General features: G+C 44.2%; 7 protein-coding genes and 2 pseudogenes across 7 annotated transcripts; 5 read left to right on the forward strand and 4 right to left on the reverse strand.

The window, feature by feature from the left end:
• Positions 1-20,938: 20,938 nt before the first annotated feature.
• LOC124708417 (PHD finger protein ALFIN-LIKE 1-like) lies at positions 20,939-25,340 on the forward strand. The gene is made up of 5 exons (XM_047240094.1): positions 20,939-21,080; positions 21,162-21,194; positions 21,289-21,511; positions 24,519-24,648; positions 24,724-25,340. The coding sequence occupies exons 1-5, from the start codon at positions 20,954-20,956 to the stop codon at positions 24,988-24,990; spliced, it is 780 nt and encodes a 259-aa protein (XP_047096050.1). The 5' UTR covers positions 20,939-20,953; the 3' UTR covers positions 24,991-25,340.
• Positions 25,341-43,788: 18,448 nt separating this feature from the next.
• On the forward strand, positions 43,789-47,231 carry LOC124708244 (ER lumen protein-retaining receptor-like). Its single transcript, XM_047239931.1, has 6 exons — positions 43,789-44,009; positions 45,618-45,883; positions 46,094-46,209; positions 46,510-46,583; positions 46,672-46,735; positions 46,986-47,231. Exons 1-6 carry the CDS (start codon positions 43,919-43,921, stop codon positions 47,020-47,022), a joined length of 648 nt encoding a protein of 215 aa, XP_047095887.1. The 5' UTR covers positions 43,789-43,918; the 3' UTR covers positions 47,023-47,231.
• A 5,060-nt stretch (positions 47,232-52,291) lies between these two features.
• On the reverse strand, positions 52,292-60,133 carry LOC124646866 (annotated as a pseudogene).
• Positions 60,134-63,462: 3,329 nt separating this feature from the next.
• LOC124646867 lies at positions 63,463-75,095 on the reverse strand (annotated as a pseudogene).
• Positions 75,096-82,725: 7,630 nt separating this feature from the next.
• On the forward strand, positions 82,726-88,260 carry LOC124707254 (phosphatidylinositol 4-phosphate 5-kinase 9-like). Its single transcript, XM_047238922.1, has 8 exons — positions 82,726-83,937; positions 84,456-84,623; positions 84,976-85,141; positions 86,499-86,609; positions 87,009-87,196; positions 87,288-87,445; positions 87,540-87,711; positions 87,803-88,260. The coding sequence occupies exons 1-8, from the start codon at positions 82,757-82,759 to the stop codon at positions 88,077-88,079; spliced, it is 2,421 nt and encodes an 806-aa protein (XP_047094878.1). The 5' UTR covers positions 82,726-82,756; the 3' UTR covers positions 88,080-88,260.
• A 561-nt stretch (positions 88,261-88,821) lies between these two features.
• LOC124707255 (acyl-coenzyme A oxidase 4, peroxisomal-like) lies at positions 88,822-92,630 on the reverse strand. Its single transcript, XM_047238923.1, has 13 exons — positions 92,615-92,630; positions 92,413-92,529; positions 91,450-91,556; positions 91,196-91,273; positions 90,964-91,087; positions 90,775-90,848; positions 90,623-90,682; positions 90,365-90,474; positions 90,077-90,236; positions 89,905-89,981; positions 89,646-89,817; positions 89,458-89,550; positions 88,822-89,281 (listed from the first exon to the last, which is right to left on the reverse strand). Exons 1-13 carry the CDS (start codon positions 92,628-92,630, stop codon positions 89,153-89,155), a joined length of 1,317 nt encoding a protein of 438 aa, XP_047094879.1. The 3' UTR covers positions 88,822-89,152.
• Positions 92,631-111,422: 18,792 nt separating this feature from the next.
• On the forward strand, positions 111,423-112,278 carry LOC124646868 (transcription factor bHLH51-like). Its single transcript, XM_047186911.1, has 2 exons — positions 111,423-111,605; positions 111,814-112,278. Exons 1-2 carry the CDS (start codon positions 111,423-111,425, stop codon positions 112,276-112,278), a joined length of 648 nt encoding a protein of 215 aa, XP_047042867.1.
• Positions 112,279-114,264: 1,986 nt separating this feature from the next.
• On the forward strand, positions 114,265-120,612 carry LOC124646869 (ABC transporter G family member 1-like). Its single transcript, XM_047186912.1, has 8 exons — positions 114,265-114,565; positions 114,773-114,852; positions 115,102-115,566; positions 117,915-118,001; positions 118,078-118,209; positions 118,982-119,173; positions 119,250-119,336; positions 119,983-120,612. The coding sequence occupies exons 1-8, from the start codon at positions 114,265-114,267 to the stop codon at positions 120,610-120,612; spliced, it is 1,974 nt and encodes a 657-aa protein (XP_047042868.1).
• A 316-nt stretch (positions 120,613-120,928) lies between these two features.
• LOC124706176 lies at positions 120,929-122,912 on the reverse strand. Its single transcript, XM_047237829.1, has 3 exons — positions 122,782-122,912; positions 122,155-122,328; positions 120,929-121,491 (listed from the first exon to the last, which is right to left on the reverse strand). The coding sequence occupies exons 1-3, from the start codon at positions 122,899-122,901 to the stop codon at positions 121,177-121,179; spliced, it is 609 nt and encodes a 202-aa protein (XP_047093785.1). The 5' UTR covers positions 122,902-122,912; the 3' UTR covers positions 120,929-121,176.
• Positions 122,913-144,179: the final 21,267 nt, after the last annotated feature.

Genomic DNA, 144,179 nt, shown 5'->3' on the forward strand with positions numbered 1-144,179 from the left:
CAGAAGTGTTAAGAATGATTATGTCACCTCTGAATATGTGAACTTTCGATTATGCACTAACCCTCTAATGAGTTTGTTTTGAGTTTGGTGTGGAGGAAGTTTTCAAGGATCAAGAGAGGAGGATGATACAATATGATCAAGAAGAGTGAAAAGTCTAAGCTTGGGGATGCCCCGTGGTTCATCCCTGCATATTTCAAGAAGACTCAAGCATCTAAGCTTGGGGATGCCCAAGGCACCCCCTTCTTCATCGACAACTTATCAGGTCACCTCTAGTGAAACTATATTTTTATTCCGTCACATCTTATGTGCTTTACTTGGAGCGTCCGTATGTTTTTGTTTTTGTTTTTTTTTGAATAAAATCGGATCCTAGCATTCTTTGTGTGGGAGAGAGACACGCTCCGCTCGTTCATATGAACACCGGTGTTCTTAGCTTTACTTTTAATGTTCATGGCGAAGGTTGAAACTGCTTCGTTCATTGTTATATGGTTGGAAACAGAAAATGCTTCATGTGGTAATTGGTATATTGTCTTGAATAATTTGATACTTGGCAATTGTTGTGCTCAAATAGATCATGTTTAAGCTCTTGCATCATGTACTTTGTACCCATTAATGAAGAACTACCATAGAGCTTGTTGAAATTTGGTTTGCATGATTGGTCTCTTTAAAGTCTAGATATTTTCTGGTGAGGTGTTTGAACAACAAGGAAGCCAGTGTAGAGTCTTATAATGCTTGCAATATGTTCTTATGTAAGCTTTGCTGTACCGGTTCATACTTGTGTTTGCTTCAAACAACCTTGCTAGCCAAAGCCTTGTATTGAGAGGGAATACTTCTCGTGCATCCAAATCCTTGAGCCAAAAACTATGCCATTTGTGTCCACCATACCTACCTACTACATGGTATTTCTCTGTCATTCCAAAGTACTTTTAAAATTCCATTCTTTGTCTTTGCAATACATAGCTCATGGGAAAATAGCCTTAAAAACTATTGTGGTTTTGAATATGTTACTTATGTATCTTATTTCTTATAAGTTGCTTGTTGAGCGGTAACCATGTTTCTGGGGACGCCATCAACTATTACACCTTTGTTGAATATCATGTGAGTTGCTATGCATGTTCGTCTTGTCTGAAGTAAGGGTGATTTATCATGATTAAATGGTTTGAGTATGCATATTGTTAGAGAAGAACATTGGGCCGCTAACTAAAGCCATGAATCATGGTGGAAGTTTTAGTTTGGACATTAATCCTCAATCTCTTATGAGATCATTATCTGTTGTTGAATGCTTATGCATTAAAGAGGAGTCTATTATCTGTTGTCTATGTTGTCCCGGTATGGATGTCCTAAGTTGAGATCTATCAAAAACGAGAAATCAAATGCGATCTATCTCCTTGGACCTTTGTACAGGCGACATAGAGGTACCCCTTTGTGACACTTGGTTGAAACATATGTTATGCAATGATAATCCATGTAAATCCAAGCTAATTAGGACAAGGTGCGAGCACTATTGGTATTCTATGCATGAGGCTTGCAACTTCTAGGATGTCTTATGCATAACACATGAATTATTACTACCGTTGACAAAATTGTTTCTATGTTTTCAAAATGAAAAGCTCTAGCACAAAAACAGTAATCCATGCTTCCCTCTGCGAAGGGCCCTTTCTTCTACTTTATGTTGAGTCAGTTTACCTACTTCTTTCTATCTTAGAAGCAAACACTTGTGTCAACTGTGTGCATTGATTCCTGCATATTTGCTTATTTGCATTCATCATATTACTTTGTGTTGACAATTATCCATGAGATATATCCATGAGATATACATGTTGAAGTTGAAAGCACCGCTGAAACTTATATCTTCCTTTGTGTTGCTTCAAAACTTTCTACTAAGAATTTATTGCTTTATGAGTTAACTCCTGTGCAAGTCTTACTGATGCTTGTCTTGAAAGTACTATTCATGAAAAGTCTTTGTTATATGATTCGAGTTGTTTAATCATTGTCTTTACCATTGCTTCGAATCACTTCATTCATCTCATATGCTTTACAATAGTATTGATCAAGATTATGATAGCATGTCACTTCTGAATTATCATTGTTATCGTTTACCTACTCGAGGGCGAGTAGGAACTAAGCTTGGGGATGCTTGATACGTCTCAAACGTATCTATAATTTCTTATGTTCCATGCTACTTTTATGACAATACTCACATGTTTTATACACATTTTACATCATTTATATGCATTTTCCGGCACTAACCTATTAACGAGATGCCGAAGCGCCAGTTCCTGTTTTGTGTTGTTTTTGGTTTCAGAAATCCTACAAAGGAAATATTCTCGGAATTGGACAAAATCAACGCCCAGGGTCTTATTTTTCCACGGAACTTTCAGAAGACCGAAGAGCATACGAAGTGGGGCCACGAGGTGGCCAGACCACAAGGCGGCACGGCCAAGGAGGGGCACGCGCCGCCCTATGGTGTGGGCCCCTCGTCAGTCCTCCGACTCTGCCCTTCCGCCTACTTAAACTCTCCGTCGCGAGAACCCTATTACCGAGAGCCACGATACGGAAAAAGTTCCAGAGACGCCGCCGCCGCCAATCCCATCTCGGGGGATTTAGGAGATCGCCTACGGCACCCTGCCGGAGAGGGGAATCATCTCCCGGAGGACACTACATCACCATGATCGCCTCCGGACTGATGTGTGAGTAGTTCATCCTTGGACTATGGGTCCATAGCAGTAGCTAGATGGTTGTCTTCTCCTCTTGTGCCATCATGTTAGATCTTGTGAGCTGCCTATCATGATCAAGATCATCTATTTGTAATGCTACATGTTGTGTTTGTTGGGATCCGATGAATATGGAATACTATGTCAAGTTGATTATCAATCTATCATATATGTGTTGTTTATGTTCTTGCATGCTCTAGTAGAGGCTCTGGCCAAGTTGATACTTGTGACTCCAAGAGGGAGTATTTATGCTCGTTAGTGGGTTCATGCCTCCATTGAATCTGGGTTAGTGACAGAAAGTTCTAAGGTTGTGGATGTGTTGTTGCCACTAGGGATACAACATCAATGCTTTGTCTAAAGATATTTGTGTTGATTACATTACGCACCATACTTAATGCAATTGTCTGTTGTTTGCAACTTAATACTGGAAGGGGTGCTCGATGCTAACCTGAAGGTGGACTTTTTAGGCATAGATGCATGCTTGGATAGCGGTCTATGTACTTTGTCGTAATGCCCTGATTAAATCTCATAGTAGTCATCGTGATATGTATGTGCATTGTTATGCCCTCTCTATTTGTCAATTGCCCAACTGTAATTTGTTCACCCAACATGCTATTTCTTATTGGAGAGACACCACTAGTGAATTCTGGACCCCGGTCCATTCTTTTACATCTGAAATACAATCTACTGCAAACTCTGTTCTCTACTGTTCTTCGCAAACAAACATCATTTTCCACACCATACGTTTAATCCTTTGTTTATAGCAAGCCGGTGAGATTGACAACCTCACTGTTAAGTTGGGGCAAAGTATTTTGATTGTGTTGTGCAGGTTCCACGTTGGCGCCGGAATCCCTGGTGTTGCGACGCACTACACTCCGTCACCAACAACCTTCACGTGGCCCTTGACTCCTACTGGTTCGATAACCTTGGTTTCTTACTGAGGGAAAACTTACTGCTGTGCGCATCACACCTTCCTCTTGGGGTTCCCAACGGACGTGTGTTTCACACGCCATCAAGCACGCCCTTAATGTTGACCCCAAAGCCAAACCGGTGCAGCAAACATTGCGTCGTTTTTCAGAACCAAAAAGAAAAGCCATCGGCGAAGAAGTCAATCGGCTCTTAAAAGCTGGTTTTATTCGAGAGCTCAAGGAAGCTGAGTGGGTAGCCAATCCAGTCATGGTGCCAAAAAAGGATACAACGGCTCTTAGCATGTGTATCGATTACACAAGTCTCAACAAACATTGCCCAAAGGACCACTTCCCGTTGCCTCACATTGATCAAATAGTCGACTCTACGGCAGGTTGCGATCGCCTCTCTTTCCTCGATGCATATTCAGGGTACAATCAGATCAAGCTCAAGAAGGAGGATCAGGAATTAACCGTGTTCATAACTCCACACGGTGTTTACTACTACAATGTAATTACCTTTGGATTAAAAAACACAGGCGCAACCTATCAGCGGTGCATGCAAGCTTGCCTCAGAGAGCAGATTGGTCGTAATATTGAGGTTTACATCGATGACATCATCGTCAATACCAGAAACGCAACCACGCTCATTGATGATTTAAGGGAAACCTTCAACAATCTCGATAGATACAAAATCAAGCTGAATCCGAAGAAGTGTTTCTTCGGGGTGCCAGGAGGTCAAGTACTCGGGTACTTTATTTCAGCACGAGGAATAGAAGAAAATCCCTTGAAGATTAAAGTTGTTCTTGATATGTAGCCACCCAGAAGTCTGCAGCAAGTACAACAGCTGGTAGGATGATTGGCAGCTCTTAGTAGGTTCATCGCAAAACTAGGAGAAAAAGCATTACCATTCTACCAACTGATGAAAAAATCTGAAAAATTCGAGTGGACGGCAGAAGCGCAAGATGCCTTCGACAAACTGAAAAAGTTCCTGTCAACCTCCCCAGTTCTTGTAACACCAAGGGATAAGGAGCCAATGCTACTTCACATAGCTGCAATTGTTCAAGTCGTCAGCTCCGTCCTCGTTGTTGAACGAGAAGAAGAAGGAAGAGTACATGGCGTGCAACACCCCGTTTATTACATTAGTGAGGCGCTCACACCCGCGAAGCAGCGGTATCATCACCATCAGAAGCTAGCGTACGCAGTATGGAGGGCAACACGGAAATTACGACATTACTTTGCAGAACATCCAATTGTTGTCATCTCCGAAGCCCCATTGAAAAACATACTCACCAATCCAGAAGCGACGGGCAGGATATCTCAATGGGCCATCGAGCTAGCACTGCACGATATTAACTACGTCAATCGAACAGCAATCAAATCCCAAGTCCTTCCTGACTTCTTGGTTGATTGGATTCAGTCGCAAATCCCAGCAGCACCCGATATGTCGGGCTCCTGGACAATGTACTTTGACGGGTCTAAGCGTAGTTCAGAGGTAGGAGCAGGAGTAGTGCTGAGACAAAATGAGATATGTTCTAAGGATGAACTTTTCGTTACCAACAAATAATGAAGCAGAGTATGAAGCATTACTACACGGTATGCGTATGGCCAAGGCATGCAGAGCTAGTCGCTTAGATATTTATGGAGACTCGAACCTTGTAGTACAGCAGTCGATGAATCTATGTGATGCTATTAGCGACAACATGATAGCCTATCGCCAGATGTACCAATCAATGGAAGCTAAATTCGAAGGGTGCGAGTTAAAACATATCGGCAGGGCCAGTAACGAGGAAGTCGATGCTCTGGCTAATATCGGTTCCACATGCTCTCCTATATCGGATGGAGTCTTTTATGAAGTCATCACTCAAAGGTCTATCAAAGTAAAAAACTTCGGCAGCTCCAGACATATCGACTACTGACACGGGGGGCGGCGCCCCTAGAAGCTGCCGAAGATAACATTACTGGAACTAATCAGCAAGTCCTTCTCCTCGAGCCTTTATGGACTGAACCTTTCTTGGCATACTTGATGGAGCAAAGGTTACCAGATGATCCAGTAGAAGCAAAACGCATCATACGACGATCTAAAGCATACACTATGGTCGATGGTGACCTCTACAACCGAAGTATCTCTGGCATCTTTCAGCGGTGCATTGCCATCGATGATGGAAAGGCTCTATTGCGCGAAATACACGAATGGACATGTGGCCATCAAGCCAGTAGCAGGGAACTTGTCGCCAAAGAAGTGAGCCTAGCTCATTCGGTTAGGGAAGTGGATGTACAACCCAGCCACCCAGGTTCAAGTCCCGAGAGACGTAGAATTGGATTCTTATTATTAAAAAAAAACCACTGTAGGGGCTTCCCCTACCGTATTCCTTTCAAAAAAAAAAGCTTTTAGAGCAGGATTTTATTGGCCAACAGCGGCAGCCGATGCGAGGGACTTAGTTAAGAAGTGCGACCCTTGTCAACATTTTGTGCCAAAACCTCATGCACCCGCCACGGATTTGATGAAAATAGCTTTGGCCTGGCCTTTTGCACAATGGGGCCTTGACCAAGTTGGTCCGTTGCCAAGATCAACACCTGGTGGTCATACTTATCTACTAGTGGCAGTCGAAAAATTCACCAAATGGATTGAGGCTATACCAGTAACTAATCAGACAGCCAAAACCACTGTCAAATTCTTCAAAGGAATAACTTGTCGCTTTGGTGTGCCCCATAGCATCATTACAGACAATGTAACTAATTTTGATTCTAAGGAATTCCACCAATTCTGCGACAGCAATGGTATCAAGCTCAAATTTGCTTTGGTTGCTCATCGTCAGACCAACGGACAAGTGGAAAGGATCAATGGCCTAATATGCGACGGTATAAAAAAGCGCCTCACGGATGCAGCTGGAGCCTGGGTCGAAGAACTATCGTCAGTACTCTGGAGTTTGCAGACTACGCCAAACAGGTCTACGCAAAAAACACCGTTCTTCCTTGTTTACATAGCCGAAGCAGTTTTGCCAGCCGATGTTCGCTTTGAAGCACCTCGGGTGGCTGCATATACAGAGACAGCTTCTGTTCACGCATTACAGGATGTTGTAGATCTTCTTGATGAGGCTCGAGACACTGCCTTGGCCAGAACAGCAGCGTATCCGCAAGCAATACGATATTATCATAGTCGAAGAGTCCACACTCGAGGATTTATCATTGGTGATCTAGTACTACGGCTGAAACAAGAAAGATCTTTGAAACTTGAATCCCCGTTGGAAGGGCCGTTCATCATCACCGAAGTAATACCAGGTGGAGCTTATCGCCTTAAGAACCATGCTTCGGGAAAATATCTTGAGAATCCTTGGAACGTTGCACACTTGCGACGATTTTATGCATAAAATTCGACCATTGTCTTCACTACATGGTGGCTTATTAGCCTGATATATATTATGAATAAAACTTATGGTTCATTTTACATTATCCTTCATTTGAACAAATTCTTGGATCTCTTATTGATTACTAATCCCTTCGGGAACTTTGGCAAAACTACGCGTCGAAAGCCTATCCGACAATACTCGGGGGCTGCAAGGAATGATTATAATATCGATAATTAATTAATACTCCTATCAGGAGATCTCGTTATCGATATAAACCATTGATAACTAATTAATACTCCCTTCGAGAGCTATGGTTATCAATATACTAAAAATCCATCCAAGCCTCAGATAAACTATCGAGTGCTGCAGTCGATGGAAATAATACAACTTACAAAAAGGCTCATATCGGTGCACCGTGTTACGAAGCCAAACAAAAAGCGCATGAATCCGTCGTGTACTCGAAGGGTGTCGCTCTTACAAAACTTACAAAACGACTCTGCGCAAAGTTGCAATTACGACAGGGTCGTCGGGTGAGCGAACTGACTTGATCACTCAGTTGTCCCTGACAGAACATTTCAGCCGGATTCACAAATCCAAAAATTTATCAATGCATATTACTACTTGCAACGCAAGGTTACTACAAAGAAAAAGTTTTTTGCAAAACTTCATTATTACAGCAAGGACCTTTGATCTTCTTGATTCTTCAAATCCCCGTCAGAACTTGCTTCCATCCTAGAGACAATAATATAAGCAGGATGCCTAGCTATGGGAGAATATTGGTCTAATCTGGCATTAGTATTCGCTATAGATTCTAAATCTATGGCTTCATGACATGGTAAATATGAAGAAAGTGCAAGCTCGGATCCAGCAAGAAATTCTTTACGCACCAAAGATCGAAATCTGGTTGGAGTTTTGAATCGATTAAAATGAGCAGACAAAGTTTCAGGTGGTGGATCTAACGGAAACATGGTATTCCATACCATGGAGAGATGAGCATGATATTTATCAAAATAATAATGGACCTTCTTAGCTCGGTACTCAAATTTTTCCACCATTGCAACCTTTGATTGATTAGACCATAGCTCACACTTTGGGTGAGTAACATCGGTCATCACTGCAATCTTTTCATGGACTCGCTTATTTTCTTCTGATTCATCCGAAGCAACAACTATTGAAGGCGACAAAACAAGTCATTAAAAGGTTATCCAACAAAAGTATCAGGTGGAGATGAAGGGAAGGCGATTGACTGCTTACAACTCAAGCTTTCAGTAGCCACTCGAAGGCGATCCACAGCGTGTTGTTCGACCGCAGCAGCGATTTCGCTCTTTTTCTTCACCAAAGCTGCTGGCACGAAGACCAACACAACAACAACAATAACAATAATAACGACAACAACAACAACCAAGCATTTCAGTCCCAAACAAGTTGGGGTAGGCTAGAGTTGAAACCCATAAGATCTCGAAGCCAAGTCATGGTTCCGGAACGTGGATAGCTAACTTCCACGCACCCCTGTCCATGGCTAAATCTTTGTCGATAGTCCAAACCTTCAGGTCTCTCTTAATGGACTCCTCTCATGTCAAGTTTGGTCTACCACGACCTCTCTTAACATTCTCAGCACGCTTTATCCATCCGCTATGCACTGACGCTTCCGGAGGCCTCCGTTGGATATGTCCAAACCATCTGAGACGATGTTGGACCAGCTTCTCTTCAATCGGTGCTACCCCAACTCTCTCCTGTATATCGTCATTCCGTACCCGATCCTTTCTTGTGTGGCCACATATCCATCTCAACATGCGCATCTCTGCTACACTTAATTGTTGGATATGTCGTATCTTCGTTGGCCAACACTCCGCGCCATACAACATGCATGAAGACCAGCTATATCTTTTTTCAGCCGAGAGATTTAATCACGCAAGCGACGTACAAGCTCCGATTCATCAACAGCAGAAGAATTCAGAGAACTTTCAACACGAGAGGAAGCTGAGGAAATATGCATCAAGATAATTAATTTATCCTCTCAAAGCGGCAAAAGGTGGAAAACTCCCATCGGGAGTGTACACAAAAGACGTGATGACATTCAAAAGAAAGCTAAACACTGGCAACAGAGCTAGATTAATTCTGTACAAGTTACATTACGACAAAGTACATAGACCGCCATCCAGCTGCATCTATGCCTAAAAAGTCCACCTTCGGAGTTATCATCCGAACCCCTTCCGGTATTAAGTTGCAAAGCAACGAGACAATTGCATTAAGTATGGTGCGTAATGTAATCAACAACTACATCCTCGGACATAGCATCAATGTTTTATCCCTAGTGGCAACGGCACAACACAACCTTAGAACTTTTACATCCTTGTCCCAGTGTCAATGCGGGCATGAACCCACTATCGAGCATAAATACTCCCTCTTGGAGTTAAGAGCAAAAACTTGGCGAGCCTCTACTAATAACGGAGAGCATGCAAGATCATAAACAACACATATGTAATAACTTGATAATTAACATAACATGGTATTCTCTATCCATCGGATCCCGACAAACACAACATAGAGTATTACGGATAGATGATCTTGATCATGTTAGGCAGCTCACAAGATCCAACAATGAAGCACAATGAGGAGAAGACAACCATCTAGCTACTTGCTATGGACCCATAGTCCGGGGGTGAACTACTCACTCATCACTCCGGAGGCGACCATGGCGGTGTAGAGTCCTCACGGGAGATGAATCCCCTCTCCGGCGGGGTGCGGAGGAGATCTCCGAGAATCCCCGAGATGGGATTGGCGGCGGCGGCGTCTACGGAAGGTTTTCCGTATCGTGGTTTTTCGCGTCGGGGGTTTCGCGACGGAGGCTTTAAGTAGGCGGAAGGGCGAGTCGGGGGGCCGGACGAGGGGCCCACACCATGGGGCGGCGCGGGCCCCGCCTGGCCGCGCCGCCTGTGGTGTCGGCCACCTCGTGGCCCCACTTCGTATGCTCTTCGGTCTTACGGAAGCTTCGGTGGCAAAATAGGACCACTGGGTCTTGATTTCGTCCAATTCAGAGAATATTTCGTTACTAGGATTTACGAAACCAAAAACGACGGAAAACGGCAAGCTGGCACTTCGGCATCTTGTTAATAGGTTAGTTCCGAGAAAATGCACGAATATGACATAAAGTGTGCATAAAACATGTAGGTATCATCAATAATATGGCATGGAACATAAGAAATTATCGATACGTCGGAGACGTATCAAGCATCCCCAAGCTTAGTTACGCTCGTCCCGAGCGAGGTAAAACGATAACAAAGATAATTTACGAAGTGACATGCCATCATAACCTTGATCATACTATTTGTAAACATATGTAGTGAATGCAGCGATCAAAACAATGGTAATGACATGAGTAAACAAGTGAATCATAAAGCAAAGACTTTTCATGAATAGTACTTCAAGACAAGCATCAATAAGTCTTGCATAAGAGTTAACTCATAAAGCAATAAATCAAAGTAAAGGTATTGAAGCAACACAAAGGAAGATTAAGTTTCAGCGGTTGCTTTCAACTTGTAACATGTATATCTCATGGATAATTGTCAACATAGAGTAATATAACAAGTGCAATATGCAAGTATGTAGGAATCAATGCACAGTTCACACAAGTGTTTGCTTCTTGAGGTGGAGAGAGATAGGTGAGCTGACTCAACATAAAAGTAAAAAGAATGGTCCTTCAAAGAGGAAAGCATCGATTGCTATATTTGTGCTAGAGCTTTTATTTTGAAAACATGAAACAATTTTGTCAACGGTAGTAATAAAGCATATGAGTTATGTAAATTATATCTTACAAGTTGCAAGTCTCATGCATAGTATACTAATAGTGCCGCACCTTGTCCTAATTAGCTTGGACTACCGGATCTTTGCAATGCACATGTTTTAACCAAGTGTCACAATGGGGTACCTCCATGCCGCTTGTACAAAGGTCTAAGGAGAAAGCTCGCATTTTGGATTTCTCGCTTTTGATTATTCTCAACTTAGACATCCATACGGGACAACATGGACAACGAGATAATGGACTCCTCTTTAATGCATAAGCATGTGGCAACAATTATTATTCTCATATGAGATTGAGGATATATGTCCAAAGCTGAAACTTCCACCATGAATCATGGCTTTAGTTAGCGGCCCAATGTTCTTCTCTAACAATATGCATGCTCCAACCATGAAGGTGGTAGATCTCTCTTACTTCGGACAAGACGGACATGCATAGCAACTCACATGATATTCAACAAAGAATAGTTGATGGCGTCCCCGAAACATGGTTATCGCACAACAAGCAACTTAATAAGAGATAAAGTGCATAAGTACATATTCAATACCACAATAGTTTTTAAGCTATTTGTCCCATGAGCTATATATTGCAAAGGTGAATGATGGAATTTTAAAGGTAGCACTCAAGCAATTTACTTTGGAATGGCGGATAAATACCATGTAGTAGGTAGGTATGGTGGACACAAATGGCATAGTGGTTGGCTCAAGGATTTTGGATGCATGAGAAGTATTCCCTCTCGATACAAGGTTTAGGCTAGCAAGGTTATTTGAAACAAACACAAGGATGAACGGTGCAGCAAAACTCACATAAAAGACATATTGTAAACATTATAAGACTCCACACCGTCTTCCTTGTTGTTCAAAACTCAATACTAGATGTTATCTAGACTCTAGAGAAACCAAATATGCAAACCAAATTAGCAAGCTCTAAGTATTTCTTCATTAATGGGTGCAAAGTATATGATGCAAGAGCTTAAACATGAGCACAACAATTGCCAAGTATCAAATTATCCAAGACATTTTAGAGTTACTACATGTAGCATTTTCCAATTCCAACCATATAACAATTTAACGAAGAAGAAACTTCGCCATGAATACTATGAGTAGAGCCTAAGGACATACTTGTCCATATGCTACAGCGGAGCGTGTCTCTCTCCCATAAAGTGAATGCTAGGATCCATTTTATTCAAACAAAACAAAAAACAAAAACAAGCCGAACGCTCCAAGCAAAGTACATAAGATGTGACGGAATAAAAATATAGTTTCGGGGGAGGAACCTGATAATGTTGTCGATGAAGAAGGGGATGCCTTGGGCATCCCCAAGCTTAAACAGCTTGAGTCTTCTTAGAATATGCGGGGGTGAACCACGGGGCATCCCCAAGCTTAGAGCTTTCACTCTCCTTGATCATATTGCATCATACTCCTCTCTTGATCCTTGAAAACTTCCTCCACACCAAACTCGAAACAACTCATTAGAGGGTTAGTGCACAATAAAAATTAACATGTTCAGAGGTGACACAATCATTCTTAACACTTCTGGACATTGCATAAAGCTACTTTGGACATTAATGGATCAAAGAAATTCATCCAACATAGCAAAAGAGGCAATGCGAAATAAAAGGCAGAATCTGTCAAAACAGAACAGTCCGTAAAGATGGATTTTATTAGGCCACCAGACTTGCTCAAATGAAAATGCCCAAATTGAATGAAAGTTGCGTACATATCTGAGGATCATGCACGTAAATTGGCTTAATTTTACTGAGCTACCTACGGGGAGGTAGACCCAGTTCGTGACGACAAAGAAATGCAGAGCTAGCGCGATAATCCAAATCTAGTACTTACTTTACTATCAAAGACTTTACTTGGCACAACAAAACATAAAACTAAGATAAGGAGAGGTTGCTACAGTAGTAAACAACTTCCAAGACTCAAATATAAAACAAAAATACTGTAGTAAAAACATGGGTTGTCTCCCATAAGCGCTTTTCTTTAACGCCTTTACGGCTAGGCGCGAAAGTGTATACTCAAGTGTTATCGAGATGGAGCATTGATATCATAAGCTCCCCCATTTGCGGTGGTACTAGGGGATTTGTCAATTTTAGGCCTATAATAATATTTCTTTGGTTTAGGCACTTTAGAGGCATACATAAACTTTGCTCCTTTCCCACATAAGCTTTCTCTCTAAGTTTGTAAAGATGAAAAGGTTGAACCCAAGGTTCCATAGCTTTTCAAGTTCACCAATCCTATTAATTTGATTATCATGGTCAACACAAGTTCCTAGGACACTAATTCTTTCATCAATTCCTCCTAAGGTTTATCGCGTACCACCGTCCCGTGTGCACTCCGCCCTATGGCCCCTACTTCTTCTCCCCCTCGTGAGGATCCCTCCTCCGGGGTACCGTCGATTAGGCAACGACAGTTTCAATTTTAATTTCATTAACAGGCGGTGTTCCAAATAAACTCTCAATAATGCAACTAGCTTCTAAAGCGGGAGCACCTAGGAAGTTACCTCCCGCGAGACAATCAAGAACATATCTATTCCAGCTAGAGATACCAACATAAAAATTCCTGAGTAGGATAGTGGTGGAGTGTTTCTTAGTGCACCTATTATGGGCATCACTAATTCTATACCAAGCATCTTTTAAACATTCTCCCCCTTGTTGTTTGAACGTACGAACTTCAACTTCAGGATTACTCATTTTAGCAGTAGTAAATAAAGCAAACTAGATAAAGTAAATGCAAGTAAACTAATTTTTTTGTGTTTTTGATATAGCAAACAAGATAGTAAATAAAGTAAAACTAGCAACTAATTTTTTTGTGTTTTGATATAATGCAGCAAACAAAGTAGTAAATAAAATAAAGCAAGACAAAAACAAAGTAAAGAGATTGAGAAGTGGAGACTCCCCTTGCGGCGTGTCTTGATCTCCCCGGCAACGGTGCCGAAAAAGAGCTTGATGGCGTGTATTTCACACGTTCGTTGGGGAACCCCAAGAGGAAGGTATGATGCGCACAGCAGCAAGTTTTCCCTCGTAAAGAAACCAAGGTTTATCGAACCAGGAGGAGCCAAGAAGCACGTTGAAGGTTGATGGCGGCGGGATGTAGTGCGGCGCAACACCGGAGATTCCGGCGCCAACGTGGAACCTGCACAACACAACCAAAGTACTTTGCCCCAACGAAACAGATGAGGTTGTCAATCTCACCGGCTTGCTGTAACAAAGGATTAACCGTATTGTGTGGAAGATGATTGTTTGCAGAGAAAACAATGAAACAAGTATTGCAAGCAGATTTGTATTTCAGTATTAAAGAATGGACCGGGGTCCACAGTTCACTAGAGGTGTCTCTCCCATAAGATAAAAGCATGTTGGGTGAACAAATTACAGTCGGGCAATTGACAAATAGAGAGGGCATAACAATGCACATACATGTCATGATAAGTATAGTGAGATTTAATTGGGCATTACGACAAAGTACATAGACCGCCATCCAACCGCATCTATGCCTAAAAAGTCCACCTTCAGGTTATCGTCCGAACCCCTTCCAGTATTAAGTTGCAAAGCAACAGACAATTGCATTAAGTATGGTGCGTAATGTAATCAATAACTACATCCTCGGACATAGCATCAATGTTTTATCCCTAGTGGCAACAACACAACACAACCTTATAACTTTCTGTCACTGTCCCAGGTGTCAATGCAGGCATGAACCCACTATCGAGCATAAATACTCCCTCTTGGAGTTAAGAGCAAAAACTTGGCCAAAGCCTCTACTAATAACGGAGAGCATGCAAGATCATAAACAACACATATGTAATAACTTGATAATTAAATAACATGGTATTCTCTATCCATCGGATCCCGACAAACACAACATAGAGTATTACAGATAGATGATCTTGATCATGTTAGGCAGCTCACAATATCCAACAATGAAGCACAATGAGGAGAAGACAACCATCTAGCTACTGCTATGGACCCATAGTCCAGGGGTGAACTACTCACTCATCACTCCGGAGGTGACCATGGCGGTGTAGAATCCTCCGGGAGATGAATCCCCTCTCCGGCAGGGTGCCGGAGGAGATCTCCAGAATCCCCCGAGATGGGATTGGCGGCAGCGGCGTCTCCGGGAAGGTTTTCCGTATCGTGGTTTTTCGCATCGGGGTTTCGCGACGGAGGCTTTAAGTAGGCGGAAGGGCGGAGTCGGAGGGTCGACGAGGGGCCCACACCATAGGGCGGCGCGGGCCCCTCCTTGGCCGCGCCGCCTTGTGGTCCGGCCACCTCGTGGCCCCACTTCGTATGCTCTTCGGTCTTCCGGAAGGTTCGTGGCAAAATAGGCCCTCGGGTCTTGATTTCGTCCAATTCCGAGAATATTTCGTTACTAGGATTTCCGAAACCAAAAACAGCGAGAAAACAAGCAACCGGCACTTCGGCATCTTGTTAATAGGTTAGTTCCAGAAAATGCACGAATATGACATAAAGTGTGCATAAAACATGTAGGTATCATCAATAATATGGCATAGAACATAAGAAATAATCGATACGTCGGAGACGTATCAGGTACCCATTGATGAAGCACACTGTCAAGAAGGCTTACAAGCTTAAGCCAGCCTCTTCTGCTGCACCTGCACCTGACTCCTTCATGGGTGATGCTCGTTCTAGTGGTTTTGCTCCTCGCCGCCATCCCGACCTCCCGGCTATGAAGAAACAAGTGAGTAGGCTTAGTTGGTTTCGCGTCACATCCTTTGCATGAACATTGAGATCCATAAGGAGAACTATGCGGCCAGCCGAGAGCGTTCGAGATTAAGCATACTCGAGCGGTTATTCCGCACAAGCTCGGTGGTGAGCAAGGACCCCGCCTCAGCCTCCGGCTCACCCGAGTTACGGTGGGTGGCATTCTGCACAGGTTCCGTGGAGTGATCTTGATGATTGCATTCAAAGGTCCAACCTCACTCGCCGCTCTCCGGATGCCCCTGACACTGAAGATGAAGATGAGGAAGCGGCGTTCCGGTCCGATGACGAAGATGCCTCCGAGTGATCCCCATGGGGCGAGTAGCATCGCGCTTGTCCCCTTTTTGGCGTCTCGATGCCAAAGGGGGAGAAGTGTTCTATTAGGACTCTCGGGGATTTGCATGGTTTGGGCACAAGCATATGCGTTTATCTTTCTTCTATTGCTTGTGTTCCTCTTATTTGAACTATTTGGTTTGCTTGTGTTCCGTTTAAAACTATGTGCTATGTGGTGTGAGACATTGTTATGGTTTTCGGATTTCTATATGTTGAGATCAAGGCTATTATATTATGTGTGATGCTATATCTCCGTATTATATATCTACACATGGGTATGATTTCTAGCATCCTATCTCAACTTCATATATGTCTATGTCTCTTGTTAGAGCTCATGTTGGATACCTCTTGTGTTGAGGCACCTCGCTCCTATGTGTTGTGTATTTGTATTCAAATGCAAATTACTTATATGCACACATGTAGGGGGAGTGCCTCTATGTTTTGCCATCATGCTTGTCTCTATAGTGATTCTCTTGCAAATCCGTATATTGTCATCAAACACCAAAAAGGGGAGACCGAAAGAACATCTCTCATATTATGTTTTGTGTGTTTGATGTCAATGTATGTGATACACTAATGTTTGTTTAAGTGGTACAGGGATTATATAGATACATTTTTATGTGTGTTGGATGTGGTCAGTTCTGTCAAAAGAAGCGAAAAAAGATCATCGGGCCGGATAATCCGGGCCGGATATTTCCAAAATATCCGGCCCCTGGTTTCGGCTAAGGTCTTGAGGATTTGTGGCTCAGTATGCTTCTGGATAGGGGCCGGACATTTGCCCGGATATTGTCCCGGTTTTGTCCCAAGGCCGGATTATCCGGGCCGGACATTTCCGAAATATCCGGCCCCCTCGAAAATGGCTAAGGACCTGAAGAAAAGCAAGTCTGGATAGAGGCCGGACATTTGGTCGGACATTCTCTCGGTTTTGTACCTGAGGCCGGATTATCCGGCCCTTACTTAGGCCGGAATATCCGGCCCCCCGGAAGCCCCAATGGCTGGATTTTGGGGAGGGGTATTTATACCCCTCTTCTTCTTCCTTCCTCCTTTGCTCAATCATTGCACAAGAAATCTGCCAAGCTTCACCTCCATTAGAGCAACCTCAAGAAACACAAGATTTGCAAGATCTCCTTCCTCCCCCAACCAAAGCTCTTGATCTTTGGAGATTCGAAGGAGAAGACACCGATCTACATCCTCACCGAAGCGATTTACATTTCCCCCTCATTTGTTTGAGGGCCCTCTTGCTAGTGTTCCTTTTGGTTCCCTAGTTGATTGTTGTTGATGTGTTTGTTGTTGTTGATTGTTGTATTGTTACAGATTTGGGAGCCTCCAATTCGGTTGTGGATGTGTGCCCCAAGAACCTTGTAAAGTCCCGGTTTCCGCCTCGAGGAAATCCCTTAGTGGAAGTGGGCTAGGCCTTCGTGGCGTTGCCCATAGGAGATCTGAGTGAAGCCTTCGTGGCTGTTGGTTTGGCTTTCGTAGCAACCACACTCCTCCAAACGTAGACGTACCTTCTTGCAAAGGAAGGGAACTACGGGAATCATCTCCGTGTCTCCGCGTGCTCCACTCTCGGTTACCTCTATCCTATTCTATCTCCTATATATTGCGTAGCTATATCTTGCTAGATTGGTTACCTTGTCATATAGGTAAATTCACTTAGTTGCATATCTAGAGAATTTACCTTTGTGTCAAGCCTAAATTGAAAAAGAACTAAAAATTGGTTAGCACCTATTCACCCCCCCTCTAGGTGCGGCATACGATCCTTTCAGCCTACCGCTCACAACAATCCCTCCCACCCAGTGCAACAACGCCGAATCTTGCTCGCTGCAAAGCCAACGACCACGATTCTAACTAGAATTAGTCGATTCCACTTTTACAGTGGCAAGCAACACATATCATTAGCAACAAAAAATACCACCACCGGTGGGAGAAGAGGGTAGGGCAATATAATGGCGATATGGAATGATTTGGGGTCATCACAAAGCTACAAAGGATTTGCTCGTTTGCAATGGGAGGGATGAGGATTGTGCGAGAGAAATGAAAGTGATAGGAGAAGAGATAAGATTTGGGGGTGGGCCCCATTCATGTTGCTCCACTTCTCATCGCCACAAGATCGACGGATGTCACGCGGGTGATCCCCCGCCTGAATACTAGAGTTTTCCATAAACCGGGCCAAAAATCAGAATTTTTCGACAGGTTAGCCCCAACTCTGTTGCGCATTATCCCCGCTTTCTGACGCTTTTGTGTGTGGACCCGACACTAGCGCGCCGCTATCTTCCGCAACAAAATGCTCTCCCGAGTAGCAAAAAAATACTATTGCAGCAAATCATCACAACATTCTTTCTAAAGAGATGTTACAACCATTAAAAAATCAAAATATTTAAAAAATGTAGGGCAAATATTTTTTGCAATGTTGTTTCTTAGACTATTAAGAAACAATCATAAAAATCCCAATATTTTGAAACTATGCCAAATAGTTTTGCATCATTTCAAAATCATAATGCAACAAAAAATGTGTAGCATTACACTAAAAGGTTAACAACAACCATGCAATAGAAGCAAATTTGGTGTATGTTCACTACATATTTTTTGTACTTTTACAACAACAAAGCACCTATGTAACATTGCAGCAAAATGCTCACAAAAATACCTAAGAACTATCAAGTCAAAGTTGTTGTATGATCACAACATAATTTCCGTGCTATTACATTAAAAAAAAACAAGCACATAGCATTACAACATAACTTAGTAAAAGATCCAATAGTCACCTAGTGTAAAAATTATTTTGAAGCATATTACATTTCCATTTACAACGATAAGCATCACCGTTTTCAGCAAAAAAAAAACTACAATGATTTCAACATTCGAAAAATCCCATAGGAAATTTTGTTGCAACTTACATCTCTCAACATAAGTACCGGATCATCACCGCGAGCCACAACTTGTAGTAGTGGTGGTGGGACTTGCAACATTGGAGAACATTGTTGGAGCATACTGACCACTAATTGTACTTACGAGGATCCACTTTTGGAGCAATTGGGTCTAACTTATGCCACAACAGTGCATGGCATGGTGTCGTACGAGAGAGAAATGGAGATACATGCTTTGCCATGAGTGGGTGCAAAAGGAGGGAGAGCATAGCCTAGTTAGATGAAATTTGAGGGTTGAGGCCGCTTCAAGGCAACAAGTTTGTGTTGTGGTTAAGTGGACAGACAACAAGACATCAGGTAATAAAATAACTACAACTCCCTGAGACCACAGAGACTTCTGTTTGATGACACATCAATGAGAAAGAGATCGGGAGGCCTGAGGCGCAAGAACGAGGGAACACGTCATGTGGGAAGGAAGTAGTTGATTTACGACACATGATTGTCACCCGCATCGCTACTTTTACGCCCCACAATTGAATTACATTTGCACAATTAAGAAGTGATGTTGCACCCCTAAAATTTGAAGTCTGCACAAAAAGTTCAATTGAAACAAATACTCTATCAATTCACTAATGTAAGAACTTTTACCTTCTTTGAAAATGCATGTATCTAGATGCGCTTCCGTGGGTAGGTTCACTCATTTTGATCCATATCTAGTCCACTTTAAAATATTTAAAGGGCCTTACATTAGTGAACATAGGGAGTGCAAAATAATAAGTAAAAAATTATAAATTGCAACTACAAAAAAATGAAAGTGTATTTTCCCACATGAAAATGAAGTGCGGTCTATCCATTATGTGCTAATATAATGCTGAAATATGGTCATGTGCTAGAAATTTCCACACAAAAAGAAATTATTTAGTCATTAGTTTGGGGATCATATGTTTATTATCCGCATAATCATACATAAACAGACAACGTCTATTATAATGTGTTCCTAGTATAAGCATAGAATGTTGTTTCAAGGTTGAAATATACATTGTCCAACTCCCAAGTGTGACACCCTTCACCGGACATGTGATGCCGCTTAGGAATATACTGGACTTAAAGCACAAATATCCAACTTCGGGCTCAATGGGTGTAATCTTTTGAGAACTTGGGCCCAAGTTTGGTTTTTCGATGTTCCTGTGACCTAACAAAACACAAACAAAGAGAAAAGTCCATTTGTTTACCCCTTTCATAGTCGTTGGAAGGAGTAGATGACCCAAACCCACACAGATCAGGGTTTCGCCCGAGGCGGCGCTTTGGAGCATTAGAAACACCCAAATCTGCACGTCTTCCTAGTATAATCATATAGCATATTGTTTCAGTGTTGAAATATACAACGTAAAACTCCCAAGTGTGACCCTCTTTATCAGACATGCGCTATCGCTTAGAAAGATACCGCCTTAAAGCACAAATTTCCCACTTTGGGCCCAACGAGCATAATCTTGTGAGAACTTGGGCCCAAGTTTGGTTTCCCGTGTTCCTGTGACCTAAGAAAACACAAACAAATAGAAAATTCCATTGGTATGCCCCTTTCAAATGACAACACGGGCCCACACGGGTTGAGACTTGAGACTGGTTGGAAAGCATTTGGTCATGTCATATTTACTCGTTCTATGTCGTTGTGTTATCACTATTATTTACTCTGTAAATATTTTTTCGGAAATATAATCCTCTTTGCATGTGTATTGTATGTATATATAAATTAATAACTATTAGAGTATGAATCCGCCTCCCTTACTAAGTTTTCATCCAACATAATTTGCATTCCAATCCGCATCCGTGATCCGTCTCCGAATCTGATAAATATTTATCTTTGTTCTCCCATTTCGAGGTTAATGCAACGACACGCGCAGATCTCAAATGGGTTCTAAGAAAGATATAAAATACAAATGGAAATAAACACGATAGAAGCAAAATTCAAGAAAAATAGAAATGGTAAGAAACACAATAAGATCAAAATCCATTCCGTTTACACCCATAGAGTCAACAATGGTTTCCAAAAGAAAACAGGGGATGGGGATCCGAGTATATTTACAGGGACCAAGACGCAAATAGAGCAAAATCTTCTTCTTACACATCTCTCCCCCTCTTTCCGCGTCACCGCCCGTGCGTGTACTCCTTCCTCACTCGTCCTCCTGCTTCTCGCCCGCATCGCGATCACCTCACCTCCATCTCGCCGGAGATCACGAGAGCCGCCGCCCGTCCCCCCCGCCCGCGATGGACGCCTCCTACCGCCGCTCCGGCGCCGGGGGAGGCGGCGGCGGCTCCGCCCCCCGCACCGTCGAGGACATCTACAAGGACTACCGCGGCCGCCGCTCCGCCATCCTCCGCGCCCTCACCAACGGTAAGCGCCGCCCCCTCCCTCCCCGCCGCCTAAACCCCAAACCCTAGCCCTAACCCTCCCTTCCCCCCCTGTGCTCCGCAGACGTCGAGGAGTTCTACGGGCAGTGCGATCCAGGTGAGTCCCCGTCGCGATCTCTCCCCCCAAGCACTACAGTTTCGTTTCGATTGGCCGCCTCAGACAGATCGCGATGTGGCTTTTGTCCCGGCAGATAAGGAGAACCTCTGCCTGTACGGCTACGCCAACGAGGCGTGGGAGGTGGCGCTGCCGGCGGAGGAGGTGCCCACCGAGCTGCCGGAGCCGGCCCTCGGGATCAACTTCGCCCGCGACGGGATGAAGCGCACCGACTGGCTCGCGCTCGTCGCCGTCCACTCCGACTCATGGCTCGTCTCCGTCGCCTTCTACTATGCCGCGCGCCTCACCCGCAGCGACAGGTATGCGGCGTTCCCCTCTGTTACTTTGAATTTCAGCGATGCTTTTACTGCAGTACCAGCGTAACGCATTCATGTTAAGCTTCTTAAATCCTTGCAGTTCAGAAAAAATATTATCATCTCATAGATGCAAGTTGTTTCCTTTTGGTGTCATGCATAGACAAGGGGATCTGTGGGCATTCATGTTAAGATTCTTAGTAAATCCAGGCCATATAGGATTCTATTATTAGCTCATAGAGGCAAGTTGTTACTTGTCGGTGTCTTGTATAGACAAGGGTATATATGGTTGATGTCGGAAGTTATGTGCTATTGACGTGCATCTGAAGGGTGATCTGCGGGCTTGTTTCGATTTATTACGTACAACTATGATACTAAATATTTCTCTAAATGGGGAACTTTCGGGTCTTTCTTAGTGGCTATTCTGTGATCTCATGGAGAAGGAGATCTAACCCAGTCTATCATGGTTGTCTCTTGTGTACATGCTCCATCAAGTAATGAAAATAAATAGCTAAGTGGAGAAAGATTAAGGTTATTAACTCATGAGTAGTAACTTCATTGAAATGAGGTGAATCTATTCGTTTTTCTATGTTTGTAGTTGCGATATGAAATTCCAACCATGCCTAATATCCTCATGGATTTCGGTCTTGTGCCTAAGGCTATCGCGTATAGTCTGTACTGTCCTAACTGGCCCTGGGCAGATGGAGGATGATGCGGTGTATGAGCTCAGAAAGTTATATTTTTTAGGAACACATCCATGTTTTTGGTCTGTCCCTTTATGTTTGGTCCTGTGTTAACTTTCAAAGATGTATGTAAAGAATAAACATTTCTTCTTAAGCCAATAATAATATTGACATCATATGTTCTTTCTTGTGTGAAGAAGGATAGTTCTGTTTCCTACTGTGGAAGAGGTGTCTCACCAAATGTCTCCATAAAATGTCAATGTTGATGTGATGCCCCACAGATGCCTCATTGTTCCTGGTTAAGCCAAGTTTTAGGTTCTACCTCGTGTTTCCCACAGAGATGTATTTTTCTCTTGTGTAAAATTTGCAGAACTTCCAAAAACACACCATCCTGAAAATCTTATTGAAACATATTCTTTACATAAGAAGATATCATGTGGGAAAGTTCTTAGATTTAAGGTTGGGCCATTATATGCAACAATATTACAGGTGTGCAAAAAAGGTTTGCACGGTTTAGGCTAGTTCAATTTTTGTACTAGTTTGAAAGTGAACTGAAACTCTGAAAGGAGTTGAACTAGGTTGCTACCGGCTAGTTTGCATGATCTGGTGTTTTGCACACCCTTAAACAAAATACTAACGCACCTGGTCAACTTGTTAGCCTCTTGGCCTTGCACCTTCCTATAAGAGAGGCTCGACCAAGGTTGCAACCGGCTGGAGTTGGATCTAGAGGATTACATGTGGGCTGGTTTTGTCATTATGGGTGCATGTAACGTTTAAGTCTTAAATCTGGAGAAATGTGGTATGGAAGCTTCTTGAATCTACAGCTATGTGAAAGAACTTAGATCTGAAGTTTTGTGGTAGTTTGTACAAAATACCCGTAGTTTTGCATAATAGTCTCGTCTTTTTGTTAGCCTGTTTCTTCTGTGAGAAACTTTTCCAAATTTATGATCCTTTAGATACACTGTACTAAAGTTTTCTTATCTATGCTCTTTTTTCCATTCTTCGTGTTCTTACCCTGATCGAAGAAAAGCTTGAACTGAAGGGACTAGCATTATGGGACTAACAATTGCAGTTGCTTTTGGTATCCCATAATTGCTCGTTATTTTAGCACCTTTTTTCATTAGGTCTTCCCAGTGTTAATTAAATCCCGTAGTGCTAGCCTTTTCCCTCGAAATTGTATTTCCCTTTCTTTTATGCTTTGTCAATTTTGGTTTAAATTATGTTCTGCAAACATTTATTGTTTCTGCAGTAGAGATATCTCTAAATTTATTGGGACCGATAGTTTACTGTGTTCTGTTGAGCTAACCAATTCTATTTGTGTCAACTGTCCTATTAATCTGTATGGCTTGTTATCATATTAAACCTTGACCAGCTTGTCAATTAGATATAGATGGTTTTTTTTTTTTAACTCAGTTATGGATTAAACACTAAATATTTCTTCATCCCTCCCTGATAAAAACATATTCGGCTGAACGTCATTGTACTTTTTTGCTACAGAAAAATATAGCGTGGCATGAGATCTCTACAGCAACTGCATTCATTTGTTTTGCATGATAAATGCCTCACGTGAATAAGCTGTATTAAACTGTGGAGACTATATTTTATAGATCGATCGGTGATGTACCATTAGTAGCTCAGCAACTAAAAACCTCTTGTATGCTAGTATATGATGACAAGTAAATCTGTATTTCTTCATGTGGCATCACCATACATAGTAGTACTGCCCTTTGTCAAAGGATGCCACAAAGGAATCTATACCGGATTTTCTGATAGAGTCTGAGATTTGCGAGAACTTGTTGAATATTTTGGTTTGGATTTGAAGAACAGAAGGACTAGCACACAAGCTAAGGAAAAACAGTTAGGGGTGGGAATCAGTTGGTCTAGGTTTGTTTCTTATGGGGAGTGAAACTTTGTTGTTTTTACCCATCTTTTTCACTTCGAAACTCAAAGTAATTGGCTGTTTTAAATGTTTCTTTAGAGCTTCTAGCTTGGAATTTCTTGGTGGGGATCTGAGTCTTTATTTAAGCAATAATTATTTTCCTGATCATATTGGTATCTAAGTAGCTACACAATTATAAGCAGCCTTGGCTTGATCCCTCCTTTGTGTTTTTTGTGGCATGTGCTTGCACAACTAGATCATGCGTTGGCCCAGTCCAACTATAGAGGTCATACAGTTTATCAGGATAATATATGTAGTCGTGAATCAGTTTGACAATGGTCTAATTACCACTGCGGATGCAAATACAAAAGAACCCTTTTATAGCATTTCCTATTGTTGCAAAGAGTAAGTTGTCATGATGTTATCTTACTTTCACTTGGCAATCCGACAGGAAGCGTTTATTTGGCATGATGAATGATTTGGCAACCGTTTATGAAGTCATCTCAGAGATGAGACAATCGAAGGAGAGGGATAGATCGGTTGGTATTGACAACAGCGGTAGACACAAGCTGCCAGCCAAGGTAAAATAAATTCTTTGCTGTTGACCTCCACGGCTCCTCCCTTCTCTTATGTGTGATTGCATTCTGTCTCCTCAGCATGCACGTGAGGCGCCGCCGCCACCACGTGTGGAAAATAACGCCAGGGAGGCTGATGAAGGCTACGATGAAGATGACGGCGACCACAGCGAGACTCTTTGCGGGACATGCGGTGGGATATACAGTGCGGAGGAATTCTGGATCGGGTGCGACGTTTGCGAGAGGTGGTACCATGGCAAGTGTGTGAAGATAACTCCTGCCAAGGCGGAGAGCATAAAGCAGTACAAATGCCCGAGCTGCAGCTCAAAGAGACCTAGGCAGCAGTAGCCCTCCACCGGGGAGGCTGGCCCCCATGGATGGGGGACCTTGAAGCAGCAGCGGTTGAGACTTAGACTCCTTGTGCAAGGCTAACTACTGCAGTCTTGCTATGTTTACTGTACTTTCGTTCAGGTTTACAAATGGTGATGATGCTAATGCATGTGAGGAAAGATCGCACACATTTTCATAGCCTTCTAACGTTGTCCTGAAGAGGAGTTAAAGGTGTATGTTGCTGGGAAAGGATAGTAGAATGACGAAAATATGTGTAACTTTTCGCGGAAAGTTCAGTCTTCCAATAATCGGAGAGGTTTATTTATGATATTCTATGTTAATATATGTATTGGTCCTTTCAGCTGTAATGTGGAATCTGTGGTGAAATAGCAAATTTGGTTAGCTTGAAAAAACTGCAATACTCACAATTAATCTTTAGATCTAGTCTGTAGAAGTATGAATCAACATCTACAATGCCAAATTAGTTCGGTTAGTTTCATCATAAAATGTACTTCTAAATTATATGCTATATTTGATGTTGTAGATATCTGTATTTTTTTATGTAGGCTTGGTAAAACTTAAAGTTTCGTTCAAGGCAAGCCTAGAACTTCAGTCATTTGCAACAGAGGGACTAGTTGGCTTACTGGCTTTAGGAGAGTCTGTTTAAAGTATAACTGTTAGCAAACTTCTAAAATTAACCGCATTTTGAATGAGTAGTTTCACTTTGCTTTTATTATGGTTTATATATAGAAAATATGTTTACACAGTTTGATGTTAGCTTCAGGGAGGACAAGTAAAACCTGGATTTTTAGAATATAAGGTTTTGTCAAACACATGAACTTATAAGTATCCAGCCAAAGAATAAACACCATTATGTAAAATGAAGGACTGTCTGTCGAAACTCAGCTGTCTGAAGGCCTTTGTCTCAGGGAATCAAGCTCCTGATATGCTTGTTCAGGTAGAGGAATTCCGAAGAGATGTGCCAGCTGATATAGCCCCGTGCAAGCAAGCATGGTGTGCAAAGAAACATCTGTGTCAAGGGCATACGAGTACAGTCTCGCAAAATCAGTTGCTAACCGAGACTCAATCCAGAAACCTATCCAAAAGAGAACTGCGGTTCCATTGCCTGGAGAACATTTCGATGCACCACAGAAAGAGGTAAGAAGAGAGCAAATATCTAGCCACCAGAAAATCATAATCTTGCAAGTTACTTGCGGAACTGAATTTCGATAGTAAGCCTGCCAAACCAATAAACCATACTAACCCAGGGGTATCAAAAATAAGGCATCATTCTGTAACTCCAAACTGATAACTCACAACCCCCCTCTAGCTTTTGGTCTGCAAACAAAATCTCATGACCCTAATCTTATTTTTTTGTCCAAGAGGCAGGGCCTCCTTACACGATCAACTTGTTTGATGATTGTTTTATATTAAGCTTCAGCAAGCACATAAAGAAAGTTGGAAGCGGATAAATTACTGAATTAACATATACTTTATAAGCTTTGCCTCCACAGGTACGGAAACAAGAGCAAGTGTTCACCCGTCCCTCCAAACTGCCAACCAAAGATACCAATTGGCAGCAAGCAAGATTTATGAAAATATGCCCGAAGCCCCGTGGCAGCTTGGAGCGACACTTATACCAGTTAAGAATGAATACCCACAAATACACCGGAAATCACAGTGATAGGCGAGGATGAAATCAAAGTACTGTAATTCATTGCCTCGAGATTGGTGTCCTATTCATAGCATACCACCGTAGGGTTTTTTATTCATATACATACGAGCATTCAAAGATGCATGCGTGAACCACTAAGCCTTGACTAATAGAACCATCCATTAAGAGTTAAAAGTAATCATACATGGAAAAAATTATACTCCTTTACAACGCGTTTTAAATGGTATATGAATCAATGATCTGCAATGCACAAGTTAGATACAATCATTTAAGACATGACACTTAGGTTTAACCTAGTCTCAAAGCACTAATTACCAAACAATTAGATTGCTTCGTAGAAAATAACTCACTAATGAGATGTTCAATATTCCCTCCATTCCAAATTAGTTGACCAATATATCTAGACACATTTCAGTAGGTAGGTTCGCTCATTTTGGAAAAAAAAAACGCTGCATCAACTAATTTTAGAGCGGAGGGAATACAAAGATGGAGCATTTTGTAATTATTTAGATAATGAATAATACTTACCTGATATATACAAATACATTGAGAAATTTCCTTCATCCTATCTTACTTTTAGTTCAAACCATGTTTTATTTTAGCATCTCACATCATTTGAAAAAATTCAAAATTTGGAGAACAAAGCATCCACCACTTTCATTATATATGAACCAATATCGATTAACTTTTTGCTTGAGTAATACCAATTTTACCACAAGTTAGATTTTATGACAAAATAACTAAAATTATCACATACAACTACCAATACTTACAAGTTCAAAGTTATCAGTTGTCCACAAATGCAAGTAAAGGAATTAAATTTACTAGAACTTACAAACTACTATGTCCAAGTACAAAATATGTCCTTTTGGGATTGGCAAGCTATAATACTTATTTCTCAATGCCAATATGTCTTTATAACAATTTGGCCTCATTTATTTCAACCGTGTATTCTAGATTCTAATAAAGTATGCATGCGCCCATCTACTACGGCATTAAAAGGCACCGGTCTTGCCTTCCACCTACCATGACACATTTTTGTGTCGGCATAGAATCTACCATGCATCGTTCTTCCCATGATGAATGATAAGTTCATGTGCCGCAAAAAAACTTTGGGAGGCACTTTCGTGATGTGAAAGTGTTGGAGCCCCATATGTGGTTTTGGTAATTAATGAACCCTATCATCTAATGTTTTCATTCAGTCATATTTGAAAAATCTTTTTCCATGGGAAATGCTTGAATATCATATGTTGGATTCAAGGTTGAAATAAGAAAGTAAAATAAGATGGATTTCTTGTGAGGGACTCAAAGGAAGCCATGCTCTAGCTTATGTTTTAAGTCATGCAGGTTCAAGATCTGTGAGTTTGATTACAAGAGAAGAATTAAAGACATGCCTCTAAGTTAAGGTCATGATGGACTCATGATTTGAGCTATGATTGAACAAGACTTAGAGCTTGCAATAAAGTGAAGATTTGTTTATATATCTCAAGTGATTTTGAGAGAGTATGAGAAGATACAAGGTTGAAAAAGACAAAGTGCAATGAGTGGAGTCAAGTTGGTCAACACACAAAGCATAACAAATGTACCACACGTGGGATCATGTGAATTATGGTATCTTTCCATGGGCTCCCATGAAACGGAAATTTCTGTAAATCCCATGAGAGGATTTCATCAAGTGCTGATGGTCATCAAAGTTGAGAAGTGCAAGTTCAAGATGAGAATATCAAATAGATCGTATGATTGAAGCTTGACTTCCATTTTATGGTAATGGACATGTGAAGATATTCCCAAGTGAGGTTTCCCATAGTGCTTATGGGGAGGAACTTGTGAGTCTTCACCAAGCAAGCACAGTCAAGAAAGGTGTTTTAATTTTAGGTAGACATGATTGCAATCTTCTAGTTACGTCCAAGTGGAATGCGCACGGTAAAGGGATGACCTTGAAAGGTTTTCCATTATACCTGTCTCAAGGTTGTTTTTGGAGACTGGAATATAGGTTCGATAACTGTACTATCAAGCGGGGCTCTCAAGTGAGTAGCTTGATCTCATCGTTTGTAGAGATGTCAAATTAAACTTTGCATTCTTGGCATTATCTTCTTGGTTGTTATTGTTCTTCTATCCATGTGAATATTTAGAGCTCAAAGCAAGCTCAAGTTCATGGAAAACATACTATGTATGAAAAAATTGGAGTCAATGGTTGACCTTCACCGTTGTTATTCCTCCTCAATATCTTCTTAATTTTTTTTGCTTTTATGGGATTTGTGGGAGAATGATTTGATAAAAAAATTCTTGGTATTTCTTGCTTTGCATTCATTGCATAGGTTTGAACTCTCTGGTTTGGTTCGTTTGAGCGAGCCTGCGATCTTGCTACTCCTGAAGGATGACCTCCTTGTCCTGGCGGGTGGTGCCGCAGTGACCTTTTCGTGGAAGATTGTGAAGATGCCCTAGCTTTCCCCTTCGTGGTATTTCTGAAGAGGTGGTTGAGCTCATCTACTTCGGGGTGGAAGAAAAGTTAACCATAAGAAGAGGTCGTAACTTCATAGAGGGTCTTTGAGAATAAGGTGAGCTTTTATAACATTCGGGGGTTCTTCATGATAACCCACACCTCTTCAACAATGATGTAGCTTTCTTTCGAGGGAGTGAACACGATGACAATAACTCACCTAGGACTATCTCTACTACCCAACAATTCTGTTTATCCACCTTAATCAATTAAAACTATCTAGTCATGCTAGCTACCTGTCGTACCTCCTGTCAACCTTAATTTTGTATCATATATATCTTCGAAGCCCAAATACATAGGCCCGTTTTGAGCGTTTCGCAGCCCAAGACATGTGGTGTGGCCTAAGTCCATGCAGGGAGTAACAACCCTTGTAACAAAAAAAAAAAGACCTTGTTAACGCGAAGGAAATTGAGAATGCTCAGGTAATGTAACCTCCGGAATGGTAAGAAGCTTTGGACGGTTAGATTGTTCGATCGGACGGCTAAGGACGCCAAATCTTTGTGGAATGGCCTTGGTGGTTCCATTTTATTGTTACTTCATATCAAATTTATAAAGTGTTAACTACTTTCTCCAATGTCTTAGGTTTTTCGCAAATACATATATATGTAGACGTGTTTTTGTGTGTAGGTTCACTTATTTTGGTATGTATCTATATATACTATTTAAAATACCCAAAACATATTATGTTAATGAACATAGAAAGTATGTAACATGTATAAACTTATATGTTACTATGGTGGAAACAAATAATAACTCAGTCTTGTAGAGAGTCGGGTACGCATAGAACACAACAACTAGGTACTCATTTTTGGAGTTTTAGTATTCATAATTATAGAGAATAAATCATATATTTTTGGTGCACTAGTCATGGCTCTTTGACGAAGGAATGGGATAAACCGATACATTTGCTAAAAAAGCCCCGATTCATACTCATAGAATGGTCAAAGTTACCAAGGGTGCGTTTGGTAGGTTGCAACCCCTCTAGGATATTAAGTCACGACCGGTACACGGGACTCAGAGGCGATCGAAGAGGAGGCGACACAGTAAAACCCATCTAGGGTTTCCTCTCGCCTGCAACGCGGCTGGTCCGCTTCGCCTCCCATGACCTTTGGCCTTGGAGGTGTGGTGGACCACGATCTCTCTCTCCTGCGGAAGGGTTCCGATACTTTGTTTAGACTTATTTTCAGTGTCTTCTTCGGGATGGTGAGGTGATGACTACATCCTGAATCAGCATAAGGTCCTCCCCACCCTATCCTCACTCCGGTGGGGAGTCTAGCACCGGCGTTTTCGCGTGGAATCCTCTGTCCGGAGGATCTTCTTGGTTCATGTTGGTTTTCGTGTTCATTGTTGTGATTTCAGGTTAGTATCTTCCGATCTACGGTTTTCATCATTGGCGCTGGTGAGCACAATGGTCCTTTGGGGGCTTAACACAACGACTTACCGTCTGTCTAGTATAACAAGCTCTACTATGACAAGCTTTGCCTAACTCCGATGATGGAGGGGCAAGGGACGGCGGTGCGCCTCCTGTTCGTGCTAGTTGTTGTAGTCGTCATTAGGTGGTCCAAATACCTACTTGTAATTTTTGTTACTTTTGGGGATGTTTGTAATGATGTTGATGATCATTAATGGATCGGTGGAATTTCGCAAAAAAAGTTACCAAGGGTGCGTTTGGTAGGTCTCGGCAACTCTAGCCTAGCCTTGGGGAAACACAAATGGGTGGATTGGTTGCATGGCCTCCCACAGTCTCATTGTAAGAACGAGTATTAAATCAGCGTTGGGCCTAGCCCGGGAGCTAGTGACGAATCAGCCGTTCCTCCAAAACCTGACCAGTTGTCGCGCCTCATTTACACACATGGGGAAAGAGAGGGTGACACCGCATCCCTTCAAGAACACATGCCATAAATCACCTCGCCACCCATTCTCTCTCCTCTCACTCTCCCCTTATGACTCTCATCGCCCTCCCGTCACATCACGCCTACGGTTGCACTATCGCCGACGAATCCTCTGCTTTGCCGCGACGACGATGAGTGGGATGAGACACCGAGAGGAAGGTGACATCCACCATGGCCGAGGAAGAGCGAGGGCATCATCGCCTGCACCGCGACCTAGTACTTGACCACGACCGACCGTCTCCAATGGCAGGAAGCACAACTACTATCTTCTCTGATGCTCCATTTTCGTGGATCTGAACAAACACACATAGTGCTAATGATTCTGATGACATGTAGAATATCCTTGTTAGGGTAACCGATAGGGTAGAGTTAGATTTGCAGATTTCTTGTGATGCATCAAGATTTTGGAGTAGTATGAGGTTATGGTTTTGGGGAATCCGGTAATGTGGTGCTTTGATCTAGTAGTTCTTGCTTGCATGCACTCCATATTCACTATAAATCGGTTGCAGATCGATGAACTAGGTTTACTGTTCATAGGAGGCAGGGTTTTCTGCATACCCATTTTTTCATGACTATTGCCCGCTTGTTCATCCATTGCTTGCTCAAATGCATGTTGTGTTTATTTGTAGGCTTATGATTATAGGATAGCGCTATGTTAGTACAACTGGGGTGATCAACATTTAGCAAATGTTGAGTACTACCATAGTGATAGTACTCTGTACCTGCTTAATGTTGGATTATCTCAGTGACTCTTATGCACTAAGTTTTTATGAGGCCTACATTGATTTACACATATGTGTTGTGTTTATAGACGATGACTTAAAGTTTCCACTATGTAAAAGTACTGGGATAATCCCCATTTAGCATGAATTGTGTACTACTAGAGTGGTTGTGCTTGATACTTGCTAAGTGGCATATTATCTAGGTGATTCATATGTGGTATGTTCCTATGACGCCCACTTTACTTATTCATATGTCTTGTTTTATTTGGCCGATGATTAAATTACGGACAACATGATCAAGGGATGGAGTCACCGTATCATGTGCATTATACAAACACAAATGTTGTGTAGTGTACTAGATTCGCTAACTCCATCTCTGAGATTTGCGTGTTCAGTGTAAGTAAAATATGTTCATTGCGTTTCGGCTTTCTTGCAATGGACAATGATTAAATTAAGTAGTACACACTGTGAGTTAAGGATGGTATTGCAATACCTAGAGCCGTGCAAAAAGACATTAGTATTGCATGTTCCTTGGTCTTGTAAGACATCTATTAGCTTGTGGATGCTAATTCATAGGATTCTCCCATTGTGACTTGTGTTGGAGATATGCCCAAGAGGCAATAATAAAAGTGGTTATTATATATCTTTATGTTTATGATAAATGTTTATATACCATGCTATAATTGTATTAACCGAAACATTGATATATGTGTGATATGTAAACAACAAAGAGTCCCTAGTATGCCTCTTAACTAGCTTGTTGATTAATGGATGATTAGTTTCATAATCATGAACATTGGATGTTATTAATAACAAGGTTATATCATTGTGTGAATGATGTAATGGATACACCCATATTAAGTGTAGCATAAGATCTCGTCATTAAGTTATTTGCTATAAGCTTTCGATACATAGTTACCTAGTCCTTATGACCATGAGATCATGTAAATCACTTATACCGGAAAGGTACTTTGATTACACCAAACGCCACTGCGTAAATGGGTGGTTATAAAGGTGGGATTAAGTATCCGGAAAGTATGAGTTGAGGCATATGGATCAACAGTGGGATTTGTCCACCCCGATGACGGATAGATATATTCTGGGCCCTCTCGGTGGAATGTCGTCTAATGTCTTGCAAGCATATGAATAAGTTCATAAGAGACCACATACCACGGTACGAGTAAAGAGTACTTGTCAGGAGACGAGGTTGAACAAGGTATAGAGTGATACCGAAGATCAAACCTCGGACAAGTAAAATATCGCGAGACAAAGGGAATTGGTATTGTATGTGAATGGTTCATTCGATCACTAAAGTCATCGTTGAATATGTGGGAGCCATTATGGATCTCCGGATCCCGCTATTGGTTATTGGTCGGAGTGAGTACTCAACCATGTCCGCATAGTTCACGAACCGTAGGGTGACACACTTAAAGTTGGATGTTGAAATGGTAGTATTTGAATATGGAATGGAGTTCGAATATTTGTTCGGAGTCCCGGATGAGATCCCGGACATCACGAGGAGTTCCGGAATGGTCCGGAGAATAAGATTCATATATAGGATGTCATTTTATGTGAATTAAAATGTCGCGGAAGGTTCTATGGAAGGTTCTAGAAGGTTCTAGAAAAGTCCGGAAGAAACCACCAAGGAAGGTGGAGTCCACATGGGACTCCACCTCCATGGCCGGCCAACCCTAGTGGGGGAGGAGTCCCAAGTGGACTCCCCCTTAGGGGGCCGGCCACCCCCATATGGGAGGTGGAACTCCCACCTTTGGTGGGAGTCCTAGCTTGGCTAGGTTTCCCCTCTTTTGGAAGGATTTGGTTCGGGTCTTATTCGGAGACTTGGAGACCAACTCTTGGGGATCCACCTATATAATGAGGGGCTAAGGGAGGGGGCCGGCCACCCCAAGACCACAACCTGGCCGCCCCCCTTGAGTGGCCGGCCACCCCCTCCCAAACCCTAGCCGCCCCCTCTCCTCCATAGCTCCCGCGTGCTTTAGCGAAGCTCCGCCGGAGTTCTCCACCGCCACCGACACCACGCCGTCGTGCTGTCGGATTCAAGAGGAGCTACTACTTCCGCTGCCCGCTGGAACGGGAGGTGGACGTCGTCTTCATCAACAACCGAACGTGTGACCGAGTACGGAGGTGCTGCCCGTTCGTGGCGCCGGAACCGATCGTGATCAAGATCTTCTACGCGCTTTTGCAAGCGGCAAGTGAACGTCTACCGCAGCAACAAGAGCCTCATCTTGTAGGCTTTGGAATCTCTTCAAGGGTGAGACTCGATACCCTCTCGTTGCTAAGTAAACAACAAAGAGTCCCTAGTATGCCTCTTAACTAGCTTGTTGATTAATGGATGATTAGTTTCATAATCATGAACATTGGATGTTATTAATAACAAGGTTATATCATTGTGTGAATGATGTAATGGATACACCCATATTAAGTGTAGCATAAGATCTCGTCATTAAGTTATTTGCTATAAGCTTTCGATACATAGTTACCTAGTCCTTATGACCATGAGATCATGTAAATCACTTATACCGGAAAGGTACTTTGATTACACCAAACGCCACTGCGTAAATGGGTGGTTATAAAGGTGGGATTAAGTATCCGGAAAGTATGAGTTGAGGCATATGGATCAACGAGTGGGATTTGTCCACCCCGATGACGGATAGATATATTCGGGCCCTCTCGGTGGAATGTCGTCTAATGTCTTGCAAGCATATGAATAAGTTCATAAGAGACCACATACCACGGTACGAGTAAAGAGTACTTGTCGGGAGACGAGGTTGAACAAGGTATAGAGTGATACCGAAGATCAAACCTCGGACAAGTAAAATATCGCGAGACAAAGGGAATTGGTATTGTATGTGAATGGTTCATTCGATCACTAAAGTCATCGTTGAATATGTGGGAGCCATTATGGATCTCCGGATCCCGCTATTGGTTATTGGTCGGAGTGAGTACTCAACCATGTCCGCATAGTTCACGAACCGTAGGGTGACACACTTAAAGTTGGATGTTGAAATGGTAGTATTTGAATATGGAATGGAGTTCGAATATTTGTTCGGAGTCCCGGATGAGATCCCGGACATCACGAGGAGTTCCGGAATGGTCCGGAGAATAAGATTCATATATAGGATGTCATTTTATGTGAATTAAAATGTCGCGGAAGGTTCTATGGAAGGTTCTAGAAGGTTCTAGAAAAGTCCGGAAGAAACCACCAAGGAAGGTGGAGTCCACATGGGACTCCACCTCCATGGCCGGCCAACCCTAGTGGGGAGGAGTCCCAAGTGGACTCCCCTTAGGGAGCCGGCCACCCCCATATGGGAGGTGGAACTCCCACCTTTGGTGGGAGTCCTAGCTTGGCTAGGTTTCCCCTCTTTTGGAAGGATTTGGTTCGGGTCTTATTCGGAGACTTGGAGACCAACTCTTGGGGATCCACCTATATAATGAGGGGCTAAGGGAGGGGCCGGCCACCCCAAGACCACAACCTGGCCGCCCCCTTGAGTGGCCGGCCACCCCCTCCCAAACCCTAGCCGCCCCCTCTCCTCCATAGCTCCCGCGTGCTTTAGCGAAGCTCCGCCGGAGTTCTCCACCGCCACCGACACCACGCCGTCGTGCTGTCGGATTCAAGAGGAGCTACTACTTCCGCTGCCCGCCTGGAACGGGAGGTGGACGTCGTCTTCATCAACAACCGAACGTGTGACCGAGTACGGAGGTGCTGCCCGTTCGTGGCGCCGGAACCGATCGTGATCAAGATCTTCTACGCGCTTTTGCAAGCGGCAAGTGAACGTCTACCGCAGCAACAAGAGCCTCATCTTGTAGGCTTTGGAATCTCTTCAAGGGTGAGACTCGATACCCTCTCGTTGCTACCGTCTTCTAGATTGCATCTTGGCTTGGATTGCGTGTTCGCGGTAGGAAATTTTTTGTTTTCTATGCAACGTTATCCTACAGTGGTATCAGAGCCGTGTCTATGCATAGATGGTTGCACGAGTAGAACACAATGGTTTTGTGGGCGTTGATGCTCTTGTTATCTTTAGTTGAGTACTTTGCATCTTTATGGCATAGTGGGATGAAGCGGCTCGGACTAACTTTACATGACCGCGTTCATGAGACTTGTTCCTCGTTCGACATGCAACTTGTATTGCATAAGAGGCTTTGCGGGTGTCTCGTCTCTCCTACTATAGTAAAGATTCAATTTACTCTTCTATTGACAACATTAGTATCAACGTTGTGGTTCATGTTCGTAGGTAGATTAGATCTATATCGAAAACCCTAAACCACGTAAAATATGCAAACCAAATTAGAGAGCGTCTAACTTGTTTTTGCAGGGTTTGGTGATGTGATATGGCCATAATATGATGATGAATATGTATGAGATGATCATTATTGTATTGTGGAAACCGGCAGGAGCCTTATGGTTGTCTTTAAATTTCATGTTGAGTAGTTTTTCAAAGTAGTTGTAATAGTTGCTACATGGAGGACAATCATGAAGACGGCGCCATTGACCTTGACGCTACGCCGACGATGATGGAGATCATGCCCGAAGATGATGGAGATCATGTCCGTGCTTTGAAGATGAAGATCAAAGGCGCAAAGACAAAAGGGCCATATCATATCACATATGAACTGCATGTGATGTTAATCCTTTTATGCATCTTATTTTGCTTAGATCGCGACGGTAGCATTATAAGATGATCCCTCACTAAAATCTCAAGATAATAAAGTGTTCATCCTTGGTAGCACCGTTATCAAGTCTTGTCGTTTCGAAGCATCTCGTGATGATCGGGTGTGATAGATTCAATAAGTACATACAACGGGTGCAAGACAGGTTTTGCACATGCGGATGCTAAGGTGGCCTTGACGAGCCTAGCATGTACGGACATGGTCTCGGAACACATGATACCGAAAGGTAGAGCATGAATCATATGATTGATATGATGAACACTTTGAGTGTTCGCCATTGAAATCACACCTTTTCTCGTGATGATCGGGTTTAGGTGCGGTAGATTTGGTTCGTGTGATCACTAAGACAATGCGAGGGATATTGTTTTGAGTGGGAGTTCATCTAGATTTTTAATTATGTTGAATTAAAATTTGAACTCAATTTGTCATAAACTTAGTCTAAACTATTGCAAATATATGTTGTAGAGATGGCGTCCCCAATCAATTTTAACCGAGTTCCTAGAGAAAGAAAAGCTTAAGAGCAACGGTAGCAATTTCACCGACTGGTTCCGTCATGTGAGGATCTTCCTCTCCGGCGGAAATCTGCAATATGTGCTTGATGCACCGCTAGGTGACCCTCCTGCGAAACTGAAATCGATGAAGTAAAAGCTGTTTACGAGACTCGGAAAACTCGGTACTCTCAAGTTCGGTGTGCCATCCTGTGCGATCCGGAATCCGATCTTCAAAAACGTTTTGAGCACCACGATCCTCATGAGTTGATGAATGAGCTGAAAGCTATTTTTGAGACTCATGCGGCCGTGGAATGCTATGAAGCATCGAAACATTTCTTCGAGCTGTATGATGGAAGAAGGCAGCTCCATTAGTGAGCACATGCTCGCCATGACCGGGCATGCGAAGAAACTCGGTGACTTGGGAATAGTGATTCCTAACGAGGCCGGGGATTAATCGTGTCCTTCAATCACTGCCACCAAGTTACAAGAACTTTGTGATGAACTACAATATGCAGAACATGAACAAGGAGTTACCCGAACTCTTTGGCATGCTAAAAGCTGCTTGAGATTGAGATCAAGAAAGAGCACCAAGTGTTGATGGTCAACAAGACCACCGGTTTCAAGAAACGAGGGCAAGTCTAAGGGAAAATTCAAGAAGGGTGGCAAGAAAGCTGCCACGCCTCCTATGAAACCTAAGAACGGCCCTAAGCACGATGCTTGAGTGCTATTATCGCAAGGAGAAGGGACACTTGGAAGCGTAATTGCTCCAAGTATCCGGCTGATACGAAGAGCGGCCTTGTCAAGAAGAAGAAAGAAGGTATATCCGAAATACATGTTATAGATGTTCATTTCTATGGTTCTCGTTCTAGTACACGGGTATTTGATACTGGTTCGGTTGCTCATATTTGTAACTCGAAACAGGAACTAAAGAATAAACGACAAGCTGCTGAAAGATGAAGTGACGATGCGCGTTGGAAACGGATCCAAGGTCAATGTGATCGCAGTCGGCACACTTCCTCTACATCTACCTTCGGGATTAGTTTTAAGCCTAAATAATTGTTATTATGTACCTGCATTGAGCATGAACATTATATCTGGATCTTGTTTAATGCAAGACGGTTATTCATTCAAGTCTGAGAATAATGGTTGTTCTATTTTTATGAATAATATCTTTTATGGTCGAGCACCTGAAAAGAATGGCTTATTTACGTTAGATCTCGATAGTAGTGATACGCATATACATAACATTGATGCTAAACGAATTAAATTGAATGATAATTCTACTTATATGTGGCACTTGTCGTCTTGGTCATATTGGAGTGAAACGCATGAAGAAACTCCATACTGATGGATTACTTGAATCACTTGACTTTGAGTCACTTGATAGATGCGAAGCATGTCTAATGGGAAAAATGACTAAGACTCCATTTTACGGTATGATGGAGCGAGCTACCGACTTATTGGAAATCATACATACCGATGTGTGCGGACCAATGAGCGTAGCATCGCGCGGTGGTTATCGTTATGTTCTAACCTTCACGGATGATCCGAGTAGATATGGGTATATCTATTTCATGAAACATAAATCCGAAACTTTTGAGAAGTTTAAGGAATTCCAAAGTGAAGTAGAAAATCAACGTAACAAGAAGATTAAATTTCTACGATCCGATCGCGGAGGTGAATATATGAGTTATGAGTTTGGCATGCATTTAAAGAAATGCGGAATACTTTCACAATTGACACCGCCGGGAACACCACAACGAAACGGTGTGTCCGAACGTCGTAATCGAACTCTCTTAGATATGGTTCGTTCTATGATGTCTCTTACTGATTTGCCATTATCATTTTGGAGTTATGCATTAGAGACAGCCGCATTCACTTTAAATAGAGCACCATCAAAATCCGTAGAAACGACACCGTATGAATTATGGTTTAATAAGAAACCTAAGTCAGTCGTTCCTTAAAGTTTGGGGTTGCGAAGCCTATGTAAAAAAGTTACAACCGGACAAGCTAGAACCCAAAGCGGAGAAATGCGTCTTCATAGGATACCCTAAGGAAACTATAGGGTACACTTTCTATCACGAGATCCGAAGGCAAAATCTTTGTTGCTAAGAACGGAACCTTTCTTGAGAAAGAATTTCTCACTAAAGAGGTGACTCGGAAGAAAAGTAGAACTCGATGAGATTAATGAATCTATACTCGTTGATCGGAGTAGCGCGATACCGGAAGTTGTACCTGTACCGCCTACACCGGCAACGGAGGAAGCTAATGATAATGATCATGAAACTTCGAACGAGGAAACTACCGAACCTCGCGGATCGACAAGGGAACGTGCCACTCCCGATTGGTATGATCCTTGTCTAAATGTCATGATTGTGGATAACAATGATGAGGACCCTGCGACGTATGAAGAAGCGATGATGAGCCCGGATTCCAACAAATGGCAAGAAGCCATGAAATCCGAAATGGGATCCATGTATGATAACAAAGTATGGACTTTGGTAGACTTACACGATAGCCGAAAGGCTGTCGAGAATAAATGGATCTTCAAGAGAAAAACAGATGCTTGATGGTAATATTACTGTCTATAAAGCTCGACTTGTCGCAAAGGGTTTCCGACAAATTCAAGGAGTTGACTACGATGAGACTTTCTCACCCGTAGCGAAGCTAAAATCCGTGAGGATTTTGTTAGCAATAGCTGCATTTTTCGATTATGAGATTTGGCAGATGGATGTCAAAACGGCATTCCTTAATGGAGACATTGAGGAAGAGTTGTATATGGTACAACCCAAAGGTTTTGTCGATCCTAAAAATGCTGACAAAGTATGCAAACTTCAGCGTTCAATCTATGGACTGAAGCAAGCATCAAGAAGTTGGAACCGACGCTTTGATAAGGTGATCAAAGACTTCGGGTTTATACAGTGTCATGGAGAGGCCTGTATTTACAAGAAAGTGAGTGGGAGCTCTGTAGCATTCATGATATTATATGTAGATGACTTATTATTGATTGGGAATGATATAGAATTATTAAGCGAGTGTAAAAGGTTATTTGAATAACGAGTTTTTCAATGAAAGACCTTGGTGAAGCATCGTATATATTAGGCATCAAGATTTATAGAGATAGATCAAGACGCCTAATAGGGCTATCACGAGTACATACCTGGACAAGATTCTAAAGAAGTTTAGAATGGACGAAAGTAAGAAAGGGTTTTTACCTATGTTACCAAGCAAGGTCTTGAGTAAGACTCAAGGACCGGCTACGGCGGAAAGAAAGAGAAAGGATGAATCAGATCCCCTATGCTTCGGCGAGTAGGCTCTATTATGTATGCCATGCTATGTACACGATCGGATATAGCGCATGCCGTTAGTTTGACTAGCGGATATCAAAGTGATCCGGGAATGGAGCACTCTGGACAGCGATCAAGAATATCCTGAAGTACTTGAAAAGAACTAAGGATATGTTTCTTTGTTATGGAGGTGACCAAGAGCTCGTTGTAACAAGTTACACCGATGCAAGTTGGAACAACGATCCCGATGACTCTAAGTCACGGTCCGGGTACGTGTTTATATTGAATGGTCGCTGCGATAGGTCGGGCAAGCTCGAAGCGGTGCACGGTGGCGAAGTCTTCAACGGAATCGGAGTACATAGCGGCTTCGGAGGCTTCATCGGAAGCGGTATGGATGAAGAGGTTCATTGTAGAGCTCGGTGTGGTTCCTAGTGCATTGGACCCACTAGTCATATACTTGTGACAACATGGGTGCCATCGCCAATGCACAAGAACCAAGGTCACACAAGAGGCTGAAGCATATCAAGACTGCGTTACCACTCGATTCGCGAGTACATCAAAGATGGAGAAGTAAAGATTTGCAAAGTACACACCGATCCGAATGTAGCGAGATCCGTTGACTAAAAGCTCTCCCTAGGGCAAAGCATGACCAACACCGGAATGCCATGGGTGTTAGGTTCCTTACAATGTAATCTAGATTATTGACTCTAGTGCAAGTGGGAGACTTGTTGGAGATATGCCCAAGAGGCAATAATAAAAGTGGTTATTATATATCTTTATGTTTATGATAAATGTTTATATACCATGCTATAATTGTATTAACCGAAACATTGATACATGTGTGATATGTAAACAACAAAGAGTCCCTAGTATGCCTCTTAACTAGCTTGTTGATTAATGGATGATTAGTTTCATAATCATGAACATTGGATGTTATTAATAACAAGGTTATATCATTGTGTGAATGATGTAATGGATACACCCATATTAAGCGTAGCATAAGATCTCGTCATTAAGTTATTTGCTATAAGCTTTCGATACATAGTTACCTAGTCCTTATGACCATGAGATCATGTAAATCACTTATACCGGAAAGGTACTTTGATTACACCAAACGCCACTTGCGTAAATGGGTGGTTATAAAGGTGGGATTAAGTATCCGGAAAGTATGAGTTGAGGCATATGGATCAACGGTGGGATTTGTCCATCCCGATGACGGATAGATATACTCTGGGCCCTCTCGGTGGAATGTCGTCTAATGTCTTGCAAGCATATGAATAAGTTCATAAGAGACCACATACCACGGTACGAGTAAAGAGTACTTGTCGGGAGACGAGGTTGAACAAGGTATAGAGTGATACCGAAGATCAAACCTCGGACAAGTAAAATATCGCGAGACAAAGGGAATTGGTATTGTATGTGAATGGTTCATTCGATCACTAAAGTCATCGTTGAATATGTGGGAGCCATTATGGATCTCCAGATCCCGCTATTGGTTATTGGTCGGAGTGAGTACTCAACCATGTCCGCATAGTTCACGAACCGTAGGGTGACACACTTAAAATTGGATGTTGAAATGGTAGTATTTGAATATGGAATGGAGTTCGAATATTTGTTCGGAGTCCGGATGAGATCCCGGACATCACGAGGAGTTCGGAATGGTCGGAGAATAAGATTCATATATAGGATGTCATTTTATGTGAATTAAAATGTCGCGGAAGGTTCTATGGAAGGTTCTAGAAGGTTCTAGAAAAGTCCGGAAGAAACCACCAAGGAAGGTGGAGTCCACATGGGACTCCACCTCCATGGCCGGCCAACCCTAGTGGGGGAGGAGTCCCAAGTGGACTCCCACTTAGGGAGCCGGCCACCCCCATATGGGAGGTGGAACTCCCACCTTTGGTGGGAGTCCTAGCTTGGCTAGGTTTCCCCTCTTTTGGAAGGATTTGGTTCGGGTCTTATTCGAAGACTTGGAGACCAACTCTTGGGGATCCACCTATATAATGAGGGGCCAAGGGAGGGGGCCGGCCACCCTAAGACCACAACCTGGCCGCCCCCATTGAGTGGCCGGCCACCCCCTCCCAAACCCTAGTCGCCCCTCTCTCCTCCATAGCTCCCGCGTGCTTTAGCGAAGCTCCGCCGGAGTTCTCCACCGCCACCGACACCACGCCGTCGTCGTTCGTCGGATTCAAGAGGAGCTACTACTTCCGCTGCCCGGCTGGAACGGGAGGAGGACGTCGTCTTCATCAACAACCGAACGTGTGACCGAGTACGGAGGTGCTGCCCGTTCGTGGCGCCGGAACCGATCGTGATCAAGATCTTCTACGCGCTTTTGCAAGCGGCAAGTGAACGTCTACCGCAGCAACAAGAGCCTCATCTTGTAGGCTTTGGAATCTCTTCAAGGGTGAGACTCGATACCCTCTCGTTGCTACCGTCTTCTAGATTGCATCTTGGCTTGGATTGCGTGTTCGCGGTAGGAATTTTTTTGTTTTCTATGCAACGTTATCCTACAACTTGTGTGAGATGCAATGGATGGATGATGATTGAAATGTGTCACATATATTGTTTCCACGATGATCCTATCAAACCCTGTACAGTGTACGAATAATCCTAATTGTGCACATTACTTGGTTTGATATAATCGTTTGTGGCATTGCATGTGATTGCTTACGTGAGACCTTTTCGATTGGCTATTTTTTCTAATTGGTTGTCGTATGAGGCCAATGGTTTAAATGTTGCACAATCCAAGGAAAAGAGTTCTACTTACAGCTTGTGCTATGTGCAAGCACATTGCTTGCACACTAGACTTGGTGTGGGGACAATCCCTTTATCTTGTACGGATACACCCTATATATGGAGGTACCAACTTAATAATGTTCTATATTAGACTAGTATTTCAAATTTGTCACCATATTATCAGCTTATTGCCATGATGATCTTATCCAACCTTGTGCTTTGCATCAACAGTCCTCAATGTGCATAGTGGTTGTTGGATAGAATCAATTGAGGCATTGCTTGTGGTTGGTTATATGTGGCCTTGTGATTGTGCAATACTTGGTTGGATAAAATCAATTTGATTGTATTTCAAGATAATGATTAAAATGTGTCACAAGTTTTGTGTAGGAATTATCCTATCCAATCTTGTGCATTTCATAAACGCTCATGATAGTGTATACTACTTGGTCGGATAGAATAATTCACTACAATTTGAGCGTGATTGCTCGTTGGCCACTACTATAACAAGGATGGTTCGGAGCACTTCATGGGGGTGGTCTTCCAGCCTACCATGGGCACATGCCAAATCGGCATTTGTGCTATGGTTTTGGAAGATTCCTTCCAGTATCACCGTGTTCACCAATACTAGATGTGAGTGAAAAATTGCACAACCAAATTTAGATGATCAACGCTAACTTTTTTTAAGAACACACGCTAACATTTTCTTCAAGAACACACGGTAACATAGTTTTTTTTTTTTTTTTTTTTTTTTTTTTTTTTTTGCGTAAACACGGTAACATAGTTTATACACGAGTATTGGACTCAAAACCGGCTTTCTGCACGGTATCAGTAAGCAACCCACCGGCCCATCCCCTTCTGCAGCAGACAACGCCGACGAAAGAGGCTGCCGCCGCCGACGAGATCTGAGACCCCAAGAGATCTGATCCCGACCATTCTGACTCCGCCCGAAGGGAAGCGGAGATGAATCTGTTCCGGCTTGCCGGGGACATGACCCACCTCGTCAGCGTGGTGGTGCTACTCCTCAAGATCCACACCATCAAGTCATGCGCAGGTAACTCGGTAGACACCCCCTGGAACCAGAAATATGAGTAGGATTAGGCCAGTGCGAAAAATTCAGTGCGTTTCTTCAGTTTTATCTGTTGGTTTTCCTCGTTTCCGTGCATCCAAACTTGGAGCGCTCGATACTGGGGATATGGTGGCGTGTGCAATGCACTTTCAGTTAGGTTGAGTCAGGAATTTGTTGATAGAAACGAGGGAAGGTCGATTTCACCAAAATAAATCAATTCACCAAAATAGGGTGTTTTCTTTCTTAATAAAACTATGGCAAAGAATCATAAGTTAAAGTACAGATGATACCATTGTCTGTCTTCCAACACAGAACCTCGACATCTACTTCCACCAATTAATTTCCCAGTTGATGATAATTAAGCATATCATGCAAGGAGCATAAGTTGTAATACTGCTGGATATGCCAAAGCAAGGTTTTTTTTGTAGATTTGTACATAAGAACACATTAGTTATTCAATACAATAAGAGTGGAACAGTAAGTTTCCCACTTATGAGTTAATATTTTTATCATCAGTTGTATATGCTTAAAAGTGAAAGTCAGAAAAGGATTTGAATGCATGAAGGGCGCATATTAGCTGCTCAAATATACTTATACGCTCCTGTTCACTGTGCCACTGGTGCTTCTTTGCTGAATCAAATTAAGTACTGAAGGCCACTAGTAAAGAGTTAAACAACAAACACAACCTAGCACCGATGTTTTGCCCTGACCATTGGAAGGCTCGGAGGCAAACCCATGAACACCCAAATTGGCGGAGAACGCGGTCCTTCAACTGGCCATTCAGGAGGTAGTATATACTGCATGACCCTGTTATAACGTATAGACCACTTAGAGGCTGATGCTCTGTCTCTGTCAGTCTGTCTCTGTCTGCTGAACATCAGATGTTTTATTTTGATCATATCACCATATAAATCGCCCCTCACTTAAAATATTTCGATAAAGGAGTCCTTATAATGGAGAGAAAGTAGATACATCCCTTTTACGATTGTATTGAACAAAACACCTTTAAATTTTAGAAGCTTAAAACTATTAGGTGCTTGATTCAGACACTTTTTAGTCTGCACCGAGAAGATTCGGTCTGTCCGAGGATTTGTTGACATGTTGGATAGAGTATATTGTGTGCAGCCAGAAGTTCACTCTATTTAACTATGTACCTATACTTAGGCCTTATTAGTTTCTTTCATGCCTTCGTGGGCCACAAGCGATCTAGCTAATCTTGAACGCTGAATATCAATCTGGAGGAGGAATTTTCCCTCGATTTTAAAAACTTAATATAATTATCAGCGTTAGACAGTTACCCGCAGTGTCCTCATGCTCAGAATGTTTATGGCTTGGGCAAGCTATGTCTTGAGGGAACTCTTAGGTAAGAATAAAGGGCAGGATGACACTGCTTCCAGACTTAGCTGTAGGTCTATATAACAGGCTAATAGCACAACCGCTGAAGAGCCAAATTCCGTATAAGCCACATTGCTCCGTAAAAACCTGAAGTTGGTTCTTTCCGTGCTTTCTATGTACACTCATACTACTGTCATAAGTCTATGTTAGCACTTAGTTTGATGGGCTTCTGTATTTATATTTGACAACTTATTGCAGGCGTATCTCTGAAGACGCAGGAGCTATATGCACTTGTGTTTGCAGCTCGTTACTTGGACTTGTTTGTTCATTTTGTATCTTTATATAACACTGTCATGAAGCTGGTCTTCCTGGCAAGCTCTTTCACAATAGTTTGGTACATGAGAAGGCACAAGATTGTGCGTAGAACTTATGACAAGGAGCATGACACCTTTCGTCATCATTTCATAGTGCTTCCATGTTTGGTTCTGGGTCTCCTCCTCAATGAAAAGTTTACTTTTAGAGAGGTCAGTTTTGTTGGTTCCTACATTCTCACTGATGCTGTTATGATGCCAAATCTAAAATCTTTACGCTTTTAGTTTGTAGTAGCACTTGAGTCTTAGTTGTTAAAGCCATTGTATGGTGGTGTGATGTGATGGGTGTTACCAGATACTATTGTTGAAATCTTATTGTCTGGACTGCAGTGTTGTGATCATTTGTGCCGTTAATCTGGACAGGTGATGTGGGCATTCTCCATTTATTTGGAAGCTGTAGCAATTCTGCCTCAACTTGTGCTGCTACAGCGCACGAGGAATATTGACAACTTGACTGCCCAATATGTCTTCTTTCTGGGGTAACATCTGCTCTAGTTTATTTGAAGACACAAACTTTTATTTTGCATTTGCATGGAAACAAATAAAGCTTAGGACTATACTTTATACGATAAAAGCTGCCTATATATAACATACCGGTGAATGTACCCTTTCTTTACAATTGTGTTCTAGTATAGATTCCTTGGTTAATTGTATCAATTTCCTAATGCCATGCTCTTGTATTGAATTATCATCTCGAGACCTCATTCTCCCTTTTAGAGCTCGAGGAATGATTCTACTACATAAATGTTTCGGACATATTTACCCTGATGTTGATGCAGTGCCTACCGCGTACTTTATATCTTTAACTGGATTTACCGATACTTCACTGAGCCCCATTTTGTTCACTGGATAAGTATGGACTCTATGCACCATACCTTCCCATTCCTATAGTGGGTGTGACCGACCATTACTCATTTTGTAACCGAGATCTTTCAATGCAGGCTGGATTGCAGGTATCGTTCAGACTCTGTTGTATGGTGATTTTTTCTACTATTACATACTAAGGTATTGTCTTCGCTTCACTGTATCATTTCTGTACTAATATGAAGCACAAGCTGGATTTTATCTAGTCAATCCATACAGTCCAGAAAGATTAATCCAATGGATAGCCTTGTGTCCTGTAATAACTCACTCACTAATTAGATAACATATTTTGTGTGATATGTACTATGTAGCACGATCATCGTACATACGTGGTTCCTAGTCACCACGAATGTTTGCTTTCCATTGACCGTACATTCTAAACAATTTGCAGCTGGAAGAACAATGTGAAGCTAGAGCTACCAGCCTAAGCTTGCTCCTCCCTTCCAAGATACACTAGGGTGTTAGCTTAACTTAATGGACAGACAGACATGAATCACACCATACAGATGGTTTCCTGGGTTTTCTTGTTTCCAGTATTTTCGGAGAGAAAGCTAAGTCGTCTTGTATCTTGTAAAACATAACTGAGTGTATGATCAGCACTGGGAGGTTCTGTACTCTGATATTTTCTGGAACTCAATGACAGTGTTGCTGTACTCCTTTGTTGAGTGAATCTGATATGGTTCAGTCGATGGATGCCGTGCTATGTCGTAATGTTCATGTATGTTCCTCATAAGAAACCGAACTCACGTTGTAGCCCCTACGTGGTGGGTGTCAGTGTGTCACTGGCATCCATAGATCTGCCCCTAGCTCCGGTTCTAGTCCTTGTGGAGCTTGTCGGAGAGTCGCTGCCGTCACATAAGGTGCTCGTTAGCCACGGATCTGGCGGCCAAGCATTTTTTTTAGGGAAATGGGTGTACTTTATTAATCAATCAAAAAAGGATCCGATACAAATAGTCTTCCGGTTACAATCGGAAGGCTAGGAACGTGCTAAACAATGTGCAGCAACATTCGGCATTTCGGCGCACGATTAGTGTGAATAACAGAGCACGAGCTGAAGGAGACCACAATCCTTTTGGTATCTTCAATCACCGGAGCACAGTGGACTGATCAGTCGAGGAAGAACGCGTCGGCTGCACCACAGATAGGCGATCAGTGGCAATGATAACGTCGTCCATACATTCTTCCTGGGCAAAGACCTGAGCACGCCAGACAGGAATGGGCTCAGCTAAGTTAGTGCCTTGAGGAGACATAGTATAGGAAACCCTCCCCCTCCCCCGAGGGAGGACGGGGCTTCCCCCATCCAGTCGGCCGCCGCCCCCTCCACCGAAGCCTCCCCTGTCGTCGCCGCTGGCAAGGTCGCCGGGTGAAGCATAGGTGATGCCGCTGGCGGCGGCTCATCTCTCCCAGCGTTGTGGAGGACATGTCAATCTGCGCCGCTGCATCGCGGAGTCCGCTGACTTCGTAGTCGTGGATCATGCATACGCGCATGTCCGAACACCGGGGAGGGAGCTTGGCTGCGGAAGCCTCCGATGGGCGGGGTGGAGGTGACGAGGAAGACATTGAGGCCACGGTGGATATGCGTGAGAGGATGTGTCATTGAGGGAAGATAGGGTGAGAGGGCAGTGACTGGAAGTGAAATGTGTACATGATGATGTGCAGTTTTCCACAACAATAGACGAGACTCCATAGGAACGATCAATTCTGTTTTAAAAACCGTGATAGCCACAACGCGGTCTGGGCTCAGGAATCTAAATAGACTAATTTTTTTCTCCCAAAGCTAGGTTAGAGTATCTGCAGGCTACCGTGGCTAACACTGTATATAGTCTCGAGCTTCTGTTAAAGGCACCGTGGCCGGACTATCTGCGCGTTTTTGGGCCTTCGAACGCTCGGCTCAGCCAGGCAGGAATCGCTACCGAGCAAATTCCGTGTCAGGGGCTCAGAGCATCTCCAGTCGCGTCCCCCAAAGGGATTTGAGGCGCGTCGGACAAAAAAAGCGTTCCAGCCGCGTCCCCCAAAGCCCTTTTTTGTCCGGCGCGGCCCGATACGGTGTCCGGCGCCCCGAGCCCGTCCCCGTCCCACAGGGGACGCTCCGGGGACGCCGGACACAACGAAGCGAGGCCAACCGACGCGGGGCCGACCCGTCGGCGGCACGGGGAAAATTCGTCTCACACTCCCGCCAAATCCCGCCGCTCCCGCCAAATCGCGCCTATACCGCCGCGCACGGGCCTCCCAAAACATATCCTGCCGCCGATTCATTTCTCCTATCCCGCCGATTTCTTTCTCCCTCCCGCCGTGCACCCGCCGCCGCTACCCTCTCCCCATTCCATGGCGCCGCCGACAGCCCCCAAAAAGATGGCGAAGAAAGCGGCCAAGAAGCGCGCGGGCAATGCGACGATAGGGGCGAAAGCGCCGTTCGCGAGCCGCGGAAGGCGCCGGCTGCGAAGAATAAGCCTGAAGGAATGACCGAAGATCAATGGCAGCAAGATTGCACTGCGCCGGAAGCTATCGACGGCGGAGCGGAAAGGACGGAGGGCGGCGGAGCTGGAGAAGAAGGCTGCGGCGCGCGCCAGCAGCGGCACATAATCGCCGGGTGTATCGCCGCCACCAACGCGAGCCCATATAGTACGAACGTGCCGGTGTGCACGTTCCGGGAGTCTTCTCTCCGTCGTCATCCGCCTTCTACAACGACGGCCCCTCCGGCACTCCGGGTGCGTGACGCCTAACTTGTCACCGCACTACCGGGATGCGCTGCCGCACGGCGGCTTCAACCCCAAAACCTCTACTCCCCGGCGTACGAGCAACGCGAGCCGGGACCCGGTCCGGACGGCGGCCCTTTCACCGGCCGCGAGGGTCCGCTCGAATACGACGGCGCCGGTGCTCGAGGAGGACGACGGGGTTGAGGAGGAGGACGACGAGGAAGAGGACGGGGTGGAGAACGACGAGGAGGACGACGATGAGGACGAAGAGGGCGGCGAGGAAGAGGACGACGAGGGTGCCGGTGACGATGATCTCGTGGAGGTAGACGCGGACGGCGTGAGGACGAAGAAGAAGAAGAAGAAGGCGTCGGGCACACGAGGCCCGAAGTGGACGCCTCTGGAAGATCAATGTCTGTGCGAGTCGTGGGCGACGGTGAGCCATGACTCCATCATCGGCGCCAACCAAAAAGGCGGGAAATATTGGGCGAGGATCAAGGCCGAGTTCGATGAGCGCAAGCTCATCAACAGCGACTACTCGGAAAGTGACAATGAAGAGGAGCCGGAAAGGCAATGTCGACGCGATGGGCCATCATCCGGGCGTCGGTGAACTCCTTCCATGGGTACCATCACGACTTAGAGACCGGAGCGACGGCGGCGCCGACGTCGGCCAAGCTGGTACGCCTGTTTCTTCCATAATCCGTAGCGCCCACATTGTGTTCGATGAAATGACTCTGCTTCCTTTGGTTAGTTTGATCGGGCCATGGAATTGTACGCCAAGTACTCGGAAGGTCACAAGTCTTTCGCGCTGATGCATTGCTATGGCAAGCTCAAAATGAATGAGAAATGGCGGCTGACGCGCTTGTCGCTGTCCAAGGGGAAGGACGCCATTGATGCGGGACGCGCCGGCCGGCAACGTCGGCGGGCGTCCTACGGCAACAAGGCTGCCAAGGCCGCCTTGGCCGGCACGCTGCGTCGTGCGAGAAGACGCAGGCGTCGATCACGAAATGCCTCGCCGACGTCTCCTCGACCTTTATCTCCCGCGACAAGAAGGCCGACCAAAGGTGGGCCGAGCTGCTCAAGAGGCAAGAGGAGAAGGCTGGAGCTCAAGAAACGCAGGGACGACATGTCCCTGCCGAGAGCGTCGACGGAGGGAATATCTCCCCGGACGCGAGCGGCGCACAACTTCTTCAAAGGCCGGATCCTCGACGACATCGAAGCCAAAATGGCGGCGGCGGACGCGGCGGCCACGGCGGCGGCATCGGCATCGGCGGCGGCGGCAGCGCAGCAAGAGCAGGCGACGCGTCTTCTCACTGCTACACCTGCGTCGGCCTCCGCGTCGGCGGCGGAGCCGGACGCACCATGCACGGAACGAGGCAGATCGCGACGAGGTCGTCGTGCTCGACGGGCCTGCGTCGACTCGGGACACGACGCCGTCGACCAACCCCTTCTTCTAATTTGCATGCACCACCGGTCTGCAATATGATCGCGCGCCCGGTACTTTGATCGATCGCCGCTACTCGATCGCGACGAACCGGCGGGAACGATCTCTTTTGAATGCATCTATTTGAATTTCTGATTGGGGGCGGCGTTTGGGGGACGCGGCTGGGGAGCGACGTCCCCCAAACGCGGCACGAACAAAACACGTCCCCCAAACGCTCGATCCGGCGCGGTTTGGGGGACGGTTTGGGGGACGCGACTGGAGATGATCTCAGGCCCACCGGAAACGAGGGACGGCGACGGTCTTCCGGCGGACAGCCGTGCCACAAAATGGGCCATGCTGCGAGGCAACGCCGCCCCTCCGTCCGCCACGACGGCAGCGAGCGAGCTTGAGGCCGGAGCCGGCCTGCGAGAGCGGTCGCGGCGGGGCTCGGTCGTCCACCGGCGGCTGCAACGGGCGACCGGTAAATCTGAATCGCGGAAACCTCGACTTCGTCGTCCTTTGGTTTTTAGCAATATATACTTCATGTGTGATTGGTGTTTGAGAATCTAGTTATTTATCTTTCACTCGTGTAGTCGTGTTGACATGTCTTTTGTTTTGGACTATGCCCGTTCCAGTTGCCTATAAATTTAGATTCAGTATTTGCAATTGTTAAGATAAATAACCTAGATATGCATTTGTGCAATAACATGTCTTTTGTCTTGGAACCGGTAAATCCAAATCGCGGAAACCTCGACTTCGTCGTCCTTTGGCTTTTAGCAATATAGTTCATGTGTGAATGATGTCTTTTGTAACTAAAATTCTTGCCATCTTTCGAAAAGTATTTGCATTTGTGCAATAACGCTTGGAAATTCGCTTGTGAACTGATTTTCTTACAGCGAGCCTTACTCTTTATACTGCTATTTGTTTATATATATTTTTAATAAAGAAATAGGAAGCTGCACTATTTCTATTAGCAGAAACCAAGTTGTCATTTTCTTAATACAAAAAATCGAGTATTACAAGATACTCTTCTGCTGTTTCACATAAAGAAGTATGTATAAGAGCCAAATCGTAAAACCGTAGAGAAATACAATCTACCTACTCAAGGTAGTACTTTGACTCAAAATGAGGATGGTTGGGAGGAAATATTTGTCAGGTTAATCGCTGAATTGCCTAAGTAGCACTAACCCTATGAACTATGATATGCAATACATCCAGCATAGATTAGCAGTAACAGAGATTCCAGCAGGCTAGTCCTAGTATAAAATATTTATGAGATATGTCTCTTCCAAAAAAATCATCCTGGAATGTGTAAATGCCAAGTTACAGAAAATATATGCTTACACTGATTATGGACCATGGAAGTATATGCTTACACTGATTATGGACCATGGAAGCAGGTCCATACAAATAATAATGGGATCGGTCCCTCCCATAGTATCATCCTTGGTTGCGTCAAAGATAAGTTACAGAAGGTAGATGCTTACAAAGACTATGGACCATGGACGCAAGTCTCAACGAGTACCATATCTTGATCTTAACTAGTACAGCTTAGCCTTCACACCGAGGATATAGCCAAATTTATGGTGAGTTTCCTGCAATAGCTTGAAGTATTCTTGGTATTGGGGGTACTTCCAGTTCTAACAAACCCACGAGAAATTGAACCACTTCACCCATGGTTGGTCAATTGGATTCGCTGTCTTGGATACACCAACAGGCCACCTTGCATACCCTCTCAACCTCCTCCAAGTTAACATCACCAAGTAACTTGTCATCCAGCAAGCTCTCAACGTGTCCCTCGAGAAGTTTACTTGCGACTTGGACTGGGAAATATGCTGAATTATCACTAGTGCTACTGTTATCTTTGCATGTACTGTTACTCTGACCCGATACTAGTTCAAGCAACATCATCCCATAGCTGTAGACATCCACTTTTGGTGTAATGGCCACTCCGCTGATCCATTCGGGTGCAAGATAACCTATAGTTCCTCTAAATGTAGTCAAAACTCGGCTAAAGTCCCTCCCTAGGAATTTGGCCATACCAAAGTCTGCGACTTTAGGTACGAATGAGCTGTCAAGAAGTATGTTTTGTGGCTTAATATCACAGTGTATGATACGATCACTGCAACTCTCATGCAAGTATGCTAATCCTCTTGCAGTTCCAAGGGCTATTTGGTAACGGGTACTCCAAGTTAGTACCTTTGTGTTGCCGCGGAAGAGATGTGCATCTAGGGAAAGATTTGGCATGTACTCGTATACAAGCAATCTCCTAGTGCCCTGAGAACAAAAGCCAATAAGCTTAACCAAATTGATGTGTTTGATAATTCCAATTGAACTCACTTCGGCTCTGAATTGCTTCTCTCCTTGATGGACACCATCAAGCCTTTTCACAGCAATAGCTGTTGAGTCACTTAGTAACCCTTTAAACACAGATCCAAAGCTCCCTTCCCCTAGCTTCACTGAGAAATTCTTGGTTGCATGTTGCAGATCAATGTATCTAAAAGCCACGATTACATTGTGTCACGGCCCAGCACCGGCCTGGAAGCAAACGGGCCAAGAAGAGGCAGAAACGCCAGTTGGCTGAAGCCCAACTGGACGAAGAGAAGATGTCGTGCGGGACTGGCTTGGAAGGGGAATAAAAGAGGAGGAAGAACGGGAGAAGGAACTCGAACAGAAATGAGGAATTAGTTGAATCAAATGTAATTTCCCCTTCAAATCCTGTTGTACTTCCAAACTTGCACTTCTCTGTGAGGATCTGTAAGCGAGGTCGTAACAATTGGTATCTTGAGCCCGTTTCGATTCCCTCGGAGTACGCTTGATCTATCAGTCAGTCTGCGGTTGGTGGTGATTCTCGAATCGCCGCCGTAAGTCCCATCTTTCGGCTCGATCGTGTATCCCTGGGTCCGATCTGGCGCCCAGGAAGAAACCGACGGTGGTGCAGACCCAAATCGCTTCCGCTATGGCCACCGTCGATGAAAACCACGCCGCCACCAACGCCAAGCTCGACGAGCTCATGGAGAAGATGGGGGCGCTCACGGGGTGGATGCAGACGATGAGCGCCACCACCACGGAGCTGACGAAGAGCACGGCACTCCTCCAGCTCCATGCGGAGGACACCGCCTCCCGGCTCGGCCTCCTGGAGACGGGCGCCATCACGCGGCCCGCGAACATCACGGAGCCGATCGCGCCGACAACCACCGTCGTGCGGACCGACACCGACAAACAGCCCAACGGGCGCGGCGAGGCTCTTCACGTACGGGGGCAGGATTCGGGGGTCACTCGGCCGCCCGATCTGCCTTCGGCCAACGGTACGTTTCATGATGCACGACAGTCGTTCGACAGAAGTTCTGAGCCGGAGAATTTGCGTGTCAATTTCACACAGTATCCACAGCAGTCACACCAAAACCTCCATTCTCAGCACCACGAGCATCAGCACCACCATTCCCAGCACCGCACGTCGTTTGGCACGACTCCTAAGATGGATTTTCCAAAATTTGATGGGGATGATCACCAGATTTGGGTAGACAATTGTGAACTCTATTTTGACATATATGGAGTTTCACCACCTATGAAAGTCAAATTCGCTGCTCTCAACATGGTTGGGAATGCAGCACTCTGGCTTAAAACTGTGCAAAAGCGTAGGAAGTTCGTTCACTGGGAGGAGTTAACCACTGCTGTAGTAGATCGCTGGGGCAAAAGCAAACACACCTTCTATATGAGACAGATGCTAGCTCATGCGCAGCTTGGTTGCGTAGATGAATACACAACTAAATTCAACACACTCAAACACCAAATTCTCCTAGAGGATCCTTATACAAGTGAAGTCTTGTTTGTAGAACGCTATTTGGCTGGTTTAAAACCGGAAATTAGAACTGCTGTAGTTTTACATTGCCCTGATGACGTTGAGACTGCGAGTTTGCTGGCAAAACTGCAGGAAAGCGAGCTGGAATAGGAGAAGACCAGTAGCTTCACTCGCCACCGTGACAAAGACAAGCACAGGTCATTCGCTGTTGACAAGTTGAAAGGAGCCGCTCGTGCTGATGACACCACAAAGCTTGACAAACCTCGTTGGGACAGCAAATTGGAAGCACTCCGGGCTTATCGCAAATCCAAGGGGGAGTGTTTCACTTGTGGTGAGAAGTGGAGTAGGACACATAAGTGTGCTACTCAAGTACCGTTACACATAGTGGAAGAGTTGCTCGAAGTTCTCCAGATTGACGATGATGATAGCCACTCGTCATCAGGTAGCTCAACTGCCTCTGAAGATGATTTGATGCTCCTTGCACCCTTGGCAGCACCATCAAAACCAAAGGCACGCCGAACCATGCGTCTCCATGGCATGGTTGGGAAGCAGCACATATTGATATTGGTCGATTCTGGTGCCAATGCCTCCTTCATCAGTACAGACTTGTCAGCGCAGTTGGGGCGGGAGTTGCAGGACACAGAGCCAGCTCGCTTTGTCGCAGCAAATGGTGCGCCCCTTGTCAGCTCACAGATGGTACTCCAGCTACAGTGGCTCTGTCAAGGCCACTCATTCGTCCAAGACTTTCAGGTTCTACCACTGCCTTGTTACGACATGATTCTGGGCGCTGACTGGTTGGAGGATCATAGTCCTATGTGGGTGCATTGGAAGAAGCGTTGGATGCGCTTCACCCACAATAAGAGACGGGTCCGCCTCGTGGGCATTCGAGATAAACAACGAACCTGCCGTCCAGTGTCGGTGGCCAAATTACATGGGTTGTTGCGCCGCGGAGCTGTGGCTGACTGCATCCAAGTGCGGCCAATTCACCAGGAGCCGGACCTCAATGCCCTGACAGCGATTGACATGGAGGCAATTCCCGTTGAAATCCAGAGTCTCTTAGCAGAATTTGATCAGCTGTTTGCAGACCCAGTTGCTTTACCCCCGAGGCGTGACTGCGATCACCGCGTGCCGCTTGTGCCGGGTGCTCAGCCTACCAATGTGCGCCCCTACCGCTATGCGCCACATCAGAAGACAGAAATCGAGCGTCAGATACAGGCAATGCTAGCACATGGAACTATCCGACGCAGCTCAAGCCCTTTTGCGTCTCCAGTTCTTTTGGTGCGCAAGAAGGACGGGACATGGAGGTTCTGCGTCGACTACCGCCAACTGAATGCCCTCACAATAAAAAACAAGCACCCCCTGCCTGTGGTCGATGAGTTACTGGATGAGCTTGCGGGAGCACAATGGTTCAGTAAGTTGGACTTGAGCTCGGGCTACCATCAGATTCGCATGGCGGCAGGAGAAGAGCACAAGACGGCATTCAGGACACACCAAGGGTTGTACGAGTTTCTCGTCATGCCCTTTGGATTGACAGGAGCACCAGCAACTTTTCAAGGGGTGATGAACTTGTTGTTCGACAAACTGTTGCGACACGGTGTACTCGTTTTTATGGATGATATTCTTGTCTATACATCCACCTTGGAGGAGCACAAGAAATTGTTGCGTGCTGTCCTTCAGACACTTCAGGAGAACCAGTTGTTCATTAAACGTTCCAAGTGTTTGTTTGCCCAATCCCAATTGGAGTACCTGGGGCACGTGATCAGTGGCGCCGGAGTCGCTACTGACCCAGAAAAGGTGGCGGCTGTTCAACACTGGCCACAACCCAACAATCTGAAGGAACTCCGCGGCTTCCTAGGCCTCACAGGGTATTACCGCAAGTTCGTAAAAAACTACGGAGTGATCGATCGGCCATTGACGGAATTACTAAAGAAAAACATTCGGTTCCAATGGACACCCGTGGCAGCATCACAGCGTTTCATACCCTCAAGATGGCGTTGATCAATGCTCCAGTTCTGGCCATTCCAGATTTTTCTCGTCCATTTGTGGTGGAAACGGACGCCAGCAAAATGGGCATTGGCGCCGTGCTCATGCAAAATGATCATCCAGTGGCTTATCTGAGTAAAGCTCTCTGTCCCAAGAATCAGGCATTGTCGACATATGAGAAAGAGTGTCTGGCAATCCTTCTCGCGGTTGATAAATGGCGACCGTACCTGCAACAACACGAGTTTACCATACGAACTGACCAGAAAAGCTTGCTTCACTTGACTGAGCAGCGCTTGACCACGGGAATGCAACACAAAGCTTTTGTGAAGCTGATGGGGATGAGTTACAAGATCCAGTACAAAAAAGGGATAACGAATGCTGCTGCGGATGCCCTATCTCGTCGCACCCATGAGAATGAGTTCTTGGCAATCTCTGCGGTGGAACCAACGTGGCTGCAAGTTTTGACAGAAGGATATAATGAGGATCCAGAGACAAAGAAGCTGTGGTCTGAGCTCAGTATGTCTGGGCACAACGACAAAGGTTACTCCCTCGAGCAAGGAGTGATACGTTTTCATGGCCGCATTTGGGTTGGAAACAATGTCACGGCCCAGCAGCACATCATCCAGGCTCTTCATTCCAGTGGCATTGGCGGCCACTCCGGTGTTCTGGCCACTTACCAACGTATCAAACGCATGTTTGCGTGGCCACACCTGAAGCAAACCGTGGCGCAGTATGTCAGCACCTGTGCCACTTGCCAGCAAGCCAAGACTGAGCACACAAAACTTCCGGGGCTGCTGCAGCCTCTACCTATTCCACCATTTCCCTGGCACACGGTCAGCATGGATTTCGTGGAGGGGCTACCTCGTTCGCAGGGATACGACGTCATTCTGGTGGTCATTGACAAACTCACAAAGTATGGTCATTTCTTGCCCTTGAAGCACCCCTTTACGGCTGCTCAGGTAGCGCAAACGTTTCTGGATGGCATCTATAAGCTGCATGGCCTGCCACAACGAATCATATCTGATCGCGACAAAGTGTTCACCAGCACCCTTTGGCAGGAGCTGTTTCGACTGACCGATACTCAGCTGATGATGAGTTCAGCTTATCATCCCCAGACAGACGGGCAAACAGAGCGTCTCAATCAGTGCTTGGAAGCATTCCTCCGATGTTCAGTACACGCCACTCCTAATCAATGGTCCAAGTGGCTGCCGCTCGCGGAATACTGGTACAACACTTCTTATCACTCCGCCCTTCAGCGCTCGCCATTTGAGACTCTATACGGGCATGTTCCTCGGCATTTTGGTACGCCAGATCCCGCTTCGGTCACGTCGCCAGAATTGGAGAAGCTCCTTCAAGATCGCTCCACAACCATGGCCTTGCTGCAACAGCAATTGTTGCGTGCCCAGGAACGCATGCGGCGACAGGCTGACAAGCACCGAACGGAGCGCACCTTCCTGGTGGGCGACTCTGTTTACCTCCGTCTTCAACCTTATGTCCAGACTTCGATCGCGCGTCGCAGCACCCAGAAGTTAGCTTTCAAGTTCTACGGGCCCTACAAAGTGCTCCGTCGGGTGGGCGAAGTTGCTTACAAGCTGGAGCTACCCACTGGAAGCCGTATCCATGATGTGGTGCACGTTTCTCAGCTCAAACGTCACCTGCCTCGTACACACCAAGTAAGTGATCTGAGTTCTGTGATTCTTTTGGACACTACCAACATGTTGCAGCCACTCGAGATACTTTCGGCAAGATCGATCCAGCGTGGTGGGGTGGCCATTCCTCAAGTTCACGTGACCTCGGGACACGTCGACGCCACCAGCGACGACCTGGGAGGATGCATTTGCTCTGCAAGCAATGTTTCCCAATGCACTGGCTTGGGGGCAAGCCAGCTCTCAAGGGGTGGGGCATGTCACGGCCCAGCACCGGCCTGGAAGCAAACGGGCCAAGAAGAGGCAGAAACGCCAGTTGGCTGAAGCCCAACTGGACGAAGAGAAGATGTCGTGCGGGACTGGCTTGGAAGGGGAATAAAAGAGGAGGAAGAACGGGAGAAGGAACTCGAACAGAAATGAGGAATTAGTTGAATCAAATGTAATTTCCCCTTCAAATCCTGTTGTACTTCCAAACTTGCACTTCTCTGTGAGGATCTGTAAGCGAGGTCGTAACACATTGCCACCTTGTAGATTATTGTACATGCAGGCAGCTTGCTTCCTCTTGCTCTTCCATATCAGCAGAAACCTCGTGACAACTGTCAACAAACCCAAAGCAACAACACTTGGAGCAGTGGCAGCCCATATAACGTCTTTGCCTCTCTTTTTATGTCTCCTACTTTCTGCTTCCTTGGCAGAGATGCGAAGGTAGAGGATTCCTCCGTCACTGGTAGTTTCAGTTTTATCCTCTTTGATGTTAAGCAAGTCATCATACCACAGGGAGCATCTGTTGCCATAGGAATATGCAGTGCAAGAGCAATTATGCAGGCAAGCTTGTGCACAATCGTCTATGCTCCCAACAGCTTCTGTAACTGTGGGCATTGAAGGCAGTGTAACTCCTATCATGGAGTAGAACTTGTCCGTCGTAGCATTCCAGCTTTGGTTCCTGGTACCGCAATCCAATGGCATATTTCTTATGCACCCGCCAGATCGATCCTGTATCTCCCAATCCTTAGGTGATCTAATTGAGAAGCCCTTCATGCGATTACACACTTGGGCTGTGCTGCTGTTGCAGATTGTGAATGGTCCACATGTAGCATAGACATCACATTGATCTCTAGGCTGGGTGAAGACCGTCACCCAATCTTGTAAACTCTCAAGCCAGATGAGTTGTTTTTCCTGTCCAGAGATGTCCAAAACGTTAACGGATATGAGCTTGTCATCTATCAAATGGTACATGAAGTACTCCTCTTTGTCGTTGTTGACAAATTCAAAGGTATAAAGATGGTGTGTAGACATTTCTGGCATCGAGTTGAAGTATTGACCATTCCATTCCCCAGTAGACCAATACACTATGGAAGAGTTGCATAGTTTGTAGAGGAATTGGCCAGGATCAGTAGTGTCTAGGTCTACACAATAGCGGCCAGGAGCTGGATCAATCAAGCTCTTCTTGGAGACAAGGCAACGGTTCAAACCAGTGATCTTATCCAGGCCTCGCTTTGCACCAGGGAGCAAACCATCAGTGGGGTAGTCAAAGCTCTGCCACATGATCTTGGATGAGTTAGATGCATCTCTTAACATGAGGTTCCCATTGTCCAGGAGAACAACTGTAGTGTTCTTGGCTCTGATATTAGCATGGGTTGACCAAATTATCGACTTGGTGTCTTGGTTTAAGATGACAAGGTTACCATCATTGGAGATTGTGAGCTCCGAAATCTTATGGTCTACAATCGGGCTGTCCCTATTTGCAACCCATACTGGGGTTAACTTGGTTATCTTATCAAACCATATGCCTAGGTACCAGTTACTGGGAATCTGTTGGGAGAAGTACTCACTGCCTGGTTGGAAGAAGCCGAGCGCAAACTTCCCATTCTGCGAGACAAGCTTGTCTTCCCCGGTGAGGCGCTCACGGGCTGAAATCATGCTTCTTGCTGTCGAACAAGGGATGTGCAGGGTGGAGAGAAGAAACACAAATATGATGGCAACAAGAGGCATTGTGAGCAAAGGTTGGATGCGTTGCTGGATCACACTTTAATATCTGGAGAAGGAAGAGTCTTCATGATACATGGCGGTATGATATGGTGAGACCGTTGGCTGCGGAGTGACTATACATCCATTCTTGATTTTGTATGTGTGTTACTTCATGAATATAAGCCTAACTTACTGTACAAATCTCAACTATCTGTTGAGCCATGAGTCTAGTAGTAGCACTGTAGTAGCAAGTAGCAAAGTGTCCAGTGTGAGGCCCATGGAGGCCCAGGTCCAGTAGTATTGTAACCCTAGATCAGATGATATAAATACAGAGTGTGGTGGTCTGAGTGACCTAACCCACCCATTTGCTGAAACTCTACATGGTATCAGAGCCTAGGTTTCCTTCCTGCTAGTGCTAGCCGCCACAAACAGTACCAAACAAGTTCTTCCTTTGACCATAAAAACCACCGTTGAGATGTAGAAATCCAGGCGGCGGGAGGCCGCATCAAGTGCTCTGCGTGGGTTGCGGCTATCTCACACAGCGATGTGAGTTGTGTGAGATCGGCGGCTGCTCGCGCGGGGAGAAAGAAGAAGGCGAAGAAGGAGAGAAGAAGAGGTGGATCCGTGGCAGATCCGTGTGAGGGGGAGATGTGGAGGCGTGCGGAGTAGGAGCGGCCAAGTGGGGCGCGAATCTGAGCGGAAATGAAGTGGTGCTGGTTGCTCGCACGAGCAGAAATTGGGGCGAGCTGTGGTTGCTGGCAGGGAGCTGGGCTGATGCGGCCGGATGTGAGCGGTGGATTTGCTGCGTGTGCGTGCGGGATGGCTAACAGCCTCTGACGGTTGGTGCAAGGCGCGCAGGTGGATCAAGAGGCGGTCTAGCTTGGGGCGTTGACCTGAGGAGATGCGGCCAGGCGTTGGCGTGGTAGCTGGCGGCACGGGTGCGAGCGGAAGCTGGCTGGTGGTGGCTGATGCGCGGCGGCGCTGTGGGGATTGGCGGCCGGATGTATGATGAGGCCTATGGGAGAAGAAGGAAGTCGGTTTTACTGCTCCCTGCTTGCTGCAAGGAGCAGAGGGGGAGAGAGAAGCTAGTTTGTCTTGGTTCGCTGCAAGACCAAGGAGAAGATATGGAAGGAAGTGACGGAAATCTGCTGCAGCTATGTGGGCACCGCTTCAGGGGGAGAAGAACTATTGTTGCTATCTATGTTGATTTTCTTTTAGGGGGAGAGAGAGAGAGAGAGAAGGGGGTGTGGAGCTATGGTGGAGGCAGGCAGTAGGAGGAGACCCTCAAACAGGGGGAGAAAACGGAGATGGGAGGCTGTGAGGATATGTGGTGATGGAGTTGATGAGGCTGTGGTTGAGTGGTGATGGTGATGGTTGTGGATATGTCCAGGGGAAAGGCATGCGTGCCTGAGGTGAGACTGGTTGAGGCATGACCGAGGGGAGAGGCATGCGTGCCTGAGGAGTAGATGGTTGAGGCCGGAGTTGGCCGCGGGTTTGTGGGAGAGACGGAAGAGGTCAGTGGCCGGGTAGAGTGGAGAAGAGAGGCTGAGGACATTGAGGCGAGTGTGGATGGTTCTGCGGAACTTGTGTGGTGAGGCAGCCGGGGTTGTTGAGGACGTGTATGGTTAGGAGTTGTGCGTATCCCAGATGGTTGAAGCTGGATGTCTTCGCTGCTGATGAAGAGATGAATCGAGATGACAAGATGATGGAAAGTGCAATACTGTCATGTATCCTAGGAGTTATGCTTAATGTTCATTAGTGGTAGTTGTTTTTTGGGTCACGTAGTTGTTGCAAGATGACCATGGTTGTTTATCCATGATCATCTTGAGGGGGAGTGTTGAGCCATGAGTCTAGTAGTAGCACTGTAGTAGCAAGTAGCAAAGTGTCCAGTGTGAGGCCCATGGAGGCCCAGGTCCAGTAGTATTGTAACCCTAGATCAGATGATATAAATACAGAGTGTGGTGGTCTGAGTGACCTAACCTACCCATTTGCTGAAACTCTACACTATCATTTCCAGATCGTGGAATAAAATGAAGATGATATCAATGAGACGATAGCAGCCTGGCAGGTGATGGGCAGAGCACAACCACATGGATACTACCGGAAGAATATTCTACGCTGTTGCAGGTTGAGTGCCAGGAAAGGGTAACTGCACTGTATGAGTCTTACTGGTAGAAGAATATTTGGTTGTTCCACATTTTCTTTGACTGGAAGAGATACAAAAGTCTGAACTTGACCAGTTCCACACAAATAATGATGGTCCATGAAAGAGGCAGGTTTGTTTTACTGCAATTAATTGCATATGCATCCCACTTCAATGATACGCACCCCAAAAGTAAAAAAAAAAACATTGAAAACATTATGCATAGAAAACATTGTATGTCTTATTCATTTGCAATATTAGAAATATTGTGGCCATTTGGGTATTGCACAGGAAAAACGTGAGATGAATGGCTGGTATAACAATTATATTTGCACACGGTTATTTTTTCTGTATTGTTCGCAAATGATAATATTTTCACGACCTTCTGCAAGAGACTTAGTAGCTTGCTGCATGTCAGTGAACATGTTCTCTCTTGTTTTGCATGAAAAGGTCGTTATTTTAGTATTGTTCACAAATGATCATACTATATATGTCTTGCTGCATGTCAGTGAATATGTTCTCTCTTGTTTTGCATGAAAAGTTCGTTATTTTAGTATTGTTCACAAATGAACATATTTCCTATTTCCATGATCTTTCTGCAAGGAGACTTGTACACCAATGAATATACTATATATGTTTTGCACAAAGCAGTGAATAAATTCTGATCTATATATAAGCTGGCGGGCAAGGCATAGACCATGTAAGTTCAACTTTTCCATAAGTTAGATCAAAGGATATTTTTGCCTAACAAGCAGCTTCGCTGTTCTAATGTGGAAGCATTTTGGTACATCTACCTGCCCCTGGGCACCAGACAGATCAAATAACAGCTGTATTTTTTATCTCATGTTGTTTCTATGTGGTGGATTACTACGGTCCCACAAGCGTGACGCCCAAGCACAGCTGGCTAAAAGTTAGGATGGAGCAAACAAAAGGGATATTTGTCATCAACGAAAAAGAAGGCACAATCTGTATCATGCTAGAGCCTAGAGGTATAGCTCACACAGGGAATTTCTCCTGAATTGTATCAGTCCATTATGTATAAGCCGGTACGATTCAACACAAACACTGGTCATGAGAGGTGACTCCATGTGATGTACCGCTACATATAAATCCAGCTCCAACCTCATTCACCTTGCAACTCCTTTTCTGTTGCATTTATTCCTATCTTACTCATACCCACCAGAATACAAGGTGGGTGACTGGGGTCTGTATTTGGAAGAAGTAGAAAGAATTTTGCTACAGGGGTTTAAAGCAGAGGTACAAAGAGCAGATGTTGCATTACTCATACACACCAGAAACACAAAGGGGAGGGGGAAGAATTCAAAGTCGAGCTTTTGCCAACACAGCGGATTTGAAGCTCGCAATCCCGGTGATTTCTCTTCCAGTAACCAGGGCGTTGATGTCGTAGGTACCCTCATACGTGAAAATTGGTTCCATATCACAGAACGCCTGCAACAGTTAGAGATTGTTATGAGCGTGATGTTTATGTGACAAAGCAAAATGGAGAAGACACAAGCTACTATGGCTAATAATTAGCCATCAAGAAATCGTAAGAGGTAGTACATAAATTCTCTAACCCAATCCACCATGTTCGGAGAGAATTAGAGATGTAGGTCCTTTTACCTTTGCTACGAGAAAATCAACCAAGATTCCATTTCCGCCCAATAGCTCTCGACCTAGAGAAACTACCTCCCTTGACTTGCTCGATATCCATGCCTGGATTCAATTGTTAATCAGTACTCCCTCAGTTCCATATTAGTTGTCGCTGATTTAGAACAAAGTGGCACTAAATCAGGGCAACTAATATGGAACAAAAGGAGTATAATCTACAAGTGTCAAACAAGGAGAACATTTGCTAGGTACTTCGCAACTTACGAACCTTCGCTAGACTAGCATGGCCTGGTGTCATTTTACCCGACTCATAGAGCTTGCATAGGCGCCAGCCAACAAGAAGCATTGCCTGGATGTTACCGAGCATCCGAACAAGTTTTTCTTGGTTGAGCTGAAAGGCAGCAAGTAGAGCTCCAAACTGTTTCCTTTCTTTCAAATACCTATCCAGAGACAAATGTGCAAGTCAAATAGGTATTGATTGGTAGAATGGTTATTGCATACAGCTAAGGAGAGATGAGATATGCACCTATGACACATGTCGTAGACGCCCATCGATATGCCAATTGGCTGCCATGCCACCAGAACACGCGATATCGCGAGGACCTGTTTCAGCGGTTCAAGAGTAAATAATGAGGACCAAGCAGCTCATTCCAATAGGCTTACAGCGAGCGGGGAAGTTAGGGGTGTCAGGTACCTTGCTTATATCCTGAAATGAATTGATGCCTGTTATTCTGTCTTCTTCCGGGACAAATACTTTGTTCAGAAGAACATCGCCATTCTGAACCATTCTGAGTCCAATTTTGTTTTGAATTTTTGTCGCTCTCAAACCAGGAGCTCCCTTCTTCACAATGAATCTGGAGAGAGTATATCATCGACAGCCAGGGTAGTTTGCATTAATCAGCAGAAAAATAACTTCATACAAACATGTACATGATATCAAAGCCCATGCTATCAACAATAGTCCAAAACAAGATGATTACCCATTTAGTTGCTTTGTGTCTGCATTCCTAGCTGAAATTATGAGCACATCTGCGAAGGTGCTGTTACCTATCTAGCGCTTTTGGCCATCTAAATGCCAACCGCCAGGTACCTTAAGAAAGATAAGATAACATAACATGATTAGTTTTTTTTCAACAAAGGGGAACTCCCGGCCTCTACATCGGTCGATGTATATAGTATAATACGATTAGGTAGTAAACAAAGGGGTTAAATTGTTCTCAGATACAGTGATAAGTATTGAACCTTGGTTGCTGAAGTTCTCAAGGAGCTTGCATCACTGCCGTAATCGGGCTCTGTTAAAGCCTACAAAAATTGGACACACATTTAGGAAGAGAATATAGTAACAATAGCACAGTGAATATTGTACACATGAGCTACCGGGTAATGTAACTCACCCAGCAACCAACAGTTTTTAACTGAGCTAATGATGGTAAATACTTCTGCTTTTGAGCCTCTGATCCACAAAGGGCTGTTCTTCACACAACATCCAGAATTGAAACACGAGCTCAAGTGTTGTTTTTGGTCATAGTCTAACAGAATATAAAACATGATCTTTTTAAAAAGTTGCTTTACCAATTGTGGACATTGCCAAAGAGGAGTGGACTAGAATAAATGCGGAGCAACTTGCATCGACCCTTGAAACTTCTGCTATAGACATAGCACTAGCTGTAATTGAGAGCCCTGGGCACCCATATCCCTGTAACGTCACAAAATTCATGAAGAAAAAAAAATCTTGCACTGTATTTGCGGGTCAAATCCAACATTACAAGGTATATCATGAATAAAAGATTGAGTGGTTTGTACCTTCGTTGTAAGTCCGGTTAAGCCAAGAGTTGCTAGTTTGGGAATGGCATGAAATGGAAATTCTGCTTTCTCCCAGTACTACAAAAGAAAGATAACAAAATTTATGACACACCAGGCATTAATTTAGCACAAGAGCTGGTACAAAGAAGAGTAGACATCCAGATATGACAAGACAGCTAGGAACAGTATGTAATACAAGGTTTCAGTAAGAAGACATGTTTGATGTTGCACCACAAAACTAGTCTAGATTCTATGCTATTTCTCTGAGAACATGAAACTGGTTGGGAAATGTAAGCAGCAAGAACATACATCGGTCATAATGGGTGCGATTTCTTTTTCTGTAATAGCACGGACTTTCTTCCTAAGCGCCTTCTCTTCATCAGTGAGTAAATCATCAAGCTGGTAGTAGTCCGACACTGCAAGCAACAATTCATGAAGTTACAACAAGGTAATGTGTAGCACAGTGCATACTTCACATGCTGTAGACTAATATGTAGTAATCAAAGTCCGCAAGAAACAAGATACAATGTTGAATTATATAACCGACAAAGAAATTAATTTATATATTGTAGGCTTATAAGCAGGTTTAAGATTGTGGAACGACCACTTTCATTTTTTTTCACTTTAATTCTTTGTGAATATATCCAAGTCAAACTACTTTGACAACAATTTAAAGAAAACAACCTGTCAGTTCCAGTTTGGCCGTACAAGCGAAGTTGCTAAAATAGTTGTGAAAGCGACCAATCCAGAGAAATACTCCAATTCACAAAGCATACTATCACGTTTACTTCACGGAAATTCAGGTCACTTATTTTACTACTCTCGCAGCCTAAAATATAAAAAATGTGCAACTCGGATCAGTTGCACTTTTCTAGTAGAAAAGTGCAATTGCACTTTTTTGGCAAAAAAGTGCAACTCAAGTGCATTTTTGTGAGTGACTGAGACTTAACGAATTCGCAGTTAACCGAGACATAGCAAAACCGAAAATATAAAACAATGTGAAACAGTATGTACAGCCAAAACCTGTAATTAAACCTTATAAAAAGGGCAAGGAAGACGAGCAAATGAAGCAGAGCCGGAGATCTCACCGGCGGGAGGGAACAGGGACGCGGGCGTGGCCTGCGGGAACGCGAGCGCTACTTCCAAAGCCGGTAGCCCGACCTTCTCTCCGTCTTCGCTCCTTCCTTCTGCGTCACCGCCGCCGCTGCCTGCACGACAACGAAAATAAGATAAGTCCCCTAGCGAAAAAACGAAGTGGCTCAATCTCAGTCCGCCACCCACCTCGTAAGCTCCCCATAGCCGCGGCGCAACCGAGGGCTCGCGTGCTGCTCGTCCGGGGAGACCGGGGATCCAAGCTGCTTCTTCCGCTCGAGGTGGAGGAGTGGTGTAAGAGCATCTCCGGTCGCGTCCCCAAAACCGTTTCCCAAAGAGATTTGGGGCGCGCCAGACAAAAAAAACGTTCCAGCCGCGTCCTTCAAAGCCCTTTTTTGTCCGGCGCGCTCCTATACGGTGTCCGACGCCCCGAGCCCGTCCCCGTCCCACAGGGGACGCTCGGGGCACGCCGGACACAACGAAAAGCGAGGCGGGGAGTGGCGGGGCCGACGCGTCAGCGGCACAGTTAATTTTAACCTAACCGTCGCCTACCTCGCGACGGAAGTTATTCGCGCGCATCTTTGCCTTAATGGCGACGGAGGGGCAGGCGAGACGTCTCGTCGGTGCTGCGCAGCCTCCACGCGTCGCCGGCGTTCGCACGCCACCGCCCGTTCCGCGCGATCTTCCCGCCTCTTCTCGTCTGTTCCCGCGCTTTCTTCCCGACGCAGCTTCTATAAAAGGTCTCCCGGCTCATCAATGGTAGCCGCCACACCCCGCCGGCAACAAACACAGCCCTCGTCGCTCCACAGCCGTCTCCTCCATCACCGGTTGCAATGGCGAACCGCCCGGCGATGGCCACTCCCTCCACCGCCGTCTCCTCCATTGACGAGCCGGCGGCGGCGTGCGGCACTAGAGGAGGCACTCGAGGAGGAGGCCCGCTAGCGGCGTGAGGCGCGGCAGGCGGCGGATCTAGCGGCGTTCTCCGCCCCGCCTCCGCGGCTGAGGAGGCCGCGACGGCAGCAGCGTAGCGGAGAGCAGCGATGCGACACCGTTGCGGCGTTCGACGCCTCAACGGGACAAGAGGCGCGACGGCGCCGGTACCGGGAGGAGATGGAGCAGCGATGGGGCGACGAGCGCCGGCGCCCGCGCGATGAGCGGCGGCGCTGTTCCGTGAACGGCGTGACTTCGATCGAGCGCCGGCGGCGTGAGTCGATCGAGCTCCGGCAGCAGCGACGGCGGAGGAGCGTCGGCAGCGGGAGGCGGCGCCGACGGCGCTATGGGGAGGCGGGCGGAGCAGTTGGCGGCGGCCGACGCGTTTGCGGCGGCGATGATGGAGGCGCCAACAGATGTGGAGGAGGAGGCGCCAATGGAGGAGGAGGAGGCCGAGGCGGAGGAGACCGAGGTGGAGGAGGACGACGACGACGAGTTCGACTGGTCCGACGACGACGCGCCGCACCCGGACGAGACGGCCGATCAGCAACGCGCCCTCGTCGAGTCCTTCGAGTCGGAGAAGAAGCTCCAGGACGACGCCCATGCCCTCGAAGAGGCGCATATTCGTCGCGCCATCGAGCTCTCCCTCCGGGCGGCGCGGCGAGGGACGGCGGAGGACGCGCGGCGGGAGCGGCACCGTCCGGTCACCGCCGAACGCAAGGAGAGGAGGCGCGCGCAGGAGGAGCTGCGGCGTAGGGGAGAGCGACGACGAGGCGGGGCCGTCGAACGCGCCGCCGGGCGGTCAGTAGTCTAGGTTTAGATGAAATCTAGCCGTTTTCATTTAAATTTTGTAATATATAATCAAAATTGAATGAAAACCTTTATTTTCGTGCACAAATTTGGGGGCGGCGTTTGGGGGACGCGGCTGGGGAGCGACGTCCCCCAAACGCGGCACGAACAAAACACGTCCCCCAAACGCTCGATCCGGCGCGGTTTAGGGGACGGTTTGAGGGACGCGACTGGAGATGCTCTAATGAACCGTTTCTGCACCTACCGCAGCTACCGGCCACCGCCCTGCCGGATGGCCATTACTGCTGCTGTGGTCGTATCCTCACAAGTCAAGAAGATATACCATGAGCGAGCAGATGGTGTCATCCCGGTTGGTGAACAAGGGTAATGCATCATGGCAACTTATGATGGGGGACGACATCGACTTGGACCACGAGTGATTGAAGATGGGAATACAATGTATATGCTTTTAATTGAAGGTGTTGAGTTTTGAAATTATTTAGAGTCATCCAGCATATGACAATGTAGGAAAAATCTGTAAGTTTCAGTCAGTTTTTTGACTGTTTGATCTTGGCATCCAACACAATGCCTGTGCTGAAATTGGCCAGCCTGCGCTAGAGCAGATCATCTGACGTAACGCTCAAGTAGTGATCCAACGTCACACGATCTTACGTCACACAATCGGTGATAAGGGGTTCCCCGAAGACGCCGACGAAAAGTCTCTCGATCGATTCCTGTCGCCAATGCAACAGTTCTCAACCCTGCAAGATATTCGCAACTCCACACACTTGCGCACGTAGCCTCCGACCACGAAGCGGTAAGTTGCAATCGTCTATTTCCCAATGAAATAGCAGATCACACAAAACTTTCAGTAGCAAAACAACAGATCGATACGAATTGGTGTATAGATTCAATAGAGTTGCAAAGCAATCAACTATAAACTAGGGTCTATCTTAAACGTGGTCTAAACCTAATTTGGAGGCGTCCTGGACATTTATATAGGGGTTCAGGATGACCAGGAGTCAAGAAAATACATTAAAAACCGACCCATATCGGGATCTGATCGAGACTGACTCGGACACGGCCGGTCTGGGGACCGGTCGACCGGGCCAGGGACCGGGTGGTCCGGTTTGAACCGGGCCAGGGACCGGGTGGTGATCGGGAGAGGGACGGGTGGCTCAGTACACCCGCCCGATTGGCACCGGCGCTGGATCCGGCGGGCGCCGGGCTGCCACGGCGTGGGAGCCGGTCGGACCGGGCGTGGCGGCCGGTCTGATCGGGTTGTGCACCGGCCTGGACTTGATCTTTCTCCCTCGCGCATGCCTCCCTCTCCTCCCTCGCGCGTTCATGGGATGTCTTCATGTCCAGCTTCATGTCCAGCTCCATGTCCAGCTTCACGTCCAGCTGCTCCTCTTCTCCTCGTGCGATGGTTGCTCCCTCTTCGTACCTGATCATACATAAGTAAAAGAACTTAGGCAGTATAAAGTTCTCATCGATCAAAGTATTATTTAGGAACAAGTTCACATGTTGTTTGAGTAGCTTTGCACGAGCCCTTGTAATAGGTCCAATCCTAACTTCATTGGACTTGAGCTTTACAGCAGCATCGTCTTCATCTTGTAATGACGGAGGTAATGGTTCGGTAAGGATGTCCTCATCATCCCCCCCCTTCAAAAGGCGTCGACCTCGACGCTCCAAGGTCTTCTCCGTCATATGGTGTCAAATCAGTCACATTGAAAGAATTACTGACACCAAACTCATCAGTTGGAAGATCTATAGAGTAGGCATTATCATTGATCTTGGCAAGCACTTTGTAAGGACCAACACCACGAGGAAACAACTTGGACTTCCGTAGCTTCGGGAACCTGTCCTTGCAAAAATGAACCCAGACCATATCACCAGGCTTGAACAACATCTCCTTACACTTCTTTTTCACCCTTGCAGTATTTATCTTGCCTTTCTTCTCAATCAACTCTTTAGTCTTCATATGTATCTTCCGTACAAAATATGCCCTCTTTGATGCCTCCATATTGACTCTCTCATGTATGGGCAAAGGCACAAGTCAAGTGGAGTAATGTGTTTGAAATCATACACCACCTCAAAGGGACACATCTCCGTGGTAGAATGTACCGCCCTATTGTAAGCAAACTCCACATGCGGCAAACAATCTTCCCACTCGTTCAAGTTCTTGTTGATCATGGATCTCAACAGTTGTGACAATGTTCTATTCACCACCTCAGTTTGTTGACCATCAGTTTGGGGATGACAAGTAGTACTGAAAAGTAGCTTTGTCCCCAGTTTTCCCCAAAGTGTCTTCCAGGAATAGTTCATAAATTTCACGTCACGATCAGAAATAATAGTCTTCGGGACTCCATGTAGACGAACAATCTCCCTGAAAAACAGGTTAGCAATATGCGACGCATCGTCGCTCTTGTGGCAGGCAATAAAGTGTGACATCTTTGAAAATCTATCCACTACCACAAATATAGAATCATGGCCTCTTTTAGTACGCGGCAAACCCAACACAAAATCCATACTTATATCTTCACATGGTGTAGTAGGTGCCGGTAAAGGAGTATACAAACCGTGAGGCTTCAGCTTGAACTTGAACTTGTTGCAAGTAATGCATCTCTTCACATACCTGTCCACATCCCGCCTCATATTTGGCCAATAAAAGTGGTCAGGTAGCATGAGTAGCGTCTTCTCACGCCCAAAGTGACCCATCAAACCTCCGGCATGAGATTCCTGCAATAAGAGCAAACACACAGACGATTCTGGAAAACATAGTTTGTTAGCTCTAAACAAGAACCCATCATGTATGTGATATTTTTCCCATGCTTTACCAATAGCACACAAGCGATATGGTTCAGCAAAATCATAATCAGTGGTATACAAATCACAGAGTACTTCTAATCCAAGAATTTTAACACAAGTTGAGTTAATAGCATATTTTTCCAAGATAGAGCATCAGCAACAATATTATCTTTTCCCTTCTTATGCTTAATAATGTATGGAAAAGACTCAATTAACTCAACCCACTTAGCAAGACGCCTATGCAATGTAGATTGAGCTTTCAGATATTTCAAAGCTTCATGATCAGAATGTATGATAAATTCTTTTAGCCACAAATAATGTTGCCAAACCTCAAGAACTCTAATTAAAGCATACAATTCTTTATCATAGATAGGATAGTTCAACTTAGCACCAGAAAGTTTCTCAGAAAAATATGCAATTGGGCGACCCTCTTGCATCAACACACCACCAATTCCAATACCACTAGCATCACATTCAATCTCAAATTGCTTATTGAATCAAGAAGTGCAAGCAAAGGTGCAGAAGTTAACAATCTTTTTAGTTCATCAAAACCATGATCTTGGGCGACGCCCCACTCAAATGCAACACACTTTTTAGTCAATTCATTCAAAGGTGCAGGAATAGTACTAAAATGGGACACAAAACGTCTATAAAACTCAGCTAGACCATGAAAACTTCTTACTTAACTCACATTCATGGGAGTAGGCCAATTTTGAATTGCTTCAATTTTAGACACATCTACTTCTACGCCATGCTTAGAGACAACATAACCCAGAAATATGACCTTATCTTTGCAAAATGTGCACTTCTCAAGATTACCATAGAGTTTATTATCACGCAACACTTGCAAAACATGTCGAATATGTATAGTATGATCAGATTCATTGCGGCTGTAGATTAATATGTCATCAAAATACATAACCACAAACTTGCCAATAAAATCACGCAAAACATGGTTCATCAGTCTCATGAAAGTACTAGGTGCATTAGTTAAACCAAAAGGCATTATTAACCACTCATATAAACCAAATTTTGTTTTAAAAGCTATTTCCATTCATCCCCCTCTTTCATCCTAATTTGATGATAACCACTACGCAAATCAATTTTTGAGAAAACAGCAGCACCACTCAATTCATCTAGCATATCCTCTAAGCGGGGAATATGATAACGATATCGAATAGTAATGTTGTTTATCGCTCTACAATCTACACACATGCGCCAAGTACCATCTTTCTTAGGGATTAAAATAACAGGAACAGCACAAGGACTAAGGCTTATGCGGATATAACCTTTGTCGAGTAGCGCTTGTACTTGTTTCTGAATTTCCTTCGTCTCTTCGAGGTTCGTCCTATATGGTGCCCTGTTGGGAAGCGAGGCGCCGGGGATCAAATCAATTTGATGCTCAATACCACCCAATGGTGGCAATCCTGCGGGCACCTCCTTCGGAAACACGTCGAATTCCTGCAAAACATTAGAAACACCAAAGAATTAGGGATCATGTCGTTAGAAACCAAAACCTCACCCTTGTACATGAGCACAAGAGGCATGGTTGTAGGATCCTCACTAAATTCTCTCATATCTTCTTTGGTGGTTAGTATAAATAAGGAATTCACTCTCTCACTTTTCGTTATATCACTCATGGCATTACAATTCTCTCGCCTATCTATGGGTGCATCCTCCAAGTGTACTTTAATTTTCTGACGAGATTCATTGACAATTTGCTGTGGTGACATAAGCTGCAAGTTAATTTTCTTGCCCTTGAACTCCAAGTGATATGTATTGGCGCGGCCATTGTGTTGCACAGAATGGTCATAGAGCCATGGCCGACCCAATAATAGATGACACACCGTCATAGGAACCACATCAAAATTAATGGAATCCTTATACGATCCAATCTCAAAATCAACACGCACCATGTGGTTTACCTTCATCTCACCATTGTCGCTCAACCAATGAATATAATATGGATGCGGGTGCGGTAGATACTTTAGTTTCAGCTTGGCACACAACTCCTTGCTTGGTAAATTGTGACAACTCCCAGCTTAGTACGTTATCAATTTATATATAAACGTATAAGGCTATTTCGAAGACAATAAAATACCTGCACACACATTACACGGTCTTTGCGACCTACGTATCGCACAGAGATAATCAGGATATCATGGAGCGGCCTTTCTCCTCTTCCTCTGTCGCACGCGCAATGGTGATACTGGCTATCATCATATCCTGCTCCCTGCCATGCTCGGCGGCTATCCAAGGTAACTAAGCATACTAGTCATCCAAAATAACTAACTAGTATTAATCCCTGTGTTGGGAAATATAAGATGTTCTTATAACTAATTACAACCTATAGTAACATCTTATATTATGGAAACATGGAGTATAGTAGTACTAGGTTAATTAACTATTACCTCTGTTTCGAAATATGCCTTTTAGAAAGCTAGTGGCATATATTTTGGAGGAGCGGGGAGGTAGTACGTACCATCGCGCTGTAATAGTTTCTAGCTAGGCCCAACTTCATGAAAGCTCTTTGGTACTCTATGTTCATATCATGCGTGCATTCAGTTCATACAGACACGGCCCGACCAGGACTGATTCATCCACCGCCGTGGCACCCACCGGTGCCGCTCAAGAAGATCAACCGCAGGCTGTTGCAAATGTCGCTTGATGATACGGACGGAGACCGGCCGGTTTTGGGTCCTCCACCACCGAGGAGCTCGCGGCCCATAGGTCCTTCAAGTTGCTGCTAACACGGTAACGGCATGTCCCTTCGTCGATGATACCACCTTGACACTATGCCGCCGACCATGTCGATGCCCAAGACTCTGCATGCTGGCTAGGACTGCAGTTGAGAGCATCAATCCCTTGTGCCACCGATGAGATGGAAGAGAACTGCTAGTAATTATTACTCCTTCCATTGCAATGAATAAGACGTGCATGTTTTTTAAAACCTGTACGTATTTGGCCAAAAAATATTCTGTACATAAGAAATATTGAATATATAATTGGTGTCCATAAAAAGTGGGTTTTACTAACAATATCAATTATGTACTATATTATCAAGATATTATTGTTTATGTACTATATTATGCAGATACTATTGCTCATTTCTTTTGGTCAAAATACGTCTCAAAGTCACGAAATGTGTATATATATATACACATTTTTTTGTTCAGAAATGACTGGGATACTTTCGTGACTTTTTGCAATAGATTTATAATAACACGGAATAGACTCTCTCTATATATATCTCTCTTCACGCAAAAACGCTATTACTATTCAGTATTGATCAGATTGTGATCATATTTTCATGATATTTTGCAAGTACATTTAATGGCATTGCTACTTCCTTGGTGCGACAGGGGCCCCTTGCACCTATGGGCGTCGGATCTCTTTAGGACCGCCACCAGAAAAAAAATAGTTCTTTTGGTAAGGAGATTTGGGATAACAAGTGGATTTGTTCTACCACGAGGCTATCCACGTCTGTCCTACTTTCGCAATACCTTGAGGTCTTGGAGTCATCTCAGATTCAGGGCTGCAAAGATATAGAGGGCACAAGCAGAGATGAAATGCAAGCTCTTCTCTTGGCTTGCCCACCATGGAAAGCTCCTCACCGCTCCCATGTTAGTTATAAGGGGACCTCACCTACCCCCTTTGCTTCCACGTTCCAGAAACGCCGAGCCACCTTTGCAAAGATTGTCCTTTTACTTCGGCAATCCAGAACCGCGTGAAATCTTCGGACAATGGACCTACAAGATCCCCTGGTGGCTCCTTCCCTACCATCTCAGATTGGTGGAGCGACGTCATCGAGGGAAAAACAAAACATGAGAAGCAAAACATAAGCATACGCCTGTCCTTTGGAATGCCTGGAAAGAGCGCGGAACCGCCAAATCTTAACAGTGCCCACCTCACCTATGTCGAGGTGGCTGATATCGCTAGAGAGGACATCCTTCAGAGAGAAATGAGCTTTTACTGTTTAAGCGTCAGACATCCCAGCTGAGCCAGATTAGGGTTTTCCTCTTTGCATGTTTGGTGGGGTGGTTTTCGCATGTTTCCACCATAATCTAAACACGCCCTCCTTTATATAGCGTGGGCTTTTTCCTCACGCTTAATGAAAACTCGGTTGCTAAAAAATAAATGGCTAACTTCGTTACTGTTTTGTTTTTCCCTAGAAGGAAACTCTGGCACGCAGCTATGTCGACCACATTCTGAAGTAAAGATAAATCAATTTAATTTACCACTTGCTAAACAATTCTGGCAGTACGTAATTCCACATCTTCTTCCTGCGTCGGCAGGAGGCAGCTTACAAATTAAGGGCGTCTCCCCCCCCCCCCCCCACCCCCCACCCCCCACCAGTGGGGCAACGCAAACGAACGGTTCACGTATGTTTTCGACGGTCAAAAATGCGTCTGTGCAGCCCAGCAGCCTGACTCACCTAAAAATGCTCTCCGAATGCGTCAGCCCGGATGTCCAGACACTTCTCGCACCGGCAGCAACACATTTTCTTCGTATTTAGCGCGGCATAACTGACGGGTGGCACGTTGCCGCTTTCTGTGATGCGTTAATGGCATGTGCGCTGGTGGGAGGCGTCGCAGAGGCTTCAGTGGCAGGGCATTGGAGGCGAGGTGGCGTCCGATCCTTTTTAAGGGCCGCTAGCGGCACCCATTTTCTCGACCATGCCATTGCCACAGCCAGACATATCCACTCGATCGACGCCACGCATGGGGAAAGGTTGGCAGCCACAAGACGAAGAACGACCACGAGACCGGCGGCTCGCGGTCCGACAAGAAGCACGGGTAGGGCGGTACATGCATCGAGTTCCCGTGCTGGCTCTGGGAGGAGAACCGGCCGGTGCCATGGCCGGATGAGAACCTGCCGGGTGGAGGATGGTACCTCAACTCCAGGCATGCTGGTGCCTCCTGTTCCACGTGAGGGGCGAGAGCGCCACGAGGAGGTGCGCCGCCACCGAGCCATCTTGCCGGCCGACCTGCGAGAAGATCCGGCCTACGCGTTCAACTCGTACAACAAGATCTCGTTCGGGACGCGGGAGTTCGACCCACGCCGCCGAGCGGGATTCCTCGGCAACGTTGACTTCTTCAATCACGAGCTAGGTGTGGACGAGGTCGACGACGTGGACGAGTGTGACAACGACGGCGATGAGGACACCGACGATGATGCCGCCTCTGCGGAGGTCGAGGACAAGGACGAGGCCGATGGCCAGGTCCAAGGTGAAGACAACGACTACGACGGCGGTGGCCAGATGTGGGATCTGGAGATCCAGCCGCTGGAGATTAGTGAGTAGGAGGCCATTGCCACCGAGCTCGACCAGCTCGCTATGTGGGACGACCTCGCCATCCAGCTTTGTGAGTTGTCATGCAGGGGAGGCCGGTGATTCCTGCAGCCACACCGACACGTACCCACATGTGCGCATCGTCTCCTGCTCCTTCGACGATATGGGATCCGTGTCCACCGTCACCACAGCCTCCTGCTCCGCTGACGGCCTGCCAGCAGTCACCGAGACTCCCCTTCCTCTTCCAGCGCCGGCGTACCAGCTCCCATAGCGGATGCCGGAGTTCATCGACCTCGTCAGCGACGAGGAGCAGTAGTCCATAGCTAGGTTTTAGGAGGTCTTGCTAGCCCTTTTTAATTTCTAAGCTTTTTGTTGTATTTTACAATTATGTAAATTATGGGTTTTTCAATGAAAAAAATTATACGTCGGGTCGCTGGAGACACCTCTAGACGCAAACAGACGCGGGCGGCCGATTTCAACCATCCAACCCAACGCAAATGGACGCAGCGGGTCATTTTCGACATCCAATTTAGATCACCTGTTGGAGATGCCCTAAGTAAACAGCGGATATCGATTATGGATGTGACTTTCGATGTTCAAACGCTGTGTGGACTTACGTAACGACTCGTTTTTCAAGTTTCCAGTCTAATGCATGTTATAGCCTAGCTCTAGGCTAGCTACTACACATCCTAATTGAAGCAGGGCTGATCGCATGATCGTCAATATATGCTTATCCAATGTGCGTATGTATGCTGCAGGTGCGCACCTGAATTGATCGAGCACATGCATGTGATCGAGCTAGGTGCAGGTCTGGAAAGAAGAAAGACAAAAGATACATGACGTCGAGATATAGCTACGTACTTTAGTTATGTAGTTGGGTAGCTTTAGCTAGCGCGCCTGGAAAGATATACCACTATCTGTCAATCAGTCTTGTCGATAACAAAAATAACAAAAAGACCAAGAAAGTCATCATTATAAATGCAACAGGTCCTACACTGGCTTCCTGAGGGCTGAGGCAGTCAGCTCCTAGGGGCCCTACCGCCACCGACCCCGTGTTCCTCTCTCTCGTCCATCCCGCCGCTCTCGGAGGAAGCCGCCCCCTCGGAGGATGGTGGTGGTGGGCTCTCACCCCTCATGCTACGGGGACCTCCGTCCTAACATGTCGTTCGGCCCTAGACGACATCACACTAGGCGGAGCTCGGAAACCGGGGTGGCGGATCTAGAACCTGTTGGTGGTGCCATGGCAGTGGTGGTTATGAGTGTAGCACGGTGGCCGTCTGTGGATCTGGGCAGCAGTGGTTGGGGCGACATGTGTGGTGGGGATGACGAGGGGGCTCCTCGGCAATGCCCATCATGAGGGCTTAGGGTTGATGGAATCCTGTAGATTAGCACGAGACATCGAATACAAACGAACAGAAGGCGAGATTTATCCAGGTTCAGGGTCCTCGATGAGGTAAACCCTTACTCATGCTTGTCTTATCTTGATTTATCGATGAAAAAGGGTTACAATGGGGCAACCGATAGACTGCGTTGTGGTGGACTCGCCGGAAGGCAATGTTTCTAGGGTTGATGTATGCTGGGTCGTATTGGTTGTGTAAACGTAAGGTTCTGCAAGCCCTCTCCTAGCCTTTATATAGGAGTCCAGGTCCTGAGAGTCATGCTTGAACTCGACTAGATTACATTAAGATCTAATCTATCATTTCCTTTGTCGACGTCTCCTCGCCTTGTCCTTCAAGAATCCGTCTCCTTTCATCTTTTCTCTGCTACAACCGACGTACGGGCCCACCTTGGGTTATGGCAACTCTCGTGAACCTTTTGCTGGGCCGGAGGAGGTAGGCCAATACTGGATACCCGAAGGGTAATGCCCACATCGGGGGCAAGAGGATCGAAGGCAGTGTCACCAACAATTGCAGCGACGTTGGTGCATGGTTGTATCTCGATATGAGGCAATGCATATCAGCTCCATGTTGTTCTCTATCAATTGAGTTTGGTACGTGGTCGGGGTTGTAGCGAGGGAAAATTTGACAGGCATATACATACTTTTTAAAGTTCGGCGTCTGCCGACTGTTTTCTGCCAAGGGGCCCTAAAATTTGGTTGTGCATGGCCACTCTCGTTGTGGCCCACTAACAAGCTCACGCAGACATTGTTTTTGGCCGCGTGTACGTTGATTATGTTAGGATCATGTTCCGCAGATTTGGTGCTCGAGGCTTATGCATATTTGTTGCATGAGTGGTTTGGGACATGACGACTCATATATGAAGAGCATGAGCATCTCTTTGTGTTAATCAGTGCCAAGGCTAGAAGGAATGTATATGGTGGTCAAGCGGATGCGAGGGCAAATCGTGGTTGAGGTTTGGTGGTGCTTCTTCAATGCCGGGACTAGAACTCTAGGTGAAAACTCTTGGTCTGGCCTTATTTGGTCATACCTGGGAAGGCGGTATTCCGGCATTGTTACCTTGAATGGATTTTGCCCAGTCTTGATATTGAGGATGAAAACTCATGATGTAGTCTTTGATTGGATCGGGTGACAACAACGCTTATGTGACACTACACATACCCTTCATGGAGATGTTGCTTCTAGAAAACTTTCTCGTGCCATGTATGTTGTTAGAACAGTGGTTGATGTCATCGTTGGTTACTTGTTAGTTACTGCTGCATTAGATCCTGGTCTTTTTTCCCTTTTTTTAATAATTTGGCCGTGTACATTATTGACGTCTGTTACTCGAGAAGGATGATTAGTTATATATGATGTTACTCGAGAAGGAATGATTGATTAGTTATATGCTAGCTGGCAGTAAAGTAAAGTTGTTAGCAGGGTGCAGTGGCATGCGAAAGGCGAGGAGAAATACACCTACCAGCGGCCGGTCGATCAAAGGTTCTTTTGTCATGTTAAAGATGGAGGGAATATATTCTACTCCTGGTAGTTAGCTACATGTATGCGTACTTGATGCCAATGAACTTCACTTGCTTTTGTTGCGATCGACCGGTGATTTTATATCTGTACTTAGCAGCGTACGTACCTGCTTTTGTGCATAGTATGCATGATTTCAGTAGTCGCTTCCCAGCTCCAATAGCTTTGGTTACCTGTCGGTGGGTGGATAGTACTGGCGGAGAAGGATAGTGTCAATCTGTCAAATCCGTTCACCCATACTCTCTGTCAAATCCTTTTCCCTAATTCCCTTTCGTTCGCTATAAAGCTACACGTATATATGCGTAAATACATACACACACATACATGGAGTCAGAGTGCAAACAATAGTTTGAGGGCGCTACATTTGCATAGGAAGCTAGCTAAAAGAAGAGGCTGGCTGATTTGGGGGTCACATGGCCGCCGCGTGGGCATGCGCGTCAGCACGTGCAATCAGTGAGTTGCTTAATTTGTGCGCATTGTCAGTGACAGGAGACGAGAGCATGTTTGCTGCCCGACATAGCCGATAGCTCCCTACGAGTGATAGCATCCACCGATAGAGAGAGCACGACATAGCAAAACAGAGAGAGCAAGAAGAGATTGGTGGTGGCGGCGCCTGTCCTGACCTGGTTCTGGGCAAGCAGGCAGGCAACTCTCGATCAAGCTCAACTGACTGACTGAGTAAGTATTCTTTCTCGAAATGAATTTACGAGCTCAGCTATCTTGTGTACGGGAACCACCACCGCCACCTTCTCCTCCTGTTATCCCTTCCCAACCTCTCCGACCCGCCGGACGGCGGAGGAGGACGATGCGCCGGCCAGCCGGAGTGCCGGACGGCGTATCATCCTTGACGCCGGCCACAATCGTATCATCCTTGACGCCGGCCACAATCCGACAAGCGTGGTCCTCCGATCCCCTTCCATCGCATTTCAGTTCCATTCCTTCCCGACATTTGCGACCTCACCGAATTCATGGCGGCCCCTATGCCAGTTCAGTCCAGTTCTGTCCCACCTCCACCTGCTTTATGGGTCTTTCAGGTTCCCACCTAACAACATTTCCTCTCTCCTCACTCAATAACATCATACCTCCTTTCAAAAAAAATATACTGTGTTTGCTTTCTCATATTAATAGTCCTTAATCCATATGTCTACTTGTTATTGGTGATTTCACTTAATTATTATGGTCATCTTGTAGTTTCATAATCCTACCTATATGGTGTGTTAACGTCTTTTAGACGAAAGACACTAGGTGCCTGGCTTTAACATCCCTGAACCCACCATACAACATGGGTTTAGTGCCTTACAAACTAAGCATATCAGCTAATGATGATGGATGATACATGATCAAAATAACTTGATCAATTCCAGCTAACACCAATAGAGCTATCATGTTACAAAGGTGACGCTACGCGCAAGCAGTTAGGCATGTGATCTAGGTGGCGCGGCTGTTGTGGGGCCAGACGGCTGCTCGATTGGGCTCCTGTCCAGCCGGATTATTTTGGCCGTGGTCCTCCAGAGTTGACGAATAAAAGGCAGTTAACTGGATGGTTAGGGAATTTCGACAGTGAGCTTAGGGCATGACCAATGCATAGCCCCATGGATGTTGCCTCGCAGATTTATCTTGATTCGGGTAATCCAAATTAGGTTCGAATAAGGAGGCCTCCTCTTCATCAGGAGGCAGCCTCTTCAGCCATAAAGTGAAAACTAAGTGAAAATATGTGAGAGAAAAAGAAAAACCAAATCAGGTTTTGAGAGAAAGGCATATTAATGAGACCATAACATGGCATGCATATGTCAAAAGTTTTATCCAAACTTAGTTGGACAACTGCCTTCATTGCTTATGCCCTTACTCCTAATCTGCCACAACGCCCAACATTGGAAAGTGAAATACAACAAGACAAAAACCCTAACAACATATATAGTAGATATGCAAAGAGGGGTTGTACTAAACCCGCCAATTCAACCGAAGCCTCGCGCCGCGCACCCTCCAAAGCCAGTGCGTGGGATGGGCCCGTTAGTGGCGGGGGACACCGGAGAAGATGGGGACACGAAGGCAACCAACTTCACCGGAGACAAGGACGACACAGTTGGCCTCAGCGTCGCCGACGAAGGTGAGGAATAAAAGTTACGATTAGGGTGCGGGGAGCTCACTCGCTACGAGGTCTTAGGGTCATGATGCGGGTGGGGTGCGGGAAGCTCGCCGACAGCAAGGTCTTATGGTTTAGGGTTAGTAATTAAAAAATGTTCAATCTCTAAAAAAGACAACACTGTGACGGCTAAACAAAATAACATTTTTTTGAGATCGAACATTCTTTTCAAAATCTGAACATTTTTTAAATATGAACAGTTTTCAAATATGAACAATTTTTGAATATACATTTTTCATTTTTTCAAAATAAGAACTTTTTCAAAATTAACCATGTTTGAATTCTATAGTGTTTTAGTCTTAATATTTTCGAATCTGAAAAATAAAAAGAAACAAAAAAATAAAATAAAGAGAAAAAAAAGACTTGGTCTAGTTCGGTAGTTAACCAACACACTCACACACGCTTAACGGATCACGAGAGGCCCAGCTCAGAATACGAACCATGGCCAGGTGATCTCCTGATAATTTCCCCTAAGCCGGCGCCAGTGCGCCACCCAACACCGGAGCGGTGGGATAAGGCGGATCCACGTCACAGCAGCGCGGTGGCGTCTCGCCGCTCCCTCCAGGGCCTAGTCGATGAATCCCCCAAGGGTTATTACCGACGGACCCGAGCGCGGCGAGCAGCCCCTCCGCCGCCTCCGCTTTCCCGTGAGCGCCGAGAGACAGCTTCCGGACGCCCCCCATTCCCTGCATACGGCAGCGCGGTCGTCTAGGCTACCACGAGAGGACTTCATTTCGGCCTCTGCGTATATATACGTACGTACACACATGTATTGTCTCTCATCTTACATTCATTTCTTGGTTGTATACTTGTATTGTGGATATCCATGCGGTTAGTACCTCGTGGTTAGTTAACTGATTCAGTACTTATGGTGTATTGCCGCTGCTAGTAGAGTGAATGAGACTCAACACAGCCACCACTCCTATCAAAAATTCAGAATTAGTACTGCTCGCCCCTACCGAATGAAAGTTACAATCACCGCCACTACCTCTTGCTCTTGTATGCACAAGCGTTCTCCGCATGCCATGCTATTGTTTTACATTCTGAAGTTGAAGGAAACTCATGTATCTATCTATTATAATTATTTATTTCATCTCCGTATACAGGGGAGGCAGTAGCATGAATGACATCTCCCGTGGCCAACGACCTTCAAGGAAGAATTGACCTCTCTCAGCCTCAAGAAAACCATTCAAATGCTGCATCCAGAACAAATTCTGCTGGGCCTAGAGTTGGAGAGATCACTCTACCCAATGGCGACATCTATTACGGCACACTATCCAGGGAAATGCAAATACCCGAGGGCACAGGGCGGTACATCTGGTCCGGGAGCAGCTGCGTGTACGAGGGCGAGTGGAGGAGAGGAATGAGGCATGGCCAAGGAAAAACTCTATGGCCATCGGGAGCAACCTACGAAGGTGAATACTCTGCCGGATACATGGACGGTGAAGGAACGTATGTCAGCCCCGATGGCGCCTCTTCTTATAAGGGACAGTGGAAGCTGAACCGCAAGCACGGCCTCGGTCTTCAGACGTACCCCAGCGGAGACATGTACCAAGGTTCCTGGATTCAGGGGCAGATGGAAGGCCATGGCAGGTATACATGGGCTAATGGCAACAGTTACGTTGGCACCATGAGAAATGGGCTCATGTCTGGCAAGGGGGTCCTTACATGGAACACCGGGGAGTCGTTCCAGGGGAACTGGCTTGACGGCATGATGCACGGGTACGGGCTGTATACGTGGGAGGACAGTGGATACTATCTTGGAACCTGGACCAGGGGATTCAAGGATGGAAGTGGCACATTCTATCCTAAACATTGCAGAGTTCCCACGGCTCACATGCTCTACATTGATGATTTGAGGAAGAGAGGTGTGCTTCCTGACATCTCAGCTATCCTTCAGCAATCCTCTTCCTTCAACACTAAGGCCGACGCGGATCAAGAGTCTGCGGATGCTAGTTTGCCCAGTAGAAACTTGAGTTTCGGGAGACCGCCTTCGAAGAAGCCGTCTTTACAGAGACGCTGGAGTATCGGAGTGGCTATCGAAAAAATCATCGGCCGTGAATCTGGTGCAGGTTCTGAAACACAAGAAGATATGGCTGGTTCTGAGTTCCCTATACTCGAAAGGGTGTATGCGCAGGGCGTTCTTATCAGCGAAGTTGTGCTGAATAAGAGCTCCTCGGATTCATCCAAGAAATTGAAACGTCGCCAAAGCAAGATGACGAAGGATATCAAAAGGCCTGGAGAGGCAATCATTAAAGGACACAGGAGCTATGATCTAATGCTTTGTCTGCAGCTTGGAATCAGGTAAAGGCTAATATAAATGGCTTCCTGATTGAAATTTTAGAGACTTCCTTTTCTACATTGTTATTTGTACGCAGTTGTCCTATGGTATTTATATGGAATCTTCCGATGAGTGCAGTGTTTTCAAGCCCGATAATTTGAAAACTGTATTTTTAAGCTTTAAACATCTGATAATTAGCACGTATTGTTCATTGACTTTTAACCATATAGGGAAGAGGATTGTGACATATACCAAGTTACAAACATAGCCTAGAAGACCAACCGTGCATCTTTTTTCATTGACCAAACTAGTTCTGATTTTCAACTCTTAGAAAGATCACTGCTTTTGACGCTCTTAAGTTTAAGGCGCCATTGTGGTAGAGAAGGTGACTGAAAGGGTTCTCCCCATCTCTATAGAAACCAGCCGTGTGTTTTTTTCTTTTCTATGTTATCAACATGAGAGAGTCATGTTCTCTTGTTGAATACCAGCTAATTTGTTTTCTTCTGATCAGCAAAACATTAAATATGATTATATTACTCAGGTACACGGTTGGAAAGATTACGCCGATTCAGAGGCGTGAAGTGCGAGCTTCTGATTATGGCCCCAATGCAAGTTTCTGGATGAACTTCCCCAAAAAAGGATCACGACTAACTCCTGCACATCGTGCTGTTGATTTTAAGTGGAAGGACTATTGTCCAATGGTTTTCAGGTTTGTTGTCTCCGTTCCCCACTTTTCATTTAATTAAGAGTATATTGTTGATCAGCTATGTTTTTCTGTTCATATAGTGCAGCCTTATAAACTAGCTTTATAAGTAAAAGTAAATTATAAGGATGTCATGAAGTATCCTGAGAAGTTCAACTACTTAAAGTATCACTCTGTTGGAATCTCTCTGAAACTTATTCTACAATGCTATTGATTGCTTATGAATTTGGAATTTATTGATTGCTTCTCAACTCGTAAAAATTTGAAGTTCCATTGTTTTAGTAGCTAGTAAGTAGTGAGACACCCTCACAATATTATTTCCTATTTCAACTAATTTCTTGTTAGTGTTTGATTACAGAAATTTGAGGGAGATGTTCAAGATTGATACAGCCGATTATATGATGTCAATTTGTGGAAGTGATGCTCTTAGGGAGTTATCTTCACCTGGGAAAAGTGGAAGTATCTTTCTCTTATCACAAGATGACCGGTTTATGATCAAGACCCTTCGAAAATCAGAAGTGCAGGTTCTTGTTTCTGTTCTATACTTTTATGATAAGCACTGTACAATACCTGTTAGTTGATAATATATGTTGGTAACTTAACATGGTCGGGTAAACTGGCATAGACCAAGCAATGGGATCATGTCATTTCTTTTTGAAAAAGGAAGGTTCTGCCTCCTTGGATGGACACAGCCATAACTTTATTAAAATGATGCCAGCAGACCAAAATAATTGGCTTACATAGAAAAAAACAAGACCAACATCTGGTCTCGTGACAGTAAATATCTCTAACAAGACTATATGTGGATCAAATCCATGGACAAAACAATGCCGGAAGCTAACTAAGAGCATGGTGCTCGAAGACAACGCCTTAAAGTAGAAAGCGCCGCTCGTCTGGCGATGTTGCTGGGTCTAACCAAGAGGTACATGTGGGGTTCATTATCACACCAGAAGAGAAGCATTGAGTCAGTACCTTCAACAAGGACACGCCGTATGCACGACCATTGCTTGATCCATCTGGAAAGGCTAGATCACGAGTTTTTCTTTTCTTTTCGAGAAAACAAAAAACTTGTGTCTCATGCATTGATAGAAAGAAGTGTTACAAGCCTAGAACTATGCCATTACACCCAACACTCGCGACAAGCTACAAACAGCCGTTGGGATAAAACAAAACAACAGACACAACCACAACAACCAATAGCCTCTATGTCTTCCATGCTTGCACTCAGTACATGGCATACCAGCCGGAACCTCCGCTAGCGAGAAAGAGAGTCCCACTCTGCAAAGAAGGGCAAAGTAGGGTTGTTCCCGATTTGGAGAAGGCGGCCGCTTAACAATGGTCGCGGACTGTTAACCTTGCACTACCGCCGAAGACACCCCTGTCGTGCCATGGCGACCTTGAGAAGGCCTGATCTGACGTGATCGCAACAATGAGAGGAGATGGCCCCGGCAGGCCCGAGAAGGGCACGCAAGGCATCCTGCGGACCCTGCAGTCATCAACCATCAATCATTGCCCATGTCTTGAGCACTGCACCACCTAGCACTTCCACATACCCTGCCTATTGCAACGGACACCCTGTAATCTAGGTCTTATTTCTTTTCCTTCGAGAAACCGGTCTCCTTGCCTACCCAATCAGAATATGCTCTTTTGAATGATCTGGTGATTGCTTGTCTGTCTCAACACTTGATCAGAAATGGACATGCCTAATTATGATCCAGGAATTTTAGCTTATGTGACTATTACGCCGAACATGTTCCTATATTTGTGAATTAGTTACGTAGTGAACTTATCGATTTATCTTAATAATTGAGTCAAACTTATCATTTAGTTCATTTGTTTACATGTGCAACTGATTTTTCTTGACATGATATTTTCATGTAGGTTCTTTTGCGTATGCTTCCAGACTATTATCGGCATGTCCATACTCATGAGAACACACTCGTAACCAAATTTTTTGGCCTCCATAGGGTGAAACCTTCAAGTGGTCAAAAGGTAATGACACTATAACTGTTATTTGTGCTTCCTTGTCGCTCTCTCGCTTCAAAAAATATGATTTTTTTTTGAATTTGTAACTTGTTTAGTAACTTTGACCAGTAGACAGTAGTGCATTACAAACGATATGGAATGATCATGTTAAAATAATTATGTTGGATTTTCAAGGGATGTACTTTGATAATTTAAAAAAATGTCTGCATTTTCCACCATGCCAAGATTACCGTTGATGGTCAAAGTTACATATGTTATCCAAAGTTTTGCATATTTATGAACATGGGTAGTATTTTTCTGTCAGTCCTAAAAGGATTTTAGTTTTCACATCTAATATATTCTGGTTACCTCTTTTGAAATAATTGTTGGTATTGAACCGTTGATTATGATTGTTTGTATTTGCAGTTTCGATTTGTAGTGATGGGAAACATGTTCTACACAGCACTTAGAATTCATCGAAGATTTGATTTGAAAGGTTCATCTTTGGGTCGTTCTACCGACAAAATTAAAATTGATGAGAACACGACTCTGAAAGACTTGGATCTGAACTACTCATTTTATCTTGAGCCTTCATGGCGGGATGCTTTGCTTAAGTAAGCATGTTCTCGCTGAAAAAAGCAGCTTAACAATTCTCGTGGCCAGTTTTCTGTGTAACAACCATATTTCTGTTCTCATTCTGTGTAGACAGATTGAGACCGACAGCGAATTTCTAAAGAAGCAGGGTATAATGGATTACAGTTTACTTCTTGGTTTCCATTACCGGGCTCGTCAAAACCTACAAAGACGAGCATCATTTCATGAAGGCATTTTGGCGGATAAACTAGCTGTTCTTTCAGAAGAAGGTAAGCATGCAATTGTATCTTCATTTCTGTGAGTAAGTTGTCACCAATTAATCCAATTGCCTTTTTTTTTGGCTTGCTGGCATCCATGATGTAGATGCAGTGGAGGAGGATTCCACTTATAACTACCAAGAAGGACTGGTTTTGGTACAGAGGGGTAACGACCAAAAGAGTAAAGTCGACGTTGGCCCTCACATAAGGGGAAGCCGCCTGCGTTCGTCGTCTGCTTGTTTTGAGGAAGTAGATCTCTTGCTTCCAGGCACAGCAAGGTCATTGGTTGATTTCTATTTGGTCAATTCTCATGCTCTTCCAATGCTGATCTATGTTTGAGATGATTGAATTTGCTGTCAAATTTGATAGGCTTCAGATTCAGCTAGGGGTGAATATGCCCGCGAGAGCGGAAAAAGAAGAAAAGCAAGAAGATGGCGACAAATCGTTCCGTCGGGTGTATGATGTGGTGCTGTACATAGGGATCATTGATATTCTGCAGGAGTACAGCATGAGGAAGAAGATTGAACATGCATACAAGTCCATCAAGTATAACCCCTTGTCAATATCTGTTGTCGAACCTCGATTCTACTCGGAGCGCTTCCTCAAATTCATTCACACCGTCTTCCCTCAGAACTCGTCCAACTGACAATTCATCTGTCTTTCCTCCTCCTCCCAGGCAAAAAGATGTAGAGTAAAAAAATTTCCAAGGAATGTGTTCTGCTGTAATGTGTATGGCAAGAATAATGTAGATAAATTCAAGGAAATGCATTTGTTGTGTTGCTATAAAGATATGCCACGTGTCTGTGAACCAATCCACACATTTGTCATTCAGTTTATCTGATATTAGAGCTTGGCTAGTTGCGATAATTAGGCAAGGTGATGACATGTACCATTCATTCACCTCTCATCTCTATAAATTCAAATTCAAATGCAAGTGAACAGGCCTATAAATTTATAATTCCTGTTGACATAGATCTCAAGCTGATCACAGCACCAGAACAGTCACAACGGCCATCACCCACAAGCAGGATCTAGCAGCTCTCCTAATCCTGCTCACCAGCACACACCTCATCGCCACTACAGTGGTTGCAGAGAAAGTAGTGGGAGCGCTGCTCGTTGTTATGGCTCAGCCTATATCTGGAGGCCAATGTACCAGGACATTCTAGGCCAAAAGCCCCACACAGTCTAGCCCCTAGAGAGCCCTGGTACTCTGGACAGTCTGGGTTCCCCTGTTCCAGCTTGTTCATCTTCAGATTTAACATGGAATTTTTTACTTCGACTTGAGGAAGCTGAGGTCTGAGGATATGAATGAAATATGACCCGTTCCCCCTAGCCAAATAGGATTTGAGGGTTGTAACAAGGAATTTAGTTGTAGTAGCAATAAAAAAGAACATTTTGTCAACTAAAATGGCACATAATCAGCAGGCACCTCATAGGGAAGTCGACAAAGGAAAATTATACTAAATTTTCCCAGTCCATTATTTATAAGCTGATACGATGCAACACAACCACTGGTCGTCTGGTGGTGAGAGGTGACTCCTTGTGCTGTACCCAGTACATACAAATCCAGCTCCTATCTTATCCCACCCAACATGCTATATCATTCACCTTGCAATTTGGCATGATATTTATGTAGCACTTATTCAGATCTTACTCATACCCACCAGAACACAACATGGGTCATATATTTGCTGCTCATCGTAGCTGGAAGAAGGATTATTACAGCCGAGCTTTCGCTAGCGCAGCGGGCTTGAAGCTCGCGATCCCGGTGATTTCTCGTCCAGTCACCAGGACGTTGATGTCGTAGGTACCCTCGTACGTGAAAATTGGTTCCAGATCACAGAATGCCTGCAACGGTTGAGATTGTTACGAGCCCGGCCTTTACGTGAAAAGAAAATTGAAATGGGGAGGAGACAGGCTACTATGGCTAAATAGTTATCCATCAGAAAATTCTAAAAGGTACTCGAATTCTCAAATCCAATCCACCATGTTAGGAGAAAATTAGAGATGTTAGGACCGTTCACCTTTGCTACCAGAAAATCAGCCAAGATACCATTGCCACCCAATAGCTCCCGACCTAGAGAAACTACCTCCCTTGACTTGCTGGATATCCATGCCTGGATTCAATTGTTAATCAGTATAATCTACAAGCAATAACAGCATGCGACGCAAACAAAGATACCATTTGCTAGTCATGTAGCAATTTACGAACCTTGCCTAGACTAGCATGGCCTGGTGTCATTTTGCCAGACTCATAGAGCTTGCACAGGCGCCAGCCGACAAGAACCATTGCTTGGATGTTACCGAGCATCCGAACAAGCTTTTCTTGATTGAGCTGAAAGGCTGCCAGTGGAGCGCCAAACTGCTTCCTTTCTTGCAAATACCTATTCAGTGGCAAATGTGCAAGTCAAAATTGGTGTATATATGGTTCAAAGGTAACTGAATGCACTGCAGGAAGGTGAGGGCCGGACCGATGGCACATGTCGTAGACGCCCATCGATATGCCAATTGGCTGCCATGCCACCATAATACGTGACATTGCGAGGACCTAGTCCAGCAGGACAAGAGTAAATAAGATTACACAAGCAAGCAGAACATTCCAATATGCTAACAGGGAGCAGGGAAGTTGGCGGTGGCATGTACCTTGCTTATATCCTGAAATGAATTGATGCCTGTTAATCTGTCTTCTTCTGGGACAAATACTTTATTCAGAAGAATATCGCCATTCTGAACCATTCTGAGTCCAATTTTGTTTTGAATTTTTGTGGCCTTCAAACCAGGAGCTCCCTTCTTCACAATGAATCTGTAGAATATGTATCAGATTCATCATTCAAAAGCATGTAAGTTTTGAATTTATCAGCAAAGAAATACTGATATGTACATGATATCAAAACCAATGCTATAAACAATAATCCAAAACAAGATGATTACCCATTTAGTTGCTTTGTGTCTGCATTCCTAGCTAAAATTACAAGCACATCTGCAAACGTGCTGTTACCTATCCAGCGTTTTTGGCCATCTAATTGCCAACCGCCAGGTACCTTAAAAAAATAACATAACGTGATAAGAAGGTAGTAAGAAAAGTTCAAATGGTTCTCAAATACAGCTCTCTTTTTAGCTGAAACCAGTACGAAGGCCCCCACAGTAGAATTCTATTAAAAGAGGTAAATACAGTGATAAGAATAAAACCTTGGTTGCTGAAGTTTTCAAGGCGCTAGCATCACTACCGTAATCTGGCTCTGTTAAAGCCTACAGATATCGGACACACTCTTAGGAAGAGAATATGGTAATAATAGTACGTTTAATATTGTACATATAAGCTACTGGATGATGTGACTCACCCAGCAACCAACAGTTTTAAGTTGAGCTAACGATGGCAAGTACTTCTGCTTTTGAGCCTCTGATCCACAAAGGGCTGTTCTTCACACAAAATCCAGAATCAAAACACGAGCTCAAGTATAAAAGTTGTTGTTGGTCAAAGTCTAACAGAATATAAAACATAATATTTTATAATAAATTGCTAGCTTTACCAATTGTGGACATTGCCAAAGAGGAGTGCACTAGAATAAATGTGGAGCAACTTGCATCAACTCGTGCTACTTCTGCTATAGAAATAGCACTAGCTGTAACTGAGAGTCCTGGGCATCCATATCCCTGTAACGTCACAAAATTTGTAAACAAATACAAACTCTAACATTGAACATGTGGGTCAAATCCAACATTACAAAGTATAGCCTGAATAGAAGATTGAGTGGTTTGTACCTTAGTTGTACTTCCGGCTAGTCCAAGAGTTGCAAGTTTGGGAATGGCATGAAATGGGAATTCTGCCTTCTCCCAGTACTGCAAAAGAAAATTGACAAAGTTTATGACACATCAAGCATTAGATTAGGACAGCAGCTAGTACAAAGAAGATAGTATGTAACTATGTGCTACAAGGTTTCAACAGTTTCAGCAACTATATGTTATCTCTCTGAGAACATGAAATGGGTTGGGAAATTTCAGTAGCAAGAACATACTTCGGTCATAATGGGTGCGATTTCTTTCTCTGAAATAGCGCGGACTTTCTTCCTAAGCGCCTTCTCTTCATCGGTGAGTAAATCATCAAACTGGTAGTAGTCCGACACTGCAAGCAACAATTGATGAACTTACAACAAGGCAATGTGTAGCACAGTGCATAATTCACGTTCAATCAAGGTCCGCAAGAAACAAGATACAGTGCTGAATTATATAACTGACAAAGAAATTAATTTATGTAGTAGGCCTATAAGCAGGTGTAAGATTGTGAAACGAGAGGATCAACTACTTCCGTTCTCTCTTTAATTTTGGTGAGTGGTCCAGATCCAACTACTTTGCAACAACAATTAAGGAAAATAATATGTCCAGGCTGTACAGGCAAAGTTGCTAAGTTGCGAAAGCGACCAACCCAATGATCAACAATTCCAAAGAAATGCATTCTTAAATACAGAAAGCATATCATGTTTACTTCACTGGAGATCCGGATCTCTTTCTTTATTAGTTTCTCGCTGCCCCCAATTTTAAATTGAAAATGACTCTCAAAGAATCCTATTATTTTAATCGAACGGATCCTGTTATTATTATCGAATTGTTGAGAACCAACCAAGTTTCACTAGGTTTAACCATAAGAACATGATTAAATCACAGCATAACTACACCAATTCTAACCCAAATGTCAAAATACATTTCTAGTCTCTGGGTGTCCAGTAAAAAGTGATCATGGCCCTTTTTCCCTCAAGAACAAATCTGATTTCCTTCCAGTGTGATGATAACTACACAAGGACGGATAGAACAGTGCACCATCCTCTCCAAATAGATAAACAGGACAGTTCATCTGAGAAACTTTCTAATGACCCTAAACATATAAAAAAATGACCTTAGCAGTACGTGCAAAGAAGACCTGTAATTCAACCCGAAAAAAGGGTCAACGGAGAAATAAAAGTGAACAGGGCCGGAGATCTCACCGGCAGGAGGGAACAGGGACGCCGGCGTGGCCTGCGGGAACGCGAGCGAGACTTCCAGAGCCGGTAGCCCGACCTTCCCTCCGTCCTCGCTCTTCCCCTCTGCACCGCCGCCGCCGCCTGCACGATTACGAAATCAAATCCCCAAACAAAACTCAATCCCAGCGCCAAACCCGCTAGTCCTGGAGATCAGTCCGCCACCCACCTCGCAAGCTCCCCATATCCGAAGTTCAGCTGAGGGATCGCGGGCTGGTAGTCCGGGGACCCGAGCAGCTTCTTCCGATCGAGGTGTAGTAGTATAGTGGAGAAGAAGGGGACGGAGACTGAGACGAAAAGCTTTGGTAATGGTAGCTATCCAGCCATTTCGAGAGTTAATAAACGGTACGTACGCCAAATGAGTTAGGCGGGCCCACTGGTCATGGAGACAACATAACAGGCTCACCGGCGCGGGGGACTTGCGTGTACGCAAGGTCGAGTCCGTAGGTCACTGACAAATGAGACCACTCCTATCTGGGGAGGTGCTGTCCGCCGACCAGGTCGGTGCGGACGCACCACCGCACACCCCAAGCCAGGTATGTTGGGCCGGCCCAAGTTTGTTTTTTTTTTCCTTTCTCATTTTTTCTCTGTTTTAAATCTGAACAGTTTTTAATTTGAACAAATTTTGAATTGAACGATTTTTAAATTTGAACAAATTTTAAAATTGAACGATTTTTCGAATTTGAATAAATTTTGAAATTGAACGATTTTTGAATTTGAACAAATTTCGAAATTGAACGATTTTCGAATTTGCACAAATTTCAAATTTGAACAAATTTTCGAATTTGAACATTTTCGAATTTGCACACTTTTTAACTTTGAACATTTTTGAAATTTGAAATTTTTTCAGGTTTGAACAAAAAGAAAGAAACAGAAAAAAAAGGAAAAAAAATATAAAAAAAACGAAAAAAGAAACAGAAAACCGAAAATAGACAGTGAACTGGGCCAGGCCCAAACCCGACCAGGGGGTGTGCGGTGGCCCGTAGTCACCGACCTGGTCGGTGTATAGGTTTTTCCTCCTATCTGGGCAAAACTCGGGTCGGACCAGGCTTCGGGCCGGGCCAAAAAATCCAGAGGCAAAAATCTAAGGCCTCACCCCAGCCGTCAGGCCTAAAAATTGAGCACGAGTCCGGCCCAAAGCCCAAAAAGATTGGCCCAGGCTGACTACATCTTAAATCACGTTTTCTGTTGGCCTGAAGCCCGGCCCAACCTGACAATCAGGCTCAAAATCTCAGGCCGAACCCGGTCCAACATACAATCTTGGCCCGGCCCAGAACGGGATTTTCAAGCCAAGCTGGGCTGCCCATGCCCGACCTTGGGCCATGCGGCGCAAGCATGGCCGTTGGAAATGGGAGCTTCCCACCGGCCACCGCCATGTAGCGAAAAATATCATATGATACCACCTTTCAAATGATACCATGATACCATGTGATATAGGCATCCCTAATGGGCCTGCCGAAGATAGTACCCGGAGTTTACTGAAGGCCCATTACCCGAAGAATAAGAAGATTCGGAAGCCCAAGATATTATTAAGGAAAGCTAGAGTTGTAATAGAAAGTCTTATTTGTAATCTTACGGGATAAGTTAGAAACCTTCCCGGACTTTGTAACTTGTACGACACGAATCCCTCGGCTCCGCCTCCTATATAAGGGGGAGTCGAGGGACGCAGGGATCATCGAATCATTGTTTCTCAAACCCTAGTTTTCATATTCGTCGAGTACTTTTCGGCTGAAATCTTCGAGATCTACTTGCCCTCTACATCCAACTAAACCCTAGTCTACAATCCGTAGGCATTGACAAGTTGATACCTTGTCAATTGGCGCCGTCTGTGCGAACTAGAGGCGATAAGGAGCTGATCTCGATGGCACGTTCAAGATCGTCGACTTCATCAGTAGCAAGCAACATCATGGACAGAGGTAAACAGAACGAAACTGGTCTTGTTGATTTTATTCCTCACCCGCCCTCCCGTTTGGATGCATATGCGTATCTGGAGGAGCCAATGAAGATGACGTTTGGAAAATTCGATTTCCGCGTCGAGAAAGAAGGAGTGTATCGTCTCGAAGTTCCGATCTCGTCGGGATTATCGGCGGGTGGTCCTGATCTCTCAAACTCAGTATCATCCGTCGAGTCAAGCGATAAGGAGATTTCGTCGCCACGCTTCATCGACAGCAGGGCAAGTGAAAAACTCGCCAAAATCTTCAGCGACATGTCCTTCGAATCATCGGCGGACTCTTATATAAGCGATGATTCGAGCGACACCGATAGCTTCGACTTCATCGACAAATCCATCTCTATTGGGAAGGTCTTCACCAAACTCTATGATGGTGTCACCGAACCAAGCAAAGTGAAAACTCCAAAATATCACCAAGTTTATGCCATTGGAGAGGCAAGTCGCGGTCAAGAGGAAACATCGGAGGCTTTCGACGATTTGGGAAATCCCTATGTCGATCCCTCAGATCTAAGGAGAGGTTTGGGCACTAAATATGTCGGGCCCACACCACGCGTCAGAGTTCAACTTCCACAAACAGCCTGGGATAGAGCTGCGAAAGCTTTAGATGGCTCAGAACCAATGACGACAACTGCTACAGTCCAAGAACTGCAAGCTTATCAATATAGACTCGCCCGAGCTGGAAGAGAACTGGAAAAACAAACAGAAGCTTTAAACAGAAGAAAAGAGGCAGCTTCTGCGTCAAGCAAACGAAGGGCAGAGTTAAGTCGACAATCTGGAACCTCGGGAGATAGCCATAGAGAAGCTCGGAATAGAGCAAGGTCAAGATTGCAACACATACCTGAAGGAGAAAGAGAGTACCTGGTTCAAAATCTCGACATGTCTTTTATGTCGATAGACACAAGAGGGAATATTATCCCCAAGACACCGAAAGCTGGGTATATGGCGACACAAGCCTTTATCCTTGCATCTAGGCCACCTCCGGGAGATCCAAGGGAGGCATTGTACAACATGGCGAGTGGCGGGAGCTGAAGCCATGGGAACGGCGTTTGCATCAACACCGCCGGAAGGAGCGAGCAAGGCAAAATAGTCCACGACCTACGGCAGACAGACAGCAAGCAAATGTCGAAGGAACAAGTGGGGCAAGAGACACGGCAGCACAAGCAAGGGTAGACAGAGCACGGCAAAGCGAAGGGAACATCGGTATTCCCCGGAATTAAACGACGAGGATATGTGCGGTTTGCCGTGCTTCACAAGGAGAGTACGAAAAACTCGAGTCCCTTCGGGATTTAAGTTGCCTGATAATTTCAAGAAGTTCGACGGCCTGCAAGATCCAGAGGATTGGCTAGTTGATTACCTCGAGACGGTGAAATTAACTGGAGGGACCAGGGCAACAGCCATGCAAAGCATCCAAGTGCATTTAAGTGGAGCCGCACGATCTTGGATCAAAAAGCTTCCTCCAGGGTCTATCGACAGCTGGGATAGCTTTGAGGACATATTCGTCAAGAATTTCCGATCCACCTGCAAGAAACCCGCGTCTCTAGAAGAGTTACGAGTGTGTCGACAGAAGCCAGACGAGCCAATGAAAAAATATATCCAAAGGTGGAACATCATCAAAAACTCGGCAGAAAATATATCTGACGAGAGGGCAATAGATGCATTTGTCGCAGGGATCAGGCGTGGAGATTTTGTCGAAGATTTGGGAAGAACCAATCCAAAGACAGTATATGCATTAATGGAAATAGCAAACGGATGGGCAGATGGAGAAGATGCTGTCCACAACAAACGGCATAGGTCGCCAGAGGAGGACCGCGGTCGAAATTATCAACCAAGGCGACGATTTCCTCGGCAGTACTCGAGTTATGATGCTCCAGGTCAAATCTCGGCTGGTTTCCGAGCAAGCGCAGGAGGAAACAACAGAGATGATTACCAGAGAAGTAATGAGCAACGAGGTGACAATAGAGATGAATTTCGACACAATAGGCAAAATAGCGGGCCAAGGTTCCAGAGGCCTTTTGTGTCTCCCGAAGAAATGATGAACGGGCCATGTCAGATGCACTTTTTCCTCGACAGCAACGGAAAAAGACAGTCGGGACATCTGCAGAAGGATTGTCGAAATTTCCAGGCAATGCTGAGATATGCAGGGCATGCTAATGCTCAGGCAGCGCAAAGAAATCCTCGAGAACCCAGAAGTGAGGTTCACCTGCTGATGACCCACAAGTATAGGGGATCGCAACAGTCTTCGCGGGAAGTAAAACCTAATTTATTGATTCGACACAAGGGGAGGTAAAGAATACTTATAAGCCTTAACAACTGAGTTGTCAATTCACCTGCACACCTGGAAAAGCACTAGCAACGGGGGTGATGTGAAAGTAGCAGTGATATGAGAGCAATGGTAACGAGTAACACGTGCAGCAGTAGTAGTAATATGAGAACAATGGCACCGGAAAACGGTTGACATGGAGAACAAGTATATGATGATGAAGGATGGACCGGGGTTCCCAGCTATCTACACTAGTGGTAACTCTCCAATAACAAGTGTTGGGTGAACAAATTACGGTCGGGCAATTGATAGGATTGAAATAGCATTAAGACAGAATATCAAGATCATTAATCATGTAGGCATGTTTTCCAATAATAGCCGTACGTGCTCGCAATGAGAAACTTGCACAACATCTTTTGTCCTACCAGCCGTGGCATGCCGGGCCTCAAGGGAAACTACTTGGATATTAAGGTACTCCTTTTAATAGAGTACCGGAGCAAAGCATTAACACTCCGTGAAAACATGTGTCCCTCACATCACCGCCATCCCCTCCGGTTGTCCCGATTTAGTCACTTCGAGGCCATTGGTTCCGGACGGTGACATGTGCATACAACTTGTAGATACAATCTAAGCAATAAGTATAGAGCTCAAATCTAAGATCATGGCACTCGGGCCCTAGTGACAAGCATTAAGCATAACAAGATTGCAGCAACAATAACTTCATAAACTTTGTAGATAGACAATCATAACGTAACAATCCATCGGATCCCGACAAACACAACACCGATTACATCAGATGAATCTCAATCATGTAAGGCAGCTCATGAGATCATTGTATTGAAGTACATAGGGGAGAGAATACCAACTAGCTACAGCTAGAACCCGTAGTCCATGGGGGAACTACTCACGGAGCATGATGGAGGCGATGGCGTTGATGGAGATGGCTTCCGGGGCACTTCCCCGTCCGGCAGGGTGCCGGGACGGAGACTCTCGTCCCCCGATTGGAGTTTCGCGATGGTGGCGGCGCCCCGGAGGTCTTCTACGGAGTTTCGTCAAGAGTTACGGTGTTTTTAGGTCGAAAGGGATTTTATAGGCGAAGAGGCGGCGCGGGGGGCACACAGGGCGCCACACCACAGGCCGGCGCGAGCCCGGGCCGGGCCGCGCCGCCCTATGGTGTGGTGGCCCTCTGGCCCCTCTCCGACTCTTCTTCGGTGTTCGGACGCTTCCGGGAAAAATAGGAGGTTTGGTCTTCGTTTCGTCGAATTCCGAGAATATTGCCCGAACAGCTTTTCTCGAACCAAAAACGACGAAAACGAGAACTGGCACTGTGGCATCTTGTTAATAGGTTAGTTCCGGAAAATGCATGAAATCATCATAAAGTGCAAGCAAAACATGTAAGTATTGTCATAAAACAAGCATGGAACGACAGAAATTATGGATACGTCGGGGACGTATCAGCATCCCCTAAGCTTAGTTCCTGCTCGTCCCGAGCAGTAAACGATAAAAAGAATAATTTCCGTAGTGACATGCTACTTACATAACCTTGATCATACTATTACAAAGCATATGAAATGAATGAAGTGACTCAAGGCAATGATCTATAGTTGCTAACAAGTAGATAACATATAGCAAAACTTTTCATGAATAATACCTTCAAGACTAGTATCAAAAGTCTTGCACAAGAGTTAACTCATAAAGCAATAAGTTCAAAGTAAAGGCATCGAAGCAACACAAAGGAAGATATAAGTTTCAGCGGTTGCTTTCAACTTGTAACATGCATATCTCATGGATAATTGTCAACACAAAGTAATATGATGAATGCAAATATGCAAGTATGTAAGAATCAATGCACAGTTGACACAAGTGTTTGCTTCTAAGATGGAAGGAAGTAGGTAAACTGACTCAACATAAAAGTAGAAGAATGGCCCTTCAAAGAGGAAAGCATCGATTGCTATATTTGTGCTAGAGCTTTGGTTTTGAAAACATAAAGAGAGCATAAAAGTAAAGTTTTGAGAGGTGTTTGTTGTTGTCAACGAATGGTAGTGGGCACTCTAACCCCCTTGCTAGACAAACCTTCAAAGAGCGGCTCCCATGAGTTATTTTTATTTTTGGGTGGCACTCCTTCCAACCTTTCTTTCACAAACCATGGCTAACCGAATCCTCGGGTGCCTGCCAACAATCTCATACCATGAAGGAGTGCCTTTTTAGTTTAGTTTTATTATGATGATGACACTCCCCCAACCTTTGCTTACACAAGCCATGGCTAACCGAATCCTCGGGTGCCGTCCAACAATCACATACCATGGAGGAGTGTCTATTTTGGTTAATTAATTTGGGACTGGGAATCCCATTGCCAGCTCTTTTTGCAAAGTTATTGGATAAGCGGATGAAGCCACTAGTTCATTGGTGAAAGTTGCCCAACGAGATTGAAAGATAAACACCACATACTTCCTCATGAGCTATAAAACATTGACACAAATTGAGAAGCATTTTGAATTGTTTAAAGGTAACACTCAAGCAATTTACTTTGGAATGGCAGGAAATACCACATAGTAGGTAGGTATGGTGGACACAAATGGCATAGTGGTTGGCTCAAGTATTTTGGATGCATGAGAAGTAATCCCTCTCGATACAAGGCTTAGGCTAGCAAGGCTATTTGAAGCAAACACAAGTATGAACCGGTACAGCAAAACTTACATAAGAACATATTGCAAGCATTATAATACTCTACACTGTCTTCCTTGTTGCTCAAACACTTTTACCAGAAAATATCTAGACCTTAAGAGAGATCAATTATGCAAACCAATTTCATCAACACTACAACAGGACCCTACCTACAGCAACGGATTTATCTGTATCTAAATGCCAATATAGGCGTTGCTAGCGCCTCTACCAACGGATAATGATGCGTTGCGTTTTTGGGTGTTGCAAGGGTACAATGCAACGCATATTGGTCCGTTGGTAACCATGGGATAGAGCGTTGCAAAGTGGCAACGAATGTCGAGCAACGCATATGGGTCCGTTGGTACATAATATATGTGGATTGAATAATTTATTTTGACACAATTTTTTTTTGGATTGGGTGGCTTTGTAGCTTCAAATATTGCAGTACTTGTTTCCTCCAGAGAATACTACTTAATACATATATTCGGCAGCACACAAGTACAGAATATTAAAGCATTGCATGAAGAAACATTTCTATATTTATAATTAAAATCACCATCCATACATGAAAATAATCTTAAGAGTACACATCTTACAATCTCGCATAACAATATGATATTCTAACTAATTCTATATATATATTCCTTCTCGTGCTCTGCCTTCTAATGTAGCATTTGAATTTGGCAGGCCTTGCTGATAGTTTGCTCCTGCAAAAAGGAAGACCATATTTTAGAACGAACGTTGCAAAAAAAAAAACAGTAGGCAAGGGTATAGTAATTTCTACTATATATTTGATTCAAAACATGTAAAAAGGGTATTCTTGCCTATATTAGATGTTACAAGATATACAATTCTGCAACATTGATATCTTCAAGTTGGCAAGCACCAACTTGCATACTTCTTTCCTACAAAATTCAATAGAGACATCAATTTAAATAATACTAGTAAATTGTTAGTAGGCATGTACATATAGAGCAAAGTCTAAACACTTAATCCTACGAGCACAAGTAGAAATGGTCACATCGCTCACATAAGATAGGAGAAGCTCTGTGTGGAGAACATTACAAAAATCACAAAGAACTGCCCACAGTTTGCATTGAAATAAACAAAGGTATATAGTATGATTTGGTGAAAAAATAGTGTACTCAACCAATCGATTCAAAGACCCTTGAGTCCCAGTTTAATAGGGATTCAAAGGCCCTTAAGTCCCAGTATAATGCGTCCTTGAATGCAGTGAACCTTCTCATGAAAAATATTTCAAATTTCAGTAGAGAAACAGACTCAATTCTGTATTTTTGCTAGTATATAAACAATGGAAATTAGTTTTCCTCGGAATTTTTTCCAGATCACTTGACCTGCACTTCTACCCATTCAGAGTGTAAATTTTATCCGCGAAATTCTACACTGATACTCCAAATTAAGTAGATGAGGGAAAATCATGAATATGCTAGCTATGCACATGCATGGTTCCACCAGCTTTGGTAGGCACAACATGAATTGATATATTGTCACATTAGAGGTACTTTACCATAATTTTAAATTTCGTGGCACATGTGTTGTTTTCTTGGTAGTGAGGGCGTTTACCTACAAGTTATTGGACTTTTTAGTTTCATGCGGTTACATCCTAGAAAGTTCAGAAGCTGAAAGGAAAGTAGTAAAGTATCATAATAGGTGCATAGTTTTTGTACGCATAAATGATCAGAGTAACTACAAAGATATATATAAGATTGTAGTGATTGGCTGATACCTTGACTTGTTCCTTTCAGCCCTGCCACACATACGCATTGTAGCAGCCCTCTTTGGAGCCTTCTACGAGATTTTGAACTGATTTCCATCAAAATTTGACCTATTTATGCAAGAACACCACAGTAAACCAAAGTTGTATTAGAAATGAAATATAAGGTAACTTATGAAACAAGCGACTTGGGCGACAGAAAATACTTGTCTAATAGATTATTTGCACTAGATAAAACGCTCTAACTTTGTGTTCTCTTTAATTATTACTACCATTCCATAAGGGACGCTTGCTTGTCTGTGATTATAAAAGGTATGAGCTAATTATCAATACATGGCAGTGCTTTTACCAATGTAAGGAAACGGGTGCACTCGCAATAAATTATAATGCATACCTGATGTTTAGGGGCTTTCTTGCTGCAGGAATTGTTTCTTTGACATCTTAATAATATCCTTTGTACAAATGCAAATTAAGAAACCATGAGATATATTAACTCAGAGATATGAGCAGTACTACAATAGTGACTGACATCTAGTCAATCCAAACAGGAAAAGATGAAGAGATTTTTACCTGTCTATGTTCATTATCTATCTCCATTGTTAATCTGACGTGCTTGTCACACCTCTGAGGCTATGGCGCAGTAATAATTCTGCAACAAATGCAATGCCTGTGCTTATTTATATATATATGGGAATTCAAAACGCAAGAAGGTTCCAATTTGACAAGAACTAGACGAGCCGGTAACCAACTATACTGAGTTGGAATCATACGCAGTCTAAATATTATACAAGCTATCTTGCACTAATTACGGATTTGATATTATCCAGGGACCCAAATTCAACCAGATCGTTCCATCAACAAAAGATGTAACCTGAACACCAAGTCACTTTAACTAAAACAGACCCTGGACAGTACAAACCGTACACATCGGTGAACAACAAGCGGTTACCACACTTGATCAGCGGGCATGTCAAACTAGAAAGTATAGTAAACCGATCAAGCCAAGGGGAAATTAGAGAAAACTGAAAGAGGAAATTGAAATCGCACACCTGACCTCTGTGCACAAATCCAGCTCTGGGAGGATTTCGCATAGATCGGATCTCGTCTGATACGAACAGCAAACCCAAGTCAAGGTCGAGGCAACCCTTAGGCTCCGACAGGTACTCCTCGGCCAGGCTGTACTCTTCATCATCACCGGGCCACCTGACAAGAAGGCAAATGGAACGGGGTAGATCGCTGATGCCGGTCAACAATCTAGGGTTACGTCAGTGATATTTTCCAGGAAATGAATACAAGATATTGTAATCCGAACGGAGAGGTAAATCAGAGAGGAGGTAGGATCTGGGAGCTTCAGCGGCGGAGCTAGCCGGTAGAGGCGGCGGGAGGAGGGAGACGATCAGGCAGTGGGATACGAGGGAGGAGATGATACTGTTTTGAGATGAGGAGTAGAGAAGTTTATGCCAAGAGAAGAGGAAAAACTCGTGGGACGTAGAGGAAAACCCGCTCATTAAAACTCGCATGCCAAGTTACCAAAATAATATACACAGTATCCCCGCGCATCTCACACTTAGCGCGAAAAAACAGATTTTCATGCGCGCGCAGTAGACCAATTATTTTCACCTGCAACGGATACAACTGCACCACATATATATGTATCTACAATGAATACTTACAACGCATATGAAAATAGTTGTAAAGTATGTGTTGTAATATGATGGTTCCTCTTGTAGTGCAAGCTCTACAGTAGTTCTCCATTAATAGGCTTAGACTACATGAAAAAACTTAATCATGATCTACTTGAGAGCTCAAAACAATTGCCAAGTGTCAAATTATTCAAGACATGATGAGGCATTTTCTGTTTTCAACCAAATATAAATAAGTGCAATAGCTTCCAACTTTTATCATTGAACATTAAAAGTAAAACGAAGAACACGAGTGTTCATATGAAAAAGCGGAGCGTGTATCTCTCCCACACAAGGATTGCTAGGATCCTAATTTATTCAAACATAAACAAAAATAAAAGCACACAGACGCTCCAAGTAAAGCACATATGATGTGACCGAATAAAAATATAGTTTCAGGGGAGGAACCTGATAAGTTGATGAAGAAGGGGATGCCTTGGGCATCCCCAAGCTTAGACGCTTGAGTCTCCTTGAAATATGCAGGGATGAACCACGGGGGCATCCCCAAGCTTTGACTTTTCACTCTTCTTGATCATATATCATCCTCCTCTCTTGACCCTTGAAAACTTCCTTCACACCAAACTTCTCACAAACTTCATTAGAGGGGTTAGTACTCAAAAAATTTGAATCCACCTTGGTCCTGTAGTGGCACATTGCAAGAACTCAATAAAACATTAGCTACAGCTCTCCACGTCTAGAAAACCTCGCTTAAAGTCCACAAGAGACAATGCAAAAAACAGAGACACAATCTGCCAAAACAGAACAGCCAGTAAAGACGAATTTTAATAAAATACTTCCGTTGCTCAAATCAGAAAACTCAAAACTAATGAAAGTTGTGTACATATCTGAGGAACACGCACGTAAATTGGCATATTTTTCTGAGTTACCTACAGGGAAAACAGCCCAGATTCGTGACAGATAGAAATCTGTTTCTGCGCAGAAATCCAAATCTAGTATCAACCTTCGATTAGAGGCTTCACTTGGCACAACAAAATACAAAACTAAGATAAGAAGAGGTTGCTACAGTAGTAAACAACTTCCAACACACAAATATAAAACAAAGTACTGTAGCAAAATAAAACATGGGTTATCTCCCAAGAAGTTGCTTTCTTTATAGCCATTAAGATGGGCTCAGCAGTTTTAATGATGCACTCGCAAGAAATAGTATTCGGAGCAAAAGAGAGCATCAAGAGGCAAATCCAAAACACATTTAAGTCTAACATGCTTCCTATGCAAAGGAATCTTGTACACAAATAAATTCATGAAGAACAAAGTGACAAGCATAAGAAGATAAAACAAGAACAACTTCAAAAATTTCAGCATATAGAGAGGTGTATTAGTACCATGAAAATTTCTACAACCATATTTTCCTCTCTCATAATAATTTTCAGTAGCTTCATGAACAAACTCAACAATATAACTATCACATGCAGCATACTTTTCATGATTTCCAAACACATAATTTTTATCAAATTCAAGAATAGTGGAATTAAAACTTTCAAACTTACTTTTATTAATAATATAACAAGGTAGTTGATCAATCTCAATAGATATGGGACTCATAGAATAAGTCAAGAACTCTCCAATCCCATTTTCATTAGTAGTACAATTAATATTATCAAGTAACATAGGACCATCATCTAGAGCTTTATCATAAACATTTGCCAAGCAAAATTCTTTAGTACCATGCATTTCGACATCAGGCACAAACAAAGCATTATCATAAGATTTATCAAAGTAGCATGGATTATCATAAATAACAGTAGCATAATTATTTTCACAAGTTTTACTCATAGGCAATACTTCAAGAGAATCCACAGGAACATAACATTCAACCTCTTCCGGTAAGCATGGAGGACAATTAAATAGTGTAAGAGATAAAGAGTTACTCTCATTAGAAGGTTGACATGGGTAGCTAATCCATTCTTCCTCCTTTTGTTCGTCGCTCTCCTCTTTTTTTTCATCCAATGAGCTTTCAGGTTCATCAATTCCTTCTTCCACAGGTTCCTGCAAATTGTGAGTGCATTCTTGTGCATTAATGTGTCTCTCTTTATAATCAAGGATATAAGGATTCCTACTTGTAGCATTCTATGCAAGAATTAAGGATAGTAGAGACATAATCTTTAAGGCCCTTACAAACAACACAAGTTTCATAATTCTCAACCATGAAGGATTCTATCTCGGAGGCTCCCATAAATAAGACAAATTGTTCTACCTCTTCGAACCCATAATGAATATAGCAATTCCGATTATAGCTCTTAATTAAAAATTCCTCACTAAAGCCACATTGAAATTTAAGATGTTTAGTATCCCGTTGAGAGCAACAGTTTATATCATGGCGTTCAAGCAAGATTTTAGCAATTGTATTCAATTTTTCTATCATAGCACTCATTATTTTACCAGTTCTTGATTCTCTATAATTATTATAGCATTCTATAAGCTCCAAGTAGGTTATTGGTTCTCCCATAACAGCAGTTTTTAATTTTTCGATTTTTCAAATTTTTATGGATTTTTGGGTATATGAGGAAAGTAAAACAAAACTGAAATAAACTAGACAAAAGTAAACTAAGCAAACTAATACTAGATAGAAATAAACTAAGCACAAATAAACTAGACAAAAGTAAACTAGCAAAACAAAATAAAATAAAAGTAGAGAGAGAGGTAGAGTGTACTCCCCAGGTGAACTTCTGAGTAGAGCTATGCCTCCCCGGCAACGGCGCCAGAAAATAGTCTTGATGACCCACAAGTATAGGGGGATCGCAACAGTCTTCGCGGGAAGTAAAACCCAATTTATTGATTCGACACAAGGGGAGGTAAAGAATACTTATAAGCCTTAACAACTGAGTTGTCAATTCAGCTGCACCTGGAAAAGCACTAGCAACAGGGGTGATGTGAAAGTAGCAGTGATATGAGAGCAATGGTAACAGTAACACAGCAGCAGTAGTAGTAATATGAGAACAATGGCACCAGAAAACAGTTGACATGTAGAACAAGTATATGATGATGAAAGATGGACCGGGGTTCCCAGCTATCTACACTAGTGGTAACTCTCCAATAACAAGTGTTGGGTGAACAAATTACAGTCGGGCAATTGATAGGATTGAAATAGCATTAAGACAGAATATCAAGATCATTAATCATGTAGGCATGTTTTCCAATAATAGTCGTACGTGCTCGCAATGAGAAACTTGCACAACATCTTTTGTCCTACCAGCCGGTGGCAGCCGGGCCTCAAGGGAAACTACTTGGATATTAAGGTAATCCTTTTAATAGAGTACCGGAGCAAAGCATTAACACTCCGTGAAAACATGTGTCCCTCACATCACCGCCATCCCCTCCGGTTGTCCCGATTTCGTCACTTCGGGGCCATTGGTTCCGGACAGTGACATGTGCATACAACTTGTAGATACAATCTAAGCAATAAGTATAGAGCTCAAATCTAAGATCATGGCACTCGGGCCCTAGTGACAAGCATTAAGCATAACAAGATTGCAGCAACAATAACTTCATAAACTTTGTAGATAGACAATCATAACGTAACAATCCATCGGATCCCGACAAACACAACACCGATTACATCAGATGAATCTCAATCATGTAAGGCAGCTCATGAGATCATTGTATTGAAGTACATAGGGGAGAGAATACCAACTAGCTACGGCTAGAACCCGTAGTCCATGGGGGAACTACTCACGGAGCATGATGGAGGCGATGGCGTTGATGGAGATGGCTTCCGGGGCACTTCCCCGTCCCGGCAGGGTGCCGGGACGGAGACTTCGTCCCCCGAATTGGAGTTTCGCGATGGTGGCGGCGCCCCGGAGTCTTTCCGGAGTTTCGTCAAGAGTTACGGTGTTTTTAGGTCGAAAGGGATTTTATAGGCGAAGAGGCGGCGCGAGGGGCACTCGGGGCGCCACACCACGAGCCGGCGCGGGCCCGGGCCAGGCCGCGCCGCCCTATGGTGTGGTGGCCCTCCGGCCCCTCTCCGACTCTTCTTCGGTGTTACGGACGCTTCCGGGAAAAATAGGAGGTTTGGTCTTCGTTTCGTCGAATTCCGAGAATATTGCCCGAACAGCCTTTCTCGAACCAAAAACAGCAGAAAACGAGAAGCAGCACTGTGGCATCTTGTTAATAGGTTAGTTCCGGAAAATGCATGAAATCATCATAAAGTGCAAGCAAAACATGTAAGTATTGTCATAAAACAAGCATGGAACGACAGAAATTATGGATACGTCGGGGACGTATCACCTGCCACCTCCTCCCGCGATAACAGATGACAATCGACATCAGCTAAGAATAGCGGCGGCGCCTGCACCACCACCTTACGTTGATCCCAACTCTAATGGAGCGGTCTCGATGATTCGGAAGGGAAGGCCATCCAATAGAACTCAGAAAGTAATCTCGCGACAGGTGTTCATGGCAGAGAAAATGCCTCCACCAACAGTTGAGTACCTTAATTGGTCAGGGCAAGACATTGGCTTTACTATAGCAGATCATCCGCAGCAAGTTCCTCGACCAGGGCAGTCAGCACTCATACTACCAGCGGTCATCGCAGGATTTGACGTGTCTCGCGTGTTTATAGATGGTGGCAGCAGCTCGAACCTTATGTACGCAGATACATTAAGGAAGATGAATATATCCCTAGCAAACTTGAAACCAACAGACACGAGATTCCACGGCATCACACCAGAGAAGCCAAGCTATCCGTTGGGGAAGATTAATCTCGACGTTCAGTTTGGGACCCGAGAAAATTACAGAATCGAGAAATTGGAGTTTGAAGTCGTAGATTTCCCGTCACAATACCACGCTCTGTTGGGACGACCAGCATATGCTAGATTTATGGCGGTACCACATTACACGTACCTATTGTGGAGGATGCCCGGACCTAAGGGACCAATCACAATCAAAGGAAGCTTCGCCCTAGCCGATAAATGTGACAAGGATTTTCATCGACTATCAGAAACTTTCGGGATGCAAGCTGAGTATTTGGCATCAAGGCTCATGACTGACTACGACGTGCTGCCAGACGTTGCAAGGCCAAATAAAGAATCAACTTTCAACACTGAGAAAAATTCTAAGGAGGTGCAGATTCACCCGACGGATCCAAAAAAGACGACATCTATCGCAAATGACATGGACCTCGCATAGGAAAGCGCGCTCGTCGAGTTCCTCCGTGAGAACTGGAAAATCTTCGCATGGTGTCCAGCCGACATGCCAGGAGTACCCAGGGAACTTGCCGAGCACCACCTAAACTTGGATCCACTAGCGAGACCAATCAAACAACCTTTGCGACGTTTTTCGGAACCAAACCGCAAAGCTATGCTATCAGAAATCGATCGACTAAGAGAAGCTGGTTTTATCAAAGAGCTGCATACAGAGAGAAACGATGAAAAAAAAACTGGTATGTAAATCGTGTCATTTATGCTCTTGCCCTTTTGTGATGTTATTCATGTGGGATTAGTCTTTATTGTTTATTATTTTATTTTGAATTTGGTTATATAAAGTTAGAGATTATTATTTTTGAAATTTTTAGAAACATGAATTTATATTTTGACAAGTCTTATTGTAGGGCAGTGGCGAAGCCAGCGGGGTGGAAGGGTGGGGCGGCCCAACCCATATATTTTTCTATAGAAAAAAAAATCTCGGCCTAAGCTTGGTCTGCCCCCACCCTAACAAAATGGGCTGGATTCGCCACTGTTGTGGGGTGCTATCATGTGACATTTTCCCCCGTCTCATACTCTCACTCAATTGGCCTATTACTAATTTCTAACCTTTTGCTTTGAAAAAGATGGTCAAGCATCCTACCTTTTGCATTCGTGCATACACACAACCCACGCTATTAGCGACAAGCTAGACATAAGAAAGTCGGGCTAAATCGGCATACAAACAAAGTGTATAAAATGGATAGCCATGGCAGACCTACTATATGTGATGATAAAACCAGAAATTCGATCTTGAGTGCATATGCTTTTGTCACCATTTTCTTTTGAAATGTTAAAGAAAAGAATTGAGAAAAATCTCACGTGTACATCTCGACGTTCTATATACGCACGCCAAGTTTCGCAGAAAACCGACATTTTTAGGACATTTATAAAAAAAAGATGACTCGTGAAAAGCATTTTTAGCACAAATTTTTGTTTTGTTACACACCTCAGAGCACATAGAACATCAAGATATACATTCTTTGTGTCATTTTTTATATTTTAAAATGAGTTTAAAATTTATTTTAAAAACAGAACGTATGCTCCTTGGGATTGTCCAAAAGAAAACCACCTCATTCTTCCATGCCAAACAGCTTCGAGAATGACGGTACACACTCGTGCCGATTTACTTAAGTTCAGCCTGTAAAACCAAGACAATGATTTTCATCTTCGATGGTAGATCAAACCAATCAAGGCCTAGACATAAACATGGCGCCTTCAACAAGGATACAAGGCAAATATGTCGTTGTCTGGTCCAAGCACTGAAGGCTAGGTCACTCGTCCTTGGTCCGGGTATGGAGGGGTTTTTCATCACCGTGGATCTTCTAACATCTCCTTTATACACATTGCTTTGAGTGAATTCATTGTGGTGTCATAGGGTGATAACCACATATGCCACTATTAGAGATCATCTCACTCATGCACCGACTCGGCCACAGTTATATTCAGTCATAACACATTAATATCCATCCACCTCCCGTGACATTCCTATCTTACAAGCAAGGGGGGGGGGTGAAGCCGTGAGCGACCACCTTGATCCACATACTCATGACCACCTTGATCCACATGCCCATGAGAAACGGCCGATTTGACTGTTGTCCTCTGGTCTGGCCGGAGGTGCTTTACATGTGCCAAACATGACCAAGAGAGAGGTGTCTGATCGTGTCTTAGAGCACCTAATAGAGAGATTGAGATATTGACTTACAAGTAATTGTAGAATTCTTGTGCCTGCTCGATGCAAGCAATGTGTAGTCCATCATGAGGTCGATGAAGATGAGCAGGAGGCCGCTAGCACCACCCATGTGGTGGCCGGCAGTGGAGATAGGCCTTCGAGTCCCTCAATACCTCACTAGAACCATTTTTTTAGGGTGTAACCAGCTTACCTTTTTAATCCTCTTTAACTCACGGGGGATTTCTCTCTTTTATGTCAGGTACGAGGGAGCCGGGACCTAGTCCAAAAACTGTTGGACTCAATGCACACGATCAGGGCATGTTGCCTGGAGGTTTTCCTCCCCTTTTTATTTCTCCGGTTGTTGTAACTCAAGATCAATTCCAACATTTTCTTCTAGAATTTCTCATACAAGTTAACAAATAGGCAATTACCATTAGTATGTTGTACCATTTTCTACTTATTTTTTTATTGGGTTTGAAAAAAGTTTTAATGACGTGTCAAACTCTCATACATTTTGACGATGTGGGCATAGCCAGATAACCTAGTGGTTGGGGTCGCAGTGGCGCACCCCAACGACCGGAGTTCAACCCTGTCATGGACGAATTTCTGGAATTGTCACGCCAAGTCCCGCTTCTAATATGTCACTAGTGTCTAGTTCCTCTTAGACACTGTTTTAAACTCTCATATTTTTGCCACAAAAGTATGAGAGGAGTTACTTAAGATAATATACATGAAACTCAAGATCATATCATAGAAGAAATATAAGAGCGAGCCTTGTGCAAAGGAGAGTCTTAGGATTATAACATGCCCAAAGTGCTATACGGACGGATCTATCCATACGAACACCATCTCGTATTCTCGTTGCACATACGCCTCAAACAAAGACATCAATCCTTATATATACAGAAGGGCCATGTGGATAATCACTGCACAAGTTCATTCGTTCTCTCTCATCTCATTTTCATTCAGCATACAACACAAACATGATCGTAATCAGAAGGTGATCTGATTCTTCTACTCCAAATCTCATATCAAGTGGAAGGCGAAAAATACACGGGCCACATGCCCACATGTCAGCAACGACTGCCCGAAACGGAAGTAAAAAAGAGGGAAAAGAGAAGCTCGTGCGCAAAATCAACGGCAACATGTGTGAAAGCCGCAAAGTGCGTGCGTGTGAAAGCAAATGGCGGCTGCAGCTGGCTAGACGCCAATCCTTCTCCTGTGAGCGCCACTGTCGGGCTGAGGCTACTGCTCAACACATCTGTCGGATAGCCAAACTCACACCACTTCTCCAATGTCTCTGCCCCATCCTCCTAAAGTTGAAATGAACACTAGGCAATTAACTAGTGTATGTTAGCACATACATTATGTTCTTAAACGCAAAGTATCCGATCCGATTCGGATAAAAAGAAGCTGCACGTGTGAACCGGGGCAGTAAAATTCAGTGATGGCAGGCCGATCTATGCACTGCACTCATTGACGACTAGACAGTCCCAAGATGGACGATTATTGACATAGCGTGCAATGCCGGTCCAAAGAAGCAACCCCTGGTGGGGAACCAATGTGGAAAAACCATGTCCTTTGGGTGGTTGTCCAATTATACCATGAGGTGTAGCTCTCACAGCCATATCCATCCATATCATTCTTCTTGCACCAGTGTAGCTCTGCTCACTTCCTTCACCACACTCTGCTCATATCAACTTCAGGCGACTGTGCATTGGTCAATCCTTTAGTGTGTCTCATTAGAATTGAGAGGGAACATAGACTTGTTGATTCTTGCTGAAGTGCTGCTCCAGATCTTACTGGAGAGGAGAAATGGCATCGACGGCTTCTACACGCGAGCCTACTCCGGCCGCGCCGGAGCTGTCGTCGTCCTCGGGAAGGAGCGCGACGGAGGCGAGGTCCTTGAAGGTCCACAGCGAGGCCGAGAGGCGGCGTCGGGAGAGGATCAATGGTCACCTCGCTACGCTCAGGAGAATGATGCCCGATGCTAACCAGGTTCGCGACTTTGCATTGCAGCAGCTCTGTCTCCTACCATTTTAATGTCATATCCGTTCGAGTTCAGACTTCACAAAAATTGCCAAAGCGACATATGCAATCCCTAAAATCAGATGAACAAAGTACCTGAATTTGCAGCTGAAACAAGATCGGTTCAGCTTTCAAAGAAATGGCAATAACAGTATTTATCTTATAACCTTCTGAGCAGATGGACAAGGCCACCTTGTTAAGCAGTGTGGTGAGCCAAGTGAGGCACCTCAAGAGGAAGGCAGCCGAAACCGCCACACAACCGCTGACGCCCATTCCTCCGGAGGCCAACGAGATCACAGTCCGTTGCTACACCGCCGGCAGCGACGACCGGACCACGGGCATTCGCGTCACCGTCAGCTGCGACGACCGGCCGGGCCTATTCACGGGCCTCGCCGGAGCGTTCCGCGGCCTCGGGCTGAGGACGCTGAGGGCGGAGTTGGCCTCACTGGGAGGAAGGGCGCACCACGTGTTCGTGCTCTGCAACGAGGACGGCGATGTCGGTGCTGGACCTAAGGCCCTGGAGCGGACAGTGTGGCAGGCGTTGGCCCAGGTCGCCTTCCCGGAGACGGCGTTCGGTGGTACCTCGTGGAGCAAGAGGCAGAGGATTTTGGACGCGGGCTGCTCACTCATGTACTCCGTATGACCGTATAGGTGGTGTTTTCTCGGGTGAATTGTTTCTTACTAGCCGATCGCACGAGGCTCGGGCACCGCAAATGGTACTTACACTAGCTGTAGTTACAGTAGTTCCATTTGTTTTTGCTAAAAGACACAATGTATTATCCGAAATTAACCAACTCTTACAAGAACATCCTTACAAGTAAAAGAAATGGCGGCGGGGGCTCCCCTTGGACGTCTAGACATGGGTTGATGCCGTGGCTGTGGGTCTAGGCTTCCACCTTGATCCATCTTCGTTGTGCCCAGGTCGTCCGGAGATGCGTGGGAGGCGGCGCGGTGCATGTTGTCAATCTCGCTGCAATATCGTGTTGGGCATCTTGCTCGGGGCTGAGACCAGCGGGTTAGTGCGAGCGCGCGGTTCATGCGTTGGCTTGCCTCCTCTTCCGCTGGAGGGGGTCAGCCGGTGAGCGGCGGCGTGGGGGGCACTGATTCTCCTGAATAAAGGCGGCGGTCCTAGGATCTCTATCACGATGACGAAGAACTGTTTATTGCATGTCTTCATTGATCTGGCGAGAGTGTCAAATTTTTGGAAGGCTTCTCCTGCGAAATCCAATGGACAACATGCCGGAGATTGCTGGATCGGATGGTACTCAATCGTACGCAACCATGTTTTTTTCAAACGTTAGGTTTCAAAGTGAGCGGTGTGAAGCTCTGTAGACTGTTACCATCGTGGAACATGTCCTTAGTTCGGAGAAATTTAGAATCTGAACTTACAGGGTAAAAACTCAAGGTCTAACCTTAATTGGTTGTGTCTAGCAATGATCTTGTTGAAGGTATTTTTTTAGTGCGAATTTTCTCGGGGGTGAAAACATATGATCTATGATCAAGACAGTTATAGCGTGCGTGCACTGTTCCCTTTTTGGAGGTATCGCTTTTGGAGAAGATGAATTTGTGGTGTTGTATTTGGTGGTGTTTGGTCGTTGCTACAAGGAACTATTCGCTATAGCGGGACTTTATTTCTTCTGTAATTCTTCTTTTCCTTTTTTGGCTATGTGCATCTATATTGCCATTAGGGCACTACATTGTTGCATAGGCTTTGTGTAATCTATATCTTCACGATATTAATATATTTCCTTTGTCGAAAAATTAGAAGTGTGGTTTGTAAAAAATCTCCACAAATTTTACAACCACATGAATTTGTCACGAGCGGAATTAGTTTCGAAGTTGCACTATCGATATTGTAATTGTGTACCTCCTAGTTCCTATAGATGTTACACCTGGGAACATTTGGATATGTGCACTATTATATTTGAATATTGTGTTAAAATGTGAAATATTTGATATAAAATCTGACAAATTCTGTTGTGTTAAAATGTGCACTATTCACTATAAAAAGTTTCATATTTTGTTATTTTTGTGTAGCTTAGAGTACAAAGTAGCTTAGAGTACACACCATTGGTTACCCCTAAAATTTTGTTTCATATTTTTTTGAAACTTTGTAACATAATTTTGAATTTTTGAATAAAAATTTAATGTAGCTCACCCTCCGTTTTGAGTTTCCTTCTCTTTGTGCATTATGTATTTAATTTTTTTGGGGCGTGGATGGAAGAGGGTTGTAGAAGAGAATTCCTGTCAACAAGCCCACTGGTTTGTGCTATCTACCGACCGTCAGGTATGTAGTCACCTCCATTTTTTAAGTAGACACAATGCTTTGTTTTCCTCTTCGCTTCACAGGTGACGAGCTAGCCGTTAACGGCAAAGGAAGTCACGGATGACGTGGCAAGTTAAATCTTGACTATGAAAACGAGGCAATGGTAGATGGGAGACCTGAAGCAACAGCTTTCCATATGGTACCCGCATCCCTGTCACGCTTGGAGTTCCCGGTCGAGTCGCGGTCTACCTATTTAAATCAGTTCGCGCCCAGCCAAACCCCATGTGTCGATTTGTATCAGCAATTCAGCATCACGCCACAAAACCAACCAAGCAAACTAAGCGAGCGAGCGACCCATCTGTCATGGTGATCCCGCCGTCAACGCTGCCGCAGTGGGCGCCTAGGCCGAGCCGGTCGCCGGCGCCAGCTGGGTTCGACGGCGTGGTCGTGGAGCCGCCGTCGCCAGCGGTAAGGGCGGCCATGGAAGACGATCCCGGCGTGTTCCTGACGTGGGAGGACGTCTGCGTCACGGTGGACGGCTCCTACGGGCGAGAGCCGGTGAGCATTCTGAGCGGGATCAGCGGGCACGCGGCGCCAGGGGAGGTGCTCGCCATCATGGGGCCGTCGGGCTGCGGCAAGACCACACTTCTTGACGCGCTCGCAGGTTCGACCTCGCCGGCTGTTGCTCTTCAGTCTTCACTTAGAAGTTAGGACATGCAGCCAACTGTTGCTCTTCAGTCTTCACCTATGACATGTTACTGAGAAAACAACCTGACAGCACAAAACATCAACAATCTAATATACTGAAGATACTACCAGAATAGTTTACCTCATTCCCTGCTTTTAACAGTAGAAAGTTTCCGGATCACAGGAAGATTAGGTCCCGGGATTAATGAAGCTGGGGAGATTCTAATCAATGGACGCCGGGAGAAACTTGCCTTTGGAACCTCGGTAAGACAACAGATCCCTTATACGAAATCTTTTCTCTGCTATTTCTTGAGTGTTATGGTTTCGGTTGTGGAGGGTACCTTGCTAGTTTTGCTAGTCTGGGTTGTTTTGTGGTTCTCTAGGTTGTAATCTTAATTTGTAATTAACTGCACTTTGGCCATTTTTGCCCCTTTTTATTTTTCAATATACATGCATTTTTCCTGCATTGTTCTAAAAAGATCGATGCCCAAACTTACACTTGAACTTCATCAGGCTTATGTGACCCAAGAAATCATGCTGATGTCTACGCTCTCGGTACGGGAAGCCGTCTACTACTCGGCGCAGCTGCAGCTGCCGGAGACAGTCCCCGCAGCGAAGAAGTGCGCGCACGCGGAGCGCGTGATCCGCGAGATGGGCCTCAGCGACGCCATGGACACGCGCATCGGAGGGCGGATTACCAAGGGCATAAGCGGTGGGCAGCGGAAGCGGCTCACCATCTGCATCGAGATGCTCACACGCCCCCGGCTGCTGTTCCTGGACGAGCCCACCAGCGGGCTCGACAGCGCCGCCTCCTACCACGTCATGAGCCACATCGCCAGGATCGCCGCCAGGGAGGGCATGACCGTCGTCGCCGCTGTGCACCAGCCCAGCGGCGACGTCTTCGAGCTCTTCCACAGCCTCTGCCTGCTTGCCTACGGCAGGACCGTCTTCTTTGGAGAAGCAGCTCATGCCACCGAGGTGAGCATCTCTTCTCCATTTGTTCTCTTCTTCTCATTTTCGAATTAACCCCCTATAATTATTTCAGAGGACCCTTAAAAGTATTTTTTGAGTCTATATATGGGGCACTCCCATACATACAAGATCCCCTAAAGGTCATGTTTGTAACAAAGGAAAAACATAGAAATTTTGGAGGATAGAATAATCCTGGTCATGTTTGTAACAAAGGAAAAACATAGAATAATCCTATATGAAAAAATCATGTGATGTTGTTTGGAACAAAGGAATAGAAATCTAAAATCTCTTTGAAACTCCTATGAAATAGGATATTCCATAAGAATTTTAGAGGCAAACTAACATGAGGTCTCAGCTCATGTATTCATTTCCTTATGTCTAAGATTCGTGTGTTTTTCCGGTGTGATCTCAAACTAACATTTTTATAGTTTTCTTAAGGTTATGGTTCATGTAAAAGTTTACGATACATGGTAACTCAATTCGTGCACTTTTTCCTATTCATGTGTTTTAAATTCTTGCGTTCCAAAGGGGCCCTAAAACTTGCACCTCTCTAGAGGGGTATCTTTACGTCATGTACAATGCAAGATGCTTAGAGATAAACAAAACTTTCCCTTAAGCACTACGATTTTTCATATAGAAGAAGTTCCTAGTTAAGAATCTTTCCTGTATAAATAAGCACTACTAGTGCTTAAACAAAATCCTTGTAAGCTCCTCTGTAAGCACCTTGAATTGTACGTGTCCTAAGGATTCTCTAAAATGTTCAGTGATAGAAGATGAGATAGATGATCTATTATTGGGATTTTTCACCTCATCCTTTAGGCCAAAACAAATTAGAAGATGGGTTGTTTTTACGGAATCTGCTATATAGAGTTTTTCTTATACAATGCACTCCTTCCGTTCCAAAATAATTAAAAATTTAGGTTTTTCTAAGTCAAATTTTGTCCAAGTTTGACCAAACTTATAGATAAATGTGTCAATAATTAAACTTATATGAAAATATAGTGTATGATTAATCTAATGAAACTAAGTTAGGGATGTAGATGTTGATATATTTCTGTACAAATTTGGTCAAACTTAAATTAGCTTGACTTAAGACAAAACTAGAACCTCAATTATTTTGGAATGGAAGGAGTATAACACAGCAACAAAAAAAAGTACACACAAAGGGCCATCTATCATATCAGGTAAAGAAAACCGTCTGACAAACAAACTAGTGGACCAACCTATCTAGGCCTCATACGTCCAATTATACACACAATTGGGTGTACGAAAACCAAAGGTTCAACACTACGACATTTTTATGGTCTCTCCCTCTCATCGGACACTGGTTCCGCATGCAACGAGCAGGAGATGTTCCTTGGCTTCATGCAATGCATGTGCCTCGCCCTTGTAACCATCCATGTTGCGCCGTTGAGCGAAACTAGCTCAGCTTCTGGGGCATGGGCCACTACTCGGCTCAACTACAGGTGTTTTCTCGGCAAGAATGGTTGGACATAACACACACAATTAACGTGTTGGCTCTAGGCTGGTGCAGCTTCCATTCCTCTTGTGCCCCTCGAACAAAACTAGATTCATACAATCCTAATAAAATTGGGCCTACCAAGTAAGAGGATGTGTAGACTTAAGACATAATAGAAAGTAACTTGGTGCCACATGTCCAAAAGGCAAATGGAAACAACGAAAATTAACTTGGTGCAACATACGAAGCCGGCAACAACAAGTGTATGGCACAACAAGTAATGAAGCAAATGGAAACCATGAAATATAACTTGGTAGGACATTCATTATTCACAAGTTCATAAAAAAAATTGGGCACAAAGAACCCAACAAATATACCACGCCATTTGGATTACTAATGTAAAAAACTGAACCAAAATAGATGGCAAACGTGTGTGCATTTGGGAAAATACAACGACCCAAACAATACATGATTCATAGGTAACACCGGTGATGAAATGAGAGCCTTATATACTACTCCCCCTCTCTCATAATATAACACGTTATGGGACGGAGGGAGTACTTTTTTATTTTAAAATGATTATATATCAAATCTTGAAGCTAATTTATGATCTGCCTTTACTCTCGATTTTGTGACTGTTTGATCTTCAAAACTAAGCCACATCCGGTTGTTCTTAAAATTGTTTGGTCCTCTTTGTATTGTGGTAACCTATATGTTGGTAACTATTGCATTACTTACAAGTGCCTTAATAACTAGAATTTTTTTTAAAGCATAGCTAGTTGAGATATAGCTCGAAATTTTTTGCGAATAGGAAGGACTACAACCTACATTTTGTTTACAAAGAGATCTTACAAATATTGAACATATGTGTCGTTGTCGTATCTTTTGATTGTAGTTCTTTACTCAAACCGGCTTCCCTTGTCCGAACTTGAGGAACCCATCGGACCACTTCCTGAGGACAATCAACAAAGATTTTGATGAGGTACCTCTTTTTATCACTTTTTGTATCATGTTGTGAATAAAAAATTGTAACTTAGTTAATATGATCTGATATGTAGAAAATTGTGAAAAGTTCAAAAGCTACCAGAATGACTGCCGCCGAAGCAATTGATATTCTAACACAGGCATACCAGTCTCCCGCTTATTTGGAAGAAACAGTGAGCAAGATAGCTGAGATGAAGCAGATTAATGTAAGTTGCTTATTATGTTATCTACAGAAAAGTTTTTTTTTTGTATACCTTTGCATGGAGAATAGAGGTTTGATTAATTTCTTCTTAAAATTTGTGCGTGTAAAAACACATGTTTGGACAACTTGTATTTGTTGTCATTACAAAATATAGGACAATTGTAACTTTGAAAGAACATACAGTATTATCTTTGCAAAATCCAATCTAGAAATTATGTGAGACTTTCCATTTTGGTGAATCTACGTCAAATTGTGTTAACATATATTTAGTATTTTTTTTTTCAAATACTACATAGAAGATACAGTAAGATTTGGGTTAGAGGCTAGGGCTAGGTGGTGTTTGATTCTGGCTGTGCTCCACTGTGGCACCCCGGTAGATTGGTTCTGTCAGTGTTAGTGTGTTGCACGTTTGTGCAAACTATGACAATTGACAATAATTATTGTAACAATATGTCAAAATTCTTTCTAGTTTCTAATGATTCTCAGGTAATTAATTATTTTATATTTGGACCTGGGGTTTCAAGCATCAGCTTTAGTTTTCTTCTTATGTACTGTACTTAGTAATTTAAAATTTTATATTATGATGATGAAAAGAAATTAGCATCACACATATATGTGAAAAATCCTAACTCTGCAACCGATGCCTGAGGAATGTTGCCGGCAACAGGGAATCTCGTCAGCGAGTATCGATGTGCCATTTTTGCAGACTCGCACTAGCATATTCATCAACGTGATTCTCTAACATTGTTGTTATTCTAATGCGTGTTATATCGTAGGGAGGAGCTTCCTTCAGAAGGAGGGAACAAGCTAGCTTCTCTACGAAGCTCCTTGTGCTTACTCGTAGGTCATTCATGAATATGCACAGGGACATAGGATACTACTGGATGCGTTTGGGTGTTTATGTCGGCATTGGCCTTTGTCTTGGCACTATCTTCTACCAAGTTGGGAACAGTTACAGTTCTATCCAGGTAAATAATATGATTTATTGATGATGCGAAAGGTTTTATACATATTAATAGACCTGATCATTTTCATATTTTTCAGACAAGATGTTCAATAATAATGTATACGACGGCACTTCTAACTTTCATGGCAATTGGAGGATTCCCCTCTTTCGTAGAGGATATAAAGGTTATTTCATTTCAATCAAAGCAGAATTGCAATAGCACTAATTAATCCGCTAACGTAATTATATTCAGATATGGATAGATCCACTTTCACATCCGTATTTTCTTCAGTAACCAATATCACATTTGTACTTCTATATGTAATATAAATCTGGATATTTTCCACGTCAATTTCATTTTTGGTCAGATGTGGATATTTCCATCACTATTTTTTGTTTCTTTAATATGAGCAACGATAATTCGGATTATCCACTGTCACTTTTCACCCCTAGTGGTTAATATGTCTAGTTTCAGCATGTATAAGTGAACTATGGACCCTTCTTGATTAGCAAACTATAACACAAATCGGGTCCACTTACTGAAAATAGTCTTTCATCGTACACTTTAACCCAACAATTTCACAGTGGATCATGGTTTAGTGCACCTTTAAAATAAACTGGTGTATAAAGACTAAGGGCAATGTCATCTTATTTACAACCACTTGACAGTCTACTAATGATGGAATTGGTGTATTTGCACCCGGTAGTCTATTTGGAATCTGGGAAAATTTTGAGATGTAGACGGACATTTTACAAAGTTTTCAGTGACATATGGAATTTACTCCAAAATTAACTCACTATGTTGTTGCACTTCTTTACTTTACAACTCAGGTATTCAAAAGGGAGAGGATGAGTGGCCACTATGGAGTAGCAGAGTTCGTGATCTCAAATACGTTGTCAGCCACTCCATACCTGGCCCTCATCGCCGTGATCCCCGGTGCAATGCTGTACTACCTGACGGGGCTCACCAAAGGGACCGACCACTTCGCCTACTTCGTCATTACCCTATGCATGTGCACGTTGCTAGTCGAGAGCATCATGATGATCATCGCCGCCCTCGTTCCGGACTTCCTGATGGGCATCATCGTTGGGGCTGGGGTGCAAGGAGTGTTGATGCTCAATGGCGGCTTCTTTCGCCTCCCCCATGAGCTCCCTAAGCCGGTGTGGAAGTACCCTTTCTACTACATCTCCTTCCACAAGTACGCGGTGCAGGGGTTGTACAAGAATGAGTTCATGGGGCTGACCTTCCCGAGCGACCAGCTGGTTCAGGCCAACACGACCATTAGTGGCATTCAGGTGCTGCAAGAGAAGCTGGAGGTCGAGATGGGGTACTCCAAATGGGTGGACATTCTTATACTCTTTGGGATGATGGTGATATACAGGCTGATCTTCTTTGTTGTTGTGAAGATTGGGGAGGAAGTCAGGCCAAAGATGAGGAAAATGAGAAGGAAACAGATATAGCTGCAATATGTTTAATTTATTTTCCCACTATCATGTATATACCTTTTAAACATGTCCTTGGCTACAGGAAGATGCTCCAATCTATGGCATACTTATGGGATCTACCTAGCCGTGCAACACTACCGATTCATAGTTGAGGCATTTCATCAAGCTTCTGGCAGGTATTGTTGCAACATACATGCTATGCAACACATGTATCTTAGTTCGGAAACAAAGTTGCAGAAGAGAATACAATGCACCCAGAAAAATAAATAGAAACACAAGTCCATGTCACCCTCCAGACGGCATTCATTCCATGTATAAATGTGGAAGGATATTTCAATGGCATGTGGCAAATTGCGATTCCCCTAGAGATCACAGTGTTCGTTTGGATGAGAGCTAGAGCTGCTAACATCAGGAACTGATCGCAGTACATGTTACCGTTATTCTAGAAACAAAGATGGACAATACAGGACACGAGAATTAGTTTTACTTTCAGACCTGACATGTCAATTACTCAACAAACAGGAACAGAAACAGTTGAACCTTGCTCCCAAAAGAATATGAGCTACCAGTGTCAGAGTCCTAGTCTACTGGAACATACAAAATCTTCTCGGAATGGCGGTACACGAAGAATCCCATACATACCTCTGGCGGGGAGAAGCTCAGTAACTTCTGGCAGAACTCCTTAATGTCCCTGCTTTCAGTGATTGACTCGTCGAAAGTTACTGTCATCTGCTTTAGCACCGTTGCCCAGCTGAACAACCGCTCCATGAAAGCAAGTTCATGTTCAGTTCCTCTCAGGTTACTGATTTCTGCTTCTTGGAGGCAATCCATCATGAGCTCCTCAGATTTCCAGTTTGGTGGCTGACCACAAGGGCAATCTGATGGGCAGGCTTCCTGAAACAGGGGATATCAACCTAGTAAGATTAACTGATATGGTTTAATGACATAAAATTTGCCGTCCAGAAGTCGAGAAAATAACAAATGGAAATATGTTTATGTATTGCACAAACTGTGATTGTGCTGTGCAAATTAGAAGATATTACTATAAAGTTACACGAGGACTGAGGTATCATGCTACAGATATAAGATGACCCATTTGTTTAAAATATGTTCCAGGGCTTCTTTTTTGATGGAATCTTCACAAACTGCATGGCATAAGCTTAGTAAAGATTTTTCTTAGAAGCTGACTCTAATCATGTTATCAAGATTAAGCAAACAAATCAAAACATTCTCAAGTTCCCACAAAGTGCTTGAAATTTCCAGCAATAATAAAATTCTTTGAAAAAATGATACCACCAACTCAAGTAGTATTGCCACTTTGTCAAACTTGAAGAGCAGAGTGTTGTAAATGAGAGATACATAAGCCATATATTACAATAGATACTAAAACTTAAAGAGCAGAGTACCAACATCAGCCCCCACCTGGAGTCGGCAGCTAGCATAGCATGCCTAGCTGTGCCAAGAAATGCAAATGCATAATGCTTCTAGGTAGCATCACTCAAGTAACAGACTAACAATTCAAAAATTAGAGGTAAAGAAGTTGAAGGATATGCTTACGTCAAAGTGGCCAGGAGTATCAACCGCCAGTTTTCTTACACCAGTACACATCCTGAGGACATGGAACAAGCAGGCTCCAAAGGAATGTGCGTGTGCCGTTATAACAATGGACAAGAATGTAATGTCAGGGAGCCTTGTTATGTCCTCCATCAAGTATTCATTGACACGCATGCACTGCATGTTCATAAGAATCACATAAAACAGTCACAGAAGGACACAAACATCTTATTTACAAAATGATTAGCACACAAACATGGTTGCTATTATAAGCTAACGAATTAGTTTGATAGTGATAATAAAGCTTGTCAAAATTGATCATGGTTGTTTGATTTATTGCAGCTCCTCAGGGCTCATGTCTCCTTGAGCAACTACTAGTAAGCGAGCACATGCAAAACAGGTCCCGGTCATGCCAATTATGTTACAGTTTTACTTAAATGTAGAAAACGCTATTCACAAATTGAAGACAACTCAGCCATGTTTAAATGGGTGAGAATTTGCATGGCTATATCCAAAACAGACTCCACTTGAACTCTAAGTTTCTCCGTTTGCCTTGTCATCGATCGAGTATTGACTTGGTAGCATGTTGCAATGATGGAATAGGCACCACATGAGGAAGGAATAACTCACCGGCAGATAGTCCACTCTGAGGTTTAGCTTGTGTATGACCTTGAAGCGCTGCAACAGCATCAGGGTGTCGGTATTGTACATAATAAAGTCATCCATCAGGAAACCGATGTCATCATCCATCAGGAAATCGGTGTCATCCATGAAGTCATCCGTTCCGTACTGAAGAAACACATCGATGTCCAGACAATGGAGATGCATCATCTCACCAAGCTCGACATATTTTGGATGCCAAGTATTCTTCTTCCACTTGAGCACCAATAGCTGAGGAGCTGAGATTCTCGAGACCAGCAGACTCATACCGTGACCGCCGAGGAGGCAGGAGCTCAGAGTTAGCTCTTCAAGAGCTGGCGCTCTGACAGTTAGCTGCTGATGGTTACGCAAATCACTCAGCTCCATCTGTAGCAGAGACTCTGAGTGGACGGTCAGTTTGGTGAAGCCTTTGAGATTCCTCAGCTCCATCTGCCGGAGCGACCCCGAGTGGATGGCGACGTTGCCCATACATCTGGCGTCACGGATGGCCAGTCTCTGCAGCGCTGGGCACCGCCGCGAAGAAATAACGTCGGTGAGTCGATCCGGGCTGTATATCCAGACGTGGTCAAGGGAGAGCTCGATGAGCTGGGCGAAAACACCAGAAGCCGGCATGGTGAGGCCAAGAAACCCTAGGCTGAGCCTGATGGAGGTGGCGTTCTGGAAGCATGGGAGCTCGAAGCCGCCTCTTTCTTCAGACGAGCTACTGCTACGTATGATGTTGCGAAAGATCAGATCTCCGGAGAGGCGGGGCGCGACGGTTTGGAGCCAGGCCGCCACGGAGTAGGGCGAGGCGTCCTGGGCGACGGCGGCTAGGTGGAGGATGGCCGGCGCCTCGTTGGCGGCGAGAGCGGGGCGTATGCGGCGAGGGTCGGTGGCGTCCGAGAAGTGGATCTCCGGGAGGAGGGTCCAGATGCGGCGCCAGCGGCGAGAGAGGATGCTGGTCCAAGCAGCGAAGGCCGTGTCACGGAGCTTGAGAAGGATGTGGATAAGGACGTCGTCGGGCAACGCGCTCAGGTGGTCCTCGCTGCCGGTCACGGCGAGCTTCGCCCGCTTCGAGTTGGGGGCGGCCTCCTCGTCGCCGCCGTGGTCCATGAAGGAGGAGGGGTTTGCTTCTTTGAGGTCCACGGAGGAGGGATTTGGATTTGGGGATAGCGCGTCAGATGGAGCTAGGAAGGGTGGCGGCCGGCGGCCGGCGGCGGGGAACGGGTTGGAGTCGCCGCCGTGTAGCGGCTGCCGACGGGGAAAACGGCGGCGTGGGGGTCGCCTGAGCTGCGAATAATCGGTTGGGAATTCCCGGACGGCCCAACCCAACCAGCCGTAAACAAGTCAGCCCACGCCGACAATAAAATTACGATTTGCTGCAACACTTCAATTTACACATGAAATTCAGTTGTGATTGGTGGCTCGAAATATGAGTGTATTATACTCCCTCTTATTAATTTGTATATATGACTATCTCATATTGACGATAATATTTTGCATTCACATAAAAGAACTATAATATGGTCATGTAGATCCATTTATTATGTGCCACATGCTATATATTTATCTTAAGATTTCAACTTGCCACACTATGTCCACTTTCTAGCTCACCCTTCTTTGCCGGTGTTTGTACAAACTCATCTAGAAAAATAGTGCCAGCTCGTCGTTGATTACAACCCAGTGTGTGAGCTTTTGACGGTCGAGAAGGTGTCGTTTTCTAGCTGTGCACAACATACTTCCATATACTCCCTCGGCTCCACTTAACCGTCGTGAGGGTTCTTTTGCGAAAATCCCCTCCATGTTTATCCGAACTTCACATTCTCTGTCTCACCACACTCATTCCACCACCTTCTCCCTCCCCCGCATTCCACTTCCACCACTACTGCTCCGCCAACACCGTGCAGCTCCCTCCTCCTGCTCCACTCCCACGTGTAGCTCCCCTGCTCCACTTCCCTATGCATCCATCCACTCCCAGATTGTGCCTAAAAAATCCATTATTGGCGATGTTGCCCACGTGCAACCTTTCTATCCTAAAGATGAACCCGAGTGAACAAGGAGATTATACAAAGTTAGTGGGCCGTGTGCATCCCTATATGATTTATTTTTATTGTTGGCATGTTAAAATCGATCAGCATGTATTTCTTCCCGATCCTATTGTATTTTCTATTCTAAGTTTTCCAATGACATTGATGGGCAATGGAGAATACCAATCCGTAGCCCAAAACCCACACCCATCTTACAAATTGTAATAGGAAAAGGGAAAATCAATTGGGGGACTACGAGAAGGGTCACAATCTTTGTGCCACTTATACTATTGATTCTAAATTTCTAGATGATGTTGATAGGCAATAGAGAATATCAAACCACGCGTTACTCACAATTGTCCTCAAAAGTTGTAATGGCAAAAGGAAATGAAATGAAACTAAGCATTCTTGTTTGCTAAAAGTAAACTCCTTAGATAAGGTAAACTTATAGACATCAAATGGTTAATTACTAAAACTAGCACAATAAACTCAGACAACTTAGTCAATTATATTTTTATTTTAGTTCTTTGAACCCGTAACCCATCTATTTTCGGTACTCACAATCCAAAGGCAGGGGAACCCAAAGAAGGCTTAGTGAGGTTTGATACGTCTCCAACGTATCTATAATTTCTTATGTTCCATGCTAGTTTTATGATAATATCTACATGTTTTATCCATACTTTATATCGTTTTGATGCATTTTTCGGAACTAACCTATTAACAAGATGCCACAGTGCCAGTTCCTGTTTTCTGTTGTTTTTGGTTCCAGAAAGGCTGTTCGGGCAATATTCTCGGAATTGGACGAAACAAAAGCCCACGATCTTATATTTCACGGAAGGTTCCAGAAGTCCGAAGGGGAGACGAGGAAGGGCAGCAGGGGACCCACACCATATGGCGGCGCGGGTGGCCCCTGGCCGCGCCAGCCTATGGGGAGGGGGCCCCCTGGCTCCTCCGACTCCGCCTCTTCGCCAATAAAACCCATCGTGACCTAAAAACCCGAGACCAATTGACGAAACTCCAGAAAGACTCCAGGGATGCCGCCGCCATCGCGAAACTCCGTTTCGGGGGACAGAAGTCTCTGTTCCGGCACGCCGCCGGGACGGGGAAGTGCCCCCGGAAGTCATCTCCATCGACACCACCGTCATCTTCATCGCCGTTGCTGTCTCCCATGATGAGGAGGGAGTAGTCCTCCCCCGAGGCTGAGGGCTCTACCGGTAGCTATGTGGTTCATCTCTCTCTCCCATGGTGTGATCTTTATGTGATCATGAGCTTTGTATCACTATTAATCTATGTGCTACTCTAGTGATGTTATTAAAGTAGTCTATTCCTCCTTCATGATGTAAAGTTGACAGTGTGTGCATCATGTAGTACTTGGCGTAGGTTATGATTGTGATCTCTTGTAGATTATGAAGTTAACTATTACTGTGCACTCTAGAGGTCACTTTAATATGAACTCCGGATTCACTCCATGGTGTGACGGTGACAGTGTGCGCATCGTGTGTGATTCCTTTATGAAGTTGTGGAGCTTGTTTACTCCGGCTTGAGGGTGCTCTTGTAGCCCTACACAATGAATGGTGTTTGTTATCCAACAAGAGAGTGTTTGAAGTAGCACAAAGGAAGAGAAGTTATTTATTTATGTGATCATTGTTGAGAGTGTCCACTAGTGAAAGTATGATCCCTAGGCCTTGTTTCCAAATATCGAATCACCGTTTATTTACTATTCTACTGCATGTTTACTTGCTGCCATATTTATTTCAGATTGTTATTACCACTCATATTCATCCATATCACTTGCATTTTACTATCTCTTCGTCGAACTAGTGCACCTATACATCTGACAAGTGTATTAGGTGTGTTGGGGACACAAGAGACTTCTTGTATCGTAATTGCGGGGTTGCTTGAGAGGGATATCTTTGACCTCTACCTCCACTGAGTTCGATAAACCTTGGGTGATTCACTTAAGGGAAACTTGCTGTCTGTTCTACAAACCTCTCGCTCTTGGAGGCCCAACACTGTCTACAGGAATAGAAGCGTGCGTAGACATCAAGCTATTTTTTGGCGCCGTTGCTGGGGAGGTAAGATAAAAGGTATTCACATCCTCCGACTACTAAGCTATTTCCTAGCACTGTTGCTGGTGTGTGAGTGCTCGAAGCTATTTCCTTTAGATCCTGAAATTGCATCTTTTTGTTTCTTGTTTTTATTTTTCACTAGTTAGGCATAATGGAAAACAACAGTGAGCTTTTTAATCTATTTCCTGAGTTAAGATATGAATTGTTTGATGCGAAAATTAAAAAACCTATGGAACCTTATTTGCATGATAGTAGCAATGTTATTAGTATGAACGCAATTACTGCTAATGCTATGGAGAAGTCTAAGCTTGGGGAAGCTAGTTTTTGTGATCTTTTTAGCTTCCCATCTTTAGGGGAGAAAATTTGCTCCGATAATGCTTTATCTCCCGTATGCGATAACTCTAATAATGCTTGTGATATTTTAAATCCACCTACTGAAAGTTTTTCTTTCAAGATACCCATGAAAATTATTGAACTTGTTGTGGATAACCGCTATGAAGGGGATGGGACTGTTCATCCTGGAGATCATTTACTGTTTCTACATGAATTATGCGGGTTATTCAAGTGTGCAGGTATTTCTATGGATGAATTTAGAAATAAATTATTCTCTATGTCGTTGTCTGGTAAAGCGGCGCATTGGTATAAACTGCTGAAGGATGGGCATTCTCTTGATTGGAAGGATATTGTGCCTCTATTTTATTCTAAATTCTATCCTCCAAGTGAAATTCACAAAGACTGAAACCGCATATATAATTTCTGGCCTCATGATGGAGAGAGTATTGCCCAAGCATGGGAGAGATTGAAGTCTTTAATGCTCAAATGCCCCATTCATGAGCTTCCTGGTAATATCATCATTGATAATTTCTATGCAAGACTTTCTTTTCAAGATAAAACCTTGTTGGATACTGCTTGTTCTGGATCATTCACACACAACAAAGAAGAGTTTAAATGGGACCTTCTTGATCGGATTCAGGAGAATACTGAAGGATGGGAGAACGACAAAGGTAGAGAGTCAGGTATAAATTATGATTATGAATGCATTGAAACTTTTATGGATACTGATAAATTTCAAAATATGAGTGCTACTTATGGTTTTGACTCTCAAGTTGTTGCAAATCTTTATAAAGATTTTGCCTCTCATTTTGAATTGCCTAGGAAGAATTTTGATAAGTATCATGAACCTTTTAAAGACACTTGCATGAAGGATGAAACTGTTATTAATGATTGCAATGAACATGTTCAAACTTCGAAAATGCTATTTCCTATAAGCATGTTAATTTTTGTGGAGTTCATAGACCTTGTGAAAAGAATAAAGTTGAAGAAGAATATTGTATCCATCACAGGAATGAAAAAACTAGAAAGTGGTCTAGGGCTCTAGATGATCTTGGTGAAAAAGTTTGTGCCCTCTATCCTTTTATTTGTGAACTTTGCCATAGAGTGGGTCATTTTAATTTTCAATGCTCCTCCAATGATAATTCGAACCTTATGAGTGCTGCAAATTTGTATTGTGATGATGAAATCACTCCTAATCAACATGATGAACTTACTTTATTTTTGGTGTGTGAAGAGTATTGAGAAAAACTTCTTTGGTGGATATAAGTGCTCTTGATATTAATAGTGTCCTGCATGGGTGTCTTTCTTATTGCATTGGTAATTGCTACACAAATACTTACATACAAAATATTTTAGAAGATGACACTTTGCCAAAATATGATAGGACCGCTGTGTGTTTTGAACTTATTAATGAAAAGGAGGAATCCTCCCAAGTTTCTTCCATTGTTTCTGGAAATAAATCAGGTTATGTGGAGAAGCCTCCCCTCAAGCCTCTTCCTCCTAAAGAAGGGAGCGAGGAGAAGGAAAAGAAGAAGAAGAAGGGAACGAAGAAGAAGAAGAAGAAGAGGGGGGGATAAAAAGAAAGAGGTAACGGCATATCCCCGCGTGTATGAGATAACGATAGGTAACCATAAGTATGTTGCTCCTAATGATTATTATGATAATGAATCTAAGTACAATGATCTTCCTATGCCCTTTACCTATATTAGTGATTATGATTTAGAAGAGCACACTACTTTTGATATTGAAAATCTCACGGGAAACTAATTCTGAAAATGAGGATGTTAATAATTGCCATAGTATTAATACTATCCATGTTTCTTCCCATGACGATATAGAAAGCTCTAAGATTGGGGAAGCTTGTTTTGATGAGCATGATATTTTTAGTCCCCCAAGCATGGAGGATAAAATTTACTTTGATGATATTTTACCTCCTATATATGATGATTACAATGATGACTATCATATTTTCAGTCAACCTACTATTGAGGAGAAAATTAATTATGACTGAGCCCATCTTAATGGCTATAAAGAAAGCACTTCTTGGGAGATAACCCATGTTTTATTTTGCTACTGTTTTGTTGTGTATTGGAAGTTGTTACTACTGTAGAAACCTCTCCTTATCTTTATTTTATTGCATTGTTGTGCAAAGTAAAGTCTTTGATAGTAAGGTTGATACTAGATTTGGATTACTGCGCAGAAACAGATTTCTTGCTGTCACGAATTTGAGTAGGCCTCTCTGTAGGTAACTCAGAAAAATCTGCCAATTTTCGTGTGTGATCCTCAGATATGTACGCAACTTTCATTCAATTTGAGCTTTTTCATCTGAGCAAGTTAAGTACCTGTAAAAAATTCGTCTTTACGGACTGTTCTGTTTTGACAGATTCTGCCTTTTATTTCACATTGCCTCTTTTGCTATGTTGAATGGATTTCTTTGTTCCATTAACTTTCAGTAGCTTTGGGCAATGTCCAGAAGTGTTAAGAATGATTGTGTCACCTCTGAATATGTGAATTTTTGATTATGCACTAACCCTCTAATGAGTTTGTTTTGAGTTTGGTGTGGAGGAAGTTTTCAAGGGTCAAGAGAGGACGATGATACAATATGATCAAGAAGAGTGAAAAGTCTAAGCTTGGGGATGCCCCCGTGGTTCATCCCTGCATATTTCAAGAAGACTCAAGCATCTAAGCTTGGGGATGCCCAAGGCATCCTCTTCTTCATAGACAACTTATCAGGTCACCTTTAGTGAAACTATATTTTTATTCCGTCACATCTTATGTGCTTTACTTGGAGCGTCTGTGTGCTTTTATTTTCGTTTTGTTATTTCATTCTCTGAATAAATTCATGCTTATGTGGGAGAGAGACACGCTCCGCTTTTTCATTTGAACACTTGTGTTCTTAGTTTTACTTTTAGTGTTCATGGCGAAAGTTAAAAGCTGCTGCATTTATTGCTATTTGGTTGGAAACAGGAAATGCTTCATGTGGTAATTGGTATATGGTCTTGAACAATTCGATACTTGGCAATTGTTTTGCTCAATAGATCATGTTTAAGCTCTTGCATCATGTACTTTGGACCTATTAATGAAGAACTACCATAGAGCTTGTTGAAATTTGGTTTGCATGATTGGTCTCTCTAAAGTCTAGATATTTTACGGTGAAGTGTTTGAACAACAAGGAAGACAGTGTAGAGTCTTATAATGCTTGCAATATGTTCTTATGTAAGTTTTGTTGTACCGGTTCATACTTGTGTTTGCTTCAAACAACCTTGCCAGCCAAAGCCTTGTACTGAGAGGGAATACTTCTCGTGCATCCAAAAACTTGAGCCAAAACCTATGCCATTTGTGTCCACCATACATACCTACTACATGGTATTTCTCTGCCATTCCAAAGTAAATTGCTTGAGTGCTACCTTTAAAATTTCATTCCTTGTCTTTGCAATACATAGCTCATGGGAAAATAGCTTAAAAACTATTGTGGTATTGAATATGTTACTTATGTATCTTATTTCTTATAAGTTGCTTATTGAGCGGTAATCATGTTTCTGGGGACGCCATCAACTATTACACCTTTGTTGAATATCATGTGAGTTGCTATGCATGTTCGTCTTGTCTGAAGTAAGGGTGATTTATCATGATCAAATGGTTTGAGTATGCATATTGTTAGAGAAGAACATTGGGCCGCTAACTAAAGCCATGAATCATGGTGGAAGTTTCAGTTTGGACATTAATCCTCAATCTCTTATGAGAATATTATCTGTTGTTGAATGCTTAAGCATTAAAGAGGAGTCCATTATATGTTGTCTATGTTGTCCCGGTATGGATGTCCTTAGTTGAGATCTATCAAAAACGAGAAATCAAATGCGATCTATCTCCTTGGACCTTTGTACAGGAGGCATAGAGGTACCCCTTTGTGACACTTGGTTGAAACATATGTAATGCAATGATAATCCATGTAAATCCAAGCTAATTAGGACAAGGTGCGAGCACTATTGGTATTCTATGCATGAGGCTTGCAACTTATAGGATGTCTTATGCATAACACATATGAATTATTACTACCGTTGACAAAATTGTTTCTATGTTTTCAAAATAAAAGCTCTAGCACAAAAATAGTAATCCATGCTTCCCTCTGCGAAGGGCCTTTCTTTTACTTTATGTTGAGTCAGTTTACCTACTTTCTTCTATCTTAGAAGCAAACACTTGTGTCAACTGTGTGCATTGATTCCTACATACTGGCTTATTTGCATTCATCATATTACTTTGTGTTGACAATCATCCATGAGATATACATCCATGAGATATATATGTTGAAGTTGAAAGCAATTGCTGAAACTTATATCTTCCTTTGTGTTGCTTCAAAACTTTCTACTAAGAATCTATTGCTTTATGAGTTAACTCCTATGCAAGTCTTATTGATGCTTGTCTTGAAAGTACTATTCATGAAAAGTCTTTGCTATATGATTCAGCTTGTTTAGTCATTATCTTTACCATTGCTTTGAATCACTTCATTCATCTCATATGCTTTACAATAGTATGATAAAGATTATGTTGATAGCATGTCACTTCAGAAATTATCCTTGTTATCGTTTACCTACTCGAGGGCGAGTAGGAACTAAGCTTGGGGATGCTTGATACGTCTCCAACGTATCTATAATTTCTTATGTTCCATGCTAGTTTTATGACAATATCTACATGTTTTATCCATACTTTATATCGTTTTGATGCATTTTCCGGAACTAACCTATTAACAAGATGCCACAGTGCCAGTTCCTGTTTTCTGTTGTTTTTGGTTCCAGAAAGGTTGTTTGGGAAATATTCTCGGAATTGGACGAAACAAAAGCCCACGATCTTATATTTCACGGAAGGTTCCAGAAGTCCGAAGGGGAGACGAGGAAGGGCAGCAGGGGACCCACACCATATGGCGGCGCGGGTGGCCCCCTGGACGCACCAGCCTATGGGGAGGGGGCCCCTGGCTCCTCCGACTCCGCCTCTTCGCCTATAAAACCCCTCGTGACCTAAAAACCCGAGACCAATTGACGAAACTCCAGAAAGACTCCAGGGACGCCGCTGCCATCGCGAAACTCCGTTTCGGGGGACAGAAGTCTCTATTCCGGCACGCCGCCGGGACGGGGAAGTGCCCCCGGAAGTCATCTCCATCGACACCATCGCCATCTTCATCGCCGTTGCTGTCTCCCATGATGAGGAGGGAGTAGTCCTCCCCCGAGGCTGAGGGCTCTACCGGTAGCTATGTGGTTCATCTCTCTCTCCCATGGTGTGATCTTTATGTGATCATGAGCTTTGTATCACTATTAATCTATGTGCTACTCTAGTGATGTTATTAAAGTAGTCTATTCCTCCTTCATGATGTAAAGTTGACGGTGTGTGCATCATGTAGTACTTGGCGTAGGTTATGATTGTGATCTCTTGTAGATTATGAAGTTAACTATTACTATGCACTCTAGAGGTTACTTTAATATGAACTCCGGATTCACTCCATGGTGTGACGGTGACAGTGTGCGCATCGTGTGTAATTCCTTTATGAAGTTGTGGAGCTTGTTTACTCCGGCTTGAGGGTGCTCTTGTAGCCCTACACAATGAATGGTGTTTGTTATCCAACAAGAGAGTGTTTGAAGTAGCACAAAGGAAGAGAAGTTATTTATTTATGTGATCATTGTTGAGAGTGTCCACTAGTGAAAGTATGATCCCTAGGCCTTGTTTCCAAATATCGAATCACCGTTTATTTACTGTTCTACTGCATGTTTACTTGCGGCCATATTTATTTCAGATTGTTATTACCACTCATATTTATCCATATCACTTGCATTTTACTATCTCTTCGCCGAACTAGTGTACCTATACATCTGGCAAGTGTATTAGGTGTGTTGGGGACACAAGAGACTTCTTGTATCGTAATTGCAGGGTTGCTTGAGAGGGATATCTTTGACCTCTACCTCCCTGAGTTCGATAAACCTTGGGTGATTCACTTAAGGGAAACTTGTTGCTGTTCTACAAACCTCTGCTCTTGGAGGCCCAACACTGTCTACAGGAATAGAAGCGTGCGTAGACATCAAGGTTCTAGGTGCGGTGACCCAGCATACCACTCCATGTTGTAGTATACAAGTCATTGATATGATCTTCATGAAGGGACTTGTTCACAAATATCACATCTCTCAGAGTGGTACAACATAAACATTGCAGGTCAGAACACTCGAGATTATATTACAATCATAGTCAAGTTGGTATTCTCACAGGTCTAATGAGAACACCCTAAGATACTACTGAAGTCTTATTACAAACCAACATAAATATTAAACTGAGCTCAGCAACTTATTTAGGTAAGCTACGACGCTGCTCGGCTCTATGATAACTAGGGTAAGACACTACTCCTCCGCCTCATTGTTGTCAGGTCCGCAGACTATCCCATAGTCCACGCCTTCCACTCCTCCGGACAGATCAGGTTCCTCGTAGACCATTGATACGTCTCCAACGTATCTATAATTTCTTATGTTTCATGCTAGTTTTATGACAATATCTACATGTTTTATCCATAATTTATATCGTTTTGATGCATTTTCCGGAAATAACCTATTAACAAGATGCCACAGTGCCAGTTTCTGTTTATTATGTCTATTTATTGCAGAAAAGGCCCAAAAACCAAAGTGCTCGGAAAAATCCAGATAAATCACAGAAATTCTATTTCGCCGTAAGACTCACGGAGCCGGAAGGGCCAGGCCGGAGGAGGCCCAGGGCCTCCTCCCCATCGACCGGCGCGGCCAGGAGGGGGCCGCCCCACCCTATGGTGTGGGCCCCTCGGGACTCCACCGACGCTGCCCTTTCGCCTATATATTCCTCGCGACGCGAAAACCCTACATCAATCAACCATACTCCAGAAAGACTCCAAGGGCGCCGCCGCCATCACGAAACTCCATTTCGGGGGACAGGAGTCTCTGTTCCGGCACGCCGCCGGGACGGGGAATTGCCCCCGGGAGTCATCTCCATCGACACCACCGCCATCTTCATCGCCGTTGCTTTCTCCCATGATGAGGAGGGAGTAGTTCTCCCCCGAGGCTGAGGGCTCTACCGGTAGCTATGTGGTTCATCTCTCTCTCCCATGGTGTGATCTTTATGTGATCATGAGCTTTGTATCACTATTAATCTATGTGCTACTCTAGTGATGTTATTAAAGTAGTCTATTCCTCCTCCATGATGTAAAGTTGACGATTGTGTGCATCATGTAGTACTTGGCGTAGGTTATGATTGTAATCTCTTGTAGATTATGAAGTTAACTATTACTATGATAGTATTGATGTGATCTATTCCCCCTTTCATAGCTATTGGTGACGATGTGTATGCTATGTTAGTACTCGGTCTAAATTGCAACGGTCTATTATGCACTCTAGAGGTTACTTTAATATGAACTCCGGAAGTTGTGGAGCTTGTTTACTCCGGCTTGAGGTGTGCTTTTGTAGCCCTACACAATGAATGGTGTTTGTTATCCAACAAGAGAGTGTTTAAGATTAGCATTTATTTATTCAATTATGTGATCATTGTTGAGAGTGTCCACTAGTGTTAAGTATGATCCCTAGGCCTTGTTTCTAAGCATTGAAACACCGTTTCCAACAAGTTCTGTTACATGTTCGCTTGCTGCCATGTTTATTTCAGATTGCAATTACTACGTACAATCATCCATATTACTTGTATTTTACTATCTCTTCGCCGAACTAGTGCACCTATACATCTGACAAGTGTATTAGGTGTGTTGGGGACACAAGAGACTTCTTGTATCTTAATTGCAGTGGTTGCTTGAGAGGGATATCTTTGACCTCTACCTCCCTGAGTTCGATAAATCTTGGGTGATTCACTTAAGGGAAACTTGCTGCTGTTCTACAAACCTCTGCTCTTGGAGGCCCAACACTGTCTACAGGAAAAGAAGCGTGCGTAGACATCAACCATCTCGTAATCTCCTTCCGGTGCTTCGTCGGTGGCCTCCACTTCATGGTCACAGTCTAGCAAGGGTGTCGAAAGAAAGTGAATACAGAGGTACTCAGCAAGTTCAAAAGGGAAAATATGTTTGATGCACTAGCTACGACCATTGATAAGAAAATCTCAGGTTAATGCATGCTTCGAAAATATTTCTTCAAAAGATTGATTTTATTCTGAAAACTATGCCCGCCAGTCTTCAAGGTTGAACAGAACTTCACGGAGTTCCTTTCCTACCGCGTTCGTAGTTCCCTTCCCGGAACAGGGAGTGACAACCACAAATTTGATACACTCTGCAGAGGTGCGTTACTTTTCCCATAAGAGAACTTATCCTTGATACCAACCGAGACGCGTTTCTCGTCCACACTTCCTTGGTGTGGGGCCAGGTGTAAGATTCAAGCCAATCACTGCCTTCTTCGCGACCCTGCATACCCACCCTTTTTTCCATCCGTACACCCCCGGTAGACATCTCCCGATCATACGGATTTACCCCCGGTGTACTATGGACAATCCCTCATAGACGGTAGAGCATGTCATCCACACGGATGGGGATTTTAAAGGATTTCCCAACCTACTGCGATGTTATCCCCAACATCCAGCCAGGCCCTGTCAAGTCCGTTCATATGCAAGAGGGAAAAGATACTGCTGACTTCCCCAGAGCCATTATAGATCTTATGGTTAACGCGAATTGTACGGCGCTAGAATCACTAGACGGCATTGGTGATTAGTCCTAGATTAATAGAACCTTTGCAATGGAACCTCCACCATATCAACACATACCATGGTTCCATTGCCCACCACATAGTCATGTTCATAATTGGAAAAGTAACATTTGATTTTCAATGCAGGAACGATAAGTATAGTACTTTTGTGGTAAACTGATATAAAATAATCAGGATGACATGAGCTAGGCTTAACTTGCCTGGTGACTGCGAGATAATGCAGTTCGATGTGTTGGATGGAACCTGGACCTCGGGTTTTGTAAAGAAGCATCATTGTCCGGTAAAGACAATGTTATAAGATCCAAATGATGCATGCATGGGTGCATTATTTCATGTTGAATCCCTTATAGACCGACATGATTATTTAGGGTTGAGTTAAGTATTTGTGCCTTTGGCGGTAATTCATGAATTCTTTAAATACTTTAACATTGTTTACTTTTTAAACAAGAAAATATTTAAAAAGTAATTGATATTTTCCTTTGGAAAATATTGATTTCAAATTAAGAATTTGAAAAGTAGAGTTTTCCCCAATTTTTGAAATATCACGGAATTTTGAAATAGTAAGATATTTCCCTTTTTGGAAAATCTTAAATCTTTAAAAGAAATGACTTGGAATAATAAAATTCCTTTTGAAAACATTTGAATAACAATTATTTGGATTAATTAAGAATTTTCCTTGATTTTTAAATCCAAGGGAAATTGCAAATTTAAAATTCCAAGTTCATGTTTAAATTTAAAAATTTAAAATTTTGAAATTTTGTGGTATATTCTATTTCTTATTTTATTCTTGTTGAGAATAATTTCTTATTCATCAAACTTATTTTTCTTAGATTTTTTGAGGTATTTATGATTATTTGTAATTTCGTAGATTTCAAGGGTTATTTCTAAAAAGGAAAAGACCAAAATACCCCTCTGGCCCAATTGGGCTAGCCCAACTAAAATGGCCCATTTGGACAGCCCACTTAGGCCTGTCCAAAACGGTTTAGTGGAACCGACCGAGTCGGCCCACCCCCACTCTCTCTCACTCGTCTCTCTCGCGAACCCTAACCCTACTGTGGCGATCCCGTGGCGACATCGCCGCCTCCATGGTCGCCGCCTTGCTCCGTCCAACTCCGGCCGAACTAGGGCACGCCGTGGTGCTCAATCGATGCAGCGCATGACGTCGCATCTGCTCGTCCGCGTAGAATCGACTACTTTGTCCTCGGCCGCTCGTGCGCGTGCGCGATGCTCGCAGACGCCGTCAGATCCGTGACGATCTCCGTCGATCTGCTTATCCTTGCCACTCCTGGGTGTTCGCCGCCTCCTCTGGTGGTGTGCGTGGCCTTGCACGGCTTGGCCGCGGTCTGGCCGTGCCACCGTGCCGCCATTACTGCCGCCCCGTTCTTCACCGGGTAACCCCTCCTCTGCTTCGACTACCTCCACTACTCTCTCTACTCCTTCCTCCCTCCTTGATCTGTGCCTGCTGTCACCCTAGTGTATGCTGCTGCTATGCTTGTCGTGCTGCCATGCTTACTGTGCTGCCATGCTTGCCTAAGCCTACTGATGCTCTACTCTAGCATGTCCATGCTTACTGGTGCTTGGATTTTGTCTGTGTAATTCTTGTTGATGCACTGGACTCACGATATCCTATCTATCCATGCCTTGATGCTATTCCTATGCTTACTGGCTTGTTCATATGCTTACTGGACTTGTTCATATGCTTATTGGTCCTTGGTCATTTTATTCTATCCAGTTGTGCTCTTCTGCTATGCAATTGCTTGCTAATGGCCTTGTTATTGGCCTATGTTAGCACTACTGACACTTCTGGTGTCAGTGATGCTCACATATGCCCTGTGTATACTTCAGTTGATCCAATTTTTGGATCACTGCATGCCTGTGATGCTCTGCTGTGCCTAGGCTTGATATAATTGATCCATTTGATTAATCAAATGCTAGTGGCTAGTTACTGGTTTAATTCTTGGCTATTTGAATGGATTACTAGCTACTGATGTGACTTATACTTGCTAATGATGCTCAAGTATCTGAGTGTGTGCTGCTGTTGCTGTCCATAACTCATTGTACATAATCCAATAGCTAGGATGCAATGGTGCATGCTGATGTTGCCTCTCAGTGATGCTATTGCATTATTCATGCATGGATGGATTAATTATAGATGAAGTGCTTATGCAATATTGATTAATTACCTTGCTGTGCATGATTTGATATTTCCATGACCAATTTGGAAATAAATAAAGTCTGAATCCATTTCTGGATGATGATGACTTATAATCTTGGTTAAATAGATGGATTTTGTGTTTGATGTGACCTCAATAGCATTGCTACTGCTTGGTTGCTCACACAGCTTGTCTAGTTCTTGTTGGCTACTCATCTCTACTTGCATAATAGGGAATCATACATGATACGAATGCCATTATGCTTACCTGTGAAAATCTAGGGGTTAACTGATGGTTTAGTGGCTAGGATCTCACTAGGTGGTTCTTGGTAGCTCCTTGTTCCTGTAAATCCTCTATTGGTGCTATATGTGCATGTATGCTTGCTTGTTTGCACATCTGTACATCAGTCCTTGCTTATTTGCACAAGAATAGTGTCTAGATGGGTTTTGGACTCTAGTTGCTCCCTTTTCTGCCAGTGATCCTTGGTCAACACCAAGTGATGATCACCCCATGAGCATCTGCTCATCTTATGCCTTATGTCATGCAATAATTATGGATTGGATCCACTAGATCCTCTCCAGGTATTTGTTATACCTTGTTCCAACTCCTAGATGGTTAAGCTCAACTGTTGTTGAGCAGTTGCTGGATGATATTGTTACTTGCCCTGCTCCTCCTAGCTCCTGATGATCTTGTTTAAGTCCCATGTCTTCTGTTGAGTTTTGGTTGGTTGATTTGGATGTATAATTGGTTTCAGTGGTTGTTTGAGCTGTTCTTGAGCAAGAACAGAGATGAGTTGTCATTGTTCCTTATTGGTTGCTTGATGAATGGTTATCTGGTCACCTGTGCATTGCTTCTAGGGTTTCTACCCTTTTATACCCATTGCTGGTCCTTCTCTGCCTGTGACACACAAGCCTGGCATGGCATGGTGACTAGGCCACTCCTTGGCTTGCTGTTGGAAGCACAACAACTCCATGAGCTGTGTGATCCCTTTGGTGAAACTTGATCTCCTGTGTGGCTCAGTGTTGGTCAGCTGGAACTTATTTTGGTGATGTCCAGGTTTTGGACATGGACAAGTGTCCTTGACACTTGGTTTCTAACCCCCTGTCTAGTTTATCTCTTATTTAACCCCCTGTATAGTTTCTTCTTTCTATTTTGCAGGTTTCAAAGATGAAAATGATCTAGGAAGCAATTCTTCTAGGACATGTAATTTGGGTTTTAGTATAGGATCAAACTTTTGTAATCTTCTTTTTATTTTGTTTATTATTCATCCAATTTTTGTATAATTAATATTGTAAAGATATTGTATGTGTGCGTATGATCAATAAAGCTCAAATTTCCTTATGAGCTCATTTATAATTGTATCATTTACTTATGAATTATGTGTATATGTATAATGTAATTTTAAATACAAAGTGATTTGAATTATGATGTGTTTTTGAATTATGAATTCATAATTCAATTATATATTGTTTATCAATTACTTCTTTTGTTTTAAATTCAAATAGGAATTACCAATTCAAATCATCTCCCAAAATTAACAAGTTACAAAAGAGATCATGTCGAAATTCTAAACCCCATATTGCCTAACCCTAATTGCAATGAGAGAGAACCTTGATCCCTCTTAGGTTTATATGCAATAAGGCGCAAAAATTTCCCTCGTTTTGCGATGAAATGCACATCGCAATTCTAAATCTACTTTTCGATGTTCCTATGTTATGGGTTATTACACTAGGTGATACGTGTAGTTGACACGTCCGTTGGGAACCCCAAGAGGAAGGTGTGATGCGCACAGCAGCAAGTTTCCCTCAGTAAGAAACCAAGGTTTATCGAACCGGTAGGAGTCAAGAAGCACGTTGAAGGTTGATGGCGGCGGAGTGTAGTGCGGCGCAACACCAGGGATTCCGGCGCCAACGTGGAACCTGCACAACACAATCAAAGTACTTTGCCCCAACGAAACGAGTGAGGTTGTCAATCTCACCTGGACTTGTCAGTAAACAAAGGATTAAACGTATTGTGTGGAAGATGATGATTGTTTGCGAAGAACAGTAAAGAACAATTGCGATAGATTGTATTTCAGATGTAAAGAATAGGACCGGGGTCCACGGTTCACTAGTGGTGTCTCTCCCATAAGATAAACAGATTTGGGTGAACAAATTACGGTTGGGCAATTGACAAATAAAGAAGGCATAACAATGCACATACATATATCATGATGAGTACTATGAGATTTAATCAGGGCATTACGACAAAGTACATAGACCGCTATCCAGCATGCATCTATGCCTAAAGAGTCCACCTTCAGGTTATCATCCGAACCCCTCCGGTATTAAGTTGCAAACAACGAGACAATTGCATTAAGTATGGTGCGTAATGTAATCAACACAAATATCCTTAGACAAAGCATCGATGTTTTATCCCTAGTGGCAACGAGCACATCCACAACCTTAGAATTTTACATCACATCGTCCCGGATTTAATGGAGGCATGAACCCACTATCGAGCATAAATACTCCCTCTTGGAGTCACAAGTATCAACTTGGCCAGAGCCTCTACTAGCAACGGAGAGCATGCAAGAACATAAATAACATATATGATAGATTGATAATCAACTTGACATAGTATTCAATATTCATCGGATCCCAACAAACACAACATGTATCATTACAGATAGATGATCTTGATCATGATAGGCAGCTCACAAGATCTAACATGATAGCACAATGAGGAGAAGACAACCATCTAGCTACTGCTATGGACCTGTTATCACCAGAATTTGACCGGATCAGAGGTGGGCCGCGATTGGAGATGGGCGTGAAGAATATACATAGAAGAAATACATGAATCGGCCTTCCATACCAAGTTTGGGCTAGTTTGCCCGTGTATCTGTAACATAGTAGGATACGTGTCGTTTAGAAGTTAGAATTTAACCCGTGCACGGTTAGGTGCACGCCTGAATTACAAAGTCCCCCGGACTATAAATATGTATCTAGGGTTTATGAAATAAACAACAATCACGTTCACCACAAACCAATCTAGGCGCATCGCCAACTCCCCCGTCTCGAGGTTTCTTCCGGGTAAGCACCATGCTGCCTAGATCGCATCTTGCGATCTAGGTAGCGCACGTTTATTCGTCGTTCATGCGTTGCTCGTACTGAAGCCTTTTTGATGGCGAGCAACGTAGTTATCATAGATGTTTTAGGGTTAGCATTGTTCATCATATCATATGCTATCGTCGTGCAACCCTTAGGCATCTAGCCGCCCTTACGCCTATCTTGGGTGTAAGGGCGGCACCCGCTTGATCATTGTCTAGTAGATCCGATCCGTTATGATTGCTCCTTGTTCTTCAAGGATTAGTTTAATATCTGCATCGTTAGGCCTTACAAACGGGTCGAAGGATCCGAGTGGCGCGTAGGGTGTAGTTTGCTAGCCCTAGACGAGGATGTTCGAGGATCAACTTCGTGTTGGTTTTTAGGCCTTGTCTAGGGTCGGTTTACGATCACCGTGCGTGGCCGCCGGGCTCGATCACGAGTAGGATGTTCCGATTATGCGGTGAAAACCCCAAATCGTAGTAGGTCGCTTTAGCTTTATCTTGATCAAGCGGGACCACCATCCGATCGTACACCTCGTACGCATCATGGGTGGATCGGCTCTTTGAGCCGATTCACAGGACAACTGAGAGCCGATCGAGGCTCGTATTTAATGTTTACGTGTATGCCATGCAGGAAACTAAGCGAGGCATCATCCAACACCTTCCTGACCAGGTATAGGTTAGGTGGAACGCCCTTGCATCAGCATCGGACGTGCGTGCCGAAGGCTTTGCGGGCCGTCGCTCGGAGGGACCAGGGCCAGCCGCAGTCTGCAGGAGATTCCCGGCTCTACGGTGTTGCCCGTCGCTGCCCGCCGGTGGGTTTCGGCCGCAACACATTCCGGCACGCCCGGTGGGACAATCTTCGACATCAACCGCATCGCCATCTACATCCGAGATGGCGGAAGGCACTCCGGTCAAGTACGAGGATCCGGCGAGGAGCTCAAGAAGAAGTATGACGAGATCAAAGCGAGTCTTCGAAGCCGACCTCATCGGCTCTTTTCACAGAACCCGCTCACATGGCATCGGGTGGAAAGGGTTCTCACCTGGCGCGCTCGATGGAGTGGACCTGTCCACCCCGTCGGAAGAACGCACCAGGTCGCTGCGTCGGGAGATCAACTTCATGGTGGCTCATTCGGCTGCACCGCCATTCTGAGAGCCTGGTGAACACTTTGGAGCGTGTCGCTCTGCGCGTGATCCAGGAAATCATGAGCCATCAGTATTCTCCGTCAGGACCAGCTCTGGGGACTTACCAAGGAGAGATGCCACTCCAGTCCCGTCCACCGCTGCCGTTCGCGTTGGTAGCACCAGAAGTGCCGAATTCACCGGCATCCGCCGTTAACATGGTGGGGCTCGCTTACCCTGGAGGGTGCCCGCCAAGATTCTCGTTCAACATCAACATGATAGGGCTCGGGCACCACCCTGGCAAGGACAGTGACGAGGGTAGCTGCTCTCACAGCGAAGACAAGGAGGAAGTTGTTCCACGCGATCGGCCCCGACACCTCCAAAAAATCCTGGTTACAATCAAGATGAAGGCCGATGCCGGCGATCGGCCCGCATTATCCGTACCACATGCTCTCCCTGTATGTGGTGTCGACCTCACAGGTGACGGAAAGCTAGGATATGGGTTCACATCGGCTGACGAACTAGAAGAAGTCGACATCGGTCCTGGGGATAAGCCGCGACCAACCTTTATCAGCAAGAAGCTAGATCCACATCTTAGGGGTCAGATGATAGCTCTGCTAAAAGAATACCCAGATTGCTTCGCGTGGGATTACACAGAGATGCCTGGGTTGGACAGGAGCATCATTGAACATCGGCTTCCCCTTAAGAAAGGGTTTCGGCCGTTCCAACAACGAGCACGTCAGATGAAGGCCGAAATTCTGGAAGAAGTCAAGAAAGAGATCGAGAAGATGTTGGCCGCCGGGTTCATCAGGCCATGCAGGTACGCTGAATGGATCTCCAGTATCGTTCCTGTAGAAAAGAAAGACGGCCGATGGCGTGTGGCCATCGATTTCCGAGATCTCAACGAGCCACTCCAAAAGATGAATATCCGATGCCTGTGGCAGAAACGTTGATCAATGCAGCTGCTGGCCATAAGGTGTTGAGCTTCATGGATGGCAACGCCGGCTATAACCAAATTTTCATGGCTCCAGAAGATATACACAAGACCGCATTCAGAGTGCCAGGAGCAGTAGGCTTGTTTGAATATGTAGTCATGACCTTCGGGTTGAAGAATGCTTGGTGCAACGTACCAAAGAGCCATGAATTATATATTTCACGATCCGATCGGCAAGTTGGTGGAAATCTACATCGATGACGTGGTGGTCAAGTCTGTCTCCATGGAGGGACACTTGGATGATTTGCGACGCATCCTAGACCGAACTCGGAAGTTCGGACCGAGAATGAATCCGAAGAAGTGTGCCTTTGGTGTGACGGCCGGTCAGTTCCTAGGTTTTTTGGTTCATGAACGGGGAATTGAGATCGGCCTGAAAAGCCAGGAGGCAGTGCGTACCATGCAGCCGCCCACCACGAAGAAAGAGCTCCAACGTCTTATCGGCAAGATCAACTTCGTCCGACGATTCATCTCTAACCTGTCAGGACGAATCGAGCCGTTCATGGCGCTGGTAAAGATTAAATCTGATGACGAGTTTTCATTGGGGGGCAGAACAGCAGCAGGCGTTTGACGAGATTAAGCGGTATCTGACGACGCTGCATGTGCTAGTTCCACCCCAACAAGACAGGCCGTTCTATATCTACTTGTCGATAGGCCGACACGTCCATCGCTTCGGTGGTGGTGCAACTTTATGAGGGTGTTGAAAAGGTCATTTTCTACCTCAGCGGAAGGATGTTGGACGCGGAGACAAGGTATCCTGAGGTCGAGAAGCTTTGCCTTTGCCTGTTCTTCACCTGCACCAAGCTCCATCACATCCTTTTGACGGCAGAGATCATCGTCATCTGCAAGTCGGACGTTGTCAAGCACATGCTGTCGGCCCCTGTTTTGAAAGGCCGGCTTGGTAAGT

This window comes from Lolium rigidum, chromosome 4, assembly GCF_022539505.1.
Source record: "Lolium rigidum isolate FL_2022 chromosome 4, APGP_CSIRO_Lrig_0.1, whole genome shotgun sequence".
NCBI lineage: Eukaryota > Viridiplantae > Streptophyta > Magnoliopsida > Poales > Poaceae > Lolium > Lolium rigidum.

Coding starts and splice junctions, on each gene's coding strand:
- LOC124708417 (XM_047240094.1), top strand. CDS start 20,954: ATGGACGCCTCCTACCGCCGCTCCGGCGCCGGGGGAGGCGGCGGCGGC. Junction 21,081..21,161: donor CCTCCGCGCCCTCACCAACG/GTAAGCGCCGCC, acceptor TGTGCTCCGCAG/ACGTCGAGGAGTTCTACGGG. Junction 21,512..24,518: donor CGCCTCACCCGCAGCGACAG/GTATGCGGCGTT, acceptor GCAATCCGACAG/GAAGCGTTTATTTGGCATGA.
- LOC124708244 (XM_047239931.1), top strand. CDS start 43,919: ATGAATCTGTTCCGGCTTGCCGGGGACATGACCCACCTCGTCAGCGTG. Junction 45,884..46,093: donor AAAAGTTTACTTTTAGAGAG/GTCAGTTTTGTT, acceptor TAATCTGGACAG/GTGATGTGGGCATTCTCCAT. Junction 46,736..46,985: donor TTCTACTATTACATACTAAG/GTATTGTCTTCG, acceptor AACAATTTGCAG/CTGGAAGAACAATGTGAAGC.
- LOC124707254 (XM_047238922.1), top strand. CDS start 82,757: ATGACATCTCCCGTGGCCAACGACCTTCAAGGAAGAATTGACCTCTCT. Junction 85,142..86,498: donor TTCGAAAATCAGAAGTGCAG/GTTCTTGTTTCT, acceptor ATTTTCATGTAG/GTTCTTTTGCGTATGCTTCC. Junction 87,197..87,287: donor TGGCGGGATGCTTTGCTTAA/GTAAGCATGTTC, acceptor CATTCTGTGTAG/ACAGATTGAGACCGACAGCG.
- LOC124707255 (XM_047238923.1), bottom strand. Junction 90,849..90,963: donor TTTGGCAATGTCCACAATTG/GTAAAGCTAGCA, acceptor TGTGAAGAACAG/CCCTTTGTGGATCAGAGGCT. Junction 89,551..89,645: donor GCCATGCTAGTCTAGGCAAG/GTTCGTAAATTG, acceptor AATTGAATCCAG/GCATGGATATCCAGCAAGTC.
- LOC124646868 (XM_047186911.1), top strand. CDS start 111,423: ATGGCATCGACGGCTTCTACACGCGAGCCTACTCCGGCCGCGCCGGAG. Junction 111,606..111,813: donor TGATGCCCGATGCTAACCAG/GTTCGCGACTTT, acceptor CCTTCTGAGCAG/ATGGACAAGGCCACCTTGTT.
- LOC124646869 (XM_047186912.1), top strand. CDS start 114,265: ATGGTGATCCCGCCGTCAACGCTGCCGCAGTGGGCGCCTAGGCCGAGC. Junction 114,566..114,772: donor ACTTCTTGACGCGCTCGCAG/GTTCGACCTCGC, acceptor TCCGGATCACAG/GAAGATTAGGTCCCGGGATT. Junction 118,002..118,077: donor TCAACAAAGATTTTGATGAG/GTACCTCTTTTT, acceptor TCTGATATGTAG/AAAATTGTGAAAAGTTCAAA.
- LOC124706176 (XM_047237829.1), bottom strand. CDS start 122,901: ATGGATGATGACATCGGTTTCCTGATGGATGACTTTATTATGTACAAT. Junction 122,329..122,781: donor TCAGAGTGGACTATCTGCCG/GTGAGTTATTCC, acceptor ATGAACATGCAG/TGCATGCGTGTCAATGAATA. Junction 121,492..122,154: donor ATACTCCTGGCCACTTTGAC/GTAAGCATATCC, acceptor CCCCTGTTTCAG/GAAGCCTGCCCATCAGATTG.